Source organism: Lycium barbarum, chromosome 10, assembly GCF_019175385.1.
Source record: "Lycium barbarum isolate Lr01 chromosome 10, ASM1917538v2, whole genome shotgun sequence".
Classification (NCBI taxonomy): Eukaryota; Viridiplantae; Streptophyta; class Magnoliopsida; order Solanales; family Solanaceae; genus Lycium; species Lycium barbarum.
In genome coordinates, this window is record NC_083346.1 from 27,888,604 (window position 1) to 28,032,782 (window position 144,179).

The 144,179-nt window shown below is 34.9% G+C and overlaps 7 protein-coding genes and 1 long non-coding RNA gene across 14 annotated transcripts; 5 read left to right on the forward strand and 3 right to left on the reverse strand.

Moving 5' to 3' along the window:
• Positions 1–15,358: 15,358 nt before the first annotated feature.
• LOC132613789 (pollen-specific protein C13-like) lies at positions 15,359–17,309 on the forward strand. Its single transcript, XM_060328015.1, has 2 exons — positions 15,359–15,648; positions 16,694–17,309. Exons 1-2 carry the CDS (start codon positions 15,495–15,497, stop codon positions 17,023–17,025), a joined length of 486 nt encoding a protein of 161 aa, XP_060183998.1. The 5' UTR covers positions 15,359–15,494; the 3' UTR covers positions 17,026–17,309.
• A 10,364-nt stretch (positions 17,310–27,673) lies between these two features.
• On the forward strand, positions 27,674–33,867 carry LOC132615331 (2,3-bisphosphoglycerate-dependent phosphoglycerate mutase 1-like). Of its 5 annotated transcripts, none has more exons than XR_009572657.1 (8): positions 27,674–28,054; positions 28,638–28,913; positions 29,006–29,229; positions 30,077–30,195; positions 30,249–30,423; positions 30,861–30,962; positions 31,036–31,169; positions 33,288–33,867. XR_009572657.1 is itself a non-coding variant. In XM_060329915.1 (8 exons), exons 1-8 carry the CDS (start codon positions 27,910–27,912, stop codon positions 33,345–33,347), a joined length of 1,221 nt encoding a protein of 406 aa, XP_060185898.1. In that variant the 5' UTR covers positions 27,683–27,909; the 3' UTR covers positions 33,348–33,866. The 5 variants fall into 5 exon arrangements, 4 of the variants coding, with proteins under 4 accessions (XP_060185898.1, XP_060185899.1, XP_060185901.1 ...); XM_060329915.1 differs by having other exon boundaries at positions 27,683–28,054; positions 31,050–31,169; positions 33,288–33,866; XM_060329916.1 differs by having other exon boundaries at positions 27,694–28,054; positions 30,267–30,423; positions 31,050–31,169; positions 33,288–33,865.
• A 5,814-nt stretch (positions 33,868–39,681) lies between these two features.
• LOC132612877 (uncharacterized) lies at positions 39,682–40,192 on the reverse strand. Its single transcript, XM_060326954.1, has one exon. The coding sequence runs from the start codon at positions 40,174–40,176 to the stop codon at positions 39,682–39,684; it is 495 nt and encodes a 164-aa protein (XP_060182937.1). The 5' UTR covers positions 40,177–40,192.
• Positions 40,193–42,620: 2,428 nt separating this feature from the next.
• On the forward strand, positions 42,621–50,272 carry LOC132614436 (type I inositol polyphosphate 5-phosphatase 5). 2 transcript variants are annotated; one of them, XM_060328890.1, is made up of 10 exons: positions 42,621–43,073; positions 43,750–43,857; positions 43,946–44,003; positions 45,196–45,283; positions 45,375–45,479; positions 45,559–46,075; positions 46,697–46,890; positions 47,652–47,760; positions 49,230–49,378; positions 50,012–50,272. In XM_060328890.1, the coding sequence occupies exons 1-10, from the start codon at positions 42,915–42,917 to the stop codon at positions 50,244–50,246; spliced, it is 1,722 nt and encodes a 573-aa protein (XP_060184873.1). In that variant the 5' UTR covers positions 42,621–42,914; the 3' UTR covers positions 50,247–50,272. The 2 variants fall into 2 exon arrangements, with proteins under 2 accessions (XP_060184873.1, XP_060184872.1); XM_060328889.1 differs by having other exon boundaries at positions 42,622–43,073; positions 43,750–43,834; positions 43,932–44,003.
• Positions 50,273–50,551: 279 nt separating this feature from the next.
• On the reverse strand, positions 50,552–52,669 carry LOC132614611 (putative ETHYLENE INSENSITIVE 3-like 4 protein). Its single transcript, XM_060329106.1, has one exon. It carries the CDS (start codon positions 52,209–52,211, stop codon positions 50,691–50,693), a length of 1,521 nt encoding a protein of 506 aa, XP_060185089.1. The 5' UTR covers positions 52,212–52,669; the 3' UTR covers positions 50,552–50,690.
• Positions 52,670–65,037: 12,368 nt separating this feature from the next.
• LOC132614171 (protein ALTERED PHOSPHATE STARVATION RESPONSE 1) lies at positions 65,038–71,751 on the forward strand. The gene is made up of 5 exons (XM_060328555.1): positions 65,038–66,556; positions 66,666–66,743; positions 68,730–68,935; positions 70,582–70,805; positions 70,968–71,751. The coding sequence occupies exons 1-5, from the start codon at positions 65,611–65,613 to the stop codon at positions 71,632–71,634; spliced, it is 2,121 nt and encodes a 706-aa protein (XP_060184538.1). The 5' UTR covers positions 65,038–65,610; the 3' UTR covers positions 71,635–71,751.
• Positions 71,752–84,467: 12,716 nt separating this feature from the next.
• On the reverse strand, positions 84,468–89,457 carry LOC132614159 (acyl-coenzyme A oxidase 2, peroxisomal). Of its 2 annotated transcripts, XR_009572193.1 has the most exons (8): positions 88,912–89,457; positions 87,530–87,645; positions 85,930–86,810; positions 85,663–85,842; positions 85,408–85,574; positions 85,203–85,326; positions 84,989–85,074; positions 84,682–84,912 (listed from the first exon to the last, which is right to left on the reverse strand). XR_009572193.1 is itself a non-coding variant. In XM_060328541.1 (7 exons), exons 1-7 carry the CDS (start codon positions 89,373–89,375, stop codon positions 84,751–84,753), a joined length of 2,094 nt encoding a protein of 697 aa, XP_060184524.1. In that variant the 5' UTR covers positions 89,376–89,456; the 3' UTR covers positions 84,468–84,750. The 2 variants fall into 2 exon arrangements, 1 of the variants encoding a protein (XP_060184524.1); XM_060328541.1 differs by lacking the exon at positions 84,989–85,074 and having other exon boundaries at positions 84,468–84,912; positions 88,912–89,456.
• Positions 89,458–94,985: 5,528 nt separating this feature from the next.
• LOC132615948 (uncharacterized) lies at positions 94,986–98,223 on the forward strand. The gene is made up of 3 exons (XR_009572907.1): positions 94,986–95,288; positions 97,353–97,472; positions 97,551–98,223. It is a non-coding gene; the product is annotated as an uncharacterized LOC132615948 (long non-coding RNA).
• Positions 98,224–144,179: the final 45,956 nt, after the last annotated feature.

Here is a 144,179-nt window from a genome sequence, read left to right on the forward strand (position 1 = left end):
TGGAAAAAATAGAAGGCTAGCCCGCCCCAACCCGCCGCCCTTCTAGGGCTGGGTTGGGCTGGCCATTTTAAGGCCCATTCAGATGAAGGGCCGGCCCGCCCTAGCCCATCAAATACCTTGGCCCGTGAGGCTTGGGCTGGGTTGGGCTGGGCTGACCCGTTTTGATAGCTCTATAGATAGGGCTTTTTTATAAAATAAAAAAGTTTGGAGTAGTTTTTAAAAGTTTTGAAAAGGCCACAACATATATCTTGGTCTAAAAATAGGTTTGAGCCAGAATTTGGGATTTAAAGATTTGTTTTCAAAATCTGTCAAAATTTTATGGCTAAATAAAGATTTGAAATAAATCTTCAAAATATGCTTCCAAAATCTATGGCAAACGGGAGCTTAAGACTAAGTGGTTAAAGCACCCCTAAACTTGACACAGATTATTACCTTAGTCCCCGAACTATGTCTAGTATAAAAAAACACCCATAAGCTTGGCCAGGTGAATTTAAAAACACCCCCAGCTGCCACATGGCCTAGCAAGTGGTCTCAAGCGCTTTCACGCGCGTGAGAGCCTAAAAGACATGCCACGTAAACGGTAAAAACATAAATTTTTTCATTTCTCTTTATTTTTAATTCCACCCCAACAACTAAAAAGGCCTTTCTTCTCTACTTAAAGGCTGCAACATTAAAACACACCCCAAGTTGAACTCAATTTTTTGGCTTGATTTTCTTCTCTAATTGCTAAAGTTTTTAGTCATATTTATAGGTTTCTCTCTCAATTGTCTTGATGGCTAATGTTTTTAGATGTGAATTTCCGATGGTTTTGAGTATTTCATGGTTCGATGACAATCCGGAACAAAAAATTGGGTTGTAAAAATTATAAGGTATGTAATTTTATAGAAACAAAAATAAAGATGCTAATATGCCCAATTTGCTTGAAACAATAAATAAATCAAAATTAAACAAGCAGCTTAGAAGTGGGTTTGCGGTAAAGAGCATTGGTGGGGTTGGTTCAAGAACTCCGATGAGGGTTTTCGAATTTTGATTCCTTTTTTAATCAATACTACGATTTTTTCCTGCTTTGTTTATTTCCTATCATGATATTTTTTTTTCAATCAACTTCAAATATTTGATCTGAAATTTTCTACACTGCTAAGAAATTATTTCTCCAGCTAGATGTCGACACCCAGAATCGATCCTGCTAACAAGACACTTTCCAAGAGAAAAAATGTTGCCTTTATAGGTTCTGCACAAAAAGGTTTGTCAATCTAAGATTGCGATGTTATGGATAAAGTAGTGCTACTTGAGAAGGTCTCAAAGCTTGAAAATGAGGTTAACTTACTAACGCACTTGTGTTTATCGAGATTTCTAAGCTAAAACCCTAAGATTTTCAGGGAAATCAAAGGGAGAAAGGTTTTGTGATCTCAAAGAGTTATGAGAGAGATTGAGAGCTTTAGATGGTTTTAAGAGAGTTAGGTGATATATTTAATCAGAGGATTATTGGGTCGGGTGTTTTAATAGGTTAGTCTTTTCTCTTTATTTTTTGACTTTTAATTTGTCTATGTGAAGCACACATCAACTAAAAATTCCAGCTGGACCGCAAATTACTAAGGTGTATAAGCCTAGGGATGTTTTTAAATTTACTTAGCCAAGCTGAGGGTGTTTTTAATACAAAGCATAGTTCAGTGACTAAAGTAATAATTCGTGCTAAATTTAGGAGTGTTTTAACACTTCAGCCTATACTTACTACGCAAACTAACAAAATGTGTCGCTCGCCCGCTCCTCCCTAGTTGTAACGACTCGTTCGGTCGTTATTACACTTTTGACCTATTTACCCCCGTTGATCCTTCCCCTTAGTATGATTTTGAAGTGCGGGGAAGGGTGGCACGGTTCTTGAGGTAGTCGGGCGAGTTTTATGAAGACTTATGCGAAATAGAGCCTTAACTTGAAAAACGATTCCGAGGTCTGGATGTCGATTATGACTTGTGGGATGTTAAGTTTGATTCCTGAGGCACACGGGAGTGTTTTGGGTTATTGGTTGGACAGTTGGTATTTGGCCATTGGGTGTTGACATAGACCTCCGTTGGAAATTCCGAGACCACGAGTGAGTCCGTAGCGCGTTTTTATGTACAGTTGCATGTCTGGTTTGTATCTAGGAGGTCTTAGGAGATTGTCGGGTTTTGGGAAGAAGTTGATGAAAAACCAGTATTTTTCTAGTGTCTGATGCCCGCTGTGACAGCATCCCATGCGCTGTAGCGGACCCGCCTCGGCGAGGCCTGGTCCATTATTGCGTGTCATAGTGGATTCGTAGTAATCCGCTACAGGGGACAAGGCTCCGCTTTAACAGAATCATTGTGACAGCTAGTGAGCCGCGAGAGCGGACCCGCTATATCGGTCCCTACACCGTTGCGGCGGGTGACACAGACTAGAATCCTATTTATTGCTAAGTTAAAACCCTTCATTTCCTATTCCTACATTTATTATTCCTAAGTGTCTTTGAGGTGAATTGAAGAGGTTTCAAGCAGATTTTTCTTGGGGGCAAGTTCCCTAACCTTGATTTCATTCATTTACCTTACCTAAGCATGGATCTATGGTTGAAAATCTAGAGAACACAAAAACAGACCCTTATTATTCATTATATTGTGATTATACATTGTATACTCATTATATACACTAATTATACACTCTACTGCCCTTCCACCACTACTGCATATATAGTATTCCCTCTGTCCAATTTTTGTGATACACTTTTCTTTTTAACCTGTCAAAAAAAGAATGATACATTTCTATATTTAGAAATAATTTAACTTAAAACTTTCCCTTTTATCTTTAATGAAATGATTTACAACCACACAGATATTTATGACTTGTTTTGCACCACAAGTTCCAAAAGTCTTCCTTTCTTTTTTAAACTATGTGCTAGAAAATATCACTTAAGTCGGGATGGAGGAGTACACTCTGTGCATACATTTAGTACACATCATACAAAAAAGGATACAACTGAGATACATTCGGGAGTTAATGGGAATATTGCCTCTTCATTCACCACAAAATGTCATGAAATTCCATGTTCAATCTCCATCAACAAGCACCATTAACCACAAGCATCATCAAATAATGTGTAAGAAATGAATAGATATTGTTTATACATATTGTATATAATTTCCTCTTACATATTACTCCTTTTTCAATTTGTTCGTAGTACTTTCCCTTTTAGTTTGTTTAAAAAATGTCATTTTCTATATTTAGTAACTCTTGCTACCCAACATTCTAAATGAAATATTTTGAGATCACAAAATTCAAAGGGCATTTTGGTACATTATACGCATCTTTATTTAGACCACAAGATTTAAGAGTTTTTTTTATTTTTTTAAACTCTACGACGAGTCAAACTAAGACAACCAAATTGAAACGAACGAAATAATAATTAGTTAAACCTAACTAGGAAACTTTAAACTAGAAAACATAAAACTAGAAACTATTAAACTAGGAAAACATTTAAAATTAATATCACTTCTTTCCAAAATTACCTAATAAAAAGTAACGAAAGAAGACAAATTTGCACCAAAATACATATGCCATAATCAACACTTTGGGCATGCATTCTAGCCCATGTTGGGGGTGATTTACAGTGCACTTTGGGCCAAATTTCAGCTTCTTGGGGAATTGACGTAAATATACAACCTTTAAAAATATTGGCATGCTAGAAATTATTAAACTAGGAAAACGTCTAAAATTGATATCACTTCTTTCCAAAATTACCTAATAAAAACTAACGAAAGAAGACAAATTTGCACCAAAATACATAGGGAAAAAAACATAACTATACAATAATATAAAAGTATTTACAGAACCTTAGCAGAACTATTTAATTAACATTGAATGGTAGTTTAGGAGTTACATACGGTAATAATTTCTCTCTCTATTAATTGGGCGAGATTAGGGGCACGTCATTAACAACATAATAATTGATTCTCTTCCTACATTTTTGCTAAAAAAAAATACATTCTACGAACGATAATTGTGTTCCTAGTTTCTTTCCATTTTAGTTATATGATTTTGCCGTATATTATGTTTATACCAAGTATATATGGTATGCTTTAGATATAAAAAAAATTATACCATACATATACTACAAATATATATTAATAGTTTACTTAATATATATTTATATTTAGTAGACTTTTTTCACAAAAAAATACTTTCAACTTAACAAATTTATTCCATGAATATACAACTTTTACCTATATCTCATAATTTAAACCAGAACTATAACAATAAAAAAATTATATCAGGTATATCTAATATTATACCTTAATACCATTATAGTATATGTTGAGTTATACTATGTATAAATACATACCTCTAAAAATGAATTATACCATGTATAATAAATATTATACCTCAATAAATTATAATATAAATGAATTATACCATGTGTATATATATATATATGGTTAATTAAATATTTATTTTATTGCCATAGTGATTAAGAAAATTAAGGGAGTGTATTAGTTAAAGAGGAGAGATAAAAGATGATAAACATTAAGAGAATATAACTGAATCCCTAGTTTAGTGGCATACATAATTTTTACATCTTCTAATTAACTGTACGTTTTTTTCTAATATTTTTAAAATGTTAATAAAAATTGCTATATTTGAGAAACGGGGAATTGACATTAATATTGAACCTTTAAATAATATTGGCATGTCTGTAACCAAATATTTTATTTAGCGATGAAACCTAAAAGAAATGGCATTGAGTAGCCATTTGTAGATCTGCCGCCTTAAAAATAGGGAGGGAATATTTCTTCCCCCCTAATGTCACGTTATTCACTCCCCCAAAAATAGGAATGAATATCTTGTAATATATTTGATTAAAATCTCTTATCAATTGTGGGGAAAAAAAAACACTATACTTGAAGGTTATACAATTCATAGGTTGATATTTTTATACTTTTTTATACATAATAAATATACATTGTTTAATTGTATACTAATTAGAATGTATACATGATACTTTATAAAAATGTATACATGGTACTTCACAATATATAACAGAATGTATACATGGTACGTCACAGTATATATCAGAATGTATACATGTTACTTCACAATATATATATAGTATACACAGTACTTCATAATATATACCAGAATGTGTACATGGTACTCTTTTTCTCTATCGAATTCCCAGAATGTATACATGGTAATGTATATTAGAATGTATACATGGTACTTCACAACATATATCAAAATGTATACATGGTAATCTTCTTCTCTATCAAATTCCCCGAATGTATACAGGGTACTTGACAATATATCAGAATGGCAGGATGTATAGATGGTACTCTTTTTCTCTATCGAATTCCTAAAATGTATACATGATAATGTATATTAGAATGTATACATGATACTTCACAAGATATATCGGAATGTATACATGGTACTCTTCGTCTATATCGAATTCCCCTAATGTATACATGGTACTTTAAAATATATTACATCAGAATGTTTGCATGGTACCTCACAATATATATCTAAATGTATGCATAATACTTCACAATATATATCAAAATGTATACATGGTACTTTAAAATATATATATATATATATATATATATATATATATATATATATATATATATATATCACTTCACAATATGACAAATTAAAATTCTCTAACTCAGCAAAACGTTCAAAAGCTATATCAATTTTTTTCGATAATTTTAAAGATTATAGGTATTAAGGGTGAAAATAAATATCTATATAGATTTTCTAATAGAATACTCAAAATAGATGGAGAGATTAGCGTGTAATGTGGCTTATTTAAGGATAAAAGTATTAAAGGATGAGAGAGAAAATCAATTATAAATCCTATTTTTTTGATGAACGAATTTGCTGGATAATGCCAAACATTTTAATGGAAATGCATATTTGGTTATGAGATGCCAATTAAAAAAAATGTAGGCTTTTTTATGCCAACCAGTGGCCCACGTTATCATGGCATGCCAAATTCCCCTTTTGTTGGGCTCCTCTGACCCATCATGTGGGTCCCCCCCCAACCCTCTCTTTGGGGTTTCATGTGGCTTATTTTACTCCTTTTAGATTTAGATTTGGATCATGAAATATGTGTAGCATGTCGCCAGTCCTCATCATAATTCTTGGGCCAATTTAGGGACTTTTCTTCCACAATAAGCATCTTTTTTATTTGGAAAAAGGACACTACATGGCCATCAAAAATTTATTTGGTCCATGTTTATGCTTAATGCTGCGAGTTGGCCGTTCGGTCCAAACTATTGTCCAACGCTAACTCATTCACTACAAAAAGATCAAACCTCTTTGTGGCGTGACTAAAGGTCGATGAAAAAAAATTCATATTGAGCCTTCAAAAAATATCCCATAAAATGTATAATATGTGTATAATTAGTAAGTTACGTTGATTATATAATAATTGTAAGTATACGTGGATTATACATTTATTAAACACAAATTATATAACAATGGTACATTTTCTAAAGACATTCGGTAGGGATGCATATTTTATACAACAATAATATAATTTCTATATACATACGGTATGTTTTCTATACAATTATGATACAGTTTCCATACATATGCTGAAATTAGTTGGAAAAAAAAAAAGGCTACAAAATGAAATTATTTTAAAAAAGCTAAAAAATGACTTTAAGCTTCTTGAACCATTCGATTGTCAATAGTTTGGGCCGGATGTCCATTTGTGTCCTTTTCCCTTTTTATTTCTCATTAAAGCCCATCATCCTTGTCTTGATCTCTGTAGCTTCCAAAGCTTTCCAAATCATCTCTTCTTCTTCCTCCTTTTCTTCTTCTTCCCTCCTCTTTCTCCTCGTCTCCTCCTCCTCTTCGTCTTCATCTTCCTCTTCCTCTTTCGAATGTATAGCAATTGAAGTTTAATTCTTTAAGGAAGTAAGTCTTGAATTTCGAATGTAAAAAAAGAGCTCATGTCAAGCAAATGTTGTTGAAAAAAAAAACTTGAAAACATTGCCAATCATTATTATTGCAAAATGGGATTGTTAGATTTCTTATGTTCTTTACAAATTGATGATTTGATTTTTTTTTTATGATATTCAGAACTTATATTTCAAATTTGAACTCATTTGAAGTAAATTTTGGAGTTGAGTCGTGTGTTGAATTATTGAAATTCGAACAAGAAGTTGCTTATGGCAAAAAATTTGTTTATGCATAAATGGCGTGCATGTGCCTTAAGTTCATGCAAAAATGCATGAAATTGCTTGCTTTCAAATTGTCTGAAGAGGTTTTGGCAAGCCAAATTTCAAGCACGAATGTCTTAACTTCATATATCAGTATTTGAAGTTGATTTACCATCGCCTGTCTGAAATTGATTTCAAACTGATAAATCTATAAAAAATTATAAACTTCGAATATAATTTAAATGAGGTCCCGAAATCGCGAAATTTTTTATTTTGTGCCTCACAAAACTAAACTTATTTTTATCTCACAAATTAGTGGACCAAAAGTATGTGGACCTAGAAATATAATATTTGGGTCCATCAATTTATGTGACAAAACAAACATCACACAACTAGTATCCATTGTGTGAAACTCATTATAAGATCAGTCTTTTATGACTTCTTTGAGCAAAACATGTTGATAGCAGCGGTAATTCTCATACACTTAAGTACAATGTTAAATCTGCCATGATGAAGTTGATACATTGGTCACTATTTTTCTTCATTTTAAGAATGCAAGAACCCTGTAGACGGTTCTCTCTTTTAAGCTCAATTGGTCTTGTATACATCAGAATGCATGTTTTGACTGATTTTTACACCTTGTTAAGACAACAATGTCCTGTGAAGGCCATGATCTGATCGAGTAGTTTCTTTCATCCGACATCTTTGATTAATCCGAAATCATATTGCATCCAATAACGAGGAGAATGCTCCTTCTATTGAGCTCATTATCAATATAAATTTAGCTCATTATCAATATAGCCTCTCAGTTTGTTTCCATCAATAAGCACTCAATAACTTCTGACAGAAATTTTATAAACTGATTACAGTAATTGAATTCTAGGATACAATCAACTTATTCCTTCTACTACTAATATGTTTCCAGAGCTACTAGCTTTACAAATACGATTTCATTTGGTACATGATATAAGCTGGGATATCCCAGCACCAATTTTGTACCATATTTGGTAGAAGGTATAATTTATACCTTCTACCAAACAAATTATAAAATGAAGCATAATCTTAAGGATGGGATATCCCACCTTATCCCACTAACCTCGGCATTATTTTATCCCATCTCCCAGATGGAATAAATTAGTCCCGGGATTATTATCCTGGAAATATAATCCCAGAAAAATTTAGTCCGCGTATCAAACGACCCCTTAGTAATAGCTTTACATAGTATGTTCTGTATACACACAGAGCTTCCGAGACTGGACGGAAGATGTGACCTGTGGGGGACCGCTAAGTTCATGTACCACCCTGAATATCAGATTCTCTAAATCACAGCGGGCACAGGCCTCCCAAGATAAATGTCATGCTCCAACACTTAAAAGGCCAATTTACCATGCAAACGATCTTAAGTGGTCAAAATACCATACAACCGAACTTATGAGGCCAAAATACCATGCTCCAACCTTTTGCAGCGAAATCTGTCCTTTACCTTGAAATCCCGATCTCTTGGATGATATAATCCAAATAATGCATGAGCATGATATAACACATAACAGAATAAATGTCTCAAATTAATTGCCGCCATGTTCAAGTAAATTCAATAGAAATCAGACTTATTAGTCAACAATCTCAAGTTTAATCCAACCGCATGTTTTATCATGAGTGTCCGAGTTTCGTTAGAATGTCAAACACAACCAATAATCAAGTATAAGAAAGTAGCAGTTAACAGTTAATGCCCATATGCTTTGCTATTCTTGGGTCATGACCCATATTACACAGTACATTACTGCCCATCACATAACACCGATACTCGTATCAATGCCGTCATATCATGGATATGAGACCCCCCGTTATGCCCTTCCCTCTTTAATAATTCATTTTTGGCCTTACTTTAACGAAAATGTCCCTCAACCGAAGCCAAAGGTCTTAACATACCTCAAATTCTAAGCAACGTGCCACGAACCTCAAGAAATCCGAAGCCTCGAATCGATCACAATCTATCAATTGAGTAAACTACATGAGTATACAAGTCCGTAGACACTCATATTACTATACTTATTGTGGGGTCGAGTCCCCTATCCCATATTTTTAAGGAAGGAAGATTTTTCTTCCTTTGACAAAATCACATTGGTAGCAATTGTGGAATTGGACAACAAGCTAATTCTTTTGTTCACATTTTCGTGATGTAAGCGCTTACCTCATCATAGGCGTGATGTAAGCGCTTACCTCATCATAGTCATGATGTAAGGATGTAAGCGCTTATCTCATCATAGGAAATTCATTCCTATAAATAGGCAGCTTATAGTTCATTTGTTACACACCAAAATCTCAGACAATACATCTGAGTGAGAGTAAAAGTGCGGTATTTCATAGACTGTAAGAAAATAGTCTGTGAAGAAAAATAGAGTGTGAGTGATATTGTAGTGAGGTGGGAAAATCAAAAGAGTGTTATTTCTTTTGAGGGTGTAGTGGTCTTAGGAGTATTTGTACTCGTTACTACACAGTGTAAAATTCCTCTATAGTGATATCAGCTGCTCCTCTTGGCCGTGGTTTTTCCCTTATTCAGAAGGGTTTCCACGTAAAATCTTGGTGTCATTATTGCTGCATTTTATTCTTGCTGATTTAACCATAAGTTAGTGTTCCGCGTTTATCACTAATACCGTGAATATTATTTTTGCGGGTCTATTTTATTCCCATCACTTATTTCCCAGATCCCAAAAGTCACCCCACAGTAGGGCTGGACATAAATACCGAAAATCGAAAAATCGAACTGAACCGAATTAATTCAATTTTTCGGTTTCAATTTTTTGATTTTTTGGTTCGGTTACGATTCTTTAAAAAAAATAAAAAATCGGTGTTCGATTATGCATTATCGGTACTTCGATTTAACTGAACAGTTACTATATGAATAATGGGGTTCCTAACTTCCTGTTTCTTGAATTTTTATGATCTTGATTCATCAAAGAAGCCATTTTGGCAGTTGGATTTTGGACTAATATGGATGTACTCAGTTGAGTGACACCTAAACACCCTGCCAATTTTTTCTTTTTAATTTCCTCCCTTAGGCGTGCTTATGCACAGCCTTCCACGAATTTGTATAAGTTTATAGTGATCTTAATAAACTTTATTTGGAAATGCAGTCTTTATGGGGAGTTTATGAATGAAATTAGACTGCTTAAAGTTTGGATGTCAAGGGAAATCCTGATAGTAGTTGTTTACATAGAGGTAGATTTAGGATTTAAATTTCATATGCTTTATCAGTGGGAATTCTTCAACTAATTCTAACAGAGTTTAGCTTAGCCGTTTTTATCTGAATATTCTGCTATGCATGAAAGCCGTTAAAATCACCTTGGAAGGATCTTTATATAATTAACCTTCTTTATCATAAGGCGAGAACTTCATGGTGGTGATTAGAGTTAAACTTTTGATATGATTCCCATGTGGTTCATTTGACCGTCTTCTACTAGTTACTACTCCCCAATATTCCTATTTTTATTTTATTTTATAGGCTCCTAAACTAACAGACAAGGTGATGGCGAGTGAGGAAGATATTGATCTCTCAGCTTTAAAATCCACATTGACTCAAACAGAAGTTAACTGGAAGCTAGAGATGGAGAAAAGCAGTCCCAATGAATTGAAATAGCACGTTTTGAATTTAAAAACATACAATAGCTCATTTTTTTTATTAAAAAGGAAGTCCATTTTTACAAGCAGAAAAATAGCCCAATATTTCAGGCCCATACCGGAAAAACCGAATTAGATAAACCGAAACTGAACTAATTCAGTTCGGTGTTCAGTATTCATTTTGAAAAAATCGAAATCGAACGCCCACCCCTACCCAACAGTCAATCTTGAGCTCCTAAGGGCAAAACTGAAATTTTATAAGAAAATTAGTTTACCCATGATTTATTAGTCTAAATCTCGAAAATCACCCAAAATCATCCACTAATTGGATTCCAATTAAAAGAAAAGCTTAATTTCAACTTTAGAGCCAAAAACCCCCAATTTCCCACCCCCAAATCATAGTTTAAATCATTAATTAAAGAGAGGAATTAAGAGATAGCATCAAATTTAGGATTAAAATCTTACCCCCGAGCTTAAAAGAGCAAAATGCCTTTGAAATCACCTCAATCCTAGCTCTAGAACTTGAAATATGAAATTATGAAGTCTAAGTTCGAAGTTGAAAATTAATACATTGTCCCAGCGATTTCCTTCATCGAGATCGCGAGGCCAATTCCTGTGATCGTGATGAACAACCCGGACCCGATCCACCAGGGCCTCTGCTAACCTCATCAGCCAGACCACGATTGTGTAAGCTCACCTCTAGAGCTTCGCGATCGCGACACCCTCTCTGTGACCGCGAAGAAGCGTGCATGGCACCAGAAAACACCAACTTCAAAATCTCCCCGTACTTCGATTCAACACCCAAAACTCATTTGGAACCTCCTGGACACAAATCAAATAGGCATTCAGCCATAAAACACGCTACAGATCTACTCGCGCACTCGAAACATTGAAACAGGATCGTCTTGACCCGATGATGATCATGGCCAACCCAAATCCTTAAACTTAACTAGTTTCCAACCGAAAGACTAAATCACACACGAACCTCTAGGGACCCGAACTAACTACTCAACTAAGTCATAAATCACTTTTCGAACCTATATAATGAAATCGGCGAAACTCCAATACGGGTCCATTTACCCCCTATGTGGACTTTAATCAAACTTCCTTATTTCCTTAACTTAAGAACTTCCAAATTTGTTAAATCTAGTTTGAAAGTCACCCGATTGTCTCAAGAGTCGCCCTACCCATCCCTACAAGAAAATGACATGATGAAACAACAGGAAGGGTATTTCAAAAAGAAAAAAAGTGAAAAGGCATAAAACGACCAAGTGGATCGTTTCACAAGGAATCCCTAACGACCTTTAGGCCTGGGACGTTAGCCAGGCCCCTATAGCACATGAAATTACTGCACTAAAGTTTGAACGGTTATATTTTTTTGGCCGTTATTGCACTAAGGTTTGAACGGTTATAGTTTTTTGGCCATTATCTCGATCCATTTAACTTTTTTTCTCCATTATTTAGGTTCCGAACTCTTCAACAATTTGATAAGCCAATGATGTTTTACCGTGTTTTAAAACACGGTTAACCAACATATTAGCTCATCGATTACGATATATTAGATCAATTTTTTTTTCACTGCAGTACCTCGTGGTGAAAGAGGTTTAAGAATTAGTAAAAAGGTTAAAATAACTTATTTTGGCTTTTTTTTAACCCATATTATACGGTAGATCTCAAAAGATATGAAAGATCTCCCTCCAAAGCTGTACTCAACCGTGTTTACTACGACAATTTTTCACACGAAGATTCACAAAATCAGTTCTTTTAAGAATAATTTATAAAAAGTTACCAAAATAATTAGTACTCCCTCTGTTTTAATTTGTTTGAACCTATTTCCTTTTTAGTCCGTGTCAAAATGAATGACCTCTTTCCTAATTTGGAAACAAATTCACTTTATGAATGATTTATAGCCACACAAATTTTCAAGGCTTATTTTGAACCGCAAGTTTCGAAAGTCTTCTCTCTTTTTTAAATGTCGTGCCCAGTCAAATAGGTCCATATAAATTGAAACGGATGGAGTAATACTTAGGGGGTCATCATTTGAATCCTCAAAGCTTAAGTCAACCGCAATCTACTGCAGGCTTTTGGATCTGTACTACCTTTGACACAAATAGTAAAATTAGATTCTTCATGCATGAAGTTAGCTGTTGCACATGTAGGTGTTTAGATCAAATTAAATGACACTTTTCCCACTTCACATCTTACAACTTGTAAAACTTTGACTAACTAGGAGACCTTAATTATACACATAGAGGGGATTGAGATTTTAGTTTATGTTATATCTTCTGACATTAGTTTAACACATTTGAAATTCACAGTTGGATCACGATATGTATGAATCCGTGACTTAAATAGCACAAAAAAAAAGTTGAATCAAACTAGTACAAAAAAAAAAAAAAAAAACATAAGTAGTATTCACGCACGAAATTCATGCGTGAAAGGACCAAACTGCAAAAACATAGTTTTTGGCCTTTCACGCACGAATTTTGTGCGTGAATGGGGTCATCCAATTTTCTCCCTGGATGAGGTCATCAAAAAGAATTTTGAAAAAGAACAGTAGTATGTATGGATCACTTTCACGCACGCATTTTGTGCGTTAATGGTGTGACTTTTTTTTTTTTTTTTTTTTTTTTTTGCGTTACCTTTCCAATCACTTTTTTTCCATACTTTGGGCAAAGATTAGTCATGTTTTAAAATCCCAAAATATCAATATTTTATATAAAACTTAATATCTTTTTTTCCGTACAATAATGTCGGCTCATTACATCAAGTCCACCTAAACGTTTGGATCGTCGTTTTAGGGGTTCTAAAGTGCCCCGAAGCAAGTTTTGAAACTTGTAATATTTATAAGGTTTTGATTTAAGTGTTTTATTATATTTGAATGTACAAATTTAAATATTTGATTTAATAATAATTCATCCAATACGAGAGGTCTATACTAATTAAAAAATAATTCATTCCATTTAATTACAATACTAATTCAAAGCAATACAATAATAAATTACAATAACAATACAATCTTCAAGTGAAAAAATATATTTTACCCTTCACGCATAGATTTTGTGCGTACCTAATCTGTTCCTGAAAGTGAAAAAATTATATTTATTTAGGTGTTGTAGTTTCTTTCTCATCAAATTCATCTCTATCAAGGAATGATTAAGGGAAAGTTCTCCTTTAAGTATTTTTCTTTGTAACGAAGCATCCGAAATTATGAGTAATTGCTATTATGCGGCGTATCTCATATAGCGCCCAATCTGGCAAGTCACTCTTTTCGCTACCAGAAAGGAGAAATAATAAAGACCAACAAAAACTAAATTGGCGGCCCGGCACAATTTTTCTTTTCTTTTTTGAGTGGCATTTCACTGTATACCACCAGTCATGCAAGTACTTGCACCTCATTTATAATTTACTGGAGAAGAAAAATGAAAAGATTTCCACAAAGAGTTACTTAAAAATATATCTTGATATATAATTTTCAGCTATGTTTAATTAGTTCGAATTTTTGTACTTTGACATTTTCGAAAAAACCACTCATATTTATCCTTAAACAGCTTACCATTATCTTAACTAATCAAAAGTGTTAGTAGTATGTTATGGAATAAATAGGAAACTTCGAAAATAAGGTAAAAGAATGGAAGAAACTATGACCAAATTTCTTTTGTGAAAATTGACTCGGCCACTAATGGTAGGAGTTCACTTGCCACCACATAAGTTGTGGTGAGATGGTTGTAATTACTTCATCCTCAATTAGAAGGTTTCAGGTTAGAGTTTCTAAGAATGATAAAAATTCTATTGAAAGCGCATCTCTAAAAATAGACACCAAAATCTTAGTGGAAAAGAAAAAAGGAGGAATTCACTTGCGAAATGTTGGAATATTGAGGATTCTTTTGAACAACTATCTTTGTGGGTTGTTTGGGAGAAAAATAAGAAGTTGTAATTAACTATACTGTATTTTATTGCAGTATTCCGATCCAACAAATTGCTTTTATTTTATAAATATTACAATGAGTAATAATTAAAAAAAGTGAACTTAAGAAGTGCTCCCTCTGTTCACTTTTACTTGTTCAGTATTTCAAAAATATATTTTCACTTTTACTTGTACTTTTAGCATATCAAGGTAAGACAATTTTTTTTTCTTATCTTATTCACAGTATTAATTACTCACTTTAAATCATTTTTTCAAATCCAATAAAAATATATATCAATTAATATGAATACATTGATAAATTATGTATTTTATTTATTATTTCTTAAATAACATAAAAAGGTCAAAGTAAATAAGTAAAAATGACCGGAGGGAGTAACTACTGACTAGTAGCACTACCGTAATCGTTGTAGTAGAAGAGTAGAAGTAACTCAAAAACTGAACACAGATCTCCGCGTAAGGAAAAGGAAGGGTGCAGGTGGAACCCACCCACCGAAATTAATGCATCCTTCGTTACCAATGCCACTTGACAAAGAAAAAGGAAATAGATTGCCATAATACGCGCTTTGTTTTTCTTACTTTCTTAATTATATTCACTTGATTCCCAATGGCCCCCCATGTGACTTTACTACTAACTGCCAGCCCATCCACCGACGCCTTTCCCCATTATATTCACTTCCCATCTCCCTCTCTCTTCAATTCTATTATTCACTTCAACGACAATAACAAGAAGTAGCAAAAAGTAGAGAAAGTTAAAGAGTTTTTGTGTTCAAGAAATGGCAAGATTGGTTGCATTTGTTGTTCTTTGTTTACTGTCTGTTTCTTTGGCAACTGCCACTTTTGTTGGGAACCCTTTCCTTGTTAAGGGTAAAACATATTGTGACACTTGTCGATGTGGCTTTGAAACCCCTGCTACCAAGTACCTTGCTGGTAAACACTAAATTCAACCATTGTGTATTTTTCCTTGTGATTATCTTGTGTTTCTTCTGCTTCGTTATTTCGTTATTGTTACTGCTTTCATTTTCGTATTCTCTTTTTGAAACCGCTTTGAAATGCTTTACTTGACCCGAGGGTCTTAAGTTTTGCTTACATTCTACGCTCTCCGGACCCCACTTGTAAAATTACATTGGGTGTGTTGTTATTTGCATTTTCCCCTGTTCTTGCTTAATTTGGTTATTCCCAGTTTCAAGATCTGTTCAAGTTTCTGTCTTTTTTGTGATTTCTTGATCTCCCATTTGCAGATCTAGTATATAGATATACTAGTAATCATATTGTATAGGGCAAGAAAACAGTAACAATGGAAACGTTCATGTCTTTGTGCTGTGAGTCTTGTTCTAGTTGAAGATTTCTTGATCTTAGTGTTTGAGGAAATGTTAGTTTCTCACCAATTACTAGCAGATTCTGCAACAGACCCCTTGTAATTTATAGAGTTTAAATGCATATGCCTGTGTAAGTTATGCTATGGGCTTAGTTGCAGAATGGGAATTTCTTTGTTTTTCTATTCAAGAATCAGGTATCCTATATGTAGATCAGTACTCAACCTACTTCTTACTAGTAATAACTTTTGCATACATTTTGAAAACATTGTTATTATAAAAGCTGTGATCCACTGTTCTTCTTATGTAATTTTTACATTTATAAATTAAACTTAAGGATTGATCTCTGAATTGATACTGAAAACTTGATTGTGTCATGCCTTACTGTAAACTGCATTTCTTGCCGAGGCGGATGTAGCCTTCTGATATCCGGTTCACTTGAATCCAGTATTTTCAATATAGAGCATAAATTTGTGTGAAAATCAACTAAAATTGCACCAGATAGTAGATATGAACCCATAACTTAAAATATATATATAGGGTTCAATACTAAGAGCCTAAAAAATTGGACGCGTACAGCTTAAATCCTAGATCCGTTTTTGTTTGGTGCTAGTTTACATGATAACTGTAGGATTAACATTTGTGGTTATGATGGGCAGGATCTAAGGTTAGAGTTGAGTGCAGACACAGGGACAGCAACAAAATCACATACTCAGTTGATGGTGTGACCAACTCACAGGGTGAATACAACATCCTTGTGAACCGTGACTGTGGCAATGATGTCTGCGACGTTGTCCTCGTTGAGAGCGCAGATAAAAAATGTGGGGTCCCCAACGCTGGTCGTGACCGTGCCCGTGTCGTCCTCACCCGCAACAATGGCATGATCTCTGACGTTCGTTATGCTAACAACATGGGTTTCCTCTCCAACGAACCTCTTTCTGCTTGCACTCAGATCCTCCAGCAATACGCATTGACTGAGGATCAATATTGATTGAAGGAACAAACAGCAAATGACTTATTATGAATATTTGTTATGATGTTGATGCTTTAGGCATCAAAATTGATACTTTTATCTCTTTGTTATTGTTTTCTGGATATTCAACTTATAAGTGTTATGTCCTTTTAGCGTATGAGGAAATTTTAATGGCTCATTAAAATTATTACTAGTGCTGAAATTGTGGCTTGATTGATTTTCTTGCTGCTAGTCCTAGTCATTGATTAATGGATAGTGTTACTACTTCAAGTTTGTTATAAATAAAATAGAGTGAAGTTGAAGTTCTGGTTGTTGCTTCTAAGAAGCATCATAATTAGGGAATACTTCCAAATGTCACGTGATATTACTTGTGGGATTCATAATGGAATCAATGTTAACTCCATTTCCCGTCTTTTCATTTTTTCCAAATTCTATTTTGAATTAGAGACACATGGCATAAATTAGAATTAATAGCTAAAATTTAATTGACTAAAACAAGATCCTAACCATGATTACATAATTAATAACAATATTTTTCTCTCTCTTCCTATTTACTTTTTCTACCCAGTAAAATATCTTTTCTATTTTATCCGATTATTTTTTTTCCCCTAATAGACTCATTATTCAATTGGTGATATTTTTCATTTTTTTTAATGATGATGCTTACTAATTCACATAATATAGACTCCATTATTCAATTGGTAATTGTATATTTCTGTAATTGTATATTTCTGAAAGAGTTGTCTATATTCTGGAAAATATCACATTAAAGAGCTGTCATGATTGAAGAAAAGATGGAATATTAAAATAGGAAAAGAGAGAAAATATTTTAATATATTTATGGATAAGTTATTAATTATATAAATTATGATTAGAGCCTTGTTTTAGTCAATTAAATCTTAATCATTAATTCTAACACATGTCATGTGTCTCTAATTTAAAATAGAACTTAAAAAAAAATAGAGAAAAGAGAAATGGAGAGAAGTCCACTTCATGTTAACTCCAATGAGAAGCAAACAAGCAAAATAGATTAAGGGAAAAGGAAAAATAGAGCTGGACCTTTCCTCGATGCTCCGGACTCTACCAAGAGTAAAATTTAAACCATTTTAAGCTAAAGGTGAAGAGTTTGAGTTTGGCAAGAAAACTTAAAAAGCCACATGCTTCAACTCGTTACCCGCACCTTTCCTCGATGCTCCGGATTTTTTTATTTTTTTTTTGGGCTTCGGATCCCCTCGGAAAAATCATTTCTCGGATTAAGTTTGTCTACTTCTTTGGATTCTTTATTTGTCTACTTCTTTATATTTTCGAATTCTCTAAACTAAAATTTTCGCTCAACCAATACGTACATAATGGGAGCTTAGTGCAGAAATGCAAGGTAAGACCCTTGTGATCCGGTCCTTCTTCAGATCATGCACATAGCGAGAGTTTAGTGTACGTACCTCTTTATTGTTATTACAATGAGCAAACTTGTCTTGGTATTGGAACTGCTCAGATACATTCGTTCAATCCTACACATGAGACCTGAAGTTTAAACGGGCAAATATGTATTTACTTGTCCAAGTAGCTTTCTTACCAAACTCATCAAAACTCTTCATCCCAAAATGGTAGAAATTTCGATTTCGGTAGAGTCCAGCTCTACTTTTCTAATGTTAGTGCCAAGAATCAGGGTTGGCTCAATAAAATTAGTGACCTAAAGTCAAATCTGAATAAGGGGTCTCAAATATATTCAATAAAACTAGCGCACGTGCATCTCGTTGCATCCCATGAAATAAACTTGATTGGAATATGACCAGTACGATTTCTCGTGGATGAAATGTATACATCGTTGTTTTTACCAACCGATTTTCAGATAGCACTAGTAATCATTTTTCATATGCTTTGAATTGTTCAAATCCATTTTAAGATTTTCTTTTATTTTTGAATTAAAAAATTATACTTTTTACTTTAAAATACTGATTTTATTTCAAAAACTAATTTACAAATCTATAATAGTGAAAAATGGGGCCCTAAAAATTTTGGGGCTTAAGGCTTTGCTTTATCAGCTTCACCCTGAAGCCGGCACTTCAAGGACCTAACGTGTTGCTAACTTTAATGTGTAAAGACATTAGTTTTATATCTTTTTCCATTTAAGAAAATCTTCTCCAACCAATTCCCTCATCATACTCTTTCTTCATGTCCTTTCTTATTCTTTACTCATCAATGATACAAAGAATAAAGAGCTTTAGATCATCTTCTTTAGTTTAAAGATTCATCCAAAAAGTCACTTTCACTGAATAATTGTAACTTCAACACCCAATGATGTAGCATCCCATAACAAAATGGGTGAGATAGCACAGGTACTATGGTGGGATTATTAAGTAGAAATCTCAAAACTTAAACAGTGGCACTAAAAGATGGAAAATCTACACTCCGTGTCCTAGGCCCCTCTTTGAACAAGTTTACAATAGAGACAAGTTATGTAGTTGGCTGCTCAACCAAAAATAACAACAGTCCATAGCTGGCATATATAAATTATACATGATTTCACACACCTATATATGTTATACATCTGTCAATTATTCTTTTGTTGAGTAATTTTGTATTTGTTATCAAACACTAATAGTTTTAGTAAGGAGATTTAGATAAATCAAGGAAAAGCCATGAGTAATGCAGGTGGAGAAAATTTGGTGAAAGTTTGGTACTGATATTTTTAATTATTGATTCATTATTATAACTAGTTTTTAGCCTACGTACTCCCTGCGTACTAAAATAAGTATTAGCTTTGCAAAAATCACGCCCATTAAGAAATTAATAAATACAATGTGAAGTTTACTAAACTACCCCTATTTATTATTTCATTTGTCCTAATTTATGTGATAAACTTTCCTTTTTTTCTGTAAAAAAATTATACATTTTTTATATTTAGAAATAATTTAACTAAAATTTTCTCTTTTACACTTAATGAAATGATTTACAACCATACAAATACGTACGACTTGTTTTAAACACTACTAAAAAATTGTCAAAAATAGACGGAAAAAAACTGTCGGCCCGCGTCGATTTTTTCATTGAAACCGACCCATCACGGTCCGTCGGTTTTCATAGCCTCGCTTTTTGAAAACCGACGGACTGCGACAGTTTTTTGCGACGGACTGCGTCGCTTACGCGGTCCGTCGGTTTTTTATCCAATAATAAAAAAAATTAAAAAAATCGACAGACTGCGCCCATTTTTTTAATTTTTAATTTTTAATTTTTTAAATTTAAAAACAAATAATATAAATTTTATAAAAAAAAACCGACGCAGTCCGTCGGTTTTCTAGAAATTTTACAGAATTAATTTCTAGAAAACCGACGGACTGCGTCGATTTTCTGGAAAATTTCCTGCATGCAATTGCTGCATTTTCTGCAGCCACACCTGCACAAAATCAATACAAAAACTAGCACCAAAACCTGCTCAAAACCAGCACTAAAATGCTCTAAATCAATTCTAAAAGAGTTACAACACATAAAATCACCCTAAGTAACAATCAAACACTGTCTAAACACATCAAATACGATCTAAATAGACCTTCAAAGTTCAAAAATATTTAAATGTCCAACTAAAAGTACCATTAACTAGTTCTACATAGTTTTAACATAAGTCCATTATGAAATCCAAACTAAAACATAAGTCCCACGACTATATAAATGAACCCTAATTGCTTCCGGTTTCCAATACTTCTTACACCAACAACGAGAACAAGCACACCTAATTACCCTTTCATTTTGAAAAGGGTGAAGTGACATTGCATGTGTGATAAACTTGTCAACAAATTCATCATGTACACTCACACTGTCACGACCCAACCCCGTAGGCCATGACTAGTGCCAGAGCTGGACACTCGTATACACCTGTTAACCACAATCATCTACAGCTAGCATAATAAGGATTTATATATAAAGGCAAGACGTTGCCTTAACACTGTCGCATATATGCATATCATAGCCACCTGTCTCCTGAGGAGTTACAACTTTCATATCAAATATATATATATATGTCTACGCAAGCCGACAAGGTTGCCACTACGCACAACATCCCAAAACATATGTATATATACGCAAGCCGACAAGGCTGTCACTACGAATGGGTACGCCCCAAAAACATAAGTCATGTCTGCATAGCAAAACAACAACTATATACAGACCCACACATATGTCCACAAACCTCTAAGAGTAACGACAGTATCATATGACGGGACAGGGCCCCGCCGTACCCTGAACAAACACATACATATATAACAAAAGGGATCTATACCACAAGCTAGGCTCCGGAACAAAAGAGCACTCCAAAGTAGCTAAATAGATATCCTAGGCTGGCGGATCTCCGAAACGAGCGTCTGTACCTGCGGGCATGAAACGCAGCCCCCCGAAGAAAGGGGGTCAGTACGGAATATGTACTGAGCATGTAAAGCATGAAATATAGTAAATAGGATCATACTGAGACAAAGAGTGTAGGACCCAGTGTAACAACCAGAAAACCATAAGACTTACCTTTGAACATAAATCATAAGTGTCAACATCATATCCATATCATTATAGAGTTTAATAATCATAGTTAAATAATCATTATGTATATAACATATATAACGTGTCCCGGCCCTCTAGCGAGGGACTCGGTGAATAATGATCATATGCCATCCTGGCCGCCATCCCCATCTCATCATGTCATCATATCATCATATATATATATATAACGTGTCCCGGCCCTCTAGTGAGGGACTCGGTGAATAATGCAGTGAATATGCGCACGAAAACATGTCCTGGCCCGGGACTCAGTGAAGGATGTAACGGTAAGCACGAGCAGAATAATAAGTAACCACATACATATAAATCATCTTTTGAGACTCGATAGATAAGTAAACTAATCAGCTCTCGAATATCAGGATAATAATCATGTTAAGTTCTTCTTAAATGTTATTACAAACTATAACAAAGAACGTTTCAGGATTCATATACATGTATCAATTTAACATGATATAGCTTATGAAAGTCAAGTATACCTCTAATTATGCAATTCTTTAGGAGTAAGAATTTCTATACATCATACTTTAGTCAATCATGTAATAGACTCGAAACAATAGCTCGACTATCCTAAAAGTTCTGTCATCAAGAACGAATAAGAATCATGAGTCATGCTTGGAATTAGAGAGAATAGAATTTCCCCAAGGTTCGTATCATATCTTACTTACATCTAGGACATGCCAAAAGAAAGAAGGGATAAGCTTTACATACCTGTCGACGACTATCCGTGAATCCTTTTTGCCTCGTCGCTCTTTTCGCCTATTTATATAAAAGTGACGCTATCGTTAGTAACTATATTTTCTAGTTCGCCACTCTATAGTTCATTCTCTTATAGGACCTACATTCCAGTCTATATATATTCTCTTTTAAGTTTTCTATTATCTAACATTTTGGCGAAAATTCGGCAGCACTTCCCCTTATAGGTTCACCTATCCAAATTTCCAATTGTGCTCCTGTAGACATAGAAATACCAGCAACAATATATGGGCACACTTATACTTTCAATTCCTTCAATTCAATAAAAACGACAATATGGTCGTATCAACACAATTTCGACTTTAACTTTCCAATCTTTTCGTCATATAGTTCGGGACAACAACAACTATAATTCTACTTAAAATTAACTATCATGCTTGATCAAAAACAGCTCCTACTCACGGCCAAAACAACAACATAACATTACCATTTACAATTTCTTGTGATCAACACATATCTATCAAGTTTACAAGAACCACAACAACTTGCAATTGTCCAACTCCAACCAAAACAACAACAACACGTTTAGCAACATTGTTTACATAATCGTAAGAAACTATATTAACAACATACTAATTTCTACAAACAGCCCATAATGACTTCACTTCAATTTTTAACCATCAATAACCTCATTCTTATTTTAGAACCCATGACAACAACAATCAACATTCAAAATAAATTAATCCATCCTTTTTACTAAAACAGTCCACGGTTTGGACTGTTTTCTCACTTCAACATATACCATTTCTTTTACACTTCAGATCTCATTTTCATGATGCATACAATGCACCACAATGTCCATAACAACAACAGCTAAAGCATCACATAGAACAGTCCATTAATTTTCCTAAACCGTCTCCTACACGGCTTCAACATAACCACATACCAAATTCCATAATTTTCATTCCTTTCATACACACTACAACATTCTAACCATCCTCAATACATGTACAAGAAATTTAAACATAACTTCACATAAGCCTATCACACACGGCTCACTTTAAAAATTCAACAACAACAATCCAATATCTTTTGCACAAATTTTCTTCATACACTCAATTCACATTTATACATATTCATAATACATCCAAACTCATTCTAAATGTAAAAGGAGTGATCAATTCTTACCTTAACAAGTTGGTTTCTTAATCTTGCTAATCACTTGAATATCCACAACACTTTGAGACACTAATTACACTTGGAACTTCAACACAATTTTGCTCCACTGCTCAGCCAAGCAATCTGGCCGTGACCCCTCTCCTTTCAACTCCTTTCTTTTGGTTTGTTTAGTTCTTGCCTCTCCACCAATTACCACACGTTATTGCATGTCTTAACCTTAGAATTTTTACTAAGCACAAAATCAGCTTTTTTCTTTCAAAACCAAGCTGGCCGAACAGCCATGGTTTTGTTTCCTTGTTCTTGAAAGTTGACTCACAACAAATGAATTGGAATTATGTCATTTGCACTATGCCCTATTCTATATATATGATTTCCAAGGGTGTTACACGTACACCCTTCTTTGTGACTCACCTTTGCACTATGTTTTGTTAATTTTCAGATTTTGATTCTTTTATATTTTTTTTTCGGGTGGGGCCCACATGGCCCTTAGGCTTAATTAATGAAGTGATTAAATCTTAATCCCACTTAATAATCTAATCATGGTTAATTAATTCCTAATCTCCAATAATATTATTATACCAAATAAAATTTATAGGCAACTTGTGCCTTGAAACAAAATCGAGAGTTAAAGTCTCTACCTCGTATCCTAAAATAGTCTTGTCTTTACCTTGTCGTGTTTAGCTTAAAATATCCCAACGTATAAAATACGGGATATAACACACACGATCACTATTATTTATATTATACATCCACATATGATCCATCTACAAAAATATACCCACAAATTATTGAGGTTATAGAAATATATTTTAACTTACGAATTCTAACTTAAAATATAACTTAAGAAAACACAATCTCAACCAATTCTAACTTTGAATTCTCAATAACAATTCTCACTTTAATAACTTATGGATTCTAACTTTAATATAACTTGGAAAAGCACAATCCCAACCAATTCTAACTTTGAATTCTCAATAACAATTCTAACTTTAATAACTCATGGATTCTAACTTTAATTCTAAAAATTGAAAAGTAAATCTAATCAAATAAAGTCTACATTTTAGTTTAGAGGTTATAGAAATATTATGACTTAACAATTCTAACTTTGAAAAGCACAATCCCAACCAATTCTAATTTTGAATTCTCAATAACAATTCTAACTTTAATAACTTATGAATTCTAACTTTAATATAACTTTGACAAGCACAATCTCAACCAATTCTAACTTTAAAAAGCACAATCAATTCTAACTTTAATAACTTATGGATTCTAACTTTATTTCTAAAAATTAAAAAGTAAATCTAGTCAAATAAAGTCTACATTTTAGTTTAGAGGTTATAGAAATATTATGACTTAACAATTCTAACTTTGAAAAGTACAATCACAACCAATTCTAACTTTGAATTCTCAATAATAATTCTAACTTTAATAACTTATGGATTCTAACTTTAATATAAATTGGAAAAGCACAACCTCAACCAATTCTAACTAAGCTAACACAAATAGATTGACAATGAACATAAAAAATAGCACAATTTATATATATGAAAAGTAAACTATTCAAATAAAGTTTACATTTTTTCACAAATCAACATCAATAATTTTTAAAAGCACAATCTCAATCAATTCTAACTTTGAATTCTCAATAATAATTCTAACTTTAATAATTTATGGATTCTAACTTTAATATAACTTGGAAAAGCACAATCCCAACCAATTCTAACTAAGCTAACACAAATACATTGACAATGAACATAAAAAATAGCACAATCTCAAGCAATATATATATATATATGAAAAGTAAACTAGTCAAATAAAGTTTACATTTTTTCACAATACCAATCAATTCTAACTTTCAATTCTCAATAACAATTCTAACTTTAATAACTTGTGGATTCTAATTTCAATGTAACTTTGAAAAGCACAATCCCAACCAATTCTAAAAATTGAAAAGTAAATCTAGCGAAATGAAGTCTACATTTTAGTTTTGAGGTTATAGAAATATTATAACTTAACATTTTAACCTTGAAAAGCACAATCTCAACCAATTCTAACTTTGAATTCTCAATAACAATTCTAACTTTAATAACTTATAGATTCTAACTTTAATATAACTTTGAAAAGCACAATCCCAACCAATTCTAAAAATTGAAAAGTAAATCTAGCCAAATGAAGTCTACATTTTAGTGAAGTCTACACTTTAGTTTTGAGGTTATCGAAATACTATAACTTAACAATTCTAACTTTGAAAAGCACAATCTCAACCAATTCTAATTTTGAATGCTCAATAAAAATTCTACTAACTTATGGATTCTAGCAAATAGCACAATCCAAAAAAAAAAAAAAAAACTAGTCAAATAAGTTATACATTTTTGCACGAATTCAACATCAATAATATTACAAACAATGATAACTAAGCTAACACAAATACATTGACAATGAACATAAAATATAGCACAATCTCAAGCCAAAAAAAAAAATGAAAAGTAAACTAGTCAAATAAAGTTTACATTTTTTCACAAATTCAACATTAATAACATTACAAATGATGTTTAACAAAGCTAACTAGACTAACATTAGGCCTAAAATCTATAAATAAAACTAAGATTGAAAGAATTTTAAAAGTCCTAATTTAAAAGAAACTACCTCAAATTACAAGTTAAAAACGGGGGTGGGGTTGGGCTGCGCAGGTGGCGGGCGTGGGCAGAGGGGGGTGGGCGACGGGTTAGGGTTTTTTATTTTAGAGAGAAGTGGGTATTGTTTTTGGAGAAGATGGCAAATGATATGCCAAACCCGTTTCTATCATATTGTTAAAAACAAAACCGACGGAAAAACCGACCCGGTCCGTCAGTTTTTTTTAAATGTTGACCAGCCTTTGACCAAAAAAAAAAAAAAAAACCGACGCGGTCCGTCAGTTTCTTTAAAAAAAATTCGTTTATTAATATTTTAAAAAACAAAATGAATTATAAATTATTTAATATATTTTTAAAAATAAAACCGACGTTGTCCGTCAGTTTTTTATTAATTATTTTTTTTTAAATAAAACCGACGTGGGACGTCGGTTTTTGTAAAAAAAAATTGGCGGAAATATAATTTCAAAATTCTGCGGAAAAAACAGACGTTGTCCGTCGGTTTTTTTAGTTAAAATAATAAAAAAATTAGAAATACACAAAACCGTCGGTTTTTCAAAGCGACGCAGTCCGTCGGTTTTTTGTCCGTCGAATTTTGGCAGTTTTTTAGTGGTGAGACCACAAGTTCCAAAAGTTTACTTTCATTCTGGAACTCCGTGCCAAGTCAAACTATACTAAACAGTAGGAAACGCTTTCTAATATTTATCTTAAATTTCAAAGGTGGCACTTATTTTGGGAGAGAGGGAGTGTTATTTATGGATAAAGTACGTATATATACATATTAAGGGTAGAGATTTAGTAACTTAGTTGGTTGGCTACCTGAACTTTCACCTTGTTGGTGAGAGTTCAAATCCCCACGTTGTAATCCCCTCCCCCATTTCCTCTTCCCTTATCCCCTATGTAATAAAAATAATTTAAAAAAAAAACAAAAGTTTTAAAAAATATATATATTAAGAAGAAATATTTAGGAAACGTGACAATAGTTTTCTATTTACAAAACATAACATTACAATTCCTATACAAAACATACTTTAAAAAAACAATTAAAAAAAAATTATTTTCTTATTTTTTTTAAAAATTATTTTTTCGCTCAAAAATTTATGTATGAAAGTTATATGAAATGTGTATATCTCGCTCAAGGCTTAAAAAGTTCGCTCAAAATTTAGTGTATGAAAACGGTATAAAATTTGTATCTCGCTCAAGGCTTAGAATTTCGTGTATAAAGTTCATGTTAGATTTCTGTAAAATTAATACTACAACAACAACATTGTATACAACTTTGATACAACATTCAAGACTTAAAATAATCGCTCAAATTTTTGTGTACGAAATGTGTATATTTTGCTCAAGGCTTAAAAAATTTGTTCAAATTTTGTGTATAAAAAACGTATGAAATGTGTATATTTTGATCAAGGCTTAAACATTACGCTCAAAATTTTATATATGAGAATGGTATGAAATGTGTATATCTCGCTCAAAACTTAGAATTTCATTCTCATTTTTAGTATATAAAGTTCATATTAGGTTTTTGGAAAATTAATACAACTACAACAACATTGTAACAACTTTCATACAATATTCAAGGCTTAAAGCTTTCGCTCACAATTTTGTGTATGAAAACTATATTAAAAATTTCACTCACACATACACATTTCATACAAAAAAATTTGAGGTAATTTTTTAAGCTTTTGAGCAAATAAATAAATAAATTATTATTTAAAAAAAAAAAAATTTGTGAAAAAATAAAAAAACCAAAAATATATGAAAATCCTTCATGTTTCGTAAAATATCGTTATGTTTTGTAAATAAGAAAAACTATCTATTTATTTTGTAATAAAGATTTTTTCATTATTTATTAATGTTTAATAACTGCAGGCCGAAGGGCTACTTAAGTAAAAGATCCAATTTGTGCAAATTAGACTATTTTGCGCAACTTACTGCGACACCCATTCTTTTGAGATATCCGCGTTCACACTTTGCTTTGTTACTTTCATCACAAACAGGTAAAGATCATCTTTCTCTTTTTTATCACTCACAGAAATAGAAAACCAAGATTCTATTGTTTGAGCTATTTGAATGCATTTGTTTAAGGTTTTGATTAATACCCTTCATGTGGAAATGTCTCTTTGAACGCATTCTTGATTTGGAATATGTATGATCAGCTTGATACCATTTATGATAGAACAATTCTGGTGTAAATTTAGCTGAAAAATGGTATTTGGAAATTGAAGTTGTTTTTGACATGAATACAACTTTGAAAAATGTTAGAACTCTTTCTTGTGAGTAATTTGGAGTGAAATATGTGAAAACAGGTATTTGGAGTTTTTCCATTTCCGGAAAATCGTAACAATTCTATGTCCAAACAGGCCCTATTATTCTTTGAAAAGGCTATCCATGAAATTGTTTGTACTAGTTGATGACAGACTTATCAGAGTTTATTCCCCCTTTTTAAAATGGTCCATTAACTAATCCGAGAACTATCTATCAGTATGTATGAAATGCAATTCTTTCTTTGTTTATGAATTTTAACTGAACACTGTGGGAATGTCTATTCAGTTTTCTTCTGTTTTCTCTCATGATGCTTAGTTGGGGTAACTGCACACTCAAATATGGTTGCTGCTGCTTATCACCAAGCCATACACCTCATAAGTTGCAGCTGTCTCGCCGTCAATGAGGGTTCTAGGAACTTCTTGGTCACATCTTCATCTGGGAATTTTAAACTGAAACCACTGTTTAGAAAAGAAAGATGCAGTTTGAGGCAGCCCGTAAACTGCGTGGGGCATTCGTCAAATTCATCTTTATCTGTTGTTAAGCCAATGTTATCCTTATTGTCAAGTACCAATGATTCTAAGAGAACAGTACGTGAGTACATCCCTCTCCTGTAGTTCTTGTTATCATCTATCAAAAAGTGAGTGTACTCATTATTCGTTGCGTGGTATCGTTATTCCCTGCAGCTGAATCATACTTGATCTTAATACGGCATGGAGAATCGATGTGGAACGAAAAGAACCTGTTCACTGGTTGTGTCGATGTGCCACTTACCAATAAAGGAGTAGAAGAAGCAATTGAAGCCGGTAAGAGAATCAGACACCTACCCATTGATGTCGTCTACATCTCTGCATTGATTCGTTCTCAGATGACGGCCATGCTTGCTCTAACAGAGCACCACTGCAAGAAGGTACTTCTGCATTTTGGTCTTCCAAACAACTTGTCCTTTTGTAGCATGGTCCTGTTAACTAGTGCAATGCTTTGAAATTACTTAGAGTAGCACTAAATTTACTCTTTTGCTTGAATAACTTCATGTATGGTTGGAACAATTACATCTGTCTCCGTGCTGTCTTTTCTTACACTATGTCAAGTCCCTTTAGGATCTGTCATACGTATGCCAAAATTAGCCCTTTTCTTGGTGAGCCATTTTGGAGAAACTTCCCCTTCTCAATTGTTACATTTGTTTACTTCAAATCATTTGGCCTGGTTTATATTAATATTCAGAAATCAGAGTTCATGAGGATAGCTTGAACTTTTTTGGAAGGAAATCAGTTAAAAGTATAGGACAACTTGAATTAGCATTGTGAAATAAGAGTATGCTAAGCTTCATAAACAAATAAGTCTTTCTGTTTGTTGTGTTGCGAGAAATGTTCTTCCTGCTTCCTGGATATCGTTATCCTTTATAGAAAAGTCTCTTTCTTGGTTATCTATGGCTTATCTTACCTCCTCGGTTTTTTTTCCTCATGTTGTAAGCGACATGGATGGCGGTCAAACATGATGTAGCATCCAAAATAAACAATTCAGGAAATAAAAAATGCATCTTTATTGCAAAATTTCGTTAAATCTTTCCATGTGATTCAAGAAATGAGGCTCCCTTCTGATCGGAGTGTAAATTGTCTCCGTATTACTGAAAGATTGGTAAACTAAAAACTACATGCTCTTATGTTCGTATATTACCAATATAATGTGCAGAAAGATATCAAAGTTATCCCAGAAAAGGCCACTGTATATAGCACTTATCCTTCTTGAATTTCCAGGTGCCCATTATTGTACACAATGAGACTGAACAAGCCAAACTATGGAGTCAAATTTATAGTGAAGGCACTGAGATGCAATCAGTTCCTGTTATTAGAGCATGGCAACTGAACGAAAGAATGTACATCTGCTGCTCTCATTTTGTTTTGATTCCAATAGTCATCCCAACGTCAGAAGGATGTTGTTTTACAGGTACGGGGAACTTCAAGGGTTTAATAAGCTGGAAACAGCTGAAAGATGTGGGAAAGAGCAAGTCTATAAATGGCGTCGAAGCTATGATGCTCGGCCACCCAATGGCGAGAGCTTGGAAATGTGCTTGCGAAGAGCTGTTACCTATTTCAAAGAGCAAGTAAGCTGCTGTGACTTGTAGAAAATTTAAATGCATATAGGGGAACTATAACCTGTTTGGCGGAGCTTCCAGAATCTGCTTATTTTGAGAAATGCTTTTAAAAACAAATACTTTTGGAGAGTAGCAGTTTATGTTTGGCTAATCAATTTGGAAAACATTTTTGCTAATATTAGAGCTGTACTTTGTGCTTGGACACTTGACCATTGTTCCAAAAGTGCTTTTGGGGAAAAGCTACTTTTTTTAGCAATTTCTGCTATTGCTCAAAAGAACTTATTTTTTCTCTAAAAGCTTGGCCAAACACCTAACTTTCTAAAAGAAGCACTTTTTTAAGGGGGGTAGCACTTTTGGCTTCCCAGAAGCTTTGGCCAAACAGGCTATAGTTTCTATTGACGCAGGACTTGAAATCCTGACTCTCATTATTGATCATTTACTTGCAGATTGAACCCCAACTTTCCAGTGGAAAAAATGTAATGGTAGTAGCTCATGCAAATTCATTGAGGTCCATCCTAATGTATCTCGATAAACTGACTGCTGAGGAGGTAATGAGTATTTTCATTTTTCCTGTTAGTATCATGCATTTTCGGTGCATATATGTTAGTTAGGTTTGAATAGGTCCTTGGTAACAGGTTATCCACTTAGAACTCTCAACTGGAGTACCAATGCTATACATATATAAAGAAAATCGTTTCATCAGGAGAGGAAGTCCCTTGGGATCTATGGAGGCTGGAGTTTATGCTTATACAGAGGTAAAAAAAAAATCTGCTTAATTATTTGTATGTCATTCTATAGGAAATAGTTTGGTAGCTGAAGTACCTCTGATGTCAAACTAAAAAAATTAAAGTTTTAGAAAGTTGAGTTTAAGCTGATGTTACGTTATTAGCCTCTGGAGATGCCATTTTATGATGCCAAGGGTACAATAGCTTGATGAAAAGTTCAAATAGAAGATCAAGATGATCTTCCATGATCAAGATGATCTTCCATGACCATAACGCTAAACTTAATATAATTAACGTAATATGAAAATTGAATTATAATATGAGGTTGTCAGGCAAAGAAGGTAGTTTAACAGTCAATGTTATTGATAGTTATCAAAGACAAAAAGAATAGAAAATGCCAATGTTTGTCGAGGCTCTAAGCTCAAATTGCAATTGAAGTGTGGGATTTATTGAATAAAGACTCAATGAAGAAAAAAGGGTAATTCAAGAAAAGGTAACTCGAACCGCAAACAACAATTGTATGAAAAAAAATCTAAAATATTACAATTAACTGAAATATATGAAGTAAAAAGCTTGTCAATCAAGTTGAAAATCTATTTTCAGTTTTAAATTTCGGATCAAGATATAAAACTGTAACTTTAATTTTTTTTTTTTTTGGTTTGGTGACTAATTTTCTTATGCTAAATTCCTAATTTCTTATTCTTTATCTCTAACATTTTTGTTCATAACATTCCCTTAACAATTAATATATCACTTTGCCTGCTATATTCATTTTCTCCCTACTAAAGGGATCCATAAGAGGCATTGAAGCGTCGCCTAAGCGAATTCACTTTGCCTATACTGCACCTAGATTCAGGTTTCAAGTGTACCTCAAGTGAGCGAGCTTTTAACAACACTATTATCACTGATTTTAGGGAGTTGCAAAATGTGACTTCTGTGCACTAAATGGAGCTGTTGGTTAAGTGAAATGACCTTTAATATACTTGTTTTATACTCATCGGATAAAATAACTAACTTGTTTCTTTAGGAACATTATAGTAAATGACGAAGGCTATTAAGAAAAGACAAACATAAAATTCATAGTTCAAAACATTGCTGCAGGTGATACGACGTCTAACAATATATTACCATAATATTTATGTCACTAGTTGCCACCTATAGGAGCAAAAATCTCGTCTTAGAAGATAGAAAGTCATCTCTCCCTCTGTACAAATTATCAAATGAAAGATCAGAAAATTAGGAATTAGAGTCCCGGTGTTGTTTAGAGATTGCTGTTCAAATTGAAACGAAAAAGTGGACACAATTGTATTGGTATCAAACAAGATATATAGGTAGAGATTACTGTTCAAATTGAAATGAAAAAGTGGACACAATTGTATTGGCATCAAACAAGATGTATAGGTAGATTCGAACTGGTGGTGGTGCTTGACTAACATATGCTGTCAAAGATATAGTGTCCATGTTTCCTAGGCCATTGAAGGAGAGGTTCTATGATAAAGCGCTGATTTTCTATCACACATGAAACAAGTGCGAATAACTTAGAGGAATGTTGGAGTATGAATTATTTTTTGAAGGATCAGTTGGAAAATACAAAAAGCTCAGTTTAATTGTCTTGTAGAAAATGTTAAATAGATCTTTGGCCTGGCGAAATAAGAGAAGTAAGGCATTCAAAATCCAAGATGATCGGCAATATCTGCATTAATCATCTCTAAAGTTGGGGAATACTCCAAATTAACCTCTCTTGGCTTAATATAGGCCTCCCATTTGGCATTCCAAGTTATGGATTTGCTTACAGGCCCCATAGTGTTTCACACCAAACTCCCATGTTATTCGATTAGTTTTGTATTCACTAGTCATGCTGCATAAGCTATAAGGACTACTTAGTGGCTATGCATGCGAAACAGTAATCTACTAATGGTAGGCAAGTTCCTCTTGCATTACATTTCAGTGTGGTATAATAAAGTTGTAAAAGTGCCTGAAAATCTGAGATGATTTTGCTGACATCAACTCTGATTGTCATTGATGGACTTTCAACAACCATTTCCTTTACAACAATACCTAATCATCAATGCTTTTCACTTTTCTGCTGGATGCATGAAAGCTTGTAGAGCTGTTGAAATTTATGTAGTCTATTATCGCTTTCTGCAGAGTTTGGCCTTGTACAAGCAAAATCTGTTAGATGAAGTGCTAGATGAAGTGTCTTTATAACTTTTGCTCCTGAAATTAAAAAGCTATGATGCAAGAGTAAATATCTTCATGTTGCTGGAAGTTCCGTTGAGGTGTTTTGAGTCGTCAATAATCTTGAGAAACAGCTGAGCCATGATGGAAGACAGTTTTAGTAGCTACGTGATGTAATAGTCAATTTATGGTGCTTTTCAACACAAATTGAGTCCGTCATAATGGTTCAAGTGAGTACGCCAGTGGAGATCTGTCAACAATATGAGGACTTCTTGTGATTCTACTTGCCTGTTACCTGCTATTCTCATTTGAGGAATTATGTGAATTCATTCTTTATGTTCCTTTAGCCAGGGTTTCTCCCATTTACATTAGATCTTTGTTTTCTTTGGAGGGTTTAAGTTACAGATTAGATTGAGAGTACAAGAAAAATGTTTGTAGGTAACAACGACGGCTTTCAAAATTTCCTTTTCTTGGTCCTGGAAGATCACTTCTATATGTTCATTATTGATTTATTTCTGCTTTTCCAAGTATAATGGTTTGGTTTACGTTTGATCAGCTTTTATACCTTTTTTCCTTAGGACTAGCTTAGCTCGTCTAATATCAAATTCCATGCCAACATAAGGCCACGGTAGCTGGTCCAGAATTCAATCACATTCTTGGTTGTACAATTCAAATTCTCTATCATAGAATAGAAGCGGTACTCAGAAGCCGATGCAACTTGAATTAATTGGGTTCAACTTATCTGACACATAGTGTAAATATACATGTAAAAAGTTTATACTACAATTTCAACGAATATTAAATTTTGAACCTATAATTTCAATTATGCATTGGATTCAATGGTAAGAACATAAAGTTAGAATCCATCGAATTAATTCATTGATGATACTGACTAGGACAGGTCAACTTGTTGATTTAGTTATGAGAAGAGTAAAACTTGTTGATTTTAGTTTCACAGGGGAAGTATTTACATACACTTCAGGATGTTTGGTAGAGATGGAAGGAAAGTGAGTAACACAGCTTTTCTTGAACTTCCTAACTAAAACAACGAAAATAGCTCCAACTCTTTTACTCGAGCTGAATCTAGCCTGAATATCCAGAATGGCATGCTGCGTGTTTTTCATTGGTGCATATGTGATTATAGGATTGTGTCTTTTGTTTAAATAATTGGTTGGATAGCTAAAGGATTCACTTCAATGTGGAAAAAAAAGTTTTGTAAATGAGAATTACAAATTAGTTTCTTTCGTTCCTCAATAATCTAAACTTTGGTGGATGGAGTTACTAGCCAATTGTGCTAGCGGTAAATAATAAGTACCAGATGAATTAATTTAGTTGCATGTAGAGTGATTTAAACACAGAGGTAGATTTAGAAATTAAACTTGATGGGCTCAACATCATAAGTTTTTAGTTTTTACCATGAATCTATTGCATTTTTGAAATCATGTACTCAATTTAATATTTGTTGACATTTTAGTAACTTTTATATATAAAAAAAATATATATAAATCTATGCGTAAATGTTGTAAATAATAATAGTTCTAATCTATCCATCAAATATATGATGCAGGATATCACCTTTATTTAAATTTTAAAAATCCGTACCAGAAGAGGCAGCAAGCGATTAAAATTTGTGTCCTCTTTAGTCTTTTAAGTCTTAACTCGAGTCCGGAGCCTAAAGGGCACAAAAATACACGGTATAAATTAAAAGGGGGGCTGCCTTTCACTATATACCAAAAGGGGTATAACGTGGAGGGGCCAACGTTATACCCCAATTTTTTTTCCAATTGTCAGACCACAACCAAAAAAAAAAAAAAAAAAATTAATAGTTTTGTATAACGTGGATCAGTCCACGTTTTACAATATATATGTTGTAAAACGTGGACTGATCCACGTTATACAAAATTATCAACACATATATATTGTAAATTATCACTGAAAAAAAAATTTGGCCAACTTTTTTTTTTTGCAACACTTAGTGTGTTTTTGCATACTTTGACCAACGATTAGTCGTGTGTCAAGACTCCGAAACGTCAATATTTTATATAGAACCTGATATTTTTTTTCTGCGTACAATAATGTAGGCTCAATACATCAAGGATACGTATACGTTCGGATTGTCATTTTAGGGGTTGAAAAGGTGCCCGAAGTAAGTTTTGTTTGAAAAAACTTAGTGTTTGACTGTAAGGTTATTTTAGTCAACTTTATATGTCGAGAAAATTAGTCAGCTTTATTTTCAAAAATTAAAACCACAGAAGTGAAATTGAAATTCACATCTACATTACCCCGAGATATTTACGTTGAAATCTATTGCGTATCATCATCTTATAAGTAAATAAAACTGAAAATTTCACATCAATTTGGGGGAAAATTGAAATTGAATGGGATAAAAGGTGTTTTTTTTTTAAAATTGGCTCAGCCAAACCGGCTTGCGGCTATTTGTCCGCATAGAACTCGAAAAAATACCTAAAATAAAAAAAAAATAGCATAAATCAGACGTCCGAGCGCAAAGTTATGACCATCTAAAGTTTGACCACTTTACAACTAGCTTTTCTCCCTATATTTTTTAGAATTATATTTATATTCAAAATAAAGTTATGTCGTGATTAAAAAATAACACGCTTAAATCAAAACCTTAAAAAATAAAACACTTAAACCTTAAACAAAACTTACTTCGGGTATCTTTTCAACCCCTAAAACGACGATCCGAACGTTTACGTATCCTTGATGTATTGAGCCTGCATTATAGTACGCAGAAAAACATATCAGGCTCTATATAAAATATTGACGTTTCAGAGTCTTGACACACGACTAATCGTTGGTCAAAGTATGAAAAAAACACTAAGTGCTGCAAAGAAAAGATTTATTAAAATAAGATGTTGCGATCTTTTTATGGAAAAAAACACTAAGTGTTCCTTAAGTGTGTTAAAAGATTCTTATAGTATTAGAAGATAAATTAATACTCCCTTCGTTCACTTTTACTTGTCCAAAACTTTACACATTCCTTAAGAAATAATAAATGAAATGCATAATTTATCACGATATTCATTTAATTGATGTAAATTTTTAATGGACTTGAAAATGATTTAAAATGAGTAATTACTACTATGGGTAAAATAGGGGAAAAAATTATCTTCTCTTAATATGCTAAAAGTGATAAGTAAAAGTGAAAATGTAATTTTATAATACTGGACAAGTAAAAGTGAACGGAGGAGTATTATAAATATTTTAAAAGATGAAAACTTTTGCATAGTTTTTTAAATGGATACACAGTTGGATGTTGGATTAGTTAAGTAAATTCATAGCCTGCATAGCGCACTAAAATAGTGCGTTATGTAATTTAGTTTTTTTTTCTTCTAAAAAAAATTCGGGTAACGGATTTTAACAGGGGACGTTAACTTACTTTTATATAACGCATAAAAAAGTTACGTTAAAGGTACTTTCGTACCACTTTTTTTTCTTGGGGTATTTTGGTTCATCTCTTCTTTTTTTGGATCATTTAGGTTCTGGACTCCTCCGTCTCCGTGAACTGCTTTAGCGCAGTAAATTACTGCGCTAAAGGTACTTTTGTCACTTTTTTTTTGTTGGGGTATTTTGGTTCCACGTGATTTTTTTTGGGGCATTTTGGTTCCGGACTCCTTCATTGTTGCATATGATTTGTGCATCATGCTACATATTGTGATAATTTACCACATATATTGTATAACGTGGACTGATCCACGTTATACAAAATTATTTGTATAACGTGGATCAGTCCACGTTATACTATTTTTTTTAATTTTTTTTTTTGGTTGTGGTCTGACAATTGGAAAAAAAATTGGGGTATAACGTTGGTCCCTCCACGTTATACCCCTTTTGGTATATAGTGGAAGGCAGCCCCTTTTTGGTTTATATCGTGTATTTTTGTGCCCTTTAGGCTCCGGATCACTGGTTGAAGCATCACGGGTTGTGTTAGAGCCCGTTTGGATTGGCTTACAGCTTAAAGTTGTTTGCAGCTTATAAGCTGAAAAAAATAAGTTGGGGTAGTCCAACTTATTTTTTTTGGCTTATAAGCTGTTTTCAGCTTATAAGCTGCTTTAGATAAACTAAGTCAAATGAGTCCAATTATTTTTTTGAGCTTATTTTAAGCATAAAATGACTTTAAGCTGGCCAGCCAAACACTCAAAAAAGCTAAAAACAGCTTATAAGCCAACTTATAAGCCAATCCAAACGGGCTCTTAGTCTCTTTGGCCGCTTAAAATCAAGTTTGAAAGAAACCTTCAGATGTCTTTTCTGAAGAATATATGCAAGATATTTTTGACTTTGCAATCGAATTAATTCATCTTCTCGTAAAAAGAAATGTAAAACCGGGAGAACAAAGAAAAAGAGAACACGAATAATTAATCTATTTGAACTTTGGTAATAGACGATCTCTCACTTTCTCATATAGAATTAGTGATAATGAAATATGCAATTGGCAAAGTGTGAAAGTAAGATAAGCTTATACTATACATATGTACAAAGTTTGATGTATTCCTCTAACCTTCCTTATCCAGCCTGACCACCCCACCTAGTCCCAGGAAGCAAAAGAAAGAAATTTATAATATAGTGGCATATGTGTTAAGTTACACAATACAATATGCAATAATAATGAAACGCTAACACAAATCTTTATATGTATTATAAGTACCAGTCTTTAAATGCATCAATAAACAATAGATTGTCGTACAAATCACTTTTGGGAGAGATTTTGTGTGAGTGCCTAGTCTCAATTTTAATAGTCTGTTTGACCAAGTTTCTAAAAATAACTTATTTTAAAAAATACTTTTTTCAAAAGTACTTTTCAAAAAAGTATTTTTTGGCTAAAAGCAGTTTGTGTTTGGCCAATTAATTTGAAAAGTACTTTTGAGCAGCAATTAGTGTTTGACCAAACTTTTAAAAACTACTTCTATGTGTATTTTTCTCAAAAGTACTTTTCAAAAAAGTGTTTTTGGGCAAAAACTATTTTTTTTAGCTTCTGAAAAACTGCTTCTGCTACTCCCCAAAAGTACTTATTTTCTCCTAAAAGCTTGGTCAAACACCTCGCTTTTTTTAAAATAAGTACACTACTAAAAAAAGGGGCATTTTCGACCAAAAAATTTCGACCACAATTTTGGTCGGAAAAAAATCGACCACAGGTGGTCGAAATTTGCAGAATTTAATTTTTATTAAACTTTTTATAGGATTTCGACCACACTGGGTCGATTTTTTAACTGGAAAAGTGAATTTCGACCACGTGTGGTCGAAATTAATTTTTGTACAAATAATAAATGGGAAAAAATATTTTATACATAATTAAATTATATAAATATAAAACAATTAATTTTTTTAAAAAAAAAAACTAATTTCGACTACAAGTGGTCTAAATAATTAAGTCAAATTTGGTCAAATATGACTTAATTATTTTCGACCACATGTGGTCGAAAATTCAAACAGATTTAGACCCCATCGGGTCACTTTCTTTTTACTTTTCTCCTTCTCTTTCTCTCTCCTTAATTCCTCCTCCCTCTCCTCTCTACGCACCTCACCACCTCACCTCCTTATCGCTCAACGCCGCACGCCACCGCCGTTTCCGACCAGCAGTCGAAAATCCCAACCAGACGCTACCGCCGTTTTCGACAAGCTCAGGTTTTTTTTTGTTTTTCAATCTTATGAACACAAACCCCAAATTGAACTAGTTCTCAAGCATGTATTTCAATACCATGTTGTTAGTTGCATTACCTTCTATATTTAATAGATTTGATAACCTTTTTTTAAATCCCAGTAGTTGTTCTAGGGTTTATATCATGTTATTTTTTTAGGGTTTTGAATTGAAATTGAATGAAATATTGAAATTAAATTGGTCTGGATGTCACCTTTATAAAACATAGATTGTTTAACTATGATGAATTCGGATGCCTTATATTGGCGTTAGGCATAATGAATAAGAGGTTCATCACATCACCGGCTATGTTGGGGGGGCGGGGGTAGGGGTTAATGGACCTGAATTGAACAGAACGAATATAGCAAGTTTCATTAGTTGACTTTAATTAGTTGGGGACTGAGAAGTAGTTGATCCAAGTTGATGCGGGTGTGTTGTGTTTAAAGCTTTTAGCTTGATTGGTACAACGGTTTTAATTTTGTAGTTTCTAAATTTTGCTATTTATAATTGCAGGCGATAACAACTGCATTTTTGTCAGCGGTCAGTGATATAGCGTCTCAGAAGATTACTGGCATTAAGAGACTTCAAATTAGACGCCTTTCTTCTGAAAGTGGTACTGTTTTCATAGCTTCCTTTTAAACATGCTTGTGCGCTTCTTTTTCCCCCCTTTCCTTTTTTTGTGTGTGTTGTGGAAATCTAAAAGCTTTGTCACATGTGTTCAATTTTCTTAACTTCATTGTGGGAGAAACTCTGTCTACAATTATTCATTCTTGAATCTGAACTGAAATTATGACTCCCATTTGTGAGCAAAAACGTATCCTGCTTAACTGCAACAACCTTCTTGTTCCTCTTCACCATAGAATTTTTCCATCTGGAATTGCCATTTCTTTTTGGTACTAAAGCAAGATCTAATTCTTCATTATGTCCCCAGTTCCTTACATAATTCGATAAACGCCTTTTTGTTCGTTTAATCACTTGAAGAAATCTGGACATGGAATTTGGAATGGTTCCTCTTTCTTTCTTGGCAAGTTTGAGAATTTCTAACCTGTGTTTGCCAATGGAAATGCCTATGCTTTGAAGAAATTCGTGATTGAAGTAAACGATATCTTCATGTTCGAGCTCATTATGAGCAAAAGCTAGGCCATATTCATAAACAAGAGAGGGCTCTAGCCCTGTTTTGCAAAGCCAAGAAAACCAGTCCATGGATTTTGTTTGTTTGGCTCTGATTTTAGGTGTGTGCTTGAATGGAAAATGAAGGGGTTCTAGAAATATTTATAATGAAGCTGTATATGAAGACACTATATTGTAGGGAATAAAAGTTTAAAAGGCTTAAAGAGATGAGTGAATGTTGATTGCTGAGATATTGAACTTTCACTTTTTATTCAGTGTGTATCTTTGCTTAACTAGGTGGTAGTTGAAACTTGAGAGTGACTAAAAGAAAAAGAGAGGGTAGGCACAAATTGTGTGCCCCGGCCGCCTAGTAGTCAATGAAGCAGGTTGAAAATCGTAAAGTCTTTATTAAAATTTCTGCGGAGGGAGAAATACTAGGTTATTTCTTCTCATATGTTCAAGTCTTGGTAGAAGATAATAAGTAGGCATTTGGCCATAAGAATTATTCACTTTATTCCGGAATTTGTTTTTCACTTTTCAGCGTTTTTCATGCCTGTGCGCTTCTTTTTCCCCCCTTTACTTTTTTTCACTTTTCAATTTTCTGTAGACTGTTCTGAAATTAATTCACTCAAGAGAAAACTTCTAGTATATTTCGGCATAATTTGATCATAAAAGCTTGATGACTTCTTTTGCCACGCTTAATGTTGATGGTCTGATGAACCCTTTGCCGGTTTTGGAGAGTTTGATTTAAGTATATTGATGTTGAATATTGAAAAATAAGAATCTTATAACCTCTGCAAATAAATTTTTGTTGAAATGATTTGATTATCAGCTGCAAAGGCTTACTACAGTTGTAGTGTTATGACAAGACTTCTAAAATGACACTTAGTATCAGAATCATGTATGCTTCGAATATATTCCTTTGCTTAGCATATATAAGTTGCTTTCTGGAATTGTTATTGGTTGCTAACATAGTTACATGCAGCTTTTTGGCTTTGCCTATCTTGGACCATTCAGGCATTTTTTTCACTTATTGCTGGACAAACTTTTCAAGGGGAAGAAAGACACAACAACTGTTGCAAAAAGGTAAACAGAAATCCTTCTTCTTTGGATAATTTATAATAAGTATCTGGAAAAGAAGTTCCATATTCATCTTGTAGTCACTTATCACATCCTTTCTTTTTTCCTGTTAATAGATTATTTTCATGAAAGCATAGATGTTGCTGATGATGGCGCAGTTGATCCTAAGGTGTATGAAGCTATGAAGCATCAAGTTGCTCAGCTGACAAGAACACTTAATTCCTCGCAGGCTAGGATGTTGGGTATGCAAGCCCAAATTAATAGTTTATGATGGATATGTTTAAATGGATATGTATATTATCTTTAAGGGTTTGAATGTAGTTTTAGTTCGAATTAGAAGTATTTTTAAGTTTATAATGTTTAAGTGTTTGAATGATGTTTAAGTGTTTGAATGTAGTTTATGATGTTTAAGTGTTTGAATGTAGTTTTAATTTTAAGTACTTTGAGGTTGAATTTGATTGTTTATAAGTGTTTGAATGGACAATGTTTAAGTGTTCAAGTGTTTGAACATTGTTTATGGTTGTTGTGTTGCATTGTTGATGAATTGGATGCCTGTTTTGGTTGATGAATTTGACTATTTGGAAATTGGCAGGTGGGCTGCCAAAAGCAGGCAAATGCTGGAAAAAATATTCCAGATTTTCGACCACAGGTGGTCGAAAATTAGCCCAGATATTTCACAATTTCGACCACATGAGGTCGAAATTGTACCCAGAAAAATTCAATTTCGACCACATGTGGTCGAAATTTAGCAAGATTCTTGCCAGATTTCGATCACATGTGGTCGAAATTCTGGGCCCAATTTACAATTTCGACCACATGTAGTCGAAATTGAATTTTTATTTTCTTTTTATATTTAAATATAAATAATGTTTTCGACCACACGTAGTCGAAAAAGTTAAATATAATTTAATATAAAAATAATTTTTTCGACCACATGTGGTCGAAAACAATTTTCCCTTAATTTCGGTAGAATGTGATTTCGACCACACGTGGTCGAATTTTTTTTTCGACCAAGCTGTTATCGACCTACACGTGTGGTCGAAAAATTGGTCGAAATAAAGGCTTTTTCGACCTCGTGTGATCGAAATTTTTGGTCAAAAATTCCTGTTTTTTTAGTAGTGGTACTTATTGATAAAATAAGTACTTTTGAGGGAAAAATAAGCTTGACCAAACAGGCTATAAGTCCAATTCCCTATTCAGAGGGGCCCTAAATAAAATAAAATAATTTAGGGGGAGAGATTTGGATACTGAACTGTCATCAGGGGGCAACCACTAACAAATACTAATCCTATTGATGTTAACGGCTTAGTCACCATTTGCCCCAAAATCTCCGAAAGATTTGGCGGCAAACTCTCATCCCATTGAACATGTTTTTTTTTTTTTTTTTTTGTTCCAAAAGTGAAAAAAAAAGAAAGATAAACAAGATGAAACCCTAAAATAATAAAAAGGCATTTAATTGTATTTAGGCAATAATATTAACAATTATAGAAACAAATTAAAATTAAAGGAAATAAAAAGTCAAACACAAAGCACATAACAAAAAGAGCACAGAAATTTAGGTAGACAAGAAAAAAATCAAGAAAGTTTTTTGGATTTTTCTTTGTTGTTCTTTGCATTGGCAGATTATTATTTTAATTAAACGTAACTAATTAGTAGCTGTTTATCTATAAGATTTGACCCCAATTTTGGAAGTGGATTTAATTTAATCGAACGTAACGTTATAATTTGAATTGAAGTGATCAAATGCATGAATGTCGTCACCAACAAGGCGTTGTAAATCTGATGATAGCATCCACCTGATTAAGGCGGCCGCCGCCATCAACACCACCGTTAGCGGCGGCGTTAGCACTTCTCCGGCCACCTCTACAGCCACCACCCCTGACAATTCTATCAAGGGTGAAAAGAAAAAGGTACAATTAATTTGTTCGTATCCTAATATTTTGTTGTCTTATTTTTCTTGCAATCCTATATCGATTACATTTCTTTTGAGTCGAGGATCTATCGGAAACAGCCTCTCTACTCTAAAAAGGTAGGGATAAGATATGCGTACGACCAGCGGTGGAACCAGGTGGTGGCTAGGGGGTTCTCTTGGTGAAAATTATTCTATATATATATCCCTATCTTTTTAGAGTAGAGAGGTTGTTTCCGATAGACCCTCGGCTCAAAAGATATGCGTACGACCAGCGGCGGAACCAGGTGGTGGCTAGGGGGTTCTCTTGGTGAAATTATTCTATATATACATACATATATATATATATATATATATATATATATATATATATAAGGTTAAAATTATTTTTTATGTACAAATAGTAGATGTTGAACCACCTTAATTAGCTTCTTCGTTGTTTTACTCTTTTATATTTTTGAACCCATTAGTGAAAATTCTGATCCGCCACTGCGTAAAATTTATCCTCCCCAGACCCCACTTATGAAATTAACTGGCTATGTTGTTGTTGGTGAAACGAAGAAGGTGTATTAAATTGGTTTACAATAAGTTATGTTTCTTTTTTATTTTCTTGATTTGTGGGTAAAATAGAGTTTTGAATATTTTGTTTTTTTTGTTTTTATGATGATGAATAAAAGGCTGTCATCCCAAAGCTCAATAATTCCAAAAGCAGTAGAAAAAGTTTTGGAGAGCATCTAAGACAATCAGATAACAATGATCAAGGTTGGGTTTACCATTATAATCTTGTCAATATTTTATTTTGGAATAAAATGTATTTTTTCTTTGATCTTTTATTTTTTGTTGGTTGTTTTGGGAGCAGAATTGGATTGGAAGATATCAACGAGAAAAGCTTTTCTTGAAACGTCTTCTACAGTGAAGAGAAGTTTCTCAGGTATCATCACCAGCATGACTTCTTTTTAAATATATTTTTTAGTGCAAGCGTATTAATTAAATTTTATGATGTTTTCAAGTGGATGATGGAATTGTATTCTTTAAATCTATCCATTGTATTATGTTCATGTTATAGTGACATATCTAGTGAAGTTTTATATTTGTGCTTTTGATGAGTCATTTATATATTAATTGAATCGGTGTGATTCTACAAGTCTTTGTTTAATCTTCGTCGTATGTGAGGCAAACAAAATATTATCCTAGAAAGTTTTTAAATCCGAATCTGTATTATGGTACTACTTTTTCAACTTCTTCGTCACCTTCTCCCATCATTTCGACATTCGATCAAGGTTATCATGATCAAGCTAAGTTGAGGTGCATTTAGTCTTGCTTATGTAGTCATTTGACTCCAAGCCTATACAACACAGGTTCACGATAAATACTTGTTTGTATCGGTAAGAGCGGATCCAAAATTTAAGCTCTATGGTTCAATCATAAGATTATCAGCATTGAATCCATTATATTTTTAAATTATGAATTCAAACCTACTATTTTTTACTATTTTAATAGACTTTTATATATAAATTTATAATCCGCATCGAAAATATTGTGTTTAGATGAACCCGGTATCATACGTTGCATCCGTTGTGCATCGGGTGTTTGCACCAAACCATGCACTTTAACCTTAGCAGTTTGTTAAAAGTAAATACATATCACTTAACTATGATTGAGCAAGAAATGTATGTATATAAAACATGTGTCTTGCATTCATTAATTTGGTATCCTATCATGAGGAAAGAAAAAGTATATTAGTGTATAATGTTAAGAAATTTATAGTTTAAATCTGAGTTAGTGATAGAAACTGTGTAATGTGTGTTAGCCACGTACACCATCAAGCCAAAGACTTAAGAATCTTCTCTAAAATCTGCTTAACTTCTGGTATAGTATTTTGGTAGCTCACCTAACTGAAGACTAAAATGTATTTGATTATTGCTAATGCTATTTATTTTCATTATACAGTTGTAAAATAAAAATAATGTAGAAGTAGTTTTTCTACTGTAGAATTCACCCGTGAGGGCTTTGTCCATTGAAAAAAAAAAATACTATACATAATATTCCTATAGTCTCAAACTCAAGATTGGAAGCAAATCCAAACCACACAACCATGGCACTAATTTCTTATCTACTCTCAGCAAGGCATAATAGTGCACGGATTGAAGGCCTAAATCTTTCGAGTTTTGATCATTCAACGCAACCTGCTACTATAATTAAAAGTATTAGGTAAGAATTCATATCACGTCAAGTAAATATATATTAAACTTCTTAAGAGTTTAATTAATTAACTAGGACATATGTGATTGGAAAATTTTAGGGTTTTTGCCGGGACATGGAATGTAGGAGGAAAGACTCCACATCATGGACTTAATCTTGAAGATTTTTTGCAAGTGGAAGGTTCTGCAGACATATATGTATTGGGGTATGATAAATTCAACATACATTACTGGTAATTTTTTCTTACAAGATTTGACATAAAATTGGTTTTTATATATTTTCAGGTTTCAAGAAATTGTACCCTTAAATGCAGGAAATGTATTAGTGAGTGAAGATAGTGAACCAGCAGCAAGATGGCTAGCCCTCATAAGCCATTCACTTAATAAATCATATCATGATTCAGTCACTGATTCAAGCTCCCATAATTCAAAACATTCAAAAGACTCATCAAAATCCAACTCCTTATTCCATAAACATTCTCTTAAAGTCGCTAACAAGAGTTTAAGGGCAAATAGTACCGTTCTCAAGACATGTAATTGTCCTTCAACGAGGCGTTTGAGAAAGCTTAGTGAACATTTTTATCCTCCCGTGACACATTGTCGCGATTCCAGCGAAGAAGACTTACAGTCGATTGCAGAATTTCCTTCTTCTAATTATGGTTTGAGTTATCATCTTATATCGAGCAAGCAAATGGTGGGAATTTTCCTTTCAGTTTGGGCACGAAAAGAGTTAGCACAACATATTGGTCATCTCAGAATATCTTCTCTTGGAAGAGGTATCATGGGTTGTCTTGGAAATAAGGTTTGTTCGAGATATTTTTTAATATTTGACTATTCTCCTTTTTAAATAGAAAATGAATGTGGTAGCAGGTTTAGTATACTTCATTATTCAAAATGATAGAAAAGAGATAATGTGTTATCAAGATTGCTTGTTAAGAAGCACATTTCATGGAGGAAAGAGCTTACGCGGACTCAGTAATTTTTGCACATACCATAATCAATGTCGGAGTTAGGAATTTTCTAAACAAGAAGAAATTCTTATGCCAAAGGAGATTCAATAACTTATATGAGCGATACATAGTATAATTTTTCCCTCTACCTTCACCCCTACCCAATATATGTATTAAAAACTAGATATTTATAAGTATTTGACTGTGAATAGTATTATTATTATTATTATTATTATTATTATTATTATTATTATTATTATTATTATTATTATTATTATTGTAACTTAAGGTTGTTGTAGGAACCTAGAAACTTCAAATCATGGATTTGCATCTATCTAATAAAATGAGAATTTGGGGCATAAATTGATTTCATCATTGAATATTGAAATTTCAATTTTGGTGTATCTGATTTTTATTTACTTTAATGGAACATGAGGGTTAGTGATTTATATATTACATACTATTATATGCAGGGGTGTATAGCAATAAGCATGTCAGTGCACCGGACGAGCTTTTGCTTTGTGTGCAGTCACTTAGCTTCTGGGGAGAAAGAAGGAGATGAGCTAAGAAGAAATGCTGATGTTGCTGAGATTCTCAAAACCATACAATTTCCCAGAATTTGTAGGAATCCTGACACTGGAATGGCAGAAAAAATTAGTGATCACGAGTAAGTCTTTTTTTTTTTTTCCATTATCTAGCACTGGTCGTTAATTTCAATCAATATACTTTGTTTTTGTTATATATAACTATAAGCTAGAGAATTACTAGTTTATTTGGTTGGTATGCTATATCAGAGGTGGATGGAGCTTTTTTCCAATGAGTTCAATTGAATATAGCTAGTACTTTCAACGAATAACATAAATATTGTGAAATTTGATTGAAAGTTTTACTCTCGTTGGTCCAAAATAAGTGTTGGTTAATGTTTTGGCAGCCATTAAAAATTATGTAATAACATTAATCATTAGATTATTTTACGGAATTACTCTTTGTATCTCCTACAAGAACCATTTATCTCTTCATAGACGTTTTAGATAATTTTTTGGAGCAATAAAATCTGGAAAAAGATAGTTAATGCCTAATTTGTTTATTAAAGTGGTATTTATTTTGAACCAAAATAATTTAGTTAACATGACACTTATTTGGACAAGTGAAAGTAATAAATATTAATTTTTGAATCCATAATTTCAAAAGTATTACAAGTTCAATAATAAGTTCTTTAAAAATTGAACCAATTGAATTTAAATCTTGAATCCGCTTATAAATAATACTCTACAATCACGTTTCGTACCTTGATGACATCCTAACACTATAAGTAGATGCAAACATCAATTCAGATTATGACATTTTATTTACCTCTTTTTACTTGGCCCTTCTGTCACACATTTCTATGCAAGTTAATATTAATCATGTAGACTTAACAAATTTCAGCCGTCTGATATGGCTTGGAGACTTGAACTACCGAGTGTCTTTGAGCTATGAAGATACAAGGCTTTTGTTAGCGGATAATGACTGGGACTCTCTTCTGGAAAAGGATCAGGTTTGGTGGTTTTTTTTTTCTTTATCTTTTTATTTATTTATTTATTGGCGGGGTGTTTATTGATTGGGAAAAGTAAAAAAGAAAGTGATATTTGTTTTTCTGATTAACATGAAGTCAACGTGACACCTAGTACAGATTGAAAATAATGTTTGGCCTACAAAATCTTTGGGTGTCAACGTGACTGAATTGATTAGGTCATGAAGATCTAGGAGTCAAATAGTTTAATCCTTATTAGAGGCTATGAAGGAGGTGAGATCAGAAGGAATTTATTAGTTGCTGTTAATATTAAGCTTTTAATTAATGTTCTATGATTAATAACAAGATAATGAATATATTTAGTTTGTGTCCTAAGATTGATATTTAATTGTTGTGTATTCAATTAAAACTTAGAGGTAATTTTTTTGTGTGACCTGATTATGTAGCTCTTAGCTGTACTTCAGTAAAAAATAATTAAAGTCTAAAACTATTTTTGAACCCCTCCCTTCTGATCTGACTGAAAAAATGATGAAACAGACAGTGAAAAGGACAAATATCTACTAAGAAACATGATCGTGTCATCGGTTTGGTAAAACACTTCGTCTTTACTTTTTATTTTTATTTCTTTGTTGTATGGCGTCCTTCTAATCTCATTTAGCTACTCTACAGGATACAAACTTTTCAGAATGTAAAATAAACCAAAAAAAAAAAAGAAAACCAGTTAGCTCATTTCTTTTGATAGTTGAATCAACAACGATGGAGGAGTGCTTGTCTGTAGAAGTCAAATATACGTGTGAAATAATTAATCTGAAAATAATATATAAGAGATTTTTGTAGGATCATTATCTTCCATATATCACGAGACTAGTGCCCTTTTTTTGCAAAAATAAATAGTGGCATTATTTTTTTTTCAAAACGTAGCAGTATTTTTCTTTCAAAATGTAGCATATATGTTGCATCAACGCTCTTTCAAAACATAGCATATACACTGTTTCCGTGCTCTTTCAAAACGTAGCATATATACTGTATAAAAATTGTGCTACAATTTAAGAATACGTGTTTTTTTTAAAATCAATTATCGCCACAAGAGGGCTGATTTTATAGAATTAAAATGCAGAAGGATTTAGGAACACGTGTATTGTGCTATAAAAATTTAAAATATAGTTACGTTTTGTAATTAATTAAAAATACCACTATAAAGTATAATTAATTATGGAGCATAATCAGTTGCATTACCTGATTTTATTCAAATTGCAAAAGGGTTAATATTGAATCATTTCCTCAAAGAAAAAGGGGAACTTCTTTCAATATTAGTTTGAAAGTGAGTGCAATACTATCTCAATGATTAAGCACAAGAACGTATTCACTATACAACAATAGTGTTTCTGTTTTTTTTTTCTTCATTTAACGCTTAGTTTTATCTAATGTATCCAAAGTCCTTGATATTTAATTTATTGCCAATAAAAAAGTTAATATATTTATGTTGATGACAGTTGAATGTGGAGAGAGAAGCAGGAAGAGTGTTTAATGGGTGGAATGAAGGAAAGATCTTCTTTGCCCCAACGTACAAATATTCTCATAATTCAGATTCCTATGCTGGAGAGACAACCAAGTCTAAGAAGAAACGACGAACCCCTGCGTGGTCTCTCTCTTTACCCTTTTTTTTTTTTTCTTTTTTTAAATAAAAGCCCAAACATACTCCTCCACTACATAAAATATCGTTATTTTATCTGCCGTTATACATTAGGAGCATTCATACTTTTATTAGAAAATCGTTCTTGAATTTGACATATCCTTAACAAAGATCTAGCATGAATTTGGTGGATTTAACATGTCAAAATACTTCGAAAAAAAGATCTGATTATGATTTAAAAGTATTCTCATTATACGAAACGATTTACTAAAGGCAAAGGTGTAAATGACCAAAATGTATAAGATATTTGTGTGATAGAACTGTATGGGGGCATTTTTCCCACCATTTCCCCTTTTCAGAAAAAAAAAATATTCGCGATATAGGTGGATTGAGTAATCTAACTCACACATATTGTGCGAGAAACTTCAACAATGCATTATTAGCCTCGGTGGTTTTCCGTCTTCTTTAACCTTGCACATAATGTTAATTTTTCTTTTTCTTTTTCCACAAATCGTCCAATAGGGTAGGGAGAGGGACGTTACACTTTGTTTAACAATTGATGTACTATTTCCAACTGCGACTGATTTACAGTGTACTGAAACAAGTATATTTTGAACCTTACATGTATTGTACCAATTTCAGGTGTGATAGAATATTATGGCGAGGCGCTGGCATTGAACAATTATCTTATATTCGAGGGGAATCAAGATTTTCGGATCATAGACCAGTTTGTTCTGTATTTGCAGTAGATGTGGAGGTGGACGCAGAGGTAGTGAAGAAGAATAACTCCAAGTTTAGAAAAGGTTTTTCTTGCACTGCTACTAGAATGGAGTATGACGATTTTATACCCCAAAGACACAGCTCTTATGATTATTGAAAATTTGAAATACAAACTCTATCTAACTTTAAAAATCTTCTAGTGTAACTTGAGGGACAAAGGTGGATTCCCCTTTTATCTCTTAAGTTACACTACCTTTTGTTCCTTAAAATTTCAACTAGTAGATAAATCATCTTTAGTTAACAAAACTCGGTTACTAGAATAATCCAGGGAAAACTCCTCGATCACTATAAAGCATGATAATATATATATATATATATATATATATATATATATATATATATATATATATATATATAGATATATAGATCAAAGGGAAATTAATGATCAGGAAAGAATAAAAACATACGTATTTTTTCTTTTTATATATGTCCATAGACAATGACAAAAAAAAAAAAAAAAAAAAGCAATGCGAGTAATCTAGGAATATAATGAACTGTTCGAGAAGGAATAAAACACTAATTATTCGTTTTAGCTATAGCTTTAATCCGATGTATCCTCATATGCCAAATCCCAAACAGAAATTGGAGCTTGATGATGTAGAACATCTTCTTCTTCTGGTGGTGTATCATTCAAGTTCATGTTTCCATAAGTGGCAGGGTCATAATGAAGTTGTTCAAGGACATGGCCTCCCCAAAGTCCTTCGAAATTCTCCACAACTCCACCTGTACCATTTTGTGCATGGTAGTTTTCGAAGCTCCTTTTTATCTCCATGTTCATCCAATCATGTTGGCCATGACCAGCCATTATTTCTTCGTGTGGTATAGGTTGTGCCTCAATCAAGCTAGCGAAGTTGTTGATGGACAAATTAAGTAATTGGTCCTCCCCCTTACCGATATTTTGTTGGTTATTTATCGTGTGCTTTTCGCGATAAGAACAACTTGCCTCGGAGTCAATTCTTGAATTCTTGTATGGAAATCCAACCCCTAACTGACTTTGCGCGCAATTTAAGTCTTGATGTAATACATCCTCCATGTCTATGTTGCTCTCAAAAATACCCTTCCTTTTCTCCTTTCTCCTCAGGGTTGAACCCTTGGGTACCAAAGCAATATATTCATCTTCTTTGCCCTTATTTTCTTGATTTTCTTCCTCCTCTTTTGATGTTGAAATCTTGAGAGCTTTTTTGGTCAGCTTGAGAAGGACTTCTTCTTGGTTAACAACTTTGGACCAAGTAGCTGTTTCTTTAGCTGTCATCTTGTTTTGCAAGCTCTTAGATTGTTTCACCAACCTCTTCATTTTATCCAAATTAGTAGACATATGTTTGATAATTGCAGCCAAAGCACTTACCTTCCATGCTTTTTTCAAGTCATGAGGCTTCCTATAAGGTGGAGGACCTTGTTCTTGTGAGAACCCTTGATCACCCCACCAAAGTTCATTCCCTGTGGGCCACCATGGTGGGGCCAACCCTTTATCCAAAGGGAACCTCCTTTGTGGTGGGATACAATGTTGCATAAGGGCAGAAAGGAGTGAGCCTAAAGTAGTATCTTGCAAGTCTTGTAAAAGATGCATGCATGAATTTGGATCCAACACGTTTTCTTCCACTAAGTTAGGCGAAAATGCTGCAATAGCAGCAGGTGCGTTTTGCTCAAACCTAACCTTTTCCTTCCACCACTCCCTTAAACTATCCGATGAACCGGTCACTGGCTTCCCCTTTTCGGGCACAATCCCATAAACGAACCCTTGACCTTTACAAATCTCCATGATTTTTACCATGTATTTAAGGACAGAATCTTGAGCTCTTGACATCTTTTTGCGGCGAGATTGTTCTTGCTTAGCTAATTGTGAGTCCTCGTCGTCATCAAGGTCGAATACTAGTGAATCTTTGCTACAAGTGTTATTAATTTCCTTCTTGGCCTTGAGCTTCTGCATCCGCATGCGGTCCTTCCACATGCGACGTTTGAGATCATCATAGTTGATTTCTTCATCATCAAATTCTTGGTTCTCTTCAACTTCGACTTCGCTCATCGGGCTCAAAGGCTCTATAATTTCTTGCAAGTCCACCATGTTTAATTTCGAGAAATAGCAATTCACAAAAATAAATGAGACTAGCTAGCTAGCTAGACCAAAGTATTAGACTTATCAAAGAATGTGTAGTATGTTTTTTTTTTTTTTTTTTTTGAAAGTCTTAAGAATGGTGAGACTAAAATGTATATATTCCTGAGATGTGGCGGTGAGAATTGAATTGAATAAAAAGAAGGAGACAAAAGGTGGCTATTCCCAAGAGTGAAGGGTGATTTTGGAGGAAATTCAGGGTGGGGGCTGAGGGAAGAAACTGATGAAATTTCGGAAATGGTTGCACTGCAACTCGTGATAAAACTGCAGAAAATGAGCTCATATGGATTCGTGGTTTATTCTTCAACTTTGCATGCATGTGAAAACCCGTAGTTTTGATGCTTACTCAGCACCAATTGCCTACTTGTAACGTATTCAACTCTATCTTTGAAGGACATACATTGTACGTCGTTCGTCCCGATTTATGCGGCAAATGCCTTTTGATTACTAAACACAGAATTTTAAGAAAAAAAAATCAAGATTTTAAAATTTATGGTCCAAAATAGACATTAAATATTATGTGATTTTAAATAATTATATATATTAAAACTAAATAAATAATGCGTTCGAACACACTAAAAAAGTAAAAATATATATGTCACGTATATTGAGAAAGATAGAGTACTATTTTTTGTATAACCACGGCTTACCTAATGCATGAAGTGCCTTTCAATTAGCTAGCACCTTCCTCTTGTAAGAATGATGATGTAAATAAAAACAAAAATGAGTAAACAAATGCTACCAAAGTTATTGCACAATTTTCATACTCTATTTTTTCATGTAATAAGTATAACGTATCATTTATCAACCAGCACAGCACTATGGTGGAGCAGTAAGTACTCTTTCATTCTTAAATCTGGGTCTCGGATTCAAGTCATGTTGGATACAGAATCGCCTTAATTAGAGAGCATTTTACCCCTCAATGTGGAACTTCTTGACGCGAATCATTTGGAGATCTGAAAATTTTCTTTTTCCTTACCTTTGAAGGAAGGTGGAGGTCTTTGAGTTGGACATTCTGGACAATTTTACCCTTGGGTTTGCTTATTTTTGAAGTTATATAATATTACTAATTATAGAAAGAAAGATGCTCTTATGAAGTGAAATTGACTTTTTCCTCTTATAATGTATTTAGAATGACGCGCGAATTTCAGGGGAACCTCTTTGTCTTCGCGTACTGATATTTGATCTATGAAGAATTTAAGCTTTATAGTAAAAAGGTATTTAATGATAAGCATTACTTCCTCTATCACAATTTATATATATAATATATGTGATGCACTTTCTTTTCTAGTCAATCACAAAAAGAATAATATCTTTTTATATTTTAAAATAATTTAAGATTCTCATTTACTCGTAATGAGTTTATTTACAGTGATGCGCGCACATATTTATGATGTATTTTAGATCACAAGTTCTAAAAATATTTCTTTCTTTCTTAAACGTCGTGTCTAATCTAAGTGAATCATATAAATATAGACGAAGAAAGTACAAATTAATAGCTTTGATGTATAAAATGATAACTATCCTGCTATGACTAATTAAATTATATTTATTTTCGTTTCTTTTTGTGCCAAACTATACAGATATTAGTTTCCTGCTGGTCTACTTGACCATCAACTATTCTAGCTAGTCAAATGATGTGGTTCTAATTAACTCAAATCAAGTGAGAGTTCACGCCCGATCGAGCTTTTAATCACACAAAAGGGCTAAGCATGCCTATGCACATCGAGAGTTAATTAAAAAAGATATGTTAAGTGTTGGAAAATACGGGAAAAAAAACATAAGATATTCAGGCTTGAAAAACATGTTGGATAATACTTTTCTAAAAGCGATATTTGTTCCCTCTCTTTCTCGAGATTGCTATGGAATTGCATTCAAACAAATATGAAAGATCGTTTGAATTTTTACACTAAATAAATAGTAGAGGAATTTTGTTTAGGAAAGCAAAAACATTTATGATTCTTAAGCTTGAAATTTAGAGAAGGAAAAGAGAGTTTTTGGAGGAAAAGACAAGACTAAAAGGTTAGTTTTTGTCTACAGAGTAAAAACAATTTGTAGAGAAGAAAAAATTAACTTAAAATCTATGAAAGTATATATTCATCCTTTCATCTTCATATACAAATTTTAATTTATAATGTATTCTATTTAAGCAAGATTCTAACATTAAGCTGACCTTTTAGATCTTTCCTTCGTTAAAAGTTTACGATGACTAGAAGACAACCTTAATTTTAAGGCAAATTGTAAGAAAAGAAAACTTTAGGGGTTGGTTAAACTTCGCTTCCTGTGATCGCAAATCCCTCTTATAATCAAAACTGTGGACTCAACATTAGGTTCATAGGGATAAGAAATTCTTGTAACGAAATGTTCAAAAATATTTCAGTTGCTGATGAGTATGTGTCAGATGACAAGACCACATAGAAGTGACGCTTGACACTAGGGGTGTACAAACCAAACTGATAAATTGAGAAAAAAAAAATTGATTAGTGGTTGGGTTTGACTTGATTTAGTGTTGAAAAAGAAAACCTGATCATAATTGGTTTGGTTTGGTTTTAGCTAAAAAATGTCAAACCGACCCGACATTACGTGCATTCGATTTTTAAAATATTTATTTGTAATGTAATTTGGAAATATTTCTTAATTTTTTTCATAATTTTTTGTCTTTTATCATATTATTTTAAGTTTGAACTTAGAATTTTGAATGTCAATAAGTTTTATATCCCATGGATGTTAATAACTCAATTAAAGTCCAAATCAAAACTAATTCAACACTAATGCTAACAAAAGAAATTCAATTCTAACACTAGGAATGACAGTAATGTTAGATATCTATTATTTAGTTTTGCATAATTGGTTTAGAGCGTAAAAACACATAGCTTAATTTTTTTCTTTGTCATGTAATTAATAAGCCGTACTTATTTTAGCATAATTTAGTATTTCTATTAAAGTCATTTTCTTTATGGCTTATTAATTAGCAATATTTATTTTAACTGATTTTCTTATCTTTTTTGTTGAATATTTTAATACGATGTCATCACCCATCTCACATTTTGTGTTATTTTCTTAAGAAAATCCTTAGTTATATAGTTGTATCTTACTAGGACTAAAGAATATTTGAAGTAAAAGTCATATGTTTTGTATGAGGACTTTTTCGGGAAAAAAACCCGAAAAAACCGAATAACCCGAAAAAACCCGAAGTTAAAAATACCGAATTTTATTGGTTTGGTTTGGTTTGGTTTATAAATTAAAAAACCCGACGCAATTAGTTTGATTTGGTATTTAAAAAAATCCAAACCAACCCGATCCATGCACACCTCTAATGGACACAACATGAGGCACCAAGACGTGTGCTTCGAAAATTCCATTTGACTGATGTTTCCTTAGCTTCGAATAGAATAGTAGTCATAGAAATGTGTATTTTATTATGATATTGATAGATCGTCTGTTCGTAGTTTGAAGGAACAATGTTACTATAGTATGTGCTAGAAAAAGAAACGTCTCATTTAAATGCTATAATAATTCTTGCTCAAATTCTATTCAAATCTCCACCAAATAATTTATATCTATATATAATATAAAGCTAGACATAAACAATCTTATGTGGCACCTCTTTATGGCCTCCATTAATATTTATTTTTTTCCTTCTTTTTTTATTTTTATTTTTTTGCTTATTTTATGGTTAAAAAATCTTCACAGAATTAAGTACTCTTAAATTTTCTCCATAATTGTTTTTATTAAACTGCACAATTAATACGTATTAATGACTATACTTTTCATGTTCTTCTATATTCTATGAATCTTGCTACTTTTACCGTGCATGTGTCAACAATAGCTTTAATCTTCAATTAAATTGAGCAATTAATACATATTAATGCCTATGCCTTTCATTTTCTTCCATATTCGTTATTTACCCTCAAATTTGTCATTCGTGTGCAATTGCAATGCTCAATTTGTAGCTTTCATCTAATGTCTGAATATCTGTATTTTCACAAATATCTCTCTCTTTATATGTATGATAGAATGTATGCGGTTATTTCAATAGATTGTTTATTTTGTTTTTCAATTATATTGTGTTAAACTGGATATGATTATGTATTTTGCAGAGACATAGATTTATTTTTTTGAACCAAGCTAGAGAAGTTAATTTGTAACTATAATTTGGTGACCTGATAAACTTCAAAATTCTGTCGTTATTCTATGATCGATTTGAGAAATAGAAGAAACACAGAGAAATGAGAGAGTGCTATATTTCGGTACTTGGTGAGAAGGTAGCATTGCTTTTCCTTTGTTCTGCAACTCTCATGAACTTCTTCTAATATTCTTCTCTTTTTTTTAGCCCGGAAGGTGCGAATATTGTGTATATTTTGGATCAATTCTTTCTTTATTATCTCTTTCATTTTTTTGTGTCTCCATCCATTTTATTCGTTGAAGGTGGTGATCGATGTTGTGAATCCTTGATCAGCTAGGCATCAACTCTCGAAGATATGTCCAAGCCCGGTGAAAAAAAAGTATAAGAAGAGTTAGAGGCGGCTGTAGGACTTAAATTTTATGGGTTTAATTTTTAAGGTGCTTAACATTGTAACTCATTATATATTTCAAGTCATGAATTTATATCTACTATTTACTGTAATATTAATTGATTTTTATATTTATTGTAATTTTAATTAATTTTTATACATAAATTTAAATGTTGCGAGTAAGAAAAACTCAATTCAGAGTTCATATTAACTCAAAATGCTACATCCGCCTATGAGAAGAGTCTGATAATAGCCAGTTTATAAAGCCCTTAAGAGGATCTTTTTACCAAGTGTTCAAGAATAATGTGTTCTCATGTTCTATTATTTAATTTCAAGAGATGTGTTTTAAAAAATTTAATTAGCTTTATCAAGTATAGTTAACAATAATATGCATAGACTTTAGCTTTTTATTGATTTCTTGCCATCAATAAGTTTTGAATTGCTCTACAATAGCTTCTCATATTGACCGACTCTGTTTATGTTAAATCAAATATAATTTTCCTTTTATTTTTAAATTTTCTTCCAATATGCTTTACAAGGAGCCTCTCTTTGTTTTTAAATTTTCTTCCAATATGCTTTACAAGGAGCCTCTCTTTGTTTTTAAATTTTCTTCCAATATGCTTTACAAGGAGCCTCTCTTTGTTCATCCCACCAACAAGGAAAATGAAGCGGGTAAAAATTCTAACTTTTATTTTTTATTTTTTTTAACATTTCTCCCTTTTTCTTTTTTTGTTATCTTATTTTAAGAATAAAGTCTCAATAATTACCTCTTGGCTTTTCATATTCCTTAATAAATAAAATCATAAATATCTCCATTACTATATTTCTATTCTTTATTAATGCAGGAGAAAATCGTGGAGTCTCAATTATTATAACTACTACTAATAATTTTTTTTTAATTGTTTTTACTTTATGTGTTTGAGATTATAATATTCTTTTGCTTTTCTATATTTTTTGTCTAAGGTGCCCTCCATGGAGGTTCTCCAGGCTTAACAAACATATAGTTTGTTCATAATTTCTTTTATTGTTCTTTGTGTTTGTATTTATGTCTCTTTCTCTTAATATTATAAAATGACATTCTCTTCTTAGAAATATGTCTTTTAGCTAATATGCCGGGATTAATGCTATGCCTTTATTTTACTTATCAATAATAAAAAGAATTAATGTATTTTCTCTTTGTAGGGTAAATCCATGAAGTTTATGGTTATATGGTAAATATTATCATCTCGCTAGAAACAAATGCTTTAAGCTATGATGTAAGGAAATAATTAAATTATGAAAAGACCTCTTATAGGATAAAAACTTAATGTTTATACAACTTTTTGAAAATATAGAATATACAACTATAAAGAATGAGACCATCAAAGACGTTTATTACGTTAACATTAAACTAACAGGTAATTATGCAGACAAATATGTATACTACTTTTCTCATTAAAATATAAATTTTACCAAGGATCTTTCTTAGCAGTCAAGTCTCACGTGATGAAAAGCTAGAGAAAAATATTAACGAAATAATTAATAATTAAATGGATTAACAATGAAAATCTAATCTTTCTGGTTTGAGGACTAAAAATAATATCTAAAACTATTTCAGTTTTCAAATATAATAAAAAAATATTTGAATATCTAATGAGGTATTTTTCTCATCGCGCGAAGGGCGGATGAATTCACTAATTTTAAATATAGTAGACAACCTTCTTGAACTATTTTCAATAAGTCTAAACAACACTCACTTCAAAATTCTCACAAAAATCGAATTCGAATTCAAACTTATTTCTTTAAGCTTATTCAACAATGATGAATTATCTTTCCAATATGATTTTCACCACCCAAATCTTGCAAAACCAATTTCTAATCATGATCATAGCTCCAAACACAACGATAAGTACAGGTTTGTCAATTAACAATGAATAGAACTCACAATTTTCATATTCAACTGTTGAAATATGAACTCAAAAATCTCAACAATAGAGATTCCTAAGTTTTCTCCTCCTAATTTGTATCCCAATGCAAAAGCAAGGATAAATTCGCTATTTCTTTACAAAAACAAAGATGAATTCATGGAGAAATCTAGAGAAAATGAGTTATACTTATTGTTTCTTAATGTCGTGTCAATGGGTGAAAAAGCATTTCAAATTATACATGCAAAATGGGCCAAATCAGGTAAGATATGAAAATATGAGTTGATTTTGGTTATAAGATTGTGCTAAGTGATGCATATAGTTAAAATCTCTTTCTACAAAGATGTCATTTCACCGCTACTCCATTCACTTTCATTGCTAAGCGCCATTACAATCATTGGCCACCTATCAACTACCATCATCACCGTCCATCACTATCAATTACCATCATCACCGTCCATCACTATCAATTACCATCACCAACCAACCACAACAATCATCCTCTACCACAACCACCTCCGTCGCAAATTACCGGCACCATCAATAGCCAGTATTTACAATTATCAACACCATTACCACAAATGCGACCAATCATTACCAGCAATTGTATATCACCTCATTAGATATGTCGTGACGATACCTTTCAACATCAGAAATTCTCTTCATCACGAGACTGATCGGATATGTCGTAAACATCCGAGAGATCTTCACAAGAAAGGTAAAAATAAAAGTCTAATTACACCATCAACCACCTTCATTATTACACAATAATTATTAGGTTCCATTCACAATAATTATTAGCTTTCTTTGATCTGCACTCGAGCAAAGAGTTATTGCTTTCATTCACAATACTTATTAGCTTCCACTAATTACACCATCAACCACCTTCATTATCCACTACTACCATCATCAATGCTACCACTAACGAGCACAAAGCCTTTCATTCTCATTCTTCATTCTCTGCTTTAATTCGAACAGTAACAAAAAATGAAGAATCAAGAGATAATAATAAATTAGAACCAACATTTCAAGCACACAAAAGTATAAAATTAATTTTTTTAATATCACTCATCAACTACTACCCGCAACCACCATCATAAGCCAACACCACCACGTCCAATCGACTCCCACAACTACCACTGTACTCATCACCACAACCAACCGCCATATAATTTTTTAAAAAATACTTTATTGATATATTATTAGGTTATTACTAGTATTTTATATTAAGAAAATTTTAAATACATACTGATACATTCAAATTCTTAGAAAATAAAAAGTCCTAATTATTTGGTATTCAGATCTCTATACAACATCTTAATATTCAAATGTATATTCAAATTCAAACGTCTTAATCTTACCATAACCTAAATAACAGCCACACAATTGTTTAAATTAGAAATAGCCGACAAATATATAATATAAGTATAACCATGTAAAATATGTGTATAACCTTGTACAATCTATTTATATCGACTAGAAAAGGTAAAGATTTAATTCAGTTGGCTATTTGTTTAAAGTTTCCTAATAAAAGCTAATGGGGCTGAAGTTTCTTATCTGGTATATAAATTTATAAGGGAAAATGTCCAATCTGCCCCTACATTATTCGTAATTGCTCAATTTTATCCTCTTATACACTTTTGGTCCATTCATACTCTTGTCACTAGCAAATTCTCTTGTATTTTTCCTCACTATTAATGGAGCTTGTGCATGAAATGTGTGGATGGCCTCCACGTCCAAATGATTCGAAATAAAGATTCAAATTTACATCTCTACTTTTGACTATAGTCTAAATGTATCTTAAGATTGGAGCTCCTTGAAGGGTCCAGGGCAAATGCGAGAATCGTAAGGTCCGATTAGACCAAAAGTGTAACTGGAATGAAATTGAACATTTTAGAGATACAAGTTTGACATTTTTCCCTATTTATAATGGAGATGCAAATTGATAGTCACCTGGGGGCCAATTTTAGCAGGCCCGTCCATTTGTGCATGTGGGCAAAACATTTTTGTACTGCTACTAGTTTGAAATTGTACCACAAAATAATGATGAAAAATCCTATTTGCAGCATTCATAATAATGTTATTGCATTATTTCCATGTACTTGTAGTAATTGGTCTGTGCGAAACTTGCCTCTTGACATGATTAAAAGAGCTTCCCCTGTTGTGAAATATTTCTCGTACTGATTTGTTGCAACAATCATTTCATGCTCTTTATTGACCTCGTTTATTCACCAGTTTTTAATTGTTTTCAGATACTTAATTACCAGAGTCCACACAATAGAGGGTTATCAGTGAGTGCTCACCAATTTTAACTTGAACTTCTGACTTACTGGTCGAAAGGAATGGTGTCTTATGGACGTCAACACTTTTTTTTTGTATTTTTAATTCAATTGACTAATTTCTTTTATTATTGTTGTCAGTGCCTTCTGTATATTCTTTTTATAGAGAAAAAAGAAATAATGATAGACATTGCCCATTGGTAAGGCAGAAGAATAAGCATAGGGTATACATCTACATTAACCCCAGTTTTTGAAATTGAAATGAAATAAAAAATCAAAAAAAATAAAAAATGGCATGCAGAGGACATTTTGTAGAGCACTTTGAAGGAAAAAACAAGATGACTGTTTATAGAGCACTAAGAAGGTGATGAACATCTAGATTTTCTTGTTTAACATTTTTCAAATTTTAAATGGCAAAGGAAGTTTTTCATGATAAGTTATAGGTGAGTCATGTTAGAATTGCTGGTTAATCGAACCTGTTGATAATCGCGTGTTTTATACAAAACAAAGCTAATCGTATGTGATAATCGGAGACGAGGGAAAGCATAATTGGCATGAGGTTTGATTCATGGGTTTCAACTTTCAAGTAAAAAAAACATTCTCGTGTTGTTGAGATCATCGAGCATATTTTGTTTTTATCCCTTTTTGTTAACTTTTCTTACTCAATTAAAAGATATTCTCTATGCTCATTCTGTAAAATATCAATGATATTTGCAAAGCCAAATATCCTTTTTCACGACAATAGCCTAAATATTTATTTATCACAAGTACTTTTTACAATTCTGAAAATTTCAATTTCATTTTAAGAAATAACTAATTTTTATATTGACACTAAAAACTAGATAAGTTGATACTCGAATTGCATTTGTATCATCTCTTTTAACAGGAAAGTTTCAAATACAACAAAACAATATCATTACAAAATAGGCTATTCGTTAAAATGAATTATATGAAAGAGCAAAACGGACAGAAGAGACAGCAAAAAGAAGGGGAAAAAACCAATAAGGGTCATGGTAGAGTGATAAGTACTCTTTCATCTTTAACCGATAGGTTTCAAGTTCGAATTTCAGGTACGGAATCAGCTTTGTTAGAGATCGCTTTACTCTCCAACGTGGGACTTCCGTGAAATCCGAATTTAATGAAGCCTCAAAATAAATACACCGTGAAAAAAAAGGAGGAAAAAGGGCTCGAAAGAAACAAAGATAAAGTAAAGTTGCACGAGAGAAGAGGCGCCGTTTTCTCTTTTTTTATTCGGCCGCAAAACCCTCAAGAAATCCGCTCCAATATATTCCTAAACTCTTCTTTTATGGAGTTTTTATTTTATTTCTTTTCGTATTAACAGGAATTGAGAAATTGAGAAAAAATGATGGACAATATTTTTTAACAAACTCAGCTTGGTGAAAAGTAGATCTGATTATTGTTTTATGTTTTAAACACTAGTATGGTTTTTGTTGTTGGAAGAAACTAATTGCTATGGATTCATATAAAGGAGATAGATGTCCATTATATTGAACGATACAAGTAATAGAAACAATTTAATTGGGAATATATTTTCGTTAGAAAATACTTTTGACAAGAAAATACCAATTCTAGCTCAATGATAAGTAACCGAATTAAAAGTTTTAGAAATATGTATGATATTTACATGATCAAGTGAGGATATAAGCTTTCAAATATCTTTCACACGTAACATCAACCCCTCATATAACCATTTCTATTTATTTATCGTGTTAACCTCATTATTCACGTCTGAAAACTTTTTTGTATACTTGTTTCACGCATGATAAATCCTTTATGTTAATGCATTTCAATTTTTATATAGCAATTGCCTTAATAACATATATTTCTTTTAGGTTGATCGATAAAATGAGAGATAAAAGCTGATAAAGAAGATTAAGTGGGGTGCCAAAATTAATTTAACTCTGAAAGCTTTTTAAAAGTTAAAGGCAGTTTCAGGTTTAGACTTTTAAAAGAGGCAATTCTTTTAATTTTTCTGAAGACAAAAGACCAAGGTCATTATGGAGTTTGAGAACTCCTGTTAATGCGTGAACGTGATTTTTTGTACTGTTGATAATAGTCAGTACAGTTATTTTGTTTTTGAGTACATATTTATTTATTTTATATAGTTATTGCTTTTGAAAAATATGTACTATACTTCTGTAAGTTAAAAAAAAATGGTACATTTGCAAAGAGTTTATAATTGCCTCTTGAGGACCTATATGTAACTTTTGTAAAAACTGTGGGCTAATTGATATATCCATGAACTTTAAGGTACTTAAGTGAAAATTACCTGTCCAGATTGAGTTAATTAATAAGCAATAAAACTAAAAGGTGTTTACCTGCTTAATCACGCCATTATGAACCAATTAATTGGTCCTGACATGTAAGGTTGTCTCAAAATTTACTGCAATATATATAAGAATCTATAAAGCCATTGAAGACAGAGCGACAGATTACATAGAAATATATTGTCAAAGAGGAGTAAAAAAAAAGCAAGATTCAGATCTCAGTATGACCAGACAGAAACGCTTTCATAAGAAATTTAAGAGGAATATCCAACTATAAAATATATAAATAAATAACGAAACTTGTTGATTTTAAAATGTAGGGAATATTCAGTAATGTATATTCAATTGCAGTTCTCTTTCTATGTAAAAAATATAGGACCTCACGTAGTGTGGGGCACTAGCCCACTAATATTTGTCTCCTCTATCTAATTCTTCTATATTGCAAATTTACTGGTCAGTTAAAACCACTGCATTATTATTAACAGAAACAATAAAGTAATTAGCAGCGTATCTAGGAGGAACAATAAACAACAAGAAATAGAGATAGATCTGTTATTTCAAGTCAATATAAGTATAATTTATCTGAGCACTATTTTCGTTATATTTTAAAATAGACGCTATAATTTATCTGAGCAATATTGTCATTATCCGAACTATTTATCGTAAAAATGAGCACTATTTTCATTACACTTAACAAACGAGGCTTAAGAATATTTTCAAAGACAGACTTCTGAATATTACTGTATAAGTATCTATTAACATTAAAAATTATAGTGTAATCTGATCATTGTAATTTAATAGAGTAACATTACTTTCAAAATTTAATCTCACTTCTTCTCCGGCTTTTCCTAGAAAGGCCAAAGAATTTAAGGATATTACTGTACCCATAAATATCTAACTCAAAATAATCAATTACTCCTACTAGTATTTCCCTTTCTAATAAATTTTCTCAAGGCAAAAGTAAATACTCCACGCAAGCAAAAGATAGTACAACACTATACAGAAAAGAAAAAGGAGCCGTTAGAGTGGGAATAATTACCATAGAAGCACACTAAACAATGCAATTAATTACTCGGTAATAAGCACACTTCGCTAAAAAAAACCAAACATATCGCCCACACAATGCAACAAAAATTCCTCCAAACAAAGCAAAAATCCATTGCTTTGTGCACTAGAGCGTTGTGAATGTGTGATGTAGTGCTGAGTCATTTGCTATTTGTCACCATTCATTCTTTTCTAATCTATTTTCATTTACTTTAAAGGTCACAATATGATTTACAAACTAATTATTCAAAATAATGTATACATTATTGCTAAATACACAGATTATGTAGGAATTATGATTCCTTAACCAGTCTCTTTAAGTGTTATTAGCTAATTATTACCCGAACTATTATTCAATTGCTTATTTCACCAAAAATAATACACCTTCCGACTCTAACTACTTATCGCTCTTATTAAAAATATGTTTCAAATATTTGTCATCTCAAGAAATTAAGATAAAATAAAGTAATATTTTCTCAGCTTACCCTTTATATTAATTACAATATTTTAAAAGGAGTACATCATTGATGAAGTTGGGATATATATATATATATATATTTATTGATAAGAGATATCAAGGTAAAATAGTCAAAATGCTAAACTTATTAATATTTTTTCAAGTGGAGTCTAAATGAAAAATACACAACTATTTTGAGACAGAGAGTACTTTCTCCGTTTCATTTTATATGATGGTATTTGATGGGGGAATTCTTTCACAAATTATGAAAATATCACTCATATAAACGTAGTAATCACGAGATTACTATTAATCCTTGTTGTTATGAAGAAAGAGGAAATGAAGGTAAAGTATCACTCACGCACACTTTCCAAGGCAAAATGCATAATCTGTACAAAGATTCCCTCCTTTTTTCTTCTCCCTATTTTTCTCATCATTTCAGTATGGTCCCTTCTGCCTAAAATGCACTGTTTTCACTAAATAATTTCCATTTCATTTTCCAATCCATTCATGTCACCTTTTTATGGTCTTAAAAATTTAAAAAATTTCAGCATTGCCTCTGTTTAACTTGTTGTACACAAATAGTAGTCCTTTCCCATTACTCAAATCAAAGGTTTAATCTTTTTCAATGTTTGATAAAAGTGAAGATTGAAGGTTTTTCTTTTTGTTTTTGCAGTCTATTAAAACAATTTTTTTCTTCTTTTTTGGCCCAAACATTAGATAAAAGAAAGGGTTTTGGATTTGGTGTTAGGGTTTTAGTGTTTTTGGGGAAAAATCAGTGTTTTCTTTACTGAAAATGGTGAAAAGATTGAATTTTGTGAAGTGGGTAGTTTGATTCTTGATTTTCTTTTTGTTGTTGTATAAAATGGGTGCAACAAGTTCAAAATCTGAGAGGAGTGAAGCTTTAAGATTATGCAAAGAAAGGAAAAGATTTATAAAACAAGCAGTCGATTCAAGGTATGCATTAGCAGCTGCACATGTTTCCTATGTTCAATCTTTAAGAAACATAGGTATTGGTCTTAGAAGGTATGCTGAAGCTGAAGTACTAATAGAATCATCTTTATCAACTTCAGATAAAACCCCATCACATTCATCATATCCATCACCATCACCATCAAATATTGGTGGTGATGGCAGTCCACTTTCACCATCACTTAATATTGTTGCTACTAGGTTGAGTTATATGAGGTCTAATGGACCTACTGCTGTTACTGTTAGGTTAAGTCCAAATGTACCTAATATGTATGTTGATGATGTTGATTTTTCAACCCCACTACCCCCTCCACCACCCCCAGGTTCAGGAGGTTCTTGGGATTTTTTTGATCCTAATGATAATGAGAGCTTTAGGTTTGTTACACATAATGGTAGTAGGCAACTCAACTTTGATGAAAAAGATAATGACGGTGACATTCAAGAAGAGTTCTTGACACCTAAATCAGAACCTAGGAGTAATAATGGTCATGGTAAATTGGAATTTCATGATTCTACTTCAGTTATGCTGCCTCAGAGGGCTGAGAATAATAATAATAATAATAATAATAATAATGGTGAGGGGAAAGATGTTGCAAGTGAGCAGAAAACGAATGGTTCGGTTGGTAAGTCTGCGTTGCAAGTATCTGGTTCGAAGGGAGATCAGACTTTAGTGGATGACAGAGAGGATCCTTCAGAGTTTATAACTCATAGAGCTAAAGATTTTCTTTCTAGCATAAAGGACATTGAGCATCGATTCTTTAGAGCATCTGAATCCGGAAAAGAGATTTCAAGAATGCTTGAAGCTAGCAAAATCCGAGTTGGGTATTCCGAGGCCAAAGGTAAAATGTTGCTTTTATTGCTGAGTTTGGTTTTTGCATCTTTTTACCTACTGTAATTCACATGCTTTTTGTTATCTATGGTCAAGTACTAATACATTCATTTCTACAGGAAAATCTTCCGTGTCCGCCTATTTGTCTTCTATGGGCTCAGTTTGCTGCCGAAGAGCGGGTGCAAACATGTCTGGTGGTAAGTTCATTGAACAAATTGATAAATCATGTCTTCATATAAAAGTTGCCAATTTGGTTATTTTGTTAAACATAACAAAAACAGCCTCAAAAGAGGAAACATAAATCTAAATTCAGGGTTTAGATTGCAGAGTTTGTGATTTTACTTAGTTGTATTACTTCACTGGTATGAAGGATTTGTGTTAATGAGATTATCACATCAACATGTAATTTCCAGAGCTGCAAAGATTGACTATTTGTAGGATTTTTGCTGGAAACAGTTGCTTTTATTATGAAAAAAATACTTAAAATCTTTTTCAATTTTTTGAGCTTACTTGAAGCAAAAGATTGATCTTAAACTTTTGGAGTAGCTTAAACCTTCATATAGATGAAATGGGTGTTTAAGTCTGAATGTTGACAGATTTAGCAAAAGAGGCCGGATGGGAAACTTTGCAGCACATACTTCCATGAGAATGGTTTTGAAAGTGGCTATTTTCTCCTTTGTGGTCATTTTAAGTCATATTTAAGTCTTTGCCCTACATAGTTCTCGTCCTCTTTTTTCCTTCTTTGAGCTTTTAGGTAGGTGGAGTGTGGGTATTTTCAAGTTTGGGTGAGAAAGCTGGTGGTGACTACAAGTGGCTGTGGCAGATGGGCGGATTGATGTCTTGTTGATGGTGGGTAAGGCTATAGTAATTGGGTTGTTGTCTTGGTGCTGATAGCGGTGTGTATAGCATATTGAAGGAAGAAAGGGGTGCAAGAGTTGTGAGCGGACGACAGAAATTGTGAATGCAGAGGTAGTACCTTGGTGCTGGTAGCTGTGTGTATAGCATGTTGAAGGAAGAAAGGGATATATAAAAACTCGAAATAGGAAGGGGAAAAAAAAGAAAAAGAAAGGACGCAGGAGAGATGTATGACTATCAGCGAGGTGAGAAGAGAGAACAAAAAGTTGAGTGAAAAAATACAGTGAAGGCTGTGGTGGAGGGATGCAAGAGCTGTGAGCAGGCGACAGAGTTTGGGAATGCAGAGGTAGTTACCTTAGTTAAACTTCTGGTTTTTGGTTTACTCCGAGAAGATCACTGAGGTGTCCTAAGTTACAGACCAAGGGTGTGACTTAGTGGTCAATGAAGTGGGTTTGAGACCATGAAGTCTCAGGTTCAAATCCCAGCGGAGATAAAGACACTAGGATCATTCTTCCCATCTGGCGAAGCCTTGGTTGGCAGAGTTAGTCAGTATCTTTGCTGGCAGGAGGCAGTAGGTACATGTGAAATGGAGGTGGGGAGAGGTAGCAGGAACCTGTGGTACTAAATGGAGGTGTGCTGAAGCTGGCCCGGACACCACAGTTATCCAAAAAAGTCCTAGCTTGTGATGGCCATGACTTTAGATCATGGAGTTTCTTTTCTTTAATCTTATCTTAATGTTTGATGGTATGGAGTTTTAAGATGTTAATTTGATCTATGAATAGCTAAAGTTGGTCAACGGAAAAAAAATCAGATGAACTTATAAATTCAATTGGTTAAATGAATTTGAATTCTTAAAACTTGTGAATGCTTAAAAAAATGTTATTTATAGAATGGTTTCAAACACTTACAGGAATCACAAATTGGAAGGCTTTATATAAATTTATATTTGAGATAGAACCACAGATGGAGTATTTGCTTTTGACGTCCATCCAAGTCAAGGCCGAACTGTCCACAATTCAAGAAATTTTAATTCTAATGTGCTCCAACGAATATAGGGATTTAAATCACAACTACTTATTAATGGAACTGAAAGCATCAATAACTATCAAACCTGTTTGGAGTTATGTTGGACAAAATTGATTATGGAGTTAGAATTATGTGATTCAAGTTGGGTTGTAGTTCATAAATTTAGTTCGTCAATTTGCTAGCACTAAGAATAAGAAAAGGCCATTCACAAAAGTCATTTGCTTTTTATACTTTAGCTGATCAATGCATCTTCTACTCTTTTTTCCTGTTCATTGCTGTTCTTATACTCTAGTGCTATGCAGAAGCAGACCATGTAACAAAGGTGATTACCTGGAAGAGGACCACATCCTCAAGATCATCTTCATCGAGGAATCCTCTTAATAGTAAGGATGACAATGATGATAGCGGAAGTGATTTTGTTGAAGATTTTTGCATGATAGCTGGAAGCCACTCATCCACTCTTGACAGAGTATATGCATGGGAGAGGAAACTTTATGATGAAGTGAAGGTACTGACCTGAAAACTCGAGTGTCCTGATTATTTTAAATTACATTGGCAGGCAAGCTGAGGGAGCTTGAATTTACCGCTCAAGTAACTCAAATATAGATAAGAGCTGAATCTTCAGATATTAAGAAGCAGACTCCAAGAAATGGTTGCTAGATATGGTTGATAGAGTAAGATACAACATTCTAAAAAAAGGTTTATAGAGTAAAATACAGCTGAATTTGACATTAAGGATAATTTTAGTTGCTAATGACACATTAAACAAAGAGTATACCGAGAACAAAACAGGTGGTGAAATGAAACCTTCAATTAGGTAGTGAGTATCTCTTTTCAATGGTTCTTTTATAACCATGGTAGTCGAGTCAGCTTGTGCGCACCTTGACTAATTCCACGGGCACTTGCTACTTCCACCATCACAAGTACCGGGTAACTCTGTTCACAAAGCCCTGGACAGATGAGAACAAATCACCTAGTATTTTTGCTTCCGTTGGAATTTGAACCTGAGACCTCTCTGGTCTCAACCAACTTCATTGACCACTAGGCCAGACCCTTGGATTTTGATCACCCTAAACTACACAATGTGTAGCCTATGTAGAGGAATTCTTACTCAAACAAAGTTCTTCAGAGTGATCCAGTTTGACTTCCCCTGGGTGTATTAGCTTAGGGCTGATAGCTGCATTACTCTATAACCAGAGACCTGGAAATACTAAGTTTATGAGAAAATGCAAAAAGAAGTTACCCTTGAAGAATATTCTGAAATTTATCGGAATTCTTCTTTTGTGAATTTCCCTGACCTCTTGGTGGACCACGAAACTTCATGCGAGCCTTCTATATTACTCATTCACATTATGTACATGTAATGCTTTGTTGCACTTTAATAAGTCTCTTGTTGACGACAGGGCTCTGCACTTATAAGCATCTTGTCTTCCAATTTTTCGTTTTAGAAAAAATTCTATTCAGCTTGAGGCGTTTGACCAAGTTTCTTTTATCCAGTCTCCTAACCCTGAACCATCATAATGAATAAATAAATTTCATTGTCATTGAGCTTCACTTGTATAGAAGTCCATCACTTGTCATCCTCCTCAATGATGTCGAAATGTATCTCGCTGCTGGTGCATTAGTTGCCGAGGAAGTGCTCTGTTATAAGAATCCCTTTTATTTGATAAAGAAGAATCAGGTTGACAACAAGAATGTTTAACAATTTATGTTTATGAAGTATTTGGTGTTTAGGCCCATTTTTACAAGAATACTCCCAAAATTCCAATCACAGTGCTGTCAGGTTAAGTTGCTTTAGACTGGAAAATACTTTCTTTCAGAAACTGTTCTGGATGATCAGGAGCTTCATTGACTCCAGTTCTCACTAGGGCCAATAGATAGCAGCCAATCAAAGAATGTTTCTTTTCTGCAGTGCGGGTTCAAGTGTCTTTTAGTATAGATACTTGTATTGAGAAGATGCATTTTCATTTCGGTTTCTGGACCTTCCATAGCGCTATTGTACTTCCCATATCACTGTTCTTGAATTGTATCTTGTGGAAATGAAGATGAACTATAGAGCCTTTCGTAGGCATGTCATTTCTGTGGTATTTGAGAAGATAATTCTCTTTTTTGTATGTAAAGCTCATTTGCTAGTCATTCCTCTTTTATCTTCAGACGATTGAGTCAATCAGGAGAGATTATGATCGGAAGTGTAACCAACTTAGGCATCAATTCGCCAAAGATGTTAGCACCCAAATAATTGACAAAACACGGTCAGTGGTGAAAGATCTCCATTCACGCATCAGGGTGGCTTTATATTCAGTTGATTCAATATCAAAGCGGATAGAGAAAATGAGGGATGAAGAGTTGTTGCCTCAAATTTTGGAACTTATCCAAGGGTAAGGATAACAATTTTTTTACTCTTCCTGCTATTTGGACATATTTACTTTGAGGAACTATTTTATTTAAACCTCATTTCTAGGGTCATCTGTCCATGTAAATGCCTTGTATGTTTGCTATTACATTTACTATTAGACTCGTAATATCTGGGGTCTATGCAGATTGATCAGAATGTGGAGAGCGATGCTTGAATGCCACCATGCCCAGTATATAACCATTTCTCTAGCATACCATGCCAAAGCTTCGGCTTCAAGTCCCCAGGGTGACACTCAAAAGCTGATTATGAGTCAGCTGCAGGATGAAGTAGAGTGTTTTGGCTTGAGTTTCGCCAACTGGATTAACAGCCATACTTCATATGTGGAAGCTCTAAACAGCTGGCTGCAAAACTGCATTCTGCATCCACGTGAACGAGTCAAAGGCAGAAGAGCATTTTCCCCTCGACGAGTTCTGGCCCCGCCAATATTTGTGCTTTGTCGTGACTGGTCCAATGGGATTAAATCTCTGCCTTCTGAAGAACTTAGTGATGCCATCAAAGACTTCTTGTATGACCTGCGGCATTCAGTTGGACATCACTCAGAGGAACTGCAAAAGAAAGAAACTACTCCTGAACCAGGGAATGAGGAATTGGAAGCTAAAGATGAAGAGAAGAATGATGAGAAGTCATCAAATTTGAATTGCATACACTCGAGTTTAACGAGGGTTCTGGACCGTCTGACCAAGTTCTCCGAGGCTTCTTTAAAGATGTGTGAAGATATCAAGCAGAAATGTGAAACAGCTCGAAATGCATATGTGAACTATCGACCACCACCAAGATCCTTTAGTATATGATTGCTTTCTTGACATTACTTTTACTTTCTAAAGTTATGAAAATATGTCATTGTAAATCAAAAGTGACTTGAAAGATTATGCCCTTCTCTCTTTGATGAAAAATAGGTTACTAATTTAGCTGAAAAGTAAACTCTGCTATCAGTTTAATGGGCAATTTGCAGGATTGCCCTTCTCTGGGGTGGTCTTTAATTTTTATCCCTCAAAATGGCGGTCTTTAAATTTTGCCTTTCAGGCAGAATTTCGCTTGTTAGATTTGCAAAATGTTGCCTCGCGATTTTTTTTTTTTTTTTTTTTTACTGAGCTGAGGTTCGATCCCTTAGGGATAAAACTTAAAAGGGCAAAAATTGAAAACCACCCCAAATGAAAGGACAATCCGTGCAAAAAGAAGCAGTTTAATTATTAGATGTCCATTCTAGTTGTGAGTTGCATGAACTGTCAAAACTACATAGTGAAGGCAACTTTTTTTCTTCGAAAGCTCACTCTCAATCTCATATCAATTGTCTACCCGAACTCTTTAAGTCTTATGTGACATATCATCTTTTGTTAAGTTGACATTTAATACATTATACTCTACTTTAGTAGTCATTGGTTTCACTATTAAATGTACCACTCGGCTTGAAGACATTCAATGTAGCTGTTCATTTGACTGTTTTTGTGAAGATCATAAATGTTAGTACTCTCGTGGTGCTTTCAGGAAAAAAATAATAATTGCCCACTCAAACATGAAAATAAATCAAGAAATAACTTGCTGTCGAGCTCATTAAGGATGGAAAAAGACAACACCACCGTAGATATCTGTTGAATGTCAGAAAATTGTATTAAACACATCTGGAAAGAAGCGCAGGCACAAGCATGATGAAGATCTAATAATTTGGAAAAATGCGTTCAAGGGTATGAAGTTTCTTCTCAAGCAACGTTACTTTTTAAAGACTTAACATTTATGTTAGGGTGCTGCTATTTGGCACAACCCAAAATGGCACAACAAGTCTTAATTACCCTTAATGAAGATTTGGCTCCAATAAGTGGTATTTCCCTCCAATGTTTTTTCCTTCAAGACAAAGCAATTATTACTCATAACATGCTTAACCTTTTCATTCTTCCAATACCTAGAACGCATAAATTTATCTCCCTCTAATATTTTTATATAATTTATACATACATAGCATGGACCTAGAAAGCTTTTTTTGGTAGGCTTCTTAGCTGGCATTTGTTTTTTTTTTTTTTTGTTTTAAGACGCTTTTGTTTTACGTTTCTTTTTGTTTGGTTTCTAATAAAATATCCACTAAGTCTACTTAATGGTTTGTTTAAAAAAAAAAAAAAATTTTTTATACATACACCTAATTTAGTTATTTGGTCAACCTATATATACGGTCTATCAATACAAACTACAAGTTAATGTACCCTATAAATATCGTTTAAACAATATAAAAAGAAGTCCTAAATTACATACAAAAATTGTCTAATTTTTTGACGAAATTGCATTTATTTTATATAAAAAATGATTGAATTGAATCAAAATTTTGTAAAAATATTTACTCAATCCTATATAATATTTAGCTAAATTGAAGTAATTCAACATTTCAATTACAGTCAATCATAGTGTTGATTGCTTGTTTCATCTAGTTTTTGTCTTTTTTAAAAAAAAAAATGATTGAATTAAATTAAAACTTGCTAATTGTTCCCAGTGTTTTAAAAGGCAATTCTGGGACTCGCCCCGGGGCGGGGCACTAGCAAAATGCCCCAGGGCTCACGTACGGGGCTTAATTCCTGCGAGGCTTACGCCCTAAGCGCCCGATTGTACGCCCTAAATACGCCTAACGCCCAACGCTCGGGGCTCACCTAACAGTTCTTACACAATTATATGTTAAATTCCTTAATTAAAACCGTTGACCCTCATAATTATTTAACAAATGATTGATACTTAATAATTTTTCATTTACCGAAATGAGAAGATTGGGTATAACTCAAATAACAAGTCGTAGTATTGCATATTTACTATATGAGAACATCGTGAGGGTGAATATCACTTAATATTTCTTTTAAGAATACATAACCGAATTGTGAATTTTCACTTGTCATTGGTCTTTTGTCCTATGTATCAAAATTATCATATTTTATTATTTCTCTATTTGAAAGTAATTTTATTTGTATTCATGAAGGAGTTACGTTTCAATTATAATACTTGTCATACCCCATTTTAACCGGGGTTAAATTAGGAGTACAACATATTGGTGATTCCTATTTTTGTTTATTTTTAAGGAGTCGCCACCTAATTAATTTAACGGTGAATTAGGACACCTAATTTACTAACTAAGGTAAAGCTAGCTAAACCTCCGTTAATAGTCTGCTTAATCAGTGTGATTCTAGGTAAGAGTTCTATATTATCCTAAAGGGAAGGAGTTAGGCATCCTTTAGAATCCGTTAACTACGGTTGTCCGGCCAAGCTTAGGTTAATTAATTAAGGCTAAATATAGAAATGGCTTACAAGTATTGCTGAGGTTTTAAAAGAAAATAATGTTAGTTAAGATTTACGGAAAATATAATAATTTGTGCAAAAGAGGACTTTAAACGCTACTTTAAAATAAAACTTAATGTCGTTTAGACTTTAAGTGAAAATATAGTAAATGCTATTCAAAGATGAGATTTGTAGGAAATATGATAATTTGCCCATAAATAATAGCTTTTGAGAAAAGATTTACCAATTTTGAACTTTGAATAAATTATGTTATATGAATATAGCAATGTAGAAAAATCTAGGTTTATAAATAGGATTCAAAAGGGAAGTGAGTTTTCTTTCTTCTTTTTATTATTTCTTATTAATTGTGCTTAGCTAAAAATATGCATGATTGATTCAAACTTGAAGAGTTATCTGTAAAATATACTTGAGTTTATACTTGCATATTAGCGACGTTTTGAAACGTTTGTGATAAAAATATGATTCCCTTTACTTGAAATATATAGTCATACCATTTTGCAAATCAATCATTCCCAATAAAATAAATATTAGACATTTAACATGAAAAAGAAGAGAAATAAACTTATGGAATGAATTGTTAGTCTTTCTTAAACTAAATTACCATTACTAAACTAAACCCCACTAATATACTAAAGCTCATCTAAGTTAAGAGAATAAAACAAGATAAAGGGTTAGTTGCATAAATACAAGTTAAATGCACAAAAATAAAATAAAAGAGGCCAACAATATCAAATGGGCCAGCCCATTTTGAGACTGATGCTGCTATTTTTTATTTGGGCTTTGACCCAGAATTCCACTTTTTATTTCTTTGGCTGCGAATAGGCCTGATGGGAAAATGACTCGAGAATATTATGTTGGGCTTTTAGCCCAACACCGAATGCGGGAGAAGAACGAGTCCCTCGGACTCGTACGCGAGGTTCATGCAGAGAAATGAAAGGAAAAGGATTAGTATATAATCAATAATAAGACTAAACGTAAAAATAAACTCGAAACAGATTAGTAGATTGTGTATATTATATGTATATCTCGTGTATACGCATATATATCTCATAAACATAACAGTACATGGCGTGTGCGTATACATTATCGGGCTTTGATAGTATTTATTCTGATCAGCAAATAACTGAAATACGGGATTTATTATACCACGATGTAGGATCTGCCAAACCAAGTGCAGAGTTGCAAACTTAAAATTGCAACAACGATTTGCATCAACTGTATCGAAACACCTATATACAAGATATTGCAGTAAATAGACGCAGCTGATCACTAAAACTTGTAGTGTGGATCAAATGTAGTATTGTTCTTTTCAGTAGAATATTTGTTCCTTTCAATAAAATCAAGTATAGAAATCCGTTCTTTTAAAAGCGAGGCCTCAAGTTAAACAACTCTTCATCGACCCAAGCGTAGTATCATGTTCGAATCAATGATCTTTGACCAAGTACAGAATGTGTTCATTTTTTTTTTTTAAAAGTATAGTGATCTGTTCATTTTTAGCAAGAAATAGCACCAGCAAGCAGAACCAAGTAGCAGCCTTAGGTAGCAGCAATGAACAGCAGCAAAGTAGCATAAAGTGCAACAGGGAAGTGCCACAAAGTGAGTTTCAACAGCCATAAGAGTAACTGAACAACAACCCATAACAATTGAGCAACAACCAACAATAGTCAAACAATGTCTACCCAAAGACATGGCCCCAGATGTAGGTTTGGTTTCAAACAATAAGTTTCTTTTGCCTTCAAAGTGATATATAGCAGTAGTAAATCAACCCGATAAACAGCAAACCATCGATGGTATGTTGTAGTAAACAACAATAGTAACAGGCAGCCACATATAGGAACAGCCATATGCCTTTATCAAGTGTGATATATGTTCATTTTTTTTAAAGCAACTTAAGCCACAAACATGGCTGCAGCTCGATCACATAATGTGAGAGTCATCTCAAGGTGCCAATCTGATTGTTCTTTTTAAGGGTAAAGCAATGAGGACTAATGATCGAACACAACAAATCATTCTAATAACAGCCACAGGGAAAAAGGGAATATTAACATATAACTGGATATTCAGTATTATGCAGCCAACACAGAATTCCAAAACAGGCATACATGCTTATCCAAACAAACATATTGCCTTTGGCAGACCATATCAATCTCATTTACTCATTCAATAACACACAAAGGATGCCAAAAAACTATTTAAACCACCACATATGAGTACATACTTTCAGAGAAAAGTAAAAGAATTAAGGTCAGGCTGAAATCATGCTTTAATTGATATCACCTAAAGTAGGCACTTAGTGAACATGAACAAATTTCAATTCCTATCAAACCTATTGCTGATTTTATTTTCCATTGATTAACATATCCTACTCGCTAAGAGGTTGCCTAGACTCATTTTAAGAAAAACATATCGATCATTATGAACAGCCTTTAATACCAGAATCTTTCCAAATATATAACAGGAGCAGATCTAGTTTTTTAGGCTCTGAAGTCAACGACACACATAATTAATGGGCAAGTTATCCTATGCCTCAAACACATAGTTATCCTACTGATTCATACTTCTTTGATTAAGTCATATTCACCCATATTCAAACAATCAGGGGCCAAGCAGGAATATTAAGAGGAAAGGACAACTACATGATTTCCATTATATACTGATATTTACCATTTAATGGAAAGAAAATAGAGGAGAAAACAGGCTCTATCATACAGGCTAGACACTTAGCCTTAGGCAACAGAGTTTCAGAGATCGAGTTAGGTTTGACATGCGAATTTTAAGCTAACTTCATGTATGATTTCTCCTTATTCTGCTTATGTAATATGCAGACATGAATTGTGTAGGAATAATTGAACATCTCAACTAAATGTAAGTGGTATACACAATTACATGATACGCAAATCAAACATGGCAAATTAGGAGTGAGCAGACATGCTTTAAAAGTTAATATAAACTTCAACAAAGCAATGGCATAGCACATATGACCTCTTTCAGCATATTAAGGCACTTGATTGGTTTAAGGACTCATGCCACTTTAAACACAGAAGGAGAACTTTGTCATAACATGTTTGATATCGGCTTAGGCATATTTATCGGATTTTCTATTAACAGTCTCAAGATCCAAGTCCAAAAACATGCTCATCAAATTATCAAATAACTAGTTTAACATTTTTTAACCAAACAATATACAATAGCCTCTAATATGATGTTAAGCCAAATTCAGCATACTCAGGTCCCACTTTAAACTAACTCTTAAGTATACGTAATGACATTATATATCGTTATCACAAATGGCATTTTAAGCTTACTCCAAATTAGACCAGGGTTTCTTTTAATCATATTACACTCTATCAGTTTAAGTCAACAAATGATCAAATAGGCTTTATACCAATCTCAGATAACTCGTCACTCATTTAACTGAACATTTGATTCAACTAATCATGTTTTGGTAAAAACACCAGCAGACAGGCCTATTCCTGTACTAAACACACACATGCAATTCGGACTACACAAACTTATCTTTAGCACAAGCTAAATTTAAACAGGACAAACTGCAGCTAGACATAATTTTAAAACTGAGTTAACACAAGCAGGGTCTAGTTCCACGTAATAAAGACTAAGCCCACAAACACAAATTAAAACTAACTTAGAGGAACTAAAACAGGAAGCTAACACTCATAAACATAACTAAACAAGATTTAAACATGATCAAATATAACTAAACTGGATTCAAATAGGCTTAAAACTAGCGACCAATAAACACGCTAGGCAAGAATAGTAATTAACATATGCAAGCAACGACTAATCTAGCAATTAACACTACTACACTAAACAATCTAGCACATATAAGCAGAAAATAGCTAATAAATGCTAAAATAAATAAAAGGGAGGAAGATTACCTTTTTTTAGTGCAGCGAAGTTGGGCGAAGGTTTCGATATCTATTCGAACACTACCAACTCCGAGCTTGCGATGCTCGGATTCGAATCGATTGCAGGAACCGAAAGGGAACCAGAATAATTTTTCTCTTTCGAATGAATATCGAAACAAGATCAAAACTGATGAAGACTTAGCAATTTTCCACGGGAATTTGAAGTAATCAAAAGAACTTAAAATTTTTAGGGGATTTCTGTTACTGAAAAGAAGACCCAGTTCTTGGGGGAATTTCATGAGTCGAAAAAAATCCTCCTTAGACTGACTTAGAAACGATTATTTATAGAGCGATTCTAGGGTTTGTTGCGAAGAAGAGAGAGAGGAGAGTGAAGAGGAAAAGAGCGGGAGACAAAGGGAAGTGGGCGTGGAGTACGCGGCGTGGTGGAGAGGAGATGACGATGAAAGAGGGAAAGAAGAAAGAGAAGGGAGCGGGGGAGAGAGAACAAAAAGGGGGCGGCGGCGAAGTGGGAAATGAGGGAAACCCTTTTAGGGTTTCCTTTGTTAAATGAAAAGCCGGGTCGGGTCGGGTAAATTCGGGTAGTGGGCTGGATATTGGGTTAAAATAATGGGCTGGTGGTTTGAAAAATGTGGGTTGATTAATTGGGCCATTTATTTGGCTGAAATTGTTGATCCTTCCTCCTCTATTTAATTATCTTTTGGGCTTCTAATTTAATAACTAGTACAACATATACTATGATAATTAGTGATCAATATGTAGAAAATAAAAGGCTTGATAAATTATAATTATTTTTAACGAGTACAAAAATCCGAAATAAAATGATGACGAACCCCTTTTGAGATTTGTGACAGAGTAGTGCTAGTAATGTTGATAGTAAAAAAAATAGTGAAAAATGAAAGTATCGATATTAATAGTAGTAGCAATAAAATAATAGTGAAAATAAAGTGTTTAGCTCGTCAATAAATTAGAAGCTCCAGGAAATAAATTGAAATAAAGGAGGGACAAAATTGGGTGTCAACAATACTGATAAAGTTGTTTATAGGGAGATACAATGAATAGAATGATAGTAATATTGTTTTAACAAATTGTGATTTTTTCATTGTTTGAAAGTTAAGATGTTAGAGTTGATTTGCATTTCATAATAGCTTTTATTTCATTGTATTGTTTATACTTGTAAGGTTATATATATATATATATATATATATATATATATATATATATATATATACACACACACACTTTTCTTTTATTTTTTATGTAATTTTACCTATTTAAAAATATTTATTATAATTATATTATTTTATGAAATACAAAAAATTAAATACCCATGGGGCTTACGCCCCGTGCCTCGGGGCTTACGCCTCACCGAGGCATATGTAAAACGCTCCGCCTTACGCCCCTGCCTTTTTAAACACTGATTGTTCCTCAATTATATCTAATACTTATCTAAATTCTTGCTAGAATAAATCTTTAATTCAAAGTCAACAATAGTGTGACTACTTGTTAAACCCGCTATTTTTTTTTAAAAAATGATTGAAGTAAATCGAAATTTGCTAATTGTTATTCAATTCTATCTAATACTTATCTAAATTGAGATAATTCAATGTTTTCATTAAAGTCAACTCGGTGTTGACTAATTGTTACATTCACTATTTTTTTATTTTCTTAAATTAATTTAATTAAATCAACACTTACAAAATATTTATTCGATCCAATCCTATCTAATGCTCAATAAATTGAGATAATTCAATGTTTTAATTAAAGCCAATCACAATGTCAACTACTTGTTACATTCATTATTTGTTTTTAAAAAAAGTTGATTGAATTAAATTAAAAGACGATAACTATAACTCAATCATATCTAATACTTAGCTAATTTGAGATAATTTAATATTTCTATTATAGTCAACCATAGTGTTGACTGATTGTTACATCTTTTTTTTTTTTTTTTTTTTTAAAATGAAATTAAATCAAAACTTGCTAATTGGTACTCAAATTTATCTAACTCTTAGCAAAACTAAGATAATTCAAAAACTAATTGGTCACTTGTTACATCCACTTATTTTATATAAAAAAAAATGATTGAATTGAATCAATACTTGGGAAAACTTTTACTTAATAATGGTTGATGCTTAGCTAAATTGAGAAAATTCAACTTCAATCAAAGTCAATCATAGTGTTGACTACTTGTTACGTCTCTTTGTATCGTTTCAGTTTTATCGAATGTCTACGAAGAGACACCACTTGTTACATCGTCTTTTTTTTTTTTAAAATTGAATTAAATCAAAACTTGCTAATTGTTATTCAATCCTATCTAATGCTTAACTAAACTGAGATAATTTAATATTGCAATTAAAGTCAACCATTGACTACTTGTTACATCCATATTTTAAAAATATAATTGACTTAAATCAAAACTTGTTAATTGTTACTCAATCATATCTAATACTTTCCTAAATTGAGATAATTAAATATTCCAATCAAAGTCAACTATTAACTCTCGTAACATCCACTATTTTTGTTTAAATTGAATGAATTAGATATGAACTTGCTAATTGTCACTCAATTCTATTTAATAATTAACTAATTGAGATAATTCATATTTACTACTTGTTACATCTATTTTTTTTAATTGATTGAATTAAATCAAAAGTTGCTAATTGTTACTCAATCCTATACTTAGCTAAATTGAAGCAATTCAATGTTTCAATTAAAGTCAACCACAGTGTTGACTACTTGTTACATCCACTATTTTATTGATTGAATTAGATCTAAACTTACTAATTGCTACTCAATTCTATCGAACTTAGTTAAATTGAGATAATTTTTATGTTTTAATTAAAGTTAATCATAGTGTTGACGACTTGTTACATTCATTATTTTTTTTAGAGTGATTAAATTAGATCAAAACTTGTCAATTGTTACTCAATTTTATTTAATACTTGACTAATTGAGATAATTCATTTTTTCAATTAAAGTCAACCATATATTGACTATTTGTTGCATTTACTTTTTTATTTAAAAAAAATGATCGAATTAAACCAAGAGTTGTTAGTTGTTACTCAATCCTATATAATGCTTAGCTAAATTGAAGCAATTCAATATTTCAATTAAAATCAACCATAGTGTTGACTACTCTACATCTACATTTTTTATTTAAATTGATTGAATTAGATCTAAACTTGGTCATTGTTACTCAATTCTATTTTATATTTATCTAATTGAGATAATTCAATGTTCCAATTAAAGTCAACTATACTATTGACTATTTGTTACATCTACTTTTTTTTTTTTAAAATTGATTGAATTAAATTAGAAGTTGCAAATTGTTATTCAATCCTATATAATACTTAGCTAAATTGAAGGAATTCAATGTTTCAATGAAAGTGGACTATAATGTTGACTACTTGTTACATCTTTTATTTTTGTTTAAATTGATTGATTTAGATCTAAACTTGTTAATTGTTACTCAGTTCTATTTAATACTTAACTAATTGAGATAATTCTATGTTTCAATTAAAGTCAGTCATAGTATTGACTACTTGCTACATCTATTTTTTTTTAAAATGATTGAATTAAATCAAAAGGTGCTAATTGTTATTCAATCTTATATAATACTTAACTAAATTGAAGCAATTCAATATTTCAATTAAAGGTAATCATAATATTGACTACCTGTTACATCCACTATTTTATTGATTGAATTAGATATAAACTTACTAATTGCTACTCAATTCTATCTAATACTCAGCTAAATTAAAATAATTCATTGTTTCAATTAAAGTCAACCGTAATGTTGATTACTTTTTACATCCACTCTTTTGAAAAACCAATTGATTGAATTAGATCTAAAGTTGCTCATTGTTACTTTTTTCCATTTAATACATAACTAATCGAGATAATTCAATGTTTCAGTTAAAGTCAACCATAGTACTGACTACTAATTACATTTTCTTCTGTCTTTTAAAATTGATAGAATTAAATCAAAAGCTGCTAATTGTTACCCAATCTTATATAATACTTAGGTGAATTGAAGCAATTCAATGTTCCAATCAAAGTCAATTATAGTGTTGAGTACTTGTTACATCAACTGTTTTATTGATTAAATTAGATCTAAATTTACTAATTGCTACTTAATTATATCTAATACTTAGCTAAGTTGAGATAATTTAATGTTTCAATTAAAGTCAACCATAATTTTGACAAACTCTTACATCCACTTTTTTTTTTTTTTTTTTTAAATTGATGAAATTGAATGAGTTATCAACTTGTTTTACGTAATCTTATATAATACTGAGCTAAATTGAATCAATCCTATATTTCAATTAAAGTCAACCATAGTGTTGAACACTTGTTACATCCATTTTGTTTTTTAAAGTTATTGAATTAAATTTAAACTTGCTAATTATTACTCAATTATAGCTAATCTTAGCTAAATTGCGATAATTTAATGTTTCAGTTAAAGTCAACTAGCTGTGGCAGCAATGGCTACCTCTAGGCCTCCGTGTAGAGAGAGAAGAGACCGTTAGGTTTTAGATTAGATTATGTTCTAGTTGATTCATTTTTTCGTCCCAACCATAGTGTTGACTACTTGTTACATACATTGTTTTTTAAATTGACGAAATTAAATCAACTCTTAGCAATTTTTTTTTACTCAATCCTAATTTAATCTTAGTTAATTTGCACTAATTCAATTTTGAATCGACCCATAAAACAAAAACAGGCAAAAATATCAATTTCCAAAAAAAACAAAGAATTTTAATCGGAAGAAAAAAAACGAAATCTATACCCTTCTATTATATTGAAAACCATCAGTCTTATTAGTCGGTACAAAGTTAGTGAGAAGCATCTGATCACCGCCACGATTATTATAAGAAGGAAGAAAAAATTCCTTAGCCATTGGATTGAGCTTGAATTGTTTCAACATGTCAACAATATGTTGCATATGATAATTATCTGATTTATCCAATGAAGATATTTTTGAAGTCGTATTTAAAAATGAAGATATTTTTGAAGTTGTATTTAAAAAAAACAAAAAGGCATGTAAATATGTATTTTTTTTTATTCCTCTTACTTTTTATTACTATAATTATACCATCCATAACAAATATGGAAAATAAAAAACTACTCCACTGTTGCGGGCTTTAACAGTGTATTGTTTTAATTTGCTTCACAATGAAGCAATACAATAGGTAAATGGATGTACTTGGAATAGGTGTATTGCAAGTTTTTTCTTGTTGAATGTTATTGGAAAGAAAAAGTAATTATGGTCTTGAAGAAAGAGAGAGTAAAATTTGAATTATTTTGACTTTTCCCTCTAACTTTTCAGGAAGGGTATCAATGGAATAGAAAAAAAAGAAATTTACTGGTACACCCTCAAATGTCATGTGGAATTACATTAATACCCCTAAAAAGGTGGAATTGTGCCATTTGTGATTGTGCCAAATATATTTACCCTTTGTGTTATTGCTCCTCTCGAGGTCAAATTTACTATCTAATGTTGTGTATCATGTGGAGATCAATTTGTAGGGACCAGGGATGCTGCAGCTAGGGCTGTTCACAGTTTTGGTTAAAACCAAAACCAAACCGAATAAAATAACCGACATTTGGTTTGGTTTGGTTTGGTTTTAAATTTGAAAAACCGATAATATTTGGTTTGGTTATGGTTATAGTAAAAAATAACCGAATAAATAACCGAACCAAACCGATAATTATATACATAAAATTTATAATTATTTATATGTATAATATTAGCTTTTCATAAATAATTAAAGATATTTTATACCTTTTAATTATTAATTTAATTTTGGTCTACTTATTTTTAAGGCCCATGTCTTAAAAGAATATGTCCAACAATCCAAGCCCAACTCTAATAAGTCGTAAGCATAAGGGTTGTTTGTATTTTGAAACCTCTGTTTGACTTGTGCTTTTGAATCTAAACTGCGTTGCAAGTTTGGTCCACCTGATTTGCCAACAGCGTGTCTTTCCCTCAATATGCAGCAAAGTTCACCCTTGTGGGCCGTGAGGAAAAAAGAGCTTCATAAGAAATTTGAAGAACGTAGAGAGAGAATATTTGAATTGTCACGGTTAGTCATAAACCGAAAAACCGAACCAAACCGACAATAACCAAACCGGTGGTTATTATTTTACTTGGTTTGGTTATGGTTTTAGACATTTAAAAACCGACTAAATTGGTTTGGTTATGGTTTTAACCAATAACCGACCCAAACCGAACCACGAACACCCCTAGCTGCAGCTGTTCAAAATTTAGATGAATAAAGTAGGTGTTGGCTATAAACCACTTCAACTGGTCCTGCAGTGGAAAATTTAATAGTCTCAAATGGTCAATGCCAAATTAAATGCAGAGTTCTCCTGTTGTGGGGCTAACATCTCTGTCAAGAATATGATGTTGAGAAGCTTATAAATGTTATATCTCACTTAACAATGATAATGACGATAGAAATGCTAGATTTAAATACCAGTATAGCACCTTTAGATCTTATTCCACAATTAACGTTTAGATAAGTACATCAATTTTGCCTACAAGAACTTGTTGACAAGAAGAACTCATCAAGCTTGCTTACCAAGATAAAAGTGATACAGGAAGCTTGACACCATGATAAATAATGGGAATACAAAGTATACGTATAACCACAATCCACAAACAGTGGGGAACTTCTTGGATTATGAAAACCAGAAAAGAAAAAAGAAAAAAAATAGGCAACAGTATAACTTGCCCACTTATGTTAGAAACTAGAACCCAACATTTTGAGTATACTGTGAATAAGCTTCTGATGGAGTCTGCACACCAATTGGAGCACGCGTAACGTAATCTGGAAGATCAAAGGCATCCACAAGTTCCCTTGAAATATTCTTAACTTGGAAGCATAGATATTCTGATAGCTTGTGAATTGCCTGTAAAATTAAAAGCGGATGGTCGGACATGAAAGAAAATCAACCTGACTAGAGAGAGTTAATGAAAATTTATTACTTGCTCGTTCAACTTCTAAGACATATTTTTGCCAAGAGCCATTTACTTTAGGTGGATAAACCTTAAGAACGATATCAACTGCAAAGCTGCAATTAGATTCAGATGTTGGTGAATAATACTCTTGAATGTTTTAAGTTGCATTTATTGTTAGGTTCTAGATATCAAGTATAAGTACAGTGACTATATTTCCAGCAGTTTTCCCCTAGATTCATACCTTAGCTTTGTTAGGGGCCACGTAGTCCACATTGCGATAAGTTCCTATGTCATTCCAGATTCTATCCAAGGCATAAAGATCACACACGAGTTTTAGGGCACCACGAGAACTTTCATCAGGACAACTGCAGAAAAGAAGAAGAGAGAATTAGACAAAAACTAGTTGAAGGAAAGCACAAGCTTCTCAAATTGTGATTAGGAAGTACTTTTTGACTGCTTCAATGAACTTTTCAAGGATGAAAGATTCGATATGAGACTCTGCAAGCGTCAAGAGGTGATTTAAGCATCTATTCCAAGCACCAAATCCTCCAAGAGTCTTGGAATGCTTCTGAAGCCGGATAGCTACACTTTGAAGCAATCTTGACGTACGATACTGGAAAAGAAGCAGTTACAGCATAGTTAGATATACAATACTGTTGTATAGCAATATTCTGTCATCAGATTGACAAAAAAATACTCACCCTAAAAGCATCCAACTGGAAGTTAGGATCTCGTAAGTGATCTTCACCTTCCCATCTAGCCGTTACTGGGTTAGGCTGAGAGAGGTAAGAATTCATGGACTGTCTTAGGTAGTTCCACGTGACAGTGAGCTGCCCACCTTGGAATTTCTCCCTGTACTGCTTCAACAGAAGACCGGCTACCTGGATCATAAGAAAAGTCATTACACCCTATCCCTTCATTAGATTTAATTAAGAAGCAGAAAAGTTCTTTCAGCCTCAAATCTCAACCTGCTGCAGAAGAACGGTGTTGTCTCCCTCAAATGTCTGAAATATGTCATGATCATTCCTCAAACTTCCAAACCTATTGACAGCAGCATAACCATGGCCGCCACAAGCTTCTCTACATGTGCTCAATGACTTCTGTGTGTAAGAAGTGATATAGGCCTTAAGCCCAGCAGAAAGTGCATGTACATCCCCTATCAGTTCTTCATCATGAGTCTTCTTCATTTCAGAATATTTTTCCACCAGATGCAGTGTTGCAAAATGGAATGCATAGGTTGAAGCCAACATTGGCATAAGCTTGTGCTGCTGAGATTGGTAGTCAAGTATACTAACTTCAGGTTGTTTGGGAGGACCGAACTGTTGGCGCAGGAGAGAATATCTTGTTGCAATAACAACAGCAATCTTGAGAACACCCACAGACGAATACGCAAGGCCAACTCTACCACCAACAAGTTCTCCAAGGGTGGCAGCAAATCTTTTGTTAATTGTAGGCAGGCTGCTAGTGTATTTCCCATCCCGTGAGACGTCTCCAAATCGATTAAGAAGGTTATCTCGTGGAATTCTTACTGAACGAAATCTTAATGCACCATTATCTACTCCATTCAAGCCAACTTTATGGCCACAATCTTGTATTTCAATCCCTGGCAATGTTTTGTGGGTTTTCATATCCCTTATTGGTACAATAAATGCATGAACACCCATGTCGGTCACACCTTTTGTATCATGAGTTGGTAACATCAGTTTTGCAAAAACTGTTGCAAACTTTCCATGAACGGCAGCATTACCAATCCACCATTTAATAGCTCCATCATTTGGCGTGTCAATTATGAATTCATCTGTGAATGGATCAAAGGTGGCAACTGTCTGAAGACCTTGAACATTTGAACCTGATGAGAAAAAAGGATGAGTAAATCCAGGCGTCCTAATTATCAGAATAAAGTTAAAATAACAGCTTTATTTGGTCAGGGACAGTTCTTTCTAAAAGTTTCAAATGTGTTCCTAACCAAAGAAGTGGTCACTGTTCCTAGGCTAAGTATAAATCATAAACTCCTTTATTTCTTTGAGAACAGTGTGTTTTTTTAATAGGATCGAGGATGGAATTTGGGCTTGTGTGTTTATGGCTGCCTGCAAGGTAAATTCAATTAAGTGGCATTCTTATGGATGTTTATTGTTATATATCAACTGCCGTGCTATACTAACCACATCTTCAACTTCCAGATATCTCAGTGATATTGCCTAATATTCCTTTAATGCAAAAGAGAACGGCACAATGATCTAATTTTTTTTTATTTTTTTTTGACAATACTAACATAATGATCTAACTATTTCTTGGGAACATACTGCTGTGAATTCCTACCAACATTCGTTACATGTATTGAGCCAATGTTTAAAGGATTTTATCACTACTTTAGCTACTTTTATATCGATAAATATCATCTCCCTTCACGTAACTGCATAGTCTTAGGATTAAAGGCACTAATACAACTCTATGTGTACTGCACACGACTAAAAAACATAGAAAAATCATGGATTTTGACCAGGGAGTATAGAATGGACATTGATAGTGAAACAATAATAATAAAAGAAGTGTTACAAAACAGTTTACCATGATGAAGTTCTGTCATTGCGAAGCAGCCCGGGTAATCCACATTGTCTATGCCGTCAAAGTATTTGTCTCTGTGCTTTTTGGTTCCCAAGTTGATAACCGAACCTCCCCATAGACTGTATTGAAAGTCCAGTCAGGTAAGAATTTGTTACTACATCTATTAAGGAGAAACTGAAAATATAAGATCCATCATAGTTGCTATAAGCAATAGAGATTCAGAAAAAAATACCAATTTGAACAGAAAAATACACCTTGTTAGCAAAGGGGAAAAATTAGTTAAGACGGAGTACTCCTGGTCGCCAACCAGCTTAAGGTTTGGAGATGATGCATGCTAAGAAGCATCAAATTCTAGCTTTTGCACAAACAAAGCATGGTCTTAAGTCGTTCTTTCCTAGGAACTTAAATCATTTGTTCATAATAGCAATAAAGCAGAAAACTCTATAGTTGATTTTACATGCTGTTCAATTGTAAAACCACATTAAGACCACTAAGCTATTGAAGTCTGTTATACTTGGAATTCAGGTCTTTCAGATCGGCTCTTCATTTTTCGTAAAAGAGAATTTCAGTCCTAAAGCTCATTTTTTCTGGTCCTATCAGGTCTGGATTAGATTTGAGATATGGCTATACTAAAGTGGAGTGGCAGTATTGTAAGACTTAAGCTGAAAGTTTACCTCAATAAACACAAAAGAGCAAATCAAGGCCTTGACTAGTACCCTATGTAATATTTGCTTTGAGATATAAGAATCAGACTGGTCTATACCATCTTATTCAAAAGGAAGACTATCTGTTCTGTTTCTATTCATGCTGTTGAACTCAAATAAAGCCATAGAACCCAAAAGGATCTTCAGAAACTTCATCAACGCATATTTTTGAATCCTATTAGTCCTTGTAAATGATCTTTTTAGTGTATAGTACTTATTACCTAATTTTCACAAATTATTAGTAAAGAATTACCTAAAATTTTCTGATCTTTCTGGTTAAATAATCAGCACAAAGAAAAATCCAATGAATATTCTCATTGAGCACCTAAGTGGCTAAATTCCACACAGCTCTAACTGCTCCCCAAAAAAGAGAAACTGTAAAAACAAACAACAAATTAACAAAACAAAACAAAGGGTAGATAAAACCCAAAATCAGCATTATGATTATGTATTTTATTTCAAAAAACTTAAACTTCTATGGCCGAATTCGAAGTTTAAATCTCGAAATTCCAACAGTGTCACATAAATTGGGAGTATTAATTACCAATATAAATCCAAGTCATACTTATTTCAAAAAATCTTACTTTCTTTCAAGTAAAATGGTGCCACATAAATTGGTAGAGAGGGAATATGTATTTTTATTTCTAATTACAGATATAACTGAAAGGGAAAAGAAATTACCTGTACTGAACACCCATTTTGATACCAAGTGACATGTCAACACTTCCAACAGCTTCAGCAATAGCAAAATACTTAGCTGGATCATCAATCACATACTTAAATGGCCTTATCCCACCTTCCCTAACCAACCCCACAAGTTGTTTCATGCACAATTCCCTATGTTCATCTTTTGATATCTCAATTGGTGTTTGCAGTTCCTTTCTTGAATTAAAATAACCGAATACTTGTTCTTGTATATCCCTATGTTTACCTCTCATGTACTCCCCTAGTGTCACAGTGTTCACGTTAATAATAGCCTTCACCTTAGCAGCGCATGTTAGCAACTCCAACTCATGATGAACCGCTGTGTCAAATTCTTGAACCGGGTTTAGGTGTAAGCTAAGCTTACTAATTCGACGGTTCACTGTTTCTTGATTTTCTTTAGTGTTCTTGACACCCTTTGGGATGATCTTTTGAGGGCCCATTGAATCTTGAAAAAAGATGATGAATTAATGAATGTATAGATACAGAATTTGTTATGGTTATGGCCGTTGAAAATGGAAATGTTAAAAGGAGTTGAAATAGTAGTTTATACGGAACGTTAAGGTGACGTGTAATGACATGGACATTCCACGTGGAGGGATTTCATTGGAGGGAAAGGTGGTAGTTGGTTTATTTGGCGCGCCTTTCGATGTGTAGATCAAGATTGGAATGAGCAAATGGGGATTTGGATGAGATTGCACTCAATCAAGACTAATATTTTTTTTCATATTTTTGACTTTTTATTTATTGGAAGATTGCTTTATTTTATTTGGAAAAAGAGAAAATCTTTTTTTTCTTTATTGATTTTGAATATTTATCCATTATTCGTTTAATTAGTAGCTTACTTATAGGAAAAGGACTTTCCGTTTTGACTTCAGATATCCCAGCTTCTGTCGTCGCAGAGGTACGTGAGGCTACGGTAAGGGTGTCAGTGGGGACGAGACAGTCCCGGTCCAGCCCGTGTCCGGCCGAGTCCGGCATCGAACCGTCCCGGTCCCGGTCAACTATGGGGGAGCGGGCAGAGGGGTTAGGGGGACGGATGGGGAAAAAGTCCCGGTCAAGCCCGATACCGGACCGGCTGATCGGTCCCGGCCCGCCGGAAAATTGCATTTTTTTAGTTGGTCAGACTTTTGACCGTTGACAGCCTTACAAAAATGTTAACGTTGGACTCCAAACGGTCTGATTTTCAGTTGTTGGAGTCCCCTTCTCCCCCCCCCCCCCCCCCCCCCCCCCAAAAAAAAAAAAAAACCCCAAAGTTTAATAAATTGCATTTTAATCCAAATTCTAAACTATAAATACCTCTTCATTTTTATTCATTTTCACACAAATCATCCATCAATTATCTCTCTCTCTAATATTTGTTATCAATTATATCTCTAATATTTGGTGAAATATTATTATTATTATTATTTTGGTGAAGTGGGCAATATTTGAATTTTGGAGCAACTTTCAAGCTTCAAGTAACATAATTTCAATTTCAACGTTTACGATTACGTTTGCTTTTACCCAGACATTTGGTACACTCGTTCCATCCCTTAATTTATTTAATTCTTGCATTTTATTTGCGTCTTTTTTAAAAAAAAAATAATTTTCATATTTTATTTTATTATACTTTGATAATATGTCTAAAAAAGTTAAGATCCCGGTCCTAGGTAAAACTGTCGAAATCCCTAACCCTTTTAACCATAGTAGTAAGGGTAAATCTGGTTCTTCTAGTAAATCTAAAATTCAATTTAGAAACAATACGGAGGATTTCACTCATGTTGATGAAACTGATTTTTTTTCTCCCCCCGGTTTTTCTCCTATTCTAGAAGATTTAGAATTACAAAATGAAGCCTTAGATAGAGGTTATGGTAATTTAGATTTTGATGATCTTGAAAATTTAGAAGTAGAAGAAGGAGAGGAATTAGATTTAAATGAGACACCTACTAGTCCCGTTACTGAAACTCCAACTCGGACTACATCTCAGTCTAGAGCTGGTTTTCCCCCTAAACCTCCTACTCGGGGTACGACTAAGGCGCAACGTCCTAGAACTAGTCCCGTATGGAAATTCACGACTTTAGATGATACTAAAACTCAAGCTATTTGTCACAAATGTAAACAAGTTAAAAAACACGGAAGCAGTGGAGGGGCAGGTGGGACGGGTGGTTTAGATAGACACTTGAGAACATGTGTTGGAAAATCATACTTAGATGCTCGATTAGCAGCCGGACTTAAAAACACAAACACATCGACCGACGCTAGTAGTGCTGCTCCCAGTGGATTCGTTGGGGGATCTAATATGGTCCAACAAACTTTAAATCCTTCTAACCCCGCTGTCACTCAAATTGCTTATAATAAAGATAGAGATCGTGAAGAACTAGCTAAAATGGTTGCTGTTTGTGGCTTGCCTTTTAGTTTTCCTTCTAACCCCGATTTTGTGCATTATATTAAGCTATGTATAACCCTACTTTTCAAGGCATTCCTAGAACCACTGTTAGAGCCGACGTTTTTAAATTTCAAAGTGATTATTGTCAATATATGCGTTGTGTGTTCCATCATTTAGATACTAGAGTGTCTGTCAGTTCTGATATAGGTCGCAGTATTAATGGAAATAATTATTTATGTGTTACAGCACATTGGATTGATCATAATTGGAATATGCAAAAGCGTATACTTGGTTATAAATATATTAATGAGAAAAAAACAGGTTCTTATATTTCCACAAATGTTCTAGACATTTTGCAATTATATGGTCTTGTTGACAAAGTATTAATTGTTACATTTGATTATGCTTCTTCCGTGACTAAGAGTGCTGAACTTATGGCTATAAGAATTTGCCCAATTAACATTGATATTTTTCATGTCTGATGTGCATGCCATGTTTTTAATTTAGTTGTAAAAGATGGTCTTGATTTATTTGAGGGTTCTCTACAAAACATACGATATGCTTGTCAATATGTTTTTAGCGCTCATAAGCAAAGTAGAATTAATTTGTTTAAAAAATATTGTGTTGAGCAAAATTTTCCTGTTAAAAAAATTCCAAAAGAAGTTTGTACTAGGTTGAATTCTTTATATGAAATTTATTTGCATTTAGATATTCCTCCTAACGAACATCCAAATGTTGAAGAGTGTAAACGTAGCATATAATTAAAAGCTAAAATAATGTATAAAAATTATAAATCTGTGAAAAGTAGAAGTGGAAATCAACGTCCTTCACAAAAAATAAGGCTAAATTTGGCAATAGAAAATTTGATAGATCAATGGATGCTGCATGGCTTGGTATTGCGAATACTCAAAATGAAAGTGATCTTGAATCTTATCTTAATCAGAGTTTGGAAAGCATCGTTGTGAACGACGACGACAACGAAGATATTTTAGGATGGTGGAGGGAGCGTGGCAAGGCATTTCCATTGCTCTCAAAACTCGAGATATCCTAACTATTCAATCATCATCAGTAGCTTCGGAGGCAGCTTTTAGCGCGACAAGATTTCAACTCAGAGACCATAGATATTCATTAGCACAAGATAGCTTGGAGATTTCTGTCTTATTCAGAGAAGAAATTGTGGGCTACCAAAATTAACCCGTCAAGAAGAAGAAGAAGAAGAATATGAAGAGATAATCAACACTAATAGCGATGATGGCATGGAACTTATGGACCGTCAAGCAGATATACCAATTCCAGAATTGGATGCAATGGAAGCGTTACGACATTTAGAAAAAATGTACATAGATCCATACAAGTTTTAGTGTGATAATTTATAATTAACTACTTAGATGCCTAGTTAAAACAGAATCCTTCCTAGAAGGTGGCTGTGTAGATTATGTGATCTTATTGTAACTTAGAGGCCTAATTGAAACAGAACCCTTCCTAGAAGGTAGCTGTGTAGATTAGGTGTTCTTCTTGTATTTGAGACTTTGAGTCAAGTTTTATGAAATTTAAAAGATCTATTTTGAATAAATAAACATAAAGTTCTTGCTTGAAATTATTTTTCTTTACATAACTACAAAAAAAAATGCAATTCTTTGTACAGATTATAAAGACTTGAAAGTATATTTAATATTATGTAATAAATTAAAAATAATAGCCCTTAGAAGTTCAAAAAATAGCCGTTGTTAAATACATTTAGAGCTTGTTTGGATGGGCTTAAAAAAAGCAACTTATAAGCTATTTTCAGCTTATAAGCTGTTTTAGATAAGCTAAGTTAAAAGGGTCAAATTAATTTTTTGCGCTTATTTTAAGCACAAAATGGCTTTAAGCTGGCCAGCCAAACACTCAAAAAAACTGAAAATAACTTATAAGCCAATCCAAACGGGCTCTTAAAGACTTTAAAGTTATAAGTTATAAAAAATAACTAGTTCTTATTTGAAATTATTTCTCCTTTTATAAATACCTAAAAGTAAATCCAAGTCTTTAAATTTTTGAATTGATCTTTCAAGACCCCACGTGTCTACAACTCTACATACACCTCCTATTATTGAATTGATCTTTCAAGATCCCATCAGCACATCTCACTCTCTTTTTTGTTTAACATCTTTTGTACTCTCACTGTTTTCTTCTGTTATCTTTCTCATGCTCAATCTGATCATTATCTTATTTCCCTGTCTTTTTTCAAGCCCGTTGAATTTATAAGTCTTTTTGGTAAGACCCCTTTATTTTTAAAATTATAAAAACTCAACTATAAATACCCCTCTATCATACTTTATTCTTCACACAATTATCTCTCTACCTCGATTTTAAAACTCAAATATTCTACTTTAAAGTTCAAGCTTTCATGGAAAATCCTCCTCCTCCACCTCCTCTTCAAAGAATAATTTCTTGGGTATGAAATTTTTATGAGCGGGTAGATGAAGAAAATGTAAGTTGTAACAAGTGTGAAAAGTTGTATTGTTATACGCTTAATCTCGCCAAATACCCCCATGGGGGTACCGGACCGTTAAACAAACATATGAAGAAGTGCCACAAAATAAAAGATGAAATTTGAAGTTTATCTGCATCAATGTTAAGTGTTAACCGTTTAATTTGTATGTTTTGAAGTTTTATGATTTGCAATGTGTTTACGTTTCGTTTCTATGTTTTGAATTTTAATTTTGCAATGTATTAGCCGTTTGTATGTTTGAATTTGTAATGTTATCAATTTAAATGTTAAGTTTGAAGTTTTATAAAATTTGTGTCTATTTAGTACTTTAAAATTAAATATTTAAATAAATTAAAAGAAACCCCCCCCCTCCCCCCCGGAGTGGGACAGGACGGGCCCCCTAAAAATCCCCTATAAGCCCGTCCCCCCAAAGTCCCCATTTAAGAAGTGCCTGTCCCGTCCCGTCCCCCCAAAGTCCCCATTTAAAAAGTGCCTGTTCTGTCCTGTCCCGTCCCGTCCCCCCAAAAAGTCCCCTACCATCCCCATCCCGTCCCCTTCGCCACCCTTAGGCTAGGGTTGTCGCTGATTCAATCCGATCGGTTATTTTTAGAAACTTGTATCATGTCGATTTTTCGGTTACTCTATGATGTATAACCAAAATTAAACTTTTCGAAACCGTCCCAATTGTTTCAGTTTCACTTCATTTTTTGTACGATTCGGCTAATTTTCGGTTTCTAAACGTCAGCCAACGACTATCTCTATCGATATAATGTGATAGAATTAAACACCCAAAAGTAAGAATAACATAGAATGAAAATATTTTCCCTTTATAATATCCTACAATGACAACTAACAGAAGCAATATTCTCGTTATGTTTACCATAATCACATGATGCACCACTTTTATTATGAAGAGGCGTATGAAAATTTATACGTACTATATTAGAATTATATTGGTGTCTACAATTGATTTCGTTGAACAATTACGTTTGTGTACTTTAGCATCCTTTGTAATAATCTATATCACTACTAAAAAAACAAGGAAAATCGATCAAAAATTTTCGACCACACTTTTTGGTCAAAATAAAATCGACCACATGAGGTCGAAATTTTCAAATTTTTTTTTTTTTTTTGGATTTCGACCTCACGCGGTCGATATTTAAACATGAAATAAAATTTTGACCACATAAGATCGAAACCTTTTTTTTTTTTACAAATAATAAATCGAAAAAAAAACATTTTATAAAAAAATTAAATTATATAAATAAAAAAATTAATTTAAAAAAAAGAAGAAGCATATTTCGACCGCACGCAGTCAAAATAATAAACTTGAAAATTTAATATACTCCCCTAACTTCAATCGTCTTCCCCTCCCAAATATTTTATACCAAAACTAAACCTAATTTCCCATCACTCCCACCCCTAGCCCGCCGCCCACGCCCATCCCCCGCCGCCGATGCCCCATCCCCACCACTGTCTGTCCTCCCTAGCCGCCCTTGCTGTCCGCCGCCACTAAAGGTAAGTAATTTTATTGCCATTTTTTTTCTAAATGGATGCACCAAACTTCTCCTTGGCTTGATCTTCACCTAAATACATGTGAATATAGGCCCTACAGAGTAGTTCACTTTCCACCTTGCTCACAATCTCACCCATAACTACATTTTTAGTGAAGGTTTAAGTTTAAAAATAGAGTTGGAATAGATAGTGCACAAAAATTGGTCAGAATTAGGGGTGTGTTTGGTACGATGATAATATTTTTTTCGGAAAATACTTTTGAAAGATGACTTATTCATTTAGAGTTGTTGTTGATATAATTACTCTCTGTGTTTATTTACTTATTTACTTTGCTTTTGTGAAAATTTTCAGACACATTACATAAAGCAAAAACCAATTTGTTGGTACTAAAAATCTACCAGATATTTCAAATTAACAAAGGAGGGTACTTCAAGAAAGTTTCAAGCTTCAACAAGAATAAAAAGTACTGGTTTTAGGTATATAGTCTTAAGTAATCACTAATAATGTCATGCATTATATAGTTTTCAGTGGTCCAAAATATGAACATGCTCTAGATTGACAGCAAGGGCGTTCCTTGCCTATGGAAATTAATGCTTCCTTTTGAAAATGAATAATGGTGTATAGTTTGAAAATTTTGGTCGGATGTGAGGAATTTAGAGTGATGAAGCTAGTTAACAGTTAATCTTCTCCTCCTCTTTTTAAATTTCTGCACTATTATGTGTGTTACCTCTTAGTTATGTGTTTGACTAAGCTTGATTCCTAATCATGTGGCTTAAGTAGTTTAATTGTTAGTTGCATGGATCTGTTTAGTGGATATGTTAGTCCACTATTGGCCTAATTAGCAATTATGTGTTTTGTTTGTTTAAGCAATTACTAGTTAAATGGGTGCTTAGCTTGAATGTGAATTCTTCATTATTCTCTGATCTTTTTTTTGGTAATTATGATGCCCTTTTGAGAATTATGGTAATTATGGTTGGTGAGTCTTTTACTAATAACATATAAACTAAGTATTGGTTTAATAAGTTCAAACGTTGTGCTATTTATGTAGATGGAATCTCGTAGTTGGATGTACAATAAATCTTATGATGATCCATTAGGGATGAGAGATGAATTTATCGCCGGTGTCTATGCTTTTGTTGAATACGCAAAGTCACTTGAGGATTTTACTGCTCATGGTGTGGTTAGGTGTCCTTGTGTTAAATGTGAATGTATGAATTACGAAACCTGAGAGATTGTTACGCTTCATCTGTACGAAAAAGGCTTTAAAAGTAATTATACAGTGTGGACTAGTCATGGGGAAACACACAACAATTTTGGTAGATCTCAGAACTTCTTCGTCGGTGAAAGTAGCAGGGGGTAGAACGTAATGTCCAAAATTCTAGAATGCACTACATGGTTCAGGATGCATATGACATGCATTCGGATTTTGAATCTGGTGGCCATGTTGAAGAACCTCCCAATGAAGAGGCCAAACGTTTTTATGCAAAGTTAAATCAAGCTAGTCGTCCTTTAAAAGATGGGAGTCCGCACTCTCAATTGTCTGTCGCCGTTAGATTGTTGAGTATCAAAGCAGATAACAATGTTTCCGAAGGGGCAATGGATTCTTTCATTGATCTCATGCACAAAGTTTATAGCAAAAGTTTTTGGTTATAAAGTCAAGTTTGATTTTATATTCAAAAAGCAAGATTTTGGCACTTGAAGTTGTTGGAAATACTATGATCAGTTTAAAATAAAAAATAAAAACATATATGAAATGTAGATAACATTTTTTGTAGATTCTTTATTCTAACCCTCGCTTGAATTAGTGTAATTGTTGTGTAAGGATCAACCAAAAAGACCATATAATATGGATGTCCAAGACAGTCCTATGAGATGAAATTTCATTACACTTAACAAACATACCAGACATGTTTAATACAAAATGTTCAAAGCGAGTGTAATACAACATAAAACGACTACTTGTGGCTCCCATATTTCATTTTTAACATAGTAATATCTCCCATATTTCATTTTTACTTGTGGCTCGTTTGGATATGAAATTAGTTGTTAATCTTGATTTATTTGTAGATGCTCGAGAGGGGTCAGGAAGTACCTCAAGATGAAGTCTTCAAGATTACTCACATGAGGAAGGCGAAGAACGCCGATGGTACGGACCAATGGATTGAGCCTAGGGCTCAGCAAACCTATGTAAGTCACTAACTAACAATAATAACTACTTTTGTTTGAACTAAATTTACCTACTAACATTGCATCCTTCAATTTCAGACCGAGTTTCAACAACACAAGTTGGACTATTGTGCCTGTCAGCCAGCCGGAACGTCGATGACCAACGAGATAATTGCTCAGGAGTGGATGGAGAAGGTAGCTCCCCCGACAAGGTATGGGATAGTTTATGGGATGCCTAATCGAGCATGTCGTCAATTTCCGTCGTTCCTTCAAGGCGTAGGGTACTACTTCTGAAGGGGCAGTGGATCCTAAGGAGTACCAAGAAATGAAGCTGAAAGTTAGTCAACTAACAAGTACACTTAGTGCCACGGAGGCAAGGATGTTGCATATGCAGGCCCAAATTGATAGCTTACTCAACTCGAGGCCCTCTCATATTCCCCCGTGTCCCGAGGATGCTCGTAGGTCACAAGCCAACGTAGTTCATGCTCTTGTTGATGAGGATAGTGGGGAGGAATCGGATCATGTCTCTAACACCCAACGTTGACTTTTTTGATTCGTATACTTTTGGATTGTAATATTGCTATGTTTTCTTGGATATGTATATGATATTTGATGATAGTTTTAATTCGAATTAGTTGTACTTTTGAAGGTGAATTTGATTGTAGGAAGTAGTTTATGGATGTTTAACTTTACGATGTAGAAAGTAGTTTATGGTTGTTTAACTTTACGATGTTTAAGTGTTTGAATGTAGTTTTAAGGATATTTAGAAGTACTTTAAATTGAAACTTGAGGTTGAATTTGATTGTAGAATGTGAAGTTTATGATTGTAGAAGTACTTTGATGAATCGCATTGTTGATTTGGTTGAAGAATGTGATTGGCAGATGGGCTGCTGTAAAAGCAGCAGAATGCTGGAATTTTTTTTTCCAGATTTTCGACCTCATGAGGTCGAAAATCCACCCAGATATTGATAATTTTCGACCTTATAAGGTCGAAATTGTACTTAGAAATTAGAATTTCGATCGCGCGAGGTCGAAAATCTGGGCAACATTTTGAATTTCGACCTCATGAGGTCGAAACCTGGGAACAATATTGTTAAATTTCGACCACATGCGGTCAAAATTCTGAAAATATTTTTTTTATTATTTTTATATTCTATCATATTTCGACCAGAAGAGGTCGAAAACTTTAAATAATATTTGTATAAAACAATATTTTTGACCGTGTGCGGTCGAAATATTTTATTAATATTTAAATAAAAATAACTTTTTCGACCTCAGGTGGTCAAAAAATTTATTTTCATAATTTAGGTAGAAAACTTATTTCAACCGCGTGTGGTCGAAAATTTTCGACCACGTGAGGTCGAAAAAAAATTCACCCTAGCTGTTAGCGACCATGCCTTGCGGTCGAAATTTTAGTCGAAAATTGGCCTTTTCCGACCGTGTGTGGTCGAAAATTTTGGTCGAATTTGACCGTATTTTTAGTAGTGTATTTGAATATCCAAAGCATATATTGAGGGGATCTCACCTTAAAGTCCAAAAGCCTACAACTATCGCAGATGGATTGTGTATGTAATTTGCTGCTATGCTGAAACTTAAAGTTTACATAAACATGAAGAACAAAGTAGTGTTGCTGTAGCAGCAGCAATAGGTTTTAGATTTGGTATTGTACTCCATTTTAACAAAATTTACCCCAAGGTCCGAACAAATCTTTTAATACTTTTTATTTTAAAGGGAAAATACATTAACCCCCCCCCCCCCAACGTATAGCCGGATTAATTATGACGCACCCAACCTTTGCGGGCGACCTATTACCCCTCTAGTCTTAATTTTTCAGTATTTTAGTGACCTTTTACCGCTGATCTGGCAGTGTGCGTGACTACACGACCAAGCAGCGCGTGAGGGGGACATTTGACCAGTTATTTTTTGACACGTGTATAAAAATAACGGGAAAAACCCGCCCCACCCGCCTCTCCCTTTATTTTCTCTTCCTTCTTCTTCATTTTCGATTCTTGACTTCATTTTTGCCAAAGCTTGAAGAAAAAAAAGATTTGAAATCTGTGCCATGCATTCTAGTGGTAAGTAATATTTTCTCCAAACTCATTATTATTCTCATCTTTTATTTATAGACCAAGAAATCTTTCACTTATTTTTTTTTCTAGGGTTCTTAATGAAAGAGTTCAAATCGGAGTTGAACAATCTTTGTAGTCAAAATGACGATCCAAAGATGAAGCGTCAAGTGCGATGCCATCACGGAGTATTATTAAAAATGCAGATTTCTTGGTCTCCCAATAATCCCGGAAGAAGATTTTGGACATGCCCATTCTATGGGGTACGATTATAAATATATTTTTTATGTTGCGTGCCTTATTTCTGCCACACATTACAGTGTTCCTAACATGAATTGAATTTATTTTATAGGCTAAGAAATAAGTTCTTGGAATGGAGGGATGATCCTATTGATGAAAGGTCTAAGTTTGTTATTCACAAATTGATTACGAAAATGGAAGAGCAAGCAGTGGAATTGAAGAAGAAAATGGAAGAGCAAACAGTGGAATTGAAGAAGAAAATGGCGGAAGAAGTTGGTTTGACAAATGAAATGGAAGAAGGAGAGTCTTCTTGCATTCATGGAGATATTGGTAATGACAATAGTGAAATGGCCATCGGTAATGAGAATATCACTACAAATGAAGAGATGAAAGTGTTAAAGGTTGAAGAAGAGATGAAAGTGTCAAAGCTTGAAGAAGAGATGAAAGTGATGAAGCTTGAACAAGAGAAGAGGGGTAGATGCATTATTATTAACAAGTTTTTGTTTTTGTGTTTCTTTGGTGTTGTTATTTGGTTTATTGGTTGTTTTTAAACAAGCACTACTAATGTTGATTGCCATAGTAGGATTACATGTTTGTATGTTAAAGGATGTTTAAGTGATTGCTATTCACTTTATGTATGTAAGTTGGAGAAGTTTCTTGTCATGGATGTTCAATTAAAAAGTTGTCTTCATTCAACTTGAGAAGAAAAATCATAGATAAAGATAAAGTTCATTGATATAGATTTCATTGATGATAATTCATAAACTTTACATAATAGGGAGAAACCTAATCTATTTCGATAACTTCCCTCTTGATATTAACAAAGAAGGTTACTTTCTCATTATGTTCACAACCATTAAAGCATAAGACATGTCCCTCCCTTAGAAGGTTTGCATCAATGAAATCCTTCCACCCTTGTCAGAGGCGGGTATGCGCGCCAACCTTATACATCATATTGTATTCACGCTGCTCGTAGAAAACAACAGCTTGTGTAGTTGTGCTTGAAAGAAAATCTTGTATGTTAGAAGGTAGGATCTGCAAAAAATGCATGAGGCATTATGAATAAGTAAACACATCAATTGAAATAAGTTTGCAAAATAACACTTACAAAGTCATCGTTGTCAACGTATGATTTGGTTAGTTTCTTCTCGAAGTAAATCAGTTCATCTTCACCTAGAGGCATTTTGCTATGAAATTCGTTGTTTGAATGAGAAGGAATGGTGTAGGGATAAGTTGAAATGGACAGCTTAATAGGCTATTTATAGGCTGATGATATTGAATGGTTACAATTCTCATTAGCCTTCCCAACTACCAGTCAATGTGAATGAATTCAATTAGATTGAATTGAAACGTTCAATGCAGACTGACTGAATTCATTTCAGTCAATGTACCTAAATTCAAGCCGCCACAAAAATCTGCCCACATTTATATGTACACACACAGCACAGTGCACAGACTGCACATTTAACTTTAGTGCTCAATATACACACTGCCCAAATCACAGTACCATAGCTAACAGAGCACAAACAATGGACACAAACAAGTATGATTAATAAGTCATTCTAACACTTAATTAAGCAGAAAACATTAAGTCATTGTAACTGTTAATTCAAGTCTTCCAAACTGCCGAATTCATACAAAGCAGATAATTATCCCAAAAAACAACTTAATTCTAGTAATCTAAGTAATGGTCATCACTTCCATGGCCTCTTTCCTTTGATGCTAGTGGCCTTGTTGAGTATGTCTCTTCTAATCTCATCAAGCATGCTTCTTGAGTAGCATGGTTTGCCTTTGTATCTCATCCCTTGACGTGTCTTGTGACCAAGGTCTCCTGTGACTTCAGCAGATCTTATAGGCTGAGTTGCTTGATGTTTACCACCAAAATTCAGCACTCTACTAATAGGCATGTCATGCTGCAATAAACAACTTTGAAAATTAGTCACTTCACAACTTCACATACCAATGCCATTGTAAAGAAAATATTAAACTTACATTCAGGGATGTATAACCACTTTCAGCAACAAAGACTCCCATACCAACTGTTTTAGATATTTTATTTGGGTAAGAAGGGGGACCCTCAGAATCAACTCTTTTGAGAACAGCAGGGGCAGGACTAGCAACAGCCTCTGTTACCTTTCTTGGCCTTCCTCTAGGCTTTAGAGTAGCAACTGTAGGTTCTTTTCTTGGCCTTCCTCTAGGCTTTGGAGTAGCAACTGCAGGTTCTTTTCTTGGCCTTCCCCTTGGTCTTGGAGGAGCACTAGGCACAGTAGGATCTTTTCTTGGCCTACCCCTTGGTCTTGGAGGAGTTTCAGGTACCACAGGTGCTTTTCTTGGTCTCCCCCTTGGCCTTGGGACATTGTTTGAAGCAGCAGTTGTTTGAGAAGCAACAAAGGTTTGAGAGGCAGCAAAGGTTTGAGAGGCATCATTAGTTTGAGAGGCAGTACTGGCATGAGAAGCAACAAATGTTTGAGAAGCATCAAATGTTTGAGAAGTAGTATTGGCTTGAGAAGCAGCAAAAGCAGACCATGTTACCCTCTACAAGTAAAATGCAAAGTCATAAAAATTCAATAGTGCGGTGCAAAGTCAAGAAAATTGTAGGAAGGACATACCCTCTGACAGCCTCTTTTATTGTGGTTTTTACCTCCACATTGGCTGCAAGTCATCAACATGCTTGTTCTTGTCATTTTTCCACATTTCTTTGCTTCACTGGCCTCTTTCCTTCTTGCTTTTGAGGGCTTGCCTGGCATTTTTCTAATGATTGGTGGTGCAATAACAGGATTAGCAGACCTAGGCCACATTGCCATATTTGTCATTGGTTGAATGTAGTGACAATAGGTTTTGAACCAGTTCTTCTTGCTATAGTATTCATGGACATATTCAATAGGTTCATACTTCTTGTACAACATGGCACAAATGGTATGTGGACATGATATTCCTTTAAGCTGCCATGACCTACAACTACATTTCTCATTGACAATATCAACAATGTGCTGATATGGACCATCAAGAATCTCAAACCCATGCTCACCATTAAACACAATATTACAGTTCATTGACTTCCCCATGTTTTCTTCTAATGTCCTTAATGTCATTGGAGATATTCTTGTGACCCAAGTGTTTGCAAAAGACCTCATCACGCTTATCCTATTCATTACCTTAATCCTAATCTCTTCTAGCATGGTTATGATGGTCTTGTGTCTTGCAGGCAAGATCCAAGCATTAAAGCTCTCAGCCATATTATTGTCAATGATGTCACACTTAGTTTCAGTATTAAAGTATACCTTACAAAAAGTGTGTTCCTTGTAGTAGAGTAAATCCTCAACAATCTTCTCACCACCAAGCAGCTCTAATTTGTCTAAATTTCTCCTCAAATCTGCCTCAAATGTGCTTCTAGCACATTTCCAAAAAACCAGCCTCCTTTCAAGGCCTTGATGAGTCGTGAAATTACGCGATATTCGATGCTAATTCCTTAAGTTTTTGTGACTCTTTAAGCACTTTTGTTGTTACTTTTTGTGTGTTTTATGTTGTTTTGTAGGAAAAGATGCCCGGAGAGCATAACAGAGCAAAATGGATCAAAATGAACCAAAATGGAATAAAATAGAGCAAAACAAGCCAAAATAGAAGAAGCGTGACCTGCGAGTCGCAGGTCACACATGCGAGCCGCATGTTCTGCAGCAAGTTTGACTTTTTAACTTGGTTTTATATGATTTAGAAGTGATCGGAAGAAACCAAATGAAAATAAAGTCAAAAAGAGGCCAAATTAGACATATTTGCAAAACTGTCAAAACTGGACTTGCAAAAAGGGACAGAACTGCAAAAAACGGGCAGAATTGCAAAAACTGAAAGTTGGGGCATATTTTGTCAATTTTTGGACTTGGAAAAATCTGGGCATAAAAGAGAAGCTTAGGGCAACATATCATTTTTATCTTTGGCAGTTTTTCATCAAGTTTGGAGACTAGTTTTTACACCACACTTTGGGGTTGAAGATTTGAAGATTTGGTTGAGTATTTCTTAAACCTTTAATTCATTTCTTCAATTCCTTGCTTTGTATTGTATATCTAAGTGTGTAGCTTTCTATTCCATAACTTGAATCTCGTTTATGAAAGTATTCTTGATTAAAGTTTGGTTTGAAACTCTTGTTATGCTTATGTATTGAATGATTCTTATTGCTATTGAAGTGGGTCTTTGTTGATTTAATTAATCTCGTTCTTGAATGTTTCCAAAGGGATTGGCTAACCCTAGGACTCACCCATTTACTTAGATTGAGCTTGGAAGAGGAAATCTAGGTTGGGAAAGATTAATTAACAAGAATTTGGGTCATTAAACTCATCTAATAACTTGAGCTCGGAAGAGGATAGTTACTTGAGGTTAAATTGATTGTGCCTAATATCACACTCTAAGGCTTGGAAAAGCTTAGAGTGAAATTCATTGATTTGGTTGGAAGACTTTCAATGAGATTTTAGAAATCATTATCTATTAACATAAACCCGCTCTTAGTTGTAAAATCGTGAAATACATTGGATCGTTACTTGAGTGTAATCTCCTATTATCCAAACTTGTGGCCATTGATCATTTTACTCGCTTTCTAGGTTAGTTTACATTTCCGCATTAGTCATAATTTTCTCCAAAAAACCCAAAATATCATTTATCGTTTGGCTTTAGCTTAGTTGGTGAAAGTTCCTTACTTTCTTAATCGCCTAGCATATTGTTCCCTGTGGGATCGACCCCGACTCATAGTTGGGTAAATATATTGCATACGACCGTGTACACTTTCTCTTTGAGGAGTGTATTTGGACGTTATCAGGCCTCCCCAATCTTTTGACCAGTCTGAAGTGAATATCTAGTCACATCATCTCTAAACTCATTAACACTCTGAAAAATCATACCAAGCTGCCATACTACCTTCTTACATGTAGGGTCAAACCATATGTATTTACTTTCCCTTCTAGGTTTCAAGGTTACCCCCTCCTCAGCATCATCCTCATCAGATGTACAACTATATGCATCAGAACTAAAGTAAAAGGGTTCATCACCACCTACCCTTCCTTCCAAACCTCTTTCATTAGGTTCTGTTTCATAAAATCTTATGTCTTGTTCAACTTCACCTAAAGGTACATCATCAATGTTAGGTTGCCCCTTTTTCTCTCTTCTAGTCCTTCTCTTATAAGCCCTCCTTTCAGCCCTAAATGTTTTAACTTCCTCATGTACATCTGATCCATCATCACCATCTGGACCATCAAATACTGCCACATGGTCTGATTCTACATCACATTCAACATCTGATTCAACATCAGAATCTGTTGATTGAGAGTCAACATGGTCACTACTTACTTGCTTTGCATTTTCACCATCTTCAGGTTCAGTTTGTTTGGGTGAATTTTCAGCAGCTTCTGTTTGTGGGGTTGAAGAATTAGTGGGAAATTGAGAGGGTGAAGTAGTAGTTGCTGCAATTTCAAGTGGTGTATTTTCAGTGGTTGGGTTCTCATTAGGGTTGCTTTGACAAACATTTGGTTCACATTGGATACCCTCACCAACTTTATTAAAAACATCACTTTTTGTTTGGTTGTTGGGAACAATATATTCCAAAAGCAATGGGGGCACATGTGGTTCATCTACCATGTGGCAGACATAAATCTCCACAATGTCCCCATCTTTCAAACTTAGGGAAAGGTCCAAAATATTCTTGTCAGTAAGTACATCTACAAGAATGTCACTATTAGGGGGTTTCACCTTAAAACCACATCTTGGACTATATCCTAATTCCTTTATGTAGTCCCTAAGCTCAAAATATGACAACGTATCAACATCAACATCAAAGAATTCTGTACAATTACCACCCTCATATCTTGGCACACCACTACTTAAATCAAATACCCCACCATAAAACCATCTCAACGTAACATAAATAAAATCAGCCATACCTGAAAGTTACAAAGCAACAATACTTAACAAAACCCTTAAATTACAAATCAACAAAACTTCTCACCAACAAGCAACATCAAAGGGAAACATATGTTTTTTTTAACAAAATCAGCAGCAAAAGTTACTCGATCATTTACCTCATTCTACTAAAAAAACCCTACATTAACAAACACCCGATTCAAAACCCTAGAATGCAAGCAAATAATTAAATGTGTCAAAACCCTAAAAATGACCCTACATTAACAAACACCTGATTCAAAACCCTAGAATGCAAGCAAATAATTAAATGTGTCAAAACCCTACATTTGCCTCACGAATGATAGCCTTCTTCAGCAAAACAAACTTCACCAAACTTGAGAATGCAAAAACGACCCTAGAAATCACTAAGTATTACGCGAATTAATGTATTTGGTGGAAGATCGGTTGAAAATTATCAAGGTAAACAGTGCCAAATTTGTGAAAATCGATGAGAGAGAGAGAGGGGAATTTTAAAATCTATGCCTTTTAATTTTGTTTACGTTTAAGGGTGAAATGAAAAGGGAGTTAAAAAAAATAATGCTGAATTGGAAAATTAAAGGCGCGTGTACAACACGTAAGATAAAAAATTGGGGGTCACTAAAAATCAGCGAAAAAAGGTCACTAAAATACTGAAAAATTAAGACTGGGGGGTAATAGGTCGCCCGCAAAGGTTGGGTGCGTCATAATTAATCCGGCTATACGTTGGGCGGGGGGGGGGGGGGGGTGTGTTTAATGTATTTTCCCTATTTTAAATTTGACATATAAATTTTTTAATACACACACACACTTGGTTCGGTTCGGGAAATTTTCAGTATTTTTTATAAAATAAAAATCTAACGTAATTATTCGATATGATTATAGTTTCATACCAAAATCTACGATTTCAGTGGAAAAAACCTAAAAATCAGTTTGGTTCGATTCGGTACGATTCAGCTCCGTCGGTTTTTAAAATTGTTTTGACACCCTTACGTGGGGCTATAATAACCAAAATTTTAATTAAAGTTTTGCATTCTCAAAAATATTTTGAGCTTAGGTTTAAAGTTTAGGTACAGTTTTGAATTTATGTTTTGTAAGGGCTTAAGTTCAAATTTGAAGGTTTGAAGTTTTAATTTTAACAGTTTAAACTTTAGAATTTTGGGCATGTCAATTTAAAAATTCAGACTCGTAATTTAAAATTCAAAGTGTCATCAGTTTGTTTTTTCACAGCTCCTTAGGTTTGAATCTCGAGTTAATTACGTTGTATATCAATTAGGGTAACAATGCTATCAAAATTGACCCATATTTTTAAATCTTACAAAAAATGACCTAGTCTCCTCTCTCTCGCTCTCTCTCTCTCTCACTCTCTCTCTCTCTCTCTGCTGCCTCTCTCTCGCTCTCTCTCTGTCGCGCCGCTCCCCCACCACTGCACATCCGTCGCCGTCGCCGGAGAAATCAAACACACAAACACCCAAAACACCATCGCTGGAAACTTGTTGCTCTGAGTGTAGACATTGGTGTCGAAACCTCGCGGCGTTTGTAGATCTAGAGAAAGAGAAAAAAATTGAAACCTAATCTGCTAGATCTAGATCTATCCCTGAAGATCTAGCCGGTGGTGGAGATGAAATTATCGGCGATAGGAGTCACCGGATGTGGTTGAGGTCGGCGATGGAGAAACCAGTAGGTACAGGGTAGTGGGTGTATAATAGTGTATATGAGTGTATATACCCCTCTTATACACTATTATACATTTTATACACCTATATACATAATGTATTTGTCTTGTATACTTATGTATATAGGTGTATAAATATGTATAAGTGCGTATATTTCTTGTATAATATTGTATAATTAATTTTTTTAGTGTATATACCTACACATTATACACCTTCAAACACCGATATACATAATGTACTTTTCTTTTGATATACTTGTATAACACTGTATAAAAGTGTTTTTGGGCCAAAGCTTTGCAATGCAAGTTTGGGACTGTTTTTTTACAATGTAAGTGAGCAAATTGTATATTTCTGAAATTTCCCCCTAAATCTCCTCCTCCTTTGATAAGCATTTAACTCTTGACTATCAAATCTATGACTCAATAAGTACCTACACCACTTAGGAAAATAATAGTTGCAACTAAAAATGTTTTTCAAATTTTCTTATGGCAATACTCCCCCTACTTCATTTTATGTGTCTTAGTTTGACAGAACACGAAATTTATGAAAGTAAAGAAGTAATCTTTTAGTCTTAAATTAAAGATGTATATTAGGTATCATATTGTATTTTGAATCTTGTGCTCTTAAATATGTCAGGTGATATTCTGGAATTAAATAGTTGCTAAATATAATTATTTTTTTTAAACAGAGTAAAAAAAAAAAAAAAGTAAAACGCCTAAGACTAAGTGAATACTAACAGTAACAGTTCGTAAACAAAATACCTCCATCATTAAACATGCATTTCATATACTATAAGTATCTATAACAATAAACACCTAACAATTCAAACTCACTAAGCACTTCTAAATGTACATTTGGAAAAGAAAAAGAAAAAAAAAAAAAAAGAAGAATAAGCAACGGAAGCGGTTTAAATTTTATTAAAATCGAATTAATTTTTACATAATTTTTTAAAACTATGTTTTAGATGGTACTGTTCCAATTGGCTCTTAAAATTGGTCCACTACCAACCAAAAAGAAGAAATATTTAGCTAGCCTCATGAGCGGATGAAATTGGACAGTTATGAAATAGGCTGCCTTATGAAAAACTATTATTAGAGTTTTCTTTAACTCTTAACATAAATATTCACTTTTCTACTTTCTTTTCCCTTTTAGTCCATGTCAAAAGTAAAAAATTTAAGTTACACAGGGAAATGTGGTGATAGGGCCAATGGTAGTTTTTTACAAGAACTTTGGCCCCAAATTTTAATTATTAGGTGGCAGGATCTCAATTAGGATTAGTGGTAATTAATTGAAAATAAGTTACGTGAGCGTCAAAACATGCCTCCAATTTTTTTTAAAATACATTTTTGTCCAACAATTAAAAAAACAAAAAACAAAATAATAACGTTTTAAGCTTCCAAATCAGCCCCCAAGTTTTTGAAAAATATATTTTGATCCAAAGTAAGAAATAATAAAATAAATCAAATAAAATTCTAAAATATATATATTTTACCTTATAAAAAAAAAGAAATATATAGTTCCCTCTTTCAATTCATTCCCACATTTTTTTCCTCTTACATCTGAAATATACTCCATTAACACCCATTGTTAGAGCTTGAAAAATGGGTTTCGAACGAGTGATTCATTTAAATGGGTGTTATTGAATTTTGTTGGGGGATCTTTTGATGAGTTTAAATCCCAAATTGTAGAGAGTTTCGTGAAGATTTAAGGTGATTTTGGATTAAATTTCAAATTTGAGCTTAAGGATAGCCATTGTTGAAGCTCAAGCTTGGAAAAATGGGTTTTATGAAGGAGTGATGTATTTCAGGTGGGTTTTGTTGGGGATCTTTTGAGGAGCCTAATCTCAAATTTAAGGGAGTTTGGAGAAAATTTAAGGTTGTTCTGTGTAAAAGTTCAGATTTGAGCTTGAGGTTGAAGATGAACATTTTAGATTTATAACTTTTATTATAGACGGGACAACATTTATGCATAGACCATTGAACTGCTATTACAGCATAAGGCATTCGTTAAAAGCAAAAATAAAAGGGCAATGTTTATGCATAGACCAACAATACATTCGGTGCTGATTTTGTAAGGAATGTCTTCATGAATGTATTGTATCGCTTAGCCGGCCTCATGTCTTTACCGCAAAGAGACCATTACCCATCAAATCTAGCAATATCTTTTGGCCTTCTCAAGAATTGGGGAGTAGTAGCAGTTGAAACTAGTTAATGAGATGCTTTGAGACGGGAGAATGGGGTCCTCAAAAGAGCTATGTTACCACACTTGCATACTTTGCGTTATTATAAACCAGCTACATATTATAAGAAACTATAACCTAACAGTTGCTTTTGCAACCAATTTTTTTTTTAATAAGAAGTGAACAAATTTTAAATTGTAGAACCTATATTTTTAACTAAACAATATGTTATCACATTGAAATTAGAGCAACAACACTATAATAATCTGAAATAGTGATAATTAATTAGTAGTGTTAATAATATGTTGAAGAAAAGGTTGTGATGATCATAACTATATGTAACAACTTAAAATTGGTGACATAACTATATGTGGACATCACATATTTTTCTTAGCCATGTTGCAAATGGTTACTATACTACATACAACAACAACATACCCGGTGTAATCCTACAAGTGGGGTCCGGGAATGATAGGATGTATGCAGACCTTACCTCAATCTTTATGGGATAGAGAGGTTGTTTCCGATAGCCTCGACTCAAAAGAAACAAAGTCGATACATAATTACAAGAGAAATAAGACATCAATATATCAAGATAACGAACGAATGGAGCAACACATAGCAATACACACATAAGGTTACTATACTACATATGATCTATATTGTAATTGATGACATAACTAGATGTGAAATGTTCTTGTTTTTGTATTGTAATTGGTAAAATAACTATGCGACCAACTAGTAATGTTAAGACTAATAGCGAACGAGTTGTAATTTTTCATTGATATTAGTGTTTATATCGATAATAACAATATCATTTTGTTAAATATTCATTTAAATGTTTAAGAATTAATTTATCAATATTCAAGATACATATCTTAATTCTCTTAATTACCTTTTATAACTCATTAAATACTTGCATACCTGGTGAACTTTCAGTTACTCACCATCAAATAATGACAGAATCCAAAACCAAAAAATATAGCAACCAATCAGTTGCCAAAGTTTCCAAACCGACATGAAGGCACCAACGCACCCCAAAAATCAATCTCAATCGAACCAAGACGCCACCACCTATATACCTCTCCTCTCTCACCCAGGGACGGAGCTAGCTCATTGGGTGCGTGTTCGGCCGAACCCAGTAATTTTGGTCAAAATCTTATATTTGTATTAAAAAATTCATTGAACATATATAAATTATTAATTTAGAGAACTCATAAACGTCAAATTCTAGCTCCGTCTCTGCTTATACCCATCAATCATCACCACCACAACCTCATTTTGAAGAAAAAATCCACACTACAATTCTGTAAACACCAGAAAAAACACGAGTTAATTTCTCAATGGTTATTCAAATTATTCAAATTGCAGAAATAACTCATTCAAGTAAGTTTTGAATATTTTTGGACATTATCAAACTACGCCATGTTTCCGAAAGAGTAAAACAATCCACTTTCACACATAAGACCCCTTAATCTAGTTTTAAATTATAAAACTCATTGCTTAGGCACCATGTTGCGATATTCCAAAATTCTTATTTAACTTAATATTTTCCATGTTTTAAAAATAAAATAGAAATATTCAACATAATATTTCAAGCTTTAAAAATAAACATTCAACACCACCTTAACTCAATGTCAATCGATATCCTCTGATTTTGTGATTGGTTTGAAGAAACTTATGAACAATCACCATTAAAAATTCATGGAAGCTGAAATTCGAAATACGAATTTTTTAGTAGTCGTAGTTATTTTTGGTGGGTGGATTGGAATAGGTTTGAAACGCGTTGGCGAGGATATGTACAAAACTAGTTACGGAAGGTCCGTGCTAAGCCCGGACTCAAATCACAATTTAAAAATAGAAATTTTATTAAATAATATAATGTGTCACATTTCTACCACATAACTAATTTAATGTATGTGCACATTAATGATGTCTTATTGATAAGCTTTATAATTATTAAAGTTTCTTCATCACACAATTAGATGATTTTTAACGAAAAATTATTTATGAGGAAGAAAGTTAAGTAGAAAAATTAGCAAATCTCAAATGGGCACAAGTAATTCGATATCCTTAACTAAAATGATTAAGTGTGATAATTACAACTTACAAAGAACATAAATTGAAAAATATTTTCGTATTTTAGTGAGTTGGTGAGCGTGTAATTTTATTTATAGATAAAAATCGATTTGTTTTGATATATATTAAATTTTTACTCATTATTCTATGTCAAGGGTTTATGGTAGTTAAATGTGATTTTTAACCTTAGCTTTAGACAAAGTTCAAGAAACAACATACATTTATCAAAATGAACGTCAAGAATCAATAAAATTTAATTCTTCACATATACTTTATACTTAAAAAGATTAATTTTAATTAACCAATAAGAGATTTTAAAGATAATCCGATCTTGATTGATAACATTATCTTCATTTTCAACACTATATGACAACATTTAATAAATCTTACTTTCTGTATTTATAATAAATCATAGATATTTCAAAAAGGACGTATAAAATTGTTCGTAATTTTTTTTATGAAATTAAAATTATATTATTGAAATTTTAACTGAAAGAATAATTTAACTAAATTACCTTATATTACTATTATATATAAGGGGCAACCAAAGAGCTTTTGTAGTTCTCATATATATATATATATATATATATATATACCAGTGTCGTGTGGCCTGTGCTAAGCCAGGGCCCAAACCAACTTAAAAAATAAATTTGTATATATCTTTTTAGAGTTTTTCTAATTTTACTTTTTTATTGTTTGTAACATCAGTTTAACACTTTCTAAAGACTTCTAAAATATTAAAGCACAAAATGATATCTAAAAGTTAAAAGAGAACATTTTTCTTAATTTATATATTAGATTAAAAAAAAAACAAAGAAATGCATGCAAAACTCTTCTACTGTTTATTTTACGGAATTTTTCTTCGATGATTCAAATGGAACTTTATCATATGTAAAATTAATTTCATTTATTTCTCTGAATTGAACTCACACACACACACACACACACACACACACACACACACACACACACATATATATATATATATATATATATATATTACAGTATTCATTTAGTGTCAAAAATATTTAATGCTACAATATTATATGATGAAGTCAATAAAGTAAATTTATAAATATATAAAAATAATTAAAACTTAGTTCTGCAAGAAACTTTTGTAGATATTTTTTCAAATTAAACTACAGAAAAAAATATTGAAAAGGCAATGAAGTTAAATTGTTCTTGTTTTAAGCTTTTTTATTTTTTATTCCCTTCCAAAAAAGGCATGTTAAGAATAACATTTAATGGAATCTACACTAGGAAATTATGGGTTATTTTAATTGAGCCTGAACATATGATAAAGTGATTTTAGTAAATATTTTCGGTTCAAATGTTGAAAACACTTTTGTGCATAGTCTCAACTGCCCATTACATAAAAAAAGTTAACAACTTAAAATACATCACCTTTTTTAATTATACGCATTAGCCTCAGTAAGGCGTAAAACCTTAATCTTGTTCTAGTTGATGCTGACGTATATAATTAAAGGAAACAACATTTATCGTGATTAACCTAACTACCTAATAGATATTTGCGAATACGCTCAAAATTTCTTTCAAAATTTGAATTGGAAGTGTCTAATAGGAGCATTTACTATGTGTTCATATGCTCAATTGAAACAAGTCGTAGTTTGAGTGTCGAAATAGAATTTACTGACAAATTTAAGAGTTTGCAAATGTATTAAACCTTAAATGAAATACTCCCTCCTTTTCATAATAAATGTCTACTTAGCCTTTTTATTCTGGTTCAAAATAAGTGTACACTTACATAATCAAGAAGAATTAATTATTTTCTTCCAAATTTACCTATTTAGATAAGCGAGTTTGTTTACAAGAAAATTATATTATGTCGAGAAGTATTTAATTAAAGATAGTTTAGTCAAAATACTTATTTCTTTTAAGAAGTTAGTATTTTTTTAAAGGAGTGTGCAAAATGCAATGTTGACACTTTTTTTATACTAGAAGAGTAATTAATAGGGGTAATATAAAAAAGAAATAACACAAAATCTTAAAATGAACAACATGGGTCAATTCTAATATGGGGATGCAAAGAACTTAAACCAAACAGATGAAAAGTTATTAACTCTACGATAACTATTCAAAAAAAGAAGTGCCGGACGACAAAACTGACAAATAAGCCCCCGTGAGGACGACAAAAAATTCTCCATTCTCTCTTAGAGTCTGTTTGGATGGGCTTAAAAAGGACAACTTATAAGCTAGAAACAATTTATAAGCAAAAAAAAAAAAAGTTGGAGTAGCCCAACTTATTTTTTTTTTGCTTATAAGTTGTTTTCAGTTTATAAGCTGTTTTAGATTAGCTAAGACAAACGGGCCTAATTAATTTTTGGGCTTATTTTAAGTACAAAATGACTTTAAGCTGGTCAGCCAAATACTCAAAAAAGCTGAAAACAGCTTATAAACAACTTATAAGTCAATCCAAACGGGCTCTTATACTAGATGGCGTGCCCTTGCTACGCACGGGTGCCTGTTGTATTTTTCCTTCCGCTACTGAAGCAACTTCTTATTTCATAATTCTGTGTCAAGTACCACCAACTTTTTCCCTGAGCATGTGGAAAGTGCAAACAAAGGCCTCTAAATGAACTTTGAAAATGGATCACTGAATCAATCACATAAGGTACTTCAAATATTTCTAATCTTACAATGTGTAATTTTAGAGCTCATTCACATTGAAATCACAGAGCATTTCCTAAATTTCCCATTCTCTATTAGAATATCAACTCATTTGTTCTCGAGCAGGAAGGTCATCGACCCATGGGTGAATAAGCTCTTTAAGCCGTTGATGTACCTAGAAGAACCTCAAACATTAGACCCTTTTTTAGCAATTAAACATGGAAAAACCATCAGCAAAATAAATTTCAGCAAAGTTGTTTACCCCGAAAATGGATAACAATTAAATTTGTATGCGGTGCTAAGGATATGCGGTTTGATTTAACACAATATCTGACTAAGCGGCAGATAATGAGATGAAGCAAGGATAACAGATCTAACCGTGATGAATACCGATTAACCTCGAATACCGGAGACCGAGGTCTAAGTATGATGGCTGAGTAACGAATACTGAAAAATGGTGAAAGACTTAAAAGATGAATGAACACTGATGATTATATTGCTTGCTTAATACACGAGTGTGCTCTTTTTGCTTGAAAAAACTCCGGAAAAATAAATGAGGGTCTTCTCTTTATATAGTAGGGGAGTCCTAACCCTAGTATAATTCTAAATAAGGAACAGAATCCCCCAATATCTCTTGGCGAGATTGGTGCCGAAATATCCGGCTGGTGGCGGATATTTCGGTCTCCTCATTATGGTGATTAACCGCCTCCTCATCTTGTCTTAATATCTCGTCCCAATTCGAGCTTGGAACCTGGGATCTGATAAGATCAATCTGATCCCGACCGAGCATAACTTTCATGTCGGAAAACTGAGGATATCCATGTCCTCGGTTTTACCCGTATACAAATAGTCCCCCTATTTCCCGAGAGGAAATATTGACTGCGGTAAATGGACCCAGACAGAGCCGAGTGGGCCGTACCAACCTGCCTAGGATAAGATATTCTTGTCAACTCTTCGCACTCTGCCCGATGTCAGCTCATTATTACCTCTGCCGCCAAATCTTTCTTGGAAAACCGCCCCCTTGTCAGGGTTCTTGATCCACTACAAAGCCTTTTGTACTCTTCTCTATATAAAGCCCATGTATCTTCCCTTTGCGATGCATTTTTATGCTTTAAACCTAAACCTTATTTTTCCAAAAATCCTACTCTGTGCCCATACCAAGTTTATACCATTTTCCAAGTTTTGAACCTTCTTCTGCTAGGGCGTGATTTTTCATTGTTTGGCTTTATACGTCAAGAACGGCCATGGCTTCTCTTCCGTTGTTAACCTAAGGTGAAGGCCATTCTATGTCTTCTCTCCATTCACCGCCTTCGTTGCCAACGGGGGTCACCGGTCTCGGCGAGGAGTTAGAGTTTCTTGCTGCAGATATTCTTCCATCGGGTTTCAAATATGTGAATGACTGCAAGATCTCTCATCATCTTGAATCTATGGAGAGGTTTGAGTCCTGTATTGATGACGTTACCATTCCCGTAGTCAGGGAGGATTGTAACTTTGGTGCGGATGTCGATGTTCGCCCCGTTGAGAATGAGGTGAAGATGAATCACCACGTCGTTGGTTACTCGATGGTCTACACCTATCCCTTTGCCATCGGGTTCTCTCTCCCCATACCTCGAGTGATCGAGGACTTCTACTGCCGGTATCGAGTGTGTATCGGTCAAATCGCCCCACAGATTTGGAGACTTGTATACTGCATCGAGATGTTGGCTAACATAGTCGGGATCCTTTTCACCCTTGACCATTTGTTACATATATACGTACCTCGGGTAATCCGAGGTGGGGTAGTTCATCTGCTTCCTCGGGGAACCCGAGGCCTTATAGACCCCGAAGATGACTATGACCGGGGGTGGCTCCACCGGTTTGTGATGATATGTACAGCTCAACTCCACCGCCCATTGTCGATTGATTTTCCGGAGATATCGAATCCTACTCCGAATCCGATTAAACCTGAGCTCATCATCACTATCTTTGAATGAGTGGTCACACTATTACGAGCTTCTCAGAACTTGGGGCGTTCCAGGAGAAGAATGGCACCTGAAGGGTGGAAAGGCAAAAGCCATGGTAATTCCTAATCCGTTCGTTCGATTTTCATTTTTCCATATCGTATTTTAACCCCGTGTCTTCGATTTTCAGGACTTCCGACACGAAAATCCTCGAAGGGAAAAACCATTGTTGAAGATGTCGTTCGGGGAAGAAAGACATCGACGTCAGCGAGGACACCTAGTCGTCGAGTCACTACAAGTACCCCGATTAACCATTCGGGAATTGACGGGAAATGCCTCATGGCGGACCCCCGCAGACAATAGTGCTTGATGAGGAAGATTTGCCGAAACCGAGTATCCCTGATCCGTCTGCTTCGGAGGAAAATCCTGGGGTCGTTTAGACGGTGTCATGTACCATTGCAGCACCCTACATTATAGGCCGAAGTTCTCAACCTTTGGTTCACTATGCCGGCTTGGGGTGTTATTTTTTGTTTTCAGATTACGGTCGTAAAGTAGGGCTTTTTTCTTTTTTCTGCTGGACTGATATATCCGAGAAAATTTGGATTTTGTCATGTGGAGCAATTTTAATAGAATTTTGTTGATCGGTCTCATACTGGGCTTTACTGCATGCATTCAACTTGTTTCTCCTATTTGAACTTGCATTCTTGTTTATGCCTTTGAAACGTACGATCTATTGTTGTCTTGATTTGCCGCATAAAAATCGATACTCCTCGTCATCGACCCCCACGTTAGTTTATTTTTCCCTCCACGTTCGACCTTGGTCGGTTCGGACCCTTATCTTTTGTGGTCAAAAGGGGGACTTATTCGATCATACCCGATCTTGGTTGTATTAGCACCAATGCTCGACCTTGGCCGCGTCGAAGTCCTGGCTACATGGCTTTCGATCCGTAAAAAGAGTTTTAGTAACTTAGCCGGGAACCGAAGGTAACTGTGGCTCTGACCTTTTAGGTTCATGTAAACCTCGTTGACCAGGTGGGATGATCCGGTTTCTTCTTCTGTATGCTTCCTATGGATAGATAAGATCAAAGTCCCATCCGTCGCGTCGCTCTGACACCAGCCACACGTCACGACCCGGTTGGGCGAGAAAACAGTTACGGAATGCAAATCGTCTCGGCCCCTCTCTATAAAAGTTAACTTTTTCCTTTCACTTTTTCACTTTTCGAATTTTCACCAAAAAGTTTTTACCTTCGTGCATTTTGAATATGCATATCTTCATCAACATACATTCATATCTTCATACCTTCATCACCAGATCTTCATCAAATCTTCAAACCTTCATATAAACCTTCATACCTTGCTATTCCCAGAACAATGACCAAATTTTCTAAAGCCAAAGCTGGTAAGACTTCCTCGGCTCCAAAATCGGAGCCGGCCTTGTGGGATTTTATCCCATCTGATTATGTAACTATCAAGGACTTCAAGGTTGAGAAACCTTCCCAACAAGGGGATCGAGGTGCTGAGATATCAGATTATTTATGCACGATACCCCCGAGAAAACTTGAGCGGGTCAAAGAAGACTGTGGTTGGAAGGATATGGAGGTCGTTATTCCCGACGAGTCCGAAGCTATAACGACTTATGTGGAGGGGTATTTGAGTGTTTTTACCTAACCCTCACATTCAGTTTACTTGATCCTGTGATCATGGATTTTTGTAAACGGTATGAGATCTGCCTTGGTCAGATTCTGTCACACCCCAATCCTGGTAGGGCATGATGGGCACCCAACCCTTACTTAGAGTCGAGCGAACCCGCTGCTTCTCGTTATACTTATAAATCTCACGGGACTCTTAAGTCATGAAATGAAATGCATAATCAGAGCTTTTCAAAAACATTCTTTTCATCTTTCTCGAATCAAATAAAATTTGTAATCATATGAATCTGTAAAGTAATGCATAATGATACATCGGCTTAAATAGCCGCTTACAAGACTGGCATACTGTATACATGACTCTGTCTGCAAAGTCTCTAACATAAATCGATATACCGTAACATAGATATTCTGACTCGGCAACACTCCGGAAAGAAATGGAGCTCGCCAATCCAGCTGGAACATCTTCTAGCAATATCCTCTACTCATCTGTATACACCTGCGTGGCATGAAACGCAGCACCCACAAAAAGGGGTGTCAGTACGAATAATGTACTGAGTATGTAAGGCATGAGTAACAACATAACATAGATATGAAAAGTAACAAGGAATAAAAGAGATACCATGTACATCTGGATGCCTCGTTAGGCGGATGTCATGCATGCTTAGCCTTTTAAAAAAAACATTTCAATACGTATACATAGTAACATGCCCGGCCATTAAGGCGCGGTGTCATATATATAATATCATGCCCGGCCATTAAGGCTCGGTGTTATCATCATTAGCCTGCGTCCAGGCCTCCCGCGTCCGGGGAAATAACATAACATGCCCACTGCAGTGGTGTGCACATCTACGTGCCATGCCCGGCCGACTATAGCGCGACGCGGTGTGAGAAATTACATACATATATATAAAGCATGCATGAGAGCCCAATCAAAAGCCACAACTATATCGGAGTGACGTACGGTCGGTAACCTCCGATTATATTATGGAATAATCATCGTCGCTTTGTCTCACCTTGAAGGAACAATTATTATAAGGTGAGACCAACAACAATGAATAAAATTAAGAAAGGTCAAAAGATAGCTCAATATTCTCATATCTTCATTGAAATCATAAACTTGGAACCTTTGAACATAAAATCGTTCTCATCATAATAATATAAAGCTCATGTACATGGAAATCTCTGTGAATAAAAATTATCTCATAATAACATGAAATCTGTATGCCTTGGAGCTTGGATAAATAAATCCCTCATAATCATCATCATGGTTATCATAAAAGAAATTATTCATCTTTGCCATCATAAAACTGTAAGAGTCATAAATTCTTAACATTCTTGGAAATGAAAATTTTTATGGAATCCATACATAGTTTGGTAGGAAAAGAATCATGCTTTTGGAAATTCAATAACCTCATAAGGATCACGAAATTCATGGGTTTCTAGCATTTGTGGAATCAATGATATTATGGATATGACACAAAGGTTTATAACGAAAAGATCATGCCTTTAGAAAAAAGGGTACTAACCTTAACATACCTGGAAGATAATTTCTCGACTTCCAACTTACTTCCAGTTTTGCAATTCACTTAAGATCATTGATAGCCTCGTAATCTACATATAGAACCATTCATAATATTGTTAGGCTCGTCATTAGGCACTTGTCTCAAGACTTTAATTAAAATCCTTCTAAATTCTATCGAAATTCGGGCAACATCTCCCCTGTTTATATGCTTAGCCCGAAATCATAATATCAACAAAAACAATACCCACATTATCAATACCATTATCCATGCCAATATATCTCCTAAAACATCCCACACGATGTTTCCTAAATTTCTCAACTAACCCACTTGTGATACGACTATTTAATAATCTTTATTTTCATAAAGAAGTCGAAATTAATACCAACACATCAATAACAACATCCTCAACATCCTACAAGATAAATATATTTAATTTCATCCAAATTTATCTTCAACCCTCAATCCATAAATCAACAACATCAACACAACAACCATAACCTCTATTCTTGAAATTATTCCTTAATTCATATTGATAAAGAAAGAGATTCAACAATTCAGACCTTATTTTTATGAAGGTATCAAAATCTTCATCATTTTCTTGTCCCCAAGATAACTCCAACACCAAATGAAATTATAATCGCGTCTACGCGTTGCCCGGACCTCGATTAATATTCCGTAGCTTGAAATTTTGCTCAAAATCTTCACTTTTATGTGAGATTAAGAGCCCTTTTGGTGGCTGAAATTTCTGGAGCATTGGAGCATTTTTTTGATGAAGAAAAATGGGGTTTTAGCCCCTTTTATATTAAATTGGGTCGGCCCCTTTTATTTTGTAGCAGTGCTGTAGCACCACTGTCCGCTCAGTTTGTAACGTCTATAATTCTCTACTCCGACGTCCTATCGGCGAGTGGTTTGTTGCATTAAAAACTAGACCCGACGAACTTAATTTTAGGCTTTTGTTTCACCTTAAAACTCCTAATATACTAGGAGATATGCCCCTCCAAAGTTGACTAAAAATCTACCCAACATTTCTCAAATTTTCGTCGAACTTATTTTCTTCAATTTGCCTAACCTCGAAACCTTCCGAAACTCTTCATACATGATATTTATCATTTATTATACATGATAATGGCCATATTCTTGTGTTTCAAAATAGTCTTTCCCGATTACGATTTACGAGATCGTAATTCATCCTTTGCTTCATTGTTACATACTTTCCATGGCTTGTACCTTCCAAAACATCATGGGACATCTCTGATACTTCGTTACTACGGTGATGTACATGTCATGCTCATGTTCTGAAAGTGCGGGGTGTAACAGATTCATCCCTCGTTTTGAAGGATCGTAATACTCCTCCGTTACTTTGCAACGAACGTGAATGTACCTTTCATGGTCAACCACCTCCTTCGGCTGTACGGTCCCTGAGTATTTCGAGGAGTCATGATTAAGCTTACAAAACGGGAAAGAAAAACTCCTTTCTCCAGCCTTGACGAAAATGGGAACCGAGGCTGGCAGGGAAGGTTTGTCCGATTCAGAACCGAGGATCTGATTCCGGCTGAGAAAATGCCATTTCCCGAGAAATGGAACTCGACGTGTAAGTGGCCTTCATTTCAAAATAGCTCGATCGTATTTCTGATCTTTAACTTATATTAACTCCTGATTTCGTTTATGCGTGCATAGCAATTGCTCGAACCCTCAACGTCGTTGCCAATATGGACGAATGGATCGGGAACATCTATTCTCAGCTTACTTATGTCGACCGCAGCTGGCGTATGCTGTCCAGGTCCTGATAGGAGGCCGATAATCATGGTAAGTCCTCTACCGAGGTACCGTCCTATCTTCATACGTATTGTGCCACGATTGGTATGTTTACGCTGTTCTTCTTCCCTTTGTAGGTCTTTCAAAGGCCACCCGAATTCAGGGGCAGGATAGCAAAGAGGACTCGGGCGATGAAGCTGATCACGAGGCTTCCATCCAGGAACATCTTTCTAAGCCCCCTACCCAGCTTCAAACCGGGGGAGAGGTCGCCGAGGGAGATAAGGCCGAGAGGAGGAAAATGAGATCTTCCGAGTCTTCGGGTGCTCCTTCCGACAACAGAAAAAGGACGAGGCTTACCATCAGGGAGCCTTTTAAAGAAGATATACGGGCGAGGGTCCTGGATGTCGATGCTCTCGACCTACTAAAAAACCATTCCGATGATGAGGCCAAAGTATTGGTCAGGCATCGGCCTTCTAAAGAAACCGTCAACCAAGAGCTGAAAAGTTCTACTGAAACTATTCCACTTCTGGTGGAAAGTGCAAACCAAGAGCCAGTGGGCTCGAATATTGATACCCCGAGACCAGCGGGTGTGAAAACCGATGGGTGGAGAGGCGGGGAGTTCGGATATGCTGCGGTTGAGCCCCTACCCACAAGAGGTTCGGAGAGATATACCGCCGCAACCGCTAGATCGTGGGCAGCACCTTCCGCATCCGGCTCGAAGGTACCTTACATTCCGCCCTTATATAGTATAGGTTCTGTTCTTCCAATAAAAGTTGTGGCTTCGGTTGAGACCATTGTTTGCATACAGGACTCGCCGCCCCCACTGGTGGACATTCCGTCCGTCGGTATCAGGGATAAAGGCAAGATGGCCGAAGGGTCGACCGGAGGAGAAAGATGATATCCCGGCTACGGGATGTTCGGGATTAGAACATTTACCCATCCCCATGGCTAATCGATTCAGGGTTAATTCCGGCTCAAGATTGGAGAGAACCTTTCTGGCCCCCAGCGTGGATCCGAATCGAAAAAGGCTAGTAACGTTTATGGTACCAGCCGATATGAATATGTTATCGCGGCCGGTCGGGGTGGCCAGCTACCTGTATCCGTTGGTGACCGAAGATGATCGGAAGAAAATAAGGGAAGTCAGTAAGTCTTGTATCTTCAATGAGGCTCAACATGCTTTGAACTGGGTATGTCTTGCTCCTTTTACTTTTATACTTAACCTTATTTTCTTGTCTCATCCTAACGGTTGCTTCCCTTATTTTTTTAGGCCTTCGTGCTCCACCATATGGGTTTCCACCGACTAAGGTTGGAGGTGGACCGTCTTAAAGAGCAGCTCGAGAAAAAGGCTCAGGATGCGGATGCGCTCAGAGATCTTTACCAGTAAAAGCTGGAGTACATATTGAGTCTTCCTGACCCCTCCATACTTCAGTCAGACCTGGTAGTGGCACGAAACGAGGCCGCTGCGGCCAGACGGGAGCATGACCGATTAGCAGAGAAGGTAAGGGTTTTTGAAATTCGTAATAGGCTGCTAATAGCTGACGCAAACGCTATTCCTTCTCAGGCCCGGTATTATGTAACCCAGATTGACCGACTTCGGGCAGAACTTGACGAGATCAAACTCGAGCTCGAGGTCTTCAAACATAAAATGACCCGTGTCGCTGTCGAGCGGGAAACTCTCAAAGAGCAGCTCCGGGTGATGACGGGGCAAGCAGACGAACAGCGGTCAAAACTTGCTTCGACCGAGTCGGAGCGCGATAGCCTCAACCGTGATATTGTTGTTACACCTTGGAAAATTTCCCGTTAGCATACAGTGAATAGGATAGCGAAGGGCACGATGTATACGATGTTTTGATAATCAAGAAATAGCATTTGATGATCCTAATCGAGGTTCAAAGACATTTGACGTAAGGGGAGAAGGTTGTCAAGGAAAGCAAGGGATATGTTACGTGTTGGGTAAGAATTATGAGCGAAAATTTAATGATGGCTTAAAGATGTTTCGGAGAAAGGTGATAATGTCCCTTAGATTGGTATTGAGGTATTAATCAAGTGTCAAGAAGGGTCCATAAGGATTGGATATCAAACGAGTCAACGAGAAAGAGTTCGGATGAACTGGGCATTATACGGCCCAACGTACTGGCCGTATAAATTATACTGGCCGTATGTCTGGCCGTATAATAAGCCCAGAATGGCACACCTCACTGGACCAGATCTACGGCCAGACATATGGTCAGTATAAATTATACGGACCGTATGTTGGTCGTAGGATCTGGTCGGGACAGATTGTAAAACGATATAAGGACCTCTCTCTCATTTAATTCATTTCATTTTTCACTCTCCACACTTCAAGAATCCTCTAGAATTCTCTCCACTCTCCATCCACAAGAAACCAAGATAAATCTATGATCAACTACATCAAACGCACAAAATCAAGTGTATGATACATATCAAAGTTCATCTAAGCCAAGAAATCCCAAGGGAAGTGGACTAGGGTTTTTGTGCAAGAAGAGAATTCCCACTCAAGGCTTATTCTTCCATTATCTAAGGTGAGTTTTATAATCATTCCTTGTTATTTAAGGTGTTGAAAGTTAAAACACTTGGATTGTAGAAAGATATAGAAAATGGGTCATAAATGTGGGAATAGTGTCATTGTTGGGTAAAGGCTTGGATTGAGTCATGATTATCGATATGTTGTGATTGTAAGTATGTTATGAACGACATTTAGAACATGGAATAAGTATTATATGTGAGAAAATGCAATAATGAACTATGACCATGATTATGGAGAAATTGGAGTGAAATTGCGAAATGTGGGTAATGTAGATGAAAGATGATTGTTGCTTGCGACATTGTGAATGTTGTTATCGATGTTTGGGAGTTGATAAGGAATATGGGGAAAGTTGTATAAACAAAGGAAATGCTGCCCAATTTTCTTTAGCTTTAGTAAGCACGTTTAAGTAATCGATTAGCTAATTTTAATGTGAATTCTCTTGAAGGTAGAAACGTGGGCATTGAAAGAGAACAAGCAAGCAATAGATTAGTTAAACGAAAAAGGTATGTGAGGCTAGTACTTTATTTCTAAGGCATGAATCCTACAGCATGATTTTTCCTTCTTCTCTATGAATCTCTTACATCCCAAAAGACTAAGAGTCTAGGTTCATGAATAGCCGCATGAGATAAGGGATACATTATGAGCCCAATAATGATGATGATGAGCTTAAGTCTAAAGATTCTAGAGTTCATGATATGATGTTCCTACAAAGCTAATGATGTTGTTTATTGTATACACTCACCTTATATGCTATTTCCTTCACGGTGAGGCAAAATGCTTATAAATACTCCATAATGGAATCGGGGGTTCACGACCTTATGTCACATCGATAAATTATAGATGTCTTTGAGTTTCTATGCATGCATTATGATGAGAACATGTTGATGATATTACACCGCGCCAATATGGCCGGGCAGACACCGCTAAGGCCGGCAGCGTATACACCATGTCTAGATGGCATGGACAGACACCACTAGTGGGCGGCATGAGATGGTACCCCAGACGCGGGAGGTCTGGACGCAGGCTAATGATTATCACACCGTACCTATATGGTCGGGCAGCTTATACATATATGCATACATGATATGATGATGATTATGAAGTAAGCCAGCATGCATTATTTCTTTATAATTGGTAGTCAGTTATACGTTGCTCCTTATTTGATGCTTCCTTTATCTCATTGACATATTATTATTACTTATGCCTCTCATACTCAGTACAATGTTAGTACTGACGTCCGTTTTCTTTGGACGCTGTGTTCATGCCCACAGGTAGACAGGAAGATGATCCAGACTCGTAAGAGCTATTAGCTGACTTGAGAGCACTCCATTGTTCCGGAGGTGCCTTTGATTATTCTTCTGTGTATATATATTTATATTTTGGGCACGACGGGATCTTATCCCGCCCTTATGTCTAACACTCTAGTAGAGGCTCGTAGATACGCATGTGTGGGTAGTATGGTCTCACGATGCTACTATTGTGTATGTATTACTATTTTGATAGCCAAAAGGCTTATGTATATAAAAGTAATTATGTTTCCAAACGAAAAATGATTTTTCTATGATTTGAGTATGATGAGTAATAGAAGGAGTGGTGCTCGGTGGTTAGCCCCGGGTACCCGTCACAGCCCCTAGTCGGGTCGTGCAAAAGTGGTATCACAGCAGTTCAGTCCTAGGAAGTCTCTACGAACCGTGTCTTGTAGAATCTTGTTTATGGTGTGTTGCGCGCCACACTAATAAACAGGAGACTACAGGGCATTCAGGAAAAATGACCATCTTTCATCTTAAGAGATCATGCAATAGAGCCGTATTATAAGACTTTCTCCTCCCTAATAGTGTGCTATGATTTCAGAAATTCCGCCAAAGGGAAAAGCTACAGCCGGCCAAGAGGGCAAGACTACGATAAAAAAGCGGGTAGAAAGGGAGCCGCCAATTAATATAAAAGAGGGTGAATCACATAATGAGGCCCCATCTAATACTTCCTCCACCCCGTCTAATGTAGAAGAACAAGGAGGAGCTTCAGCTCCAATTCGTCCACCGGTCGCCTCGGGTCAACAAGTGACCGAGGCCATCCATCTATTGACACAGTTAGTTGCCGCCCAGGTACAGTGGTAGAATGCTGGTCCGAGTGATAGGACAACTAGTACCAGAGCCCGTGATTTTATGAGTTTGAATCCTCCGGAGTTTTTCGGGACAAAGTCGGATGAAGACCCGCAAGGTTTTATTGATGAGATGCTGAGAACATTGAGGATTATTCATGCCTCCGAAACTGAATATATGGAGTTGGCATCTTATAGGCTCCGAGATGTGGCAGTATTGTGGTACAATAATTTGCTAGCATCAAGAAAAGAAAATGTGCCTCCTCCCGTGTGGCAAGAATTTGTAGATGCTTTCATCCGCCACTATTTGCCACCCGAGGTCCGCCGAGCTAGAACGGATAGGTTCTTAAATCTAAAGCAAGGAAATATGAGTGCCCGGGAATATAGCCTTCAGTTTAATTCGTTGGCTAGATACGCCCCGACTATGGTGGCCGACATGGGAGATAGAGTGCATCGATTTGTGAGTGCCTTAGGGCCACATTTGTTCAAGGATTGTTTGACAGCTTCGTTACAAGATGGGATGGATATTTCCCGAATACAAGCCCATGCCCAGAATTTAGAAGGACAATAACATCCGCAAAAGGGTGACCGTGATATCGATAGAAGGTAAAGTAAGAGGGCCAGATCTATGGGGGCAGGAAGTGATCCTCGAGGGGGATCAAGACAGACACATTCTAGACACTCAGGCCAGAGTGTACCAACTGGATTTACGAGTAGGAGATTTGATCGCTCTTTTCGTTCAGGACAGGGTCTGAGTTCGAGGGCCTCAGATTATCAGTTTGGGGGAGATTATAGCCAGAGGATACCCCCACTACCGCGATGCAGCGAGTGCGGTAGATTACATTCCGGACAGTGTCGCCAAGGTTCAGATGCTTGCTATGCCTGCGGCCAGGTTGGGCACATGATGCGCGATTGCCCATCGGTGAGTGGTAGAGTTGGGGTTCAGCCCGCAGGATCAGCTGCTGGTTCTTCTTCAGTGCGCCCGGTAGGGCAGACTTCCCAGATTCCAGCAGGCCGAGGTAGAGTCCGAGGGAGAGCATCTACTTCAGGTGCCACGCAGCCCCGTGTGTATGCTTTAGCCGAACGATAGGATCTCGAATCCTCCCCGGATGTAGTTACAGGTACATTATCTGTATTTTCCCATGATGTGTATGCATTGATAGATCCGGGTTCTACCTTGTCTTATATTACACCGTATGTTGCTGGTTGTATTGGGGTGAAACCTGAGCCAATTAAACCTTTTGAGGTATCTACTCCGGTTGGTGATCCCATGATAGCTAAACAAGTGTATAAAAATTGTGTACTTGTGATATGGAATCGCCTGACCAAAGCTGATTTAATTGAGCTAGAAATGTTAGATTTCGATGTGATTATGGGTATGGATTGGTTGGCCTCATGTTATGCTAATGTTGATTGTCGGATGAAAATAGTTCGATTCCAATTTCCGGGAGAGCCCGTGCTTGAATGAAAGGGTAATACAGCATCTCCGAGAGGTAAGTTTATTTCCTACCTTAAAGCAAGAAAGATGATAGCTAAAGGCTATATTTATCATCTAGTCTGAGTTCATGATACCAAAGCAGAGTTGCCAACTTTCCAATCCGTTCTGGTAGTGAATGAATTTTCAGATGTATTTCCAGATGAACTTCCAGGCCTTCCTCTGGAAAGGGAGATTGATTTCGCTATTGATGTGTTGCCAGACACCAAGCCTATTTCCATTCCTCCTTATCGAATGGCTTCGGCAGAATTTAAAGAGCTAAAGGCACAGTTGAAAGATTTGCTTGAGAAGGGGTTTATTAGACCCAGTTCATCACCGTGGGGAGCACCAGTCTTGTTCGTGAGAAAGAAAGATGGTTCCCTACGAATGTGCATCGATTATAGGCATTTGAATAAGGTGACAATAAAGAAGAAATATCCTCTCCCAAGGATTGATGATTTGTTTGATCAACTATAGGGTGCCAAGTGGTTTTCTAAAATAGACTTGAGGTCAGGTTGTCACCAAGTGAGAGTTAAAGAAGAAGATATTCCCAAACAGCTTTCAGAACGAGATATGGTCATTACGAATTCTGGGTGATGTCGTTTGGGTTAACCAATGCTCCGGAAGTGTTCATGAATTTGATGAATAATGTATTCAGGCCCCTATTGGACTTATTTGTGATAGTATTCATTGACGATATTCTGGTGTATTCTCGCACAGAATCAGAACATGCCGATCATTTACGTATTGTTCTTGGCATTCTTCGAACCCGAGAATTGTATGCAAAATTTTCAAAGTGCGATTTTTGGCTGAATTCTGTGACATTTCTGGGTCATGTTATTTCAGATGATGGCATTCGAGTTGATACTCAGAAAATTGAAGCTGTGAAGACTTGGCCAAGGCCTACGACGCCTACAGAAGTCCGTAGTTTTCTGGGATTTGCAGGTTACTATGGAAGGTTCGTAAAGGGATTTTCCTCTATTTCAATCCCATTGACGAAGCTAACCCAGAAATTGATCAAATTTCAGTGGAATGATACTTGTGAACGCAGCTTCCAAGATTTGAAGGACAGATTAACTTCAGCTCCGGTCTTAACGCTCCCAGAATGGTCAGATGGCTATGTTGTGTACTGTGATGCTTCCGGTGTTGGATTAGGATATATGTTAATGCAGCACGGTAGAGTCATTGCTTATGCTTCGAGACAGCTGCGGAAACATTAAAAGAACTACCCAACTCATGATCTCGAATTGGATGCAGTCATTCATGCATTAAAAATGTGGAGACATTACTTGTATGGTGTGCATGTCAATATTTATATAGATCACAAGAGTCTTCAATACATTTTCAAACAGAGGGAGTTAAATCTGCGACAGAGGCGGTGGTTAGAATTATTGAAAGAGTATGATGTGAGTATTTTATACCACCTCGGAAAAGCAAATGTAGTAGCTGATACGCTTAGCTGTTGATCAATGGGCAGCCTATGTGCAATTCCTCCGGGAAAGAAAGAGATGATTCACGAGCTTCACCAGCTAGCTAATCTTGGGGTACGCTTAATTGATTTAGGTGGTGCAGGAATCGATATTAATAATCCCACAGTTTCATCCCTGAATATGGAAGTGAAAGAGCGACAATATGAAGATCCTCAGTTGAGCCATTATAGAGACGTAGTTCATGAAAAAGAGAAGTCCCCATTGGAAACTTCTATGGATGGAATTCTCAGATACCGAGGCAGGCTATGTGTTCCGAATATCGCAGAATTGCGCCGTCGAATTCTAGAAGAAGCTCATCATTCTCGGTATTCCATTCACCCAGGTGCAACAAAGATGTATCATGATCTCAAGCTGATATATTGGTGGGATGGCATGAAGAGAAACATAGCAGAATTTGTAGCTCAATGTCCAAATTGCCAGCAAGTGAAAATCGAACATCAAAAGTCAGGAGGATTATTGCAAGCAATAGAAATCCCTACTTGGAAGTGGGAAGTGATCAACATGGATTTTATTGTGGGGTAACCTCGTTCCCGAGGAAAGTATGATTCTATATGGGTGATTGCGGACAGATTAACGAAAGCATCTCATTTTCGTTTAGTCAGAACCACATACTCGACACAAGATTATGCAAGATTGTATCTCAAAGAAATTGTGCCACTCCATGGTATTCCGATATCCATTATCACAGATAGAGAAGCGCAATTTACAGCCAAGTTCTGGAAATCTTTTCAAGAAGGTCTAGGTACTCAAGTGAATCTTAGCACGACATTTCATCCGCAGACTGATGGGCAAGCCGAACGTACTATTCAGACTTTGGAAATTATGCTACGGGCATGTGTACTAGATTTCGATGGTAGTTGGGATGATCACTTACCTCTGATTGAGTTTGCATACAACAATAGTTACCATTCCAGTATCCAAATGGCTCCGTATGAAGCCTTATATGGGAGGAAGTGTAGATCCCCAATTGGATGGTTTGAAACAGGAGAAGTACAGCTAATAGGCCCTGAGTTGATTCAGCAAGCGGTAGAAAAAATCAAAGTGATCCGAGACCGATTACTGACAGCCCAAAGTCGCCAAAACTCATATGCGGACAACCGCCGACGAGACTTAGAATTTCAAATTGATGACTGGGTATTTTTGAAGGTGTCGCCAATGAAAGGGGTGATGAGATTTGGCAAGAAATGGAAACTAATTCCTCGATACATTGGACCCTATAAGATTATCCGCAAGATGGGTCAAGTAGCTTATGACTTGGACTTGCCTTCAGAACTTGAATCGGTCCATCCGGTTTTCCATGTCTCAATGCTTCACAAGTGTGTTGGAGATTCTACGAGGATTGTTCCGATAGATGAGGTCCAAGTGACGGAAAAGCTAGTTTATGAAGAAGTGCCCATTGCCATATTAGACAGGCAAGTACGAAGACTTCGAAATAAGGAAGTAGCTTCAGTTAAAGTCTTGTGGCGAAACAACAACCAATAGGAAATGACTTGGGAGGCGGAAGAGAAAATGAAATCCACATATCCGCACTTATTCCAACCCCCGAAAGAGATCCACGATGAAACACCAAGATTATGAGGTATGTATGCTTTCTTTTCATGCTTTTGGCCGTGTGTGGCCAATTTATATTGCTATTGTGTTGTGGCCCTGTGAGGCAATATTATTATGGGTTGCTGTGACAGGATGGTAGTGTCATATTACAGGGGAAACTCTAGTAAAATTTTCGTAGAATTCCCGAGTGTTTAACATTCGAGGACGAATGTTCCAAAGGGGGGGAGAATGTTACACCTTGGAAAATTTCCCGTTAGCATACAGTGAATAGGCTAGCGAAGGGCACGACGTATACGATGTTTTGATAAGCAAGAAATACCATTTGATGATCCTAATCGAGGTTCAAAGACATTTGAAGTAAGGGGAGAAGGTTGTCAAGGAAAGCAAGGGATATGTTGCGTGTGGGGTAAGAATTATGAGCGACAAGTTAATGATGGCTTAAAGATGTTTCGAAGAAGGGTGATAATGTCCCTTAGATTGGTATTGAGGTGTTAATCAAGTGTCAAGAAGGGTCCATAAGGATTAGAGATCAAACGAGTCAATGAGAAAGAGTTCGGATGAACTGGGCATTATACGGCCCAACGTACTGGCCGTATAAATTATACTGGCCGTATGTCTGGCCGTATAATAAGCCCAGAATGGCACACCTCACTGGACCAGATCTACGGCCAGACATATGGTCAGTATAAATTATACGGACCGTATGTTGGTCGTAGGATCTGGTCGGGACAGATTGTAAAACGATATAAGGACCTCTCTCTCATTTAATTCATTTCATTTTTCACTCTCCACACTTCAAGAATCCTCTAGAATTCTCTCCACTCTCCATCCACAAGAAACCAAGATAAATCTATGATCAACTACATCAAACGCACAAAATCAAGTGTATGATACATATCAAAGTTCATCTAAGCCAAGAAATCCCAAGGGAAGTGGACTAGGGTTTTTGTGCAAGAAGAGAATTCCCACTCAAGGCTTATTCTTCCATTATCTAAGGTGAGTTTTATAATCATTCCTTGTTATTTAAGGTGTTGAAAGTTAAAACACTTGGATTGTAGAAAGATATAGAAAATGGGTCATAAATGTGGGAATAGTGTCATTGTTGGGTAAAGGCTTGGATTGAGTCATGATTATCGATATGTTGTGATTGTAAGTATGTTATGAACGACATTTAGAACATGGAATAAGTATTATATGTGAGAAAATGCAATAATGAACTATGACCATGATTATGGAGAAATTGGAGTGAAATTGCGAAATGTGGGTAATGTAGATGAATGATGATTGTTGCTTGCGACATTGTGAATGTTGTTATCGATGTTTGGGAGTTGATATGGAATATGGGGAAAGTTGTATAAACAAAGTAAATGCTGCCCAATTTTCTTTATCTTTAGTAAGCACGTTTAAGTAATCGATTAGCTAATGTTAATGCGAATTCTCTTGAAGGTAGAAACGTGGGCATTGAAGGAGAACAAGCAAGCAATAGATTAGTTAAACGAAAAAGGTATGTGAGGCTAGTCCTTTCTTTCTAAGGCATGAATCCTATAGAATGATTTTTCCTTCTTCTCTATGAATCTCCTACATCCCGAAAAACTAAGAGTCTAGGTTCATGAATAGCTGCATGAGATAAGAGATACATTATGAGCCCAATAATGATGATGATGAGCTTAAGTCTATAGATTCTAGAGTTCATGATATGATGTTCCTACAAAGCTAATGATGTTGTTTATTGTATACACTCACCTTATATGCTATTTCCTTCAACGTGAGGCAGAATGCTTATAAATACTCCATAATGGAATCGGGGGTTCACGACCTTATGTCACCTCGATAAATTATAGCTGTCTTTGAGTTTCTATGCATGCATTATGATGAGTACATTTTGATGATATTACACCGCGCCTATATGGCCGGGCAGACACCGCTAAGGCGGGCAGCGTATACACCATGTCTAGATGGCATGGGCAGACACCACTAGTAGGCGGCATGAGATGGTACCCTAGACGCGGGAGGCCTGGACGTAGGCAAATGATTATCACACCGTACCTATATGGTCGGGCAGCTTATACATATATGCATACATGATATGATGATGATTATGAAGTAAGCCAACATGCATTATTTCTTTATAATTGACAGTCAGTTATAGGTTGCTCCTTATTTGATGCTTCCTTTATCTCATTGACATATTATTATTACTTATGCCTCTCATACTCAGTACAATGTTAGTACTGACGTCCGTTTTCTTTGGACGTTGTGTTCATGCCCACAGGTAGACAGGGAGATGATCCAGACTCGTAGGAGCTATTAGCTGACTTGAGATCACTCCATTGTTCCGGAGGTGCCTTTGATTATTCTTCTGTGTATATATATTTATATTTTGGGCACGACGGGATCTTATCCCGTCCTTATGTCTAGCACTCTAGTAGAGGCTCATAGATACGCATGTGTGGGTAGTATGGTCTCAAGATGCTACTATTGTGTATGTATTATTATTATTTTGATAGCCGAAACGCTTATGTATATAAAAGTAATTATGTTTCCAAACGAAAAATGATTTTTCTATGATTTGAGTATGATGAGTAATAGAAGGAGTGGTGCTCGGTGGTTAGCCCCGGGTACCCGTCACGGCCCCTAGTCGGGTCGTGACAATTTCTAATCTGCGGGTTAAACTGTTATACCCCGTAGTGCTGTACGTTGAAATTCATAAGTGCTAGTCATTTCAAATATGGACTTTGGAGTTGCCTTCAAGGATATACATATATTTGTATGCATTTATCTTACGGTTGTGAAGGTCTAGCTCATACAATAAGATGGGAGGATTGGAGAGCAGGTAAATTACGTAAATTGAATTTATTGGAATGTTAGAGAAAGTATGAAGGGCAGCTTTAGTCCAATTTGGAAGAAGAATATCTTTTAGTATATGAGGAGTTTTGAGGCAAAGTAAAAGCTCAAATTGAAGTTCGTGAAGTCTAGTTTTCAACGCAACAATTCGCTCATCAGAACGGCATCGGAGTAAGGAGATATGGACGTTACAAGTCGAGCTGGCAGGCCAGAAATTTGGTCTGCGCGAACACGCCACCACTAGGCGCGAACGCACAGAAGGAGGGCAGCCAACCCAGCGCGAACGCACTGAGCAATTTCTAGGTCGGTGCAGCTCGACTCTAGAACGTTTTAAAAAGGGGTTTACCCTCTTATTTTCCATTCAAACACCTTCCAAGCCTCTCTCAAACTTTTGGAATTTTCCCACAATTTCCACCTATCAAATTTTAACGCAAATCTAGTATAATCCTCGGATTCTGGTCCGGACAGCGTATAGTTGCGATAATAAAATCGTGTAGCGACGAGTCTTGGCTCAAATTCAAGGTGGAAAGTGAAGATATTGCGGTTCTAGCGGAAGTAAGGTATGAATCTTCCTTTATTGATATTGAATTAGGTTTATTTACGAAGATAAAGCTATTAAATAGTCGTACCACAAGTTATTTAGTTGAGGAATTTGGAAAAACATTGTGTGGGATGTTTTATGGAGCATATTGGTGTTGGTAATGTTGTTGATATTGGTATGGTTGTTGTTTTTGTTGGTTGTTGGATTGTGATTTCGGGCTAAGCATATAAACAGGGGAGATGCTGCCCGAATTTCGGCAGATTTTAAATGAAATTAAATTAAGGATTGGAGATGGACGTATGACTTTGAGCCTAAAATAGTACGAATGGTTTATATTTAGATTTACAAGCTTAGAAGGATAAACGTTGAATTGCCAAGGAGACCGAAAGGTATGTTAAGGCTAGTCTCTTTTTTTCCGAAGGCATGACTCTCTTCTTATGATCCCATATATGTTTTCCATAACGTCCCTATGTCCCAAAAGCTAGAAGTTCATGATTCTCAAGGTTTTATAATGCTAAAGATGAAGTATGTTTTATGATGATGATGATGATGATGATGATCCTATTTCTAGAAATTCCAAAGCTTATGAATTGATGCCATTATGAGACGATAGAGCTTATTTCATGATTTTCTTGATTCCATTCATTGTTGTTGACCTCACCTTATGTTATTTGTTCCTTCAAGGTGAGATATAACGATGACAATTATTCCATAATATAAATCGGAGGTTACCGACCTTACGTCACTCCGATAGAGTGGTAACGTTTATTTGGGCTCTCATGCATGCTGCTTATATGATATGTGTGTGTGTGTGTGTGTGTGTGTATGTATATATATACACACACACATATATATAGGGGATATGGGAAAAGGGCGAGGCGTTATATATGCATAGCCACCTTCGGGCCGAGTATTGGCGGCGTTTATCCTGAAGGGAGACTCTTGAAGAGATTCAGGCCAACGGGCTGGATTTATCAGATCTAGTTGAGAAGGCTAAGTTGCTCGAGGTAGAGGCAAAGGTCGTGTATGATCCCGATAATTCGGATAACGAGCTCGAGTCGGTTAATGGTGATGCCGAGGGATCGGGCGAAGATTAGGTTTAGGAGCCTCAGTGTTCTTTTGTCTTAGTTTTCTTTTTGTCTTTTTGGACTCAAGGCCGTTTGTCCGAGCCTCTGTAAATTCTTATATATATAAATAGAAGACGATTTTGGTCCGGCTTATCCATTGTCTTGTATTTTACGTTTAACGATTAAAATATTTATTGGCTCGATTTAATGTTTGTTCGATATGAGCCATTTGCCTTAGCATGTATTATTGCTTTAGCAAAAGTAAAGTAACAATCATTTGTTCTCGAGTGTGTGTGGCATGCAAAAGGCCTCGTTTGCGAACTTAGACGTCTCTGAGTCGCATAATGTATCGGGTCAAAATCCATAATGACTTTGGTCATTGCTTCGTTCATGATTGGCTAGATAAGCCAAGTTGCCATTTTTCGGGTTTTTTAGACCGTAGTCTTCGAGTTTACGCATTTCATATTTAGACCGTAGTCTTTAACAGCTTAGACTGTGGTCTTTAACTTCTTAGACTGTGGTCTTTAAGTTTACACATTTAGTATATTTGGGGGTCCGGTTCGGTGACATGTAATATTAGATATTTTGAGGAATTTTCTTATTTTTCTTGATGGAACCGGAAACAAATTTACGATTTCTTGATGGAACCAAAAACAAATTTACAATAATTGTCGTGGCAAGAACAAGCTAATCGGACACAATTCAATCGATTGTTTGGTCCTCTTACATCAAATCCTATCTTTCAAGCCTTTTCTTTACATAGGTATCTATTAGCCCCGAGTATGATAGTCCCCTAGTACTTGAGTTCGAAGTGTGCGAGCTCGGGTACTATTGACCTGATATGGGAAGTCTGCAGTCCCCGATTCTTGACTGGTCTTCTATATTTTAGTAGCACGCTATACGTCACTGCCTCATTAAAAATCTTGCCGGAAAACCCATTTTGGCACAAAACCGATCGAAGGGAAAAAGAGTGCAGCACGTGCTTTCAGTCCTAAGTCTATGAATTCTCGGCTTCTATTGTGCTACTTCCGATGTCCACTTCGACGTATGCCTGCATGTTTAAACCAAAGGGAACAGAAAATAAAAGGTCACTCGTACCTTTAACAATAGTATCGTTTTAGGTGTGCCACGTTCCAGTTGCTTGGAAGTTGTATTCCATTTCCATTCTCGAGTTGATAAGAACCTTTCCCGGTTATGCCGGTGACTCTGTGTGGCCCTTCCCAGTTCAGACCTAATTTTCCTTCGTTGGGGTTCTTGGTGTGAAGTGTGACCTTCCTCAAGACCAAGTCCCCAATCTGAAAGTGCCTAAGGTCAGCCCTTCGGTTATAATATCTTTGCATTCTTTGCTTTTGAGCTGCTAACCGGACGTAGGCAGCTTCCCTCTTCTCATCCACGAGATTCAGACTAGCTGATATTGCTTCGTGGTCCGAGTCTTCTGTAACATGTTGAAATCTTAAACTTGGTTCACCAACCTCAACTGGTACTAGCGCCTCGACCCCATATACCAGTGAGAACGGTGTTTCCCTGGTACTCGATCTTACCGTTGTGCGGTAGGCCCATAAGACCTCGGGTAAAACCTCCTTCCATCGGTGCTTAGAGCCGGTTAGCCTTTTCTTTAAGTTCTGCAGTATGATTTTGTTTGTCGATTCTGCTTGGCCATTTGCGCTCGGGTGATATGGGGTGGACAAGATCTTTTTGATCTTTTATTCTTCGAAGAATTTGCTAACTTTGTTGCCTATGAACTGCTTCCCATTAACACATGCAATCTCTGCGGGTATCCCGAACCGACAGATTATATGGTCATAAATGAAGTCAATGACTTCTTTTTCCTTACCTTTTCAAGTGCTTGTGCTTCAACCCATTTAGAGAAATAATCAGTCACAAGTAAAATAAAATGCGCCTTACTCGGAGCTCAGGGCAAAGGCCCTACTATGTCCATTCCCCATTTCATGAATGGCCATGGGGAAAGGACCGGATGAAGTTCCTCCCCCGGCTGATGAATCGATGGGGCGTGCTTTTAGCATTCGTTGCATTTTCATACGAAGGCTTTCGTGTCTCTCTCCATTTTGTTCCAATAGTATCCTACTTTGATCAGCTTACGTACCAATGAGTCGGCTCCCGAGTGATTTCCACAAGTACCCTCATGAATTTCCCTCATAGGGTAGTCGATTTCCCCCGGTCCCAAACATCTCACTAAGGGGTCGTAGAATGACCTTCGGTACAACTGGCCATCGATCAAACAAAATCTTGCTGCTTTGGTTCGAAGTGCCCTCGATTCTCTGGCATCGGATAGTAGCTACCCTGTTTCAAGATAGTCTATGTATTTGTTTCTCCAATCCCAAGTGAGGCTGGCTGAATTTATCTCAGCGCGGCCCGTCTCGATGATTGAACCCATCAGCTGCACTACAGCGCCAGAATTGAATCCTTCCGATTCTATCGACAATCCCAGGTTTTCCAGAGCATCGGCCTCATTATTTTGGTCCCGAGGCACGTGTTCTATTGTCCATTTCTTGAATCTACGAAGGACCACCTGTAGTTTTTCTAAATATCTCCACATTCGGTCGTCCTTGACCTCGAATATGCCATTCACTTGATTGACTACTAGGAGGGAATCGCATTTGGCCTCAATGATTTCGACTCCCAAGCCCTTAGCTAGCTCTAAACCTGCAATCATAGCCTCATACTCGGCTTCATTGTTAGTCAAATTAACAGATCTAACAGATTGTCTTATTACATCACCAGTGGGTGGTTTGAGAAAAATCCCCAACCCGGACCCTTTCACGTTCGAAGCACCGTCCGTGTGTAAGGTCCAGACACCCGAACTAGTCCCCGAGGCAAGGAGTAATTCTTTATCGACTTCGGGCATCATCGCCGGTGTGAAGTCGGCCACAAAATCTGCCAATATTTGGGATTTGATAGCAGTACGGGGTCTATATTCAATATCGTATTCGCTAATCTCTACAACCCATTTTTCTAACCGGCCTGAGAGTTCGGGTTTATGCATGATATTCCTTAAGGGGTTTGATGTTACAACACATATAGGATGGCATTGAAAGTAAGGCTTTAATTTTCTAGATGCACTCAATAAAGCCAATGCCAGTTTTTCTAAGTGTGGGTATCAGGTTTATGCGTCACCTAGGGTCCTACTGACATAATAAACTGGGAATTACGTACCTTCTTCTTCCCGAACCAGAACACCACTTACCGCAACCTCAGACACCGCTAAGTATAGATACAACTGCTCGTTTGCTTTTGGTGTGTGTAGCAAAGGTGGGCTCGATAAGTACTTCTTGAGTCCTGCTAAGGCTTTTTGACACTCGGGGTCCAGGCGAAGTCGGTCTTTTTCTTCAGTAACGAGAAAAACTGATGACTTTTGTCCGAGGACCTGGAAACGAATCGGCTCAAGGCGGCTATCCGCCCGGTCAACCTTTGTACCCCCTTGATGTCATTTATCACGGTGATATCTTCAATGGCCTTTATCTTATCCGGGTTGATCTCGATCCCTCGATTCGATACCATGAATCCGAGAAACTTACCCGAGCAGACGCTGAAGGCACATTTTTCCAGGTTCAGCTTCATGTTGTACTTCCTTAGTATGTCAAAAGTTTCCTGCAAATACTTTAAATGGTCCTCTGCTCGCAGGGATTTAACAATCATGTCATCTATATAAACTTCCATTGATTTTTCTATTTTGTGTTCGAACATGCGGTTGACTAGCCGTTGATAGGTGGCACGGGCATTTTTAGCCCGAAGAGCATTACATTATAACAATATGTGCCAAACCTGGTCACAAAAGAGGTTTTTTCTTGGTCCTTTGGGTCTATCCGTATTTGATTGTACCTGGAATAGGCATCGAGAAAACTCAGAGTCTCATGGCCCGCCGTGGCGTCGATCATGCAATCGATGCTGGGCAAAGGAAATGAATCTTTCGGGCATGCCTTATTTAAATCTTTGTAGTCTATGCACATTCTAAATTTGTTTCCCTTTTTAGGCACTACTACAACATTAGCTAACCAGTCCGGGTATTTAACCTCCCGAATGGATCTTATTTTAAGGAGTTTAGATACCTCGTCTTTGACGAACGCATGCTTAACCTCGAGTTGCGGCCTTCTCTTTTGTTTAACTGGAGGGAAACTAGGGTCCAAACTCAGCTTGTGTGTTGTTACCTCCGGTGGGATACCTGTCATGTCTAAATGGGACCAGGCAAAATAATCGGAGTTATTTTTAAGAAATTCAATAAACCTTTTCCTAAGCTCGGGGGTCAACCCCGTGCCCAGGTATACCTTCCTGTCGGGTAGGTGAACGAACAGTATGATTTGCTCAAGTTTTTCAACTGTGGACCTAGTGGCATCTGAATCATCGGGTACCACAAAAGACCTCGGGACTCCATAGTCGATCTCTTCATCTGGCGTGTTCCGAACCCAGCCTTCCAAGGATACCAGGATCGGGGCCTGTGATTGCTATTTGGTTTGTTCTTCTTTGTTCGACTTTCCGTCCTACAATACTGGTACCTTGGCCATCGTGACCGCTTCTTCGACCACAAACATTTCCTTTGCTGCTTGCTGCTCACCGTGAACGGTTTTAATCCCTTCTGGGGTCGGAAACTTCAATGCTTGGTGTAGAGTTGAGGGAACTGATCTCATGTTGTGAATCCATGGTCTTCCAAATAATGCATTGTATCCCATGTCTCCTTCTATCACATAAAATTTAGTCTGCTGCGTAGTTCCAACTGTGTTTATCGGTAAGGTGATCTCTCCCTTCGTAGTTTTGCAGGCCATGTTGAATCCATTTAGGACCTGGACTGCTGGTACGATCTGGTCTAGCAGTCCCAGCTGCTCGATGACTCTCCATCAGATGATATTAACTGAGCTACCTAGATCAATTAGCACACATTTAATTCTAAATTTATTAACAAGGACGGATATTACTAGTGCATCGTTATGGGGTTGAACGACGCCTTCTATATCCTCATCATTGAACGAGATGGGATCGTCGGGGTCATAACTTCGGATACGTTTTTCTCTCGTTATGGAAACTTTGGTACGTTTCATTATCAGCCCCTGGGGAATGTCAGTCCCCCTCAATGAACATATGGATCACTTGGTGAGGTTCTTCCTATCCACCTTGCTTACCGACATCCACGTTCTTGAAATGATCTTTGGCCCGTTCGCTTAGGAACTCCCGAAGATGACCCAAATTAAACAGACGAGCGACTTCTTCTCTTAGTTGTCGGCAGTCTTCGGTTCGATGACCGTGAGTATGATGGTACTTGCAAATTAGGTTTTTATCCCGTTTATCCGGGTCTGACTGGATGGGCCTCGGGTGTCGCGTTTCCCGATTGCGACTGACGGTCGTTGCAATGTTTGCCACATCGACGCAGAAATTATACTCGGATAACCTCGGCGCATCTTTGTTTCTCAACGACCTGTCGGTCACATTTCTGTTCATCAATCCTCAATGACTCGGACCGCGATCATTCCTTCTGTCGTTTTTGCCCGAATCGCCGTTGCATATGCTACTGTTCCGATCGAGCAGATAAGGCTGATACCTGTCAAGTGAAGGCCTTGGTTCTCGATCCGTCGTTCTTGTCAATCGATCATTTCCTTTGTTGGAGCGCCAAGACCCTGATGCCGTTCTCAAAATCTTATAATCCTCGACCCTGATCTTTGACTAGTACCTATTGTGCACATCGGCCCAAGCGATAGCTGGATATTCCACCAAGTTCTGTTTTAGCTCCAAAGATGTGATTGAGCTTCTTGGGTTGAGACCTTGGGTAAAGGCTTGAACGGCCCAATCATCCTGTACCGGTGGCAAATCCATTCGTTCCATCTGAAATCGGGCTACAAATTCCCGTAGAGTTTCATCATCCCGTTGTTTGACGTTGAACAAGTCTGACTTTCTTGTCTCTACTTTGATGGCATGAGCTTTGACAAAGGCATCTGCAAGAATAGCAAATGAGTCAATTGAATGTTAGGGTAAATTATGATACCATATCATGATTCCCTTGGATAGGGTTTCTTCGAATTTTTTTAGTAGCACCAACTCTCTCTCATCATCTGCAAGGTTGTTGCCCTTAATGGCACATGTGTATGCGGTCATGTGCTCCTTTGGGTCAGTAGTCCCGTTATACTTCGGGATGTGAGGCATGCGAAACCTTTTTGGTATCGGTTTTGGTGCGGCGGTAGGTGGGAAAGGCATCTGGACAAACTTCTTCGAATCCGGTCCTTTCAATATCGGAGGTACTCCAGGAATTTGATCGACCCTTGCGTTGGAGTTCTCCACCTTCTTATCGTTTGCCTCTATCTTCTTTTCCCCGGATTCTACTCGTTTCAGCAGTTCTTCGAGCATTCTTATCAGCTCGATATTTTGCTCGAGATTGTTCCCGTTGTTCCCAGCAACGTGCCTTTCTTCAGTTTCCTTAGTCTGCTCAGATGGAGCAGCATCGGGTGCTCGATTTTGATTTTGCAATTGTGCTATAACCGCCTGCTGGGCTTGTAATTGGGCCATAGCCATGTCCAACTGGTTCCGGAGCTGTTACAGCGTAGCTCTATTATCTCCACCTACTGGCACATCACCTATTGATGACCCGATCTAGTCAGGATCGACTGGGGGCACGTTGCTGTTAGGTACCCCATTGTCGTTTTCTTCGTGGCGGCTTGATTCAGCATGAAAATTGACAGAATGAGAGTCTGACATGTAGGGTAAACCTGAAATCAAACTTCAAAGAACATGTGTAAAAATATCGAGTGTTATCAAACTTGTATTAAACCACCATTATTATCCTAGGCCCCACAGTGGGCGCCAAATTGTTTACCTCGAAAATGGAGAACAATTAAATTTATATCTGGTGCTAAGGATATGCAGTTTGATTTAACACAATATCGGACTATGTGGCAGACAATGAGATGAAGCAAAGATAACAGATCTAACCGTGATGAATACCGATTAACCTCGAATATCGGGGACCGAGGTCTAAGTATGATGGCCGAGTAACGAATAATGAACATTGGTGAAAGACTTAAAAAGATGAATGAACACTGATGATTATATTGCTTGCTTAATACACGAGTGTGCTCTTTTTGCTTGAAAAAACTCTAGAAAAATAAATAAGGTCCTCCTCATTATATAGTAGAGGAGTCTTAACCCTAGTACAATTCTAAATAAGGAAAGAATCCCTCAATATCTGTTGGCGAGATTGGTGCCAAAATATCCGGCTGGTGGCAGATATTTCGATCTCCTCATTGTGGTGATTAATCGCCTCCTCATCTTGTCTCAATGTCTCGTCCCAATTCGAGCTTGGAACCCGGGATCTGATAAGATCGGTCTGATCCCGACCGAGCATAACTTCCATGTCGGAAAATCGAGGATATCCATGTCCTCGGTTTTACCCGTATACAAAAGTAAAAGTAGTTAAATACGCACGCTACATGCTCCTTTTCAAAGTTGGCAGTAGTGTTGGTTAACTCTGCTTTGAGTTTCTCCACCATTCTCGCTATAGTCATAAATTGGAGTCAATTCCTCAAATGGTCATTAAACTTGTAGAGAAATCCCACAAAAGTAACTTTTGAGTTTTTTGGACAATAAGGTCATCAAACTATGTCATTATTTCCAGTAAAGTAAACCATTCCATTTTTAGACATAAGACCCTTAACCTATTTTTTAAATTAACAAATTAATTTGAATACTTCTACTTTATTTTCAGAATATGAAAAATATTAATACGAACAAAAGTTTCAGAATATTGAAAAATTGTGTCTAAGTAACCAATAAAAGGATACGGTTGAGTGATAGTAGAACTGAGCACGGTACTTAACTATAGATTTTTTAACTGACTGTAAATAATTTTTCTTGATATATAAAATTTAAATTATCAAAAATAATAGTTACTATTTTTATATTCTTGGAGATGAACTTGTAATATGGTAATTTTATTTAATTTTTATAAATAAGTGAATTAAAATTAATATAAATATGTTTTATACAACTAATTGTAAAACTGAACAAAAAATGTTTTATTAGTTTGAATGTAATATATTAAGTTTTAGAAAGAATATATACAACTAATTGCAAAAAATGTTTTTATTTTTACAAAGTAGTTATCCAACAAAAAAAAATATTCCTTGAGAAAATTTATCCAAATATTCTACCAATAAAGCAAGTTTATACTAATTCTTACAAACTAATAATAATAATAATAATAATAATAATAATAATAATAATAATAATAATAATAACACGCATCATAAATCTACATAACGTCTCATGTGTCTTAATTATGTCCAAGCACTTCAATTCAGTAAAATGTTAAACTTATGGATTTGAGCAATATAAAAAAATAAAAATAGTTTTAAATAAGTTGATATAACAAAGAAAACCTTATAGCATGCTTAAATGGTAATATTGTTTTATTCTTATAGCTAGAAATATTACGTTAAATATTTTTATTTTATTATTAAAATTTGAAAAATATTAATTTGAACAAGAATTTTAGAGTATCGAAAAATTGTGCCTAGGTAATAGATTTTATAATTTCTACACGAGTTAAGGAGTCTTACTTCTAAAAATGGAATGGTTTACTTCATTGGAAACAATGACATAGTTTGATGACCTTATTGTCCAAAAAATTTTAAAAGTTACTTTTGTGGGATTACTCTACAAGTTCAATGATCATTTGAGGAATTGACTCTCATAAATTGCTTTTCAATGAGTGATTCGAGATGGTTGGCGTTGTATTACTCATGAATGGTGATTAGTGGCTCAATAAGTGAGTGAAAAAATACACTGTTTTAGCGCTGCATGTGAAAGAAATTTTAACAATATGACATTTACAATATTTAGATGAAACTAAATTAGGTAACCACAGAATCATCTTTCAGACTACATCTATTGCACTTATGCACCTTGGCATGTATGCCATTTTCCCTAATAAAATTTAATGGAATTTCAGTTATTCTTACAAAGTGCATACGCCACATTAAAAATAGTGCTCGAACAACAAGCCCCACCTGCTTCTCCCTGACCAAAACAAGAAATATTATTAAAGAAGATAGAAAAAGAGGAAAGCATAAAGTGAAGTGAGAGACTCTGGCGTAAACAACCTTTTTTTCAACTCATAATTTCTAATTCAGCACCAAGACAATGCAGACACTTCATAGTGAGTGGTGAGAAAAAATTTGCTACGTGTGAGGAATGCCAAGTCATAGTGTGAGGCATTTACTTGATTGACAAATGGACTGATGTAGATCCCACTTTCCAAGCAATTAAAGACTCATATTCCATTCTTCTCTATTTGCAGTTCACTATTTGGTTTTTTCCTTTCTTTTGTGCAAGGCCTCTTCGCTATTTTATACTCTTTTCGGATAAAAAAAAATTCATTTAGCCATTTACACACTCCTTAAAAAACTACTCACTCAAAGAAAAATAATATGTAAATTGACTAAATTACCCCTAATTAAATAGACATT

What these genes read in the sequence shown, in the direction of transcription:
- LOC132614171 (XM_060328555.1), top strand. Translation starts at nt 65,611, where the DNA reads ATGGGTGCAACAAGTTCAAAATCTGAGAGGAGTGAAGCTTTAAGATTA. An exon ending in GGGTGCAAACATGTCTGGTG is followed by an intron (nt 66,744 to 68,729) that starts GTAAGTTCATTG and finishes AGTGCTATGCAG; the next exon opens with AAGCAGACCATGTAACAAAG. An exon ending in AACTTTATGATGAAGTGAAG is followed by an intron (nt 68,936 to 70,581) that starts GTACTGACCTGA and finishes TTTTATCTTCAG; the next exon opens with ACGATTGAGTCAATCAGGAG.
- LOC132615331 (XM_060329915.1), top strand. Translation starts at nt 27,910, where the DNA reads ATGTTTAATAACTGCAGGCCGAAGGGCTACTTAAGTAAAAGATCCAAT. An exon ending in GTTACTTTCATCACAAACAG is followed by an intron (nt 28,055 to 28,637) that starts GTAAAGATCATC and finishes CATGATGCTTAG; the next exon opens with TTGGGGTAACTGCACACTCA. An exon ending in TGGCAACTGAACGAAAGAAT is followed by an intron (nt 30,196 to 30,248) that starts GTACATCTGCTG and finishes TCCCAACGTCAG; the next exon opens with AAGGATGTTGTTTTACAGGT.
- LOC132614436 (XM_060328890.1), top strand. Translation starts at nt 42,915, where the DNA reads ATGTCGTCACCAACAAGGCGTTGTAAATCTGATGATAGCATCCACCTG. An exon ending in TCAAGGGTGAAAAGAAAAAG is followed by an intron (nt 43,074 to 43,749) that starts GTACAATTAATT and finishes GATGAATAAAAG; the next exon opens with GCTGTCATCCCAAAGCTCAA. An exon ending in AAACGACGAACCCCTGCGTG is followed by an intron (nt 49,379 to 50,011) that starts GTCTCTCTCTTT and finishes TACCAATTTCAG; the next exon opens with GTGTGATAGAATATTATGGC.
- LOC132614159 (XM_060328541.1), bottom strand. Translation starts at nt 89,375, where the DNA reads ATGGGCCCTCAAAAGATCATCCCAAAGGGTGTCAAGAACACTAAAGAA. An exon ending in TCCAGTTGGATGCTTTTAGG is followed by an intron (nt 85,575 to 85,662) that starts GTGAGTATTTTT and finishes CTTCTTTTCCAG; the next exon opens with TATCGTACGTCAAGATTGCT. An exon ending in TGGCCCCTAACAAAGCTAAG is followed by an intron (nt 84,913 to 85,202) that starts GTATGAATCTAG and finishes TTAATTTTACAG; the next exon opens with GCAATTCACAAGCTATCAGA.
- LOC132612877 (XM_060326954.1), bottom strand. Translation starts at nt 40,176, where the DNA reads ATGGACTGGTTTTCTTGGCTTTGCAAAACAGGGCTAGAGCCCTCTCTT.
- LOC132614611 (XM_060329106.1), bottom strand. Translation starts at nt 52,211, where the DNA reads ATGGTGGACTTGCAAGAAATTATAGAGCCTTTGAGCCCGATGAGCGAA.
- LOC132613789 (XM_060328015.1), top strand. Translation starts at nt 15,495, where the DNA reads ATGGCAAGATTGGTTGCATTTGTTGTTCTTTGTTTACTGTCTGTTTCT. An exon ending in TGCTACCAAGTACCTTGCTG is followed by an intron (nt 15,649 to 16,693) that starts GTAAACACTAAA and finishes TATGATGGGCAG; the next exon opens with GATCTAAGGTTAGAGTTGAG.